This window comes from Macrotis lagotis, chromosome 5, assembly GCF_037893015.1.
Source record: "Macrotis lagotis isolate mMagLag1 chromosome 5, bilby.v1.9.chrom.fasta, whole genome shotgun sequence".
In the NCBI taxonomy this organism is placed as follows: domain Eukaryota; kingdom Metazoa; phylum Chordata; class Mammalia; order Peramelemorphia; family Peramelidae; genus Macrotis; species Macrotis lagotis.
In genome coordinates, this window is record NC_133662.1 from 255257525 (window position 1) to 255379420 (window position 121896).

Genomic DNA, 121896 nt, shown 5'->3' on the forward strand with positions numbered 1-121896 from the left:
CTCTTCTGCTCTGGAGGCCTTCAGGTAGAGGCTATTGGGCCAACCCTTGTCTGGGGATGAGAGAGAGAAAGAGAGGATTCTGAGAATGCCTATGGGGCTTGAGCATATGCTCTCAGGGAGCCCACACCAAGGAAGCACTATGACCACAGGGCAGTGGAGGACACAGGGCAGGGACTGGGCAGCTCAGTATCTCCCAGCTTCCTCTGTGGACCAAACAAGGGACGTGACCAAGTGTTCCCTGATGTACAGTAAAGGCTAGGAATCTGATTGACCCTACATCATCAGGATACAGGGGAGCGGGGTCCAAGAACCTGAGTTCAAATCCTGAATGGGTTTGGTGGGGCAAGAGGGCCTCCTGGAGGAGGGGAAGCTCGGCCAGAGGATGAGTCTTTCCTGACCATGAGCCACCGTGTCTAGCTTAATGCCATATGGGATGGAGCAGGAGACACAGATCTTGCCCTCCTCGAGAGGGTTAGGACTTGTTGGAAAATCAGGACATGTTTATAGGAGAAGAGAGCCTGCAGAGTGGTAGGAGGAATAATACCTCTTGTTGCAAAGGACCTGGGTTCAAATCCCACTCTGATATTATCTTCCTGTGGGACCTCAGACAGTCACTCAGTGTAGGTCATACGACCTCTTTGGCTGTCTGTTACCTCATTTATAAAGCACAGAATTTGAACTTTATGGCTAATGTTTCTTCCATCTCTAAACTCACTATCCTATGATCTCTGACACCCCAAAGGAAGTGGGGCCCAGGAAAGAGGGGAAGCTAGCCTGCCTAAGGCTAGGGGAAGTGGGCCAACCAAGCCCTGCGGTAGGGGGGCATCAGGCTAGCCCTCCCTCCTTCAGGAACTAAGGGACCCCTTTGTCTGTTCCCCAGAGGGCCCACTTGGCTTTTGTGCTCCCTTTGTTCATTTCCCCAAGAAAATAGGGTAAGCTAGATCTATTCACGCAGAGGCAAGGCAACAAGGGCTGAGCCGAGCCAGAGGGACAAAGGGTGGGAACAAAGGGTGACCACTGAGGCTCCTGGCTAGCCTTGTGTGATGCTTCTTCTCCCTCCTTGCACGCCAATTCCAAAGGCTCACAAAATGGAAACATGACTCAGTCTAGTTTACAGGTCTTTATCGGGCAGTGTTCCCAGGCAGGCTGGAACAGAGGGCAAAAGCCTTCAGAAGGGGGAGGAGAGAGGACAGTGGAAGAGAGACAGAATGGACTTCTGGAACTCAGCAGGGTTCCAGTGTATGGGACTTGGAGCCAGGAGGCAGAGCTGGAACCAGGGGAGGCCACTGGGGCTTGGCCACCAGGGCTTTGCCCCAGGGATGCCGAAGCTTAGAGGAGACTTTGAGAAACCCTGGACTCCAACAGATAGAGACAACTAAATTCTGTATCTGTTCTCATGTCAGCCATGGTCTCTTATGTTTTGAATCACCATACCAGCATCACTAGAGGGCTGTGGGCCGAGGTCTACCAACTCCCCTCCCCTTGTTTCCATCCCACACTCTACTGAATTTGTCTTAAAAGCTTGATTTAAGGTCTTCTTTTCCTATTGGTTGCTCTAATTAGTATAGGTATTGGTTGTATATTGGCCAAGAGAGGAGAAATGGACCATTGCCTACAAGTGTGGCTGGCTCTCCCCTTTTCTGGGGACCTCCATAGAAATTTTTTTCCCAATTGAGGGATTCTTGAACCTTGGTCAGAAGCAAAAGTTGAAGGCTATAAAGGAAAGAAGTAAGGGTTTAAGGATCTACAGGTTGCACAACAAATCCAGGGGAACGGTCCCTAAGGTCAGGGGGAGCATGACAAGAGGAACCTTTGTCTTCTCGGTGCTTCAAAGCTCAATTCAAGAATGTTGACCTTGGACAAAAAAGAATATTGGACTTGGAGAAAGTGGATCTGAGTTGAAATCCCACCTTGTACACTTCCCAGTTGGGTGATCAGGGACTGAGCATTTCCCTTCTCCGGGCTTCAGTTTCCTAATCTCTAAAATGGAGATAACAATTTTTGAATTTCACAGTTTTGAGGAAAAGACTTTATAATCCTTTACAGTTCTGTAGAAGTTGTTCCAGAATCCTTGCATTTATCTTTGCAGCACTGGGAGATACCTCCCAACTCCAGAAGTGAGGACCCCAAACATGGCTCCCCTAAATTCAAGCTACTCTAGGAATCCTTATCCATGGCTCATAAGCCCCCACAGATGTGAAATGTGTCCTCTTTGGGTCTTTCTCATTTTCTCCTTCTCACCAAAACATCTGATTTGGAATTTTCTCGGTGAGATTTCATGTAGGAGGCCTGTGGAGTCTCAGTTTCCCTTTCTGGAAAAGTGAGGTTTGGATGAGATGGTCTCTAACATCTCTTCTAGCTCTAAATCCATGAGTCTATAATCTCCTTGTTTTTTGGCAATCCTGGGGGAGGGGAGGCAGAGTCCCAAACTGCTGGGCCCAACAGAACAGATATGGGAAAAGGCTCAAGGCTAAGGGGTCCAAGTGTGTGAAGGGTCATGAGTCTCTGCCCAGATCATCCCCAAGTTTCCCTTCCAGTCTTAATCTTCAATTATCTCCAGGACAGCTAATTTAGGAAGAGTAGCCCAGCTGGCTGCTACTTTTGCCAGGGAGACACCAGGGAGTCACCACAGACCCAGACCTTTCTGCTGCCTCCTCTGGTCTGGCCTGCTTCACTGGATCCTTCTCCTTCCCCTGCCCTATCCACCCATTCTCCCCGGTCACCTTTGTCCATTCTCTGCCCCCTCCTGAATGTGCTACCTTTCTCAGATCCAGTCACATCTGAGCTGGAAAAGTGACTTAAGTCTTCAATTCCCTCCAGGAAGCCAGTTTGTTCAAGTCATTACTCAGAGACACCCCCCACCTGATAATTCAGGTATAGTTAATCCCTAATTCTTCCTCTCTTTTCATCAGATCAGGGTCTTAGGAAATGGGGTAAGGAGGGAGGACTGTGTTTTCCCCATCAGACCAAAGACTGATTCTCTGGGGGGAGGGGCAGGAGCAGTAGCTCCCCACTAATCAATCAATCAAAAATCATTTATTAAGCTCCTAATTTACATTGGGCAGTTAGATGGCATAGTGGGTAGAGTGCTGATCCTTGAGTTAGGAAGACCTATCTCCCTGAGTTCAAATTTGGCCTCAGACTCTGACTAGTGATGTGACCGTGGGCAAATCACTTAACCCTGTTTGCCTCAGTTTCCTCATCTGCAGAATGAGGCAGATGTAGTGGTATCTTGGCTAAGAAACCCCAAGTAGGGTTACCAAACTGAAGAACAAATGATGTATGGCCTAACTCAAGACTTGGCAATAAGGGTACAAAGCCAAAAATAAAGGAATCCCTGCCCTCAAAGAGATTACTTTCTATTTACAAAGTATGAAAGAGAGTGGGGCGGGACTAACACCAGGGGGACCGGGGCTAGGAAAGACTTCATGAAGGAGACAAGATTCGAGGTGTGCTGGTGGCCTGTTGGGTCACTCGGTGCCCCAGGAGTCATCAATCAATCAATCAATCAACAAGAGTATTGATGACTATCCAAGCACTATGCTGGCATAGGACACAAGGGCAAAGAAGGAAACCACCGCTGCTACTTCATTTTAATGGGGCAGACAATGAGGATATGTACAAATGGATCAGAGAAAATAGTGGATCAAAGTAAATCTATACAAAATGGTTCCATTTTAGGTAGCGTGGAGGGGGGGCACCAGTTGTAGAAGGGGACAGGAAGGATGTCATGCCAAAGAAGGCGTTTGAGTTTGGTCTTGATGGAAGAGGAGGATTCTGGGATGCACAACCCAGGTAAGAAGGGAAGGTAGCGCAATCATGTGGGATGGCCAGTGGAAAGTCCTGGTGGCAGATGGGAGAGAGAGTATCTAGTGGAAGAAATTGGGAGAAGGTCAGTCTGTAGCCCAGATCTACCCTTCCTTCTAATCCAGCTTGACTCAAACCAGCAAGCATATACTAAATACTCACAAAGTACCAGACTCTGGTCCGGTATAAAAAAAATTAAAATTATCCTTTTCCCCAAGAAGTTTACATTCAAAAGGGGACTCCAATGTATACATAATTAGGGTGGTTTATAAGATACCTGAGAGAGAGAGAGTGTGGAGCAGTGGGTAGAGAGCAGGCCTCAGAGCCAGAAAGTCCTGGGTTCAAGTGGCCCTTCTGTGTGACCTTGTCAGTCACTTAAACCCCATCCCTGCTCTGTAGATGTGGAGAATATACCAACCCAAGAGTTTCTTATACCAGTGAATTATAGGCCAGGGCACCACGGAAAGGTAGATTTTTGTATCCTCCCCTAATTAATCACAGAAGCTGTATTGAATCCAGGAGAGTTACAATTCTCAGGGCAGCTAGGTGGCACAGTGGATAAAGCCTTGACCCTTGGAGTCAGGAGGACTTGAGTTCAAATCTGCCCTTAGACACTTAATTGCCTAGCTGTGTGGTCTTGGGCAAGTCACTTAACCCCATAGCTTTAAATTAAAAAAAAATTAAAATTAAAATAAAAAATAAGAGTTACAATCCCCTCTCATCCCGAGTTTCCACTATTGACCATTGACTTTCATTGAAACTGAACTAGAACCCACCCATTTAGCCCAGGTTGAGAGCAGGGCCTGGTGAAGGTAAACAGAAGATCTGGAAAAGGGCTACAGCTCTGTCTTACCATCCCCTGGGCACCCCAGATGTCTGACTTTTTCCTTATTTCTGTGGGAACTGATAATCCTTTGACTAACAGAGAGATGTTAAAGATGTTTTCCTACTCATTGGAGCATTTATGAGGACTCTATAAAACCCAAAGGAATGAATATCTCTAATGGTGCATTGTTGCTGTTCAGTCATGTCTGACTCCATGACCATATTGGGGGTTTTCTTGGCAGAGTGGTTGGCATTTCCTTCTCCAGCTCATTTTACAGATGAGGAAACTGGGACAAAGAGGGGGAAGTGAATTGCCCAGGGTCACATAGCTAAGTAAGTGTCTGAGGCAGATTTAAGCTCATCTTGCTGACTCCAAGCCCCCATGCTCTATCATAGTGCGCTACTGGCAGGGGGGAGAGATAATTTTAGGCAGTTCTGCCCCAAGGTCGTAGGGCAAAAGTTCTCTTCCCCTCCCTACACGGATTTTGAATGTGGGTGGTGTATCAACAAACAGGAGCCTGGAAAAAACCTAACAGTAACAACCATGCTAACAATAGCCTCTGGCATGAGTGTGAATAAATACTTTCAAACATTCAGAGCCGTCTGGAGAGGAAGAAACAGATGATTTCTTGTACAGTCCCTAAGGAATATCAGTCTTCTCCAGGGTCCGAGCTGCTTCCTTAATGAACTGTGGGACTGGCTAATAAAATGGGGTGGTGGAGGCTTGTGACTGCCTGCCAGGACCCAAGTCCAGGCCTCATCCTCAGTATTTTTAGGTCCCAATTGTCCTTGGGGATCGCATGTTATTTCCTAAGGAAAGAAGCGTGATTACTGCAAAGTTGGAAAAATCTGTTTTTATTGGGAGTCATGAGAAAAAAGACAAAGTTAGTCTCAGGGCCAGAGGCAAACAAAAAGCAGCTTCAGGCTTTGTCTTTTCTCATTAGAGCATGGATAGTTATAATGTTTTCCACATCAAAACAAACCAAAACAGTCTGGCGAAGTCTGGGGAGCCCTTTACTGAAGGTTTTTAAATACATGCACAGGATTGCCGAAGAAAACAATTTTATGGAAAGACAATTATCAAGATATTTTATAAAAATTGAATAGATCTGCTGCCTTAGAGAAGTTTTAAAAAATTGGGGGCTTTTGAAATTAAGAACAAGGGACATCAAGTCCCTTGACTTTCCACTAATTGAATGAATGAATGAATGAGTGAGTGAAAAACCATCAATAAGCCCTACTGTGGGCCAGACTTTGTTCTAGATATGGGCACCTGCCCTCAAGAAGCTTCCATCCTAATAGATGGAAATACAAGATGGGCAGTGGTGTTACAGTCACGGATGTCATGGGATGGCACATGGAGATGTTGGGCAATTTAATGGAGTGGCAAAAAGATGAAGTGACCCGGGCCCTCTACCTCCAAAGCCAGTGACGTCTGCTATACCAGGATTGGTGATTGCTCCAGTTATAAACTCACCCCACTCCTATTCCACTAGAGTTGTCCAGTCGTTTCCAGTCAGATCTGAGTCTTTGGGACCCCTTTGTGGGGATTTTCTTGGCAAGGATCTTGGAATGGTTTGCCATTTCCTTCTGCAGCTCATTTGACAAATGAGGAAAGTGAGGCACACAGGGTGAAGTGACATGCCCAGAGTCACACAACTAGTAAGGGTCTGAGACTAGACTTGAACTCAGACCTTCTTGATTCTAGGCCTGGCCCTCTATCCATTGTACCACCCAGCTGTCCCTTTTTTGATCAAAAACTCATCAAATGAAGACTATTTGCTTCTTGTATCCTCATCTTTTTGTATCTTCTGTTAAAATCTTCCAGAGACAGAGCTGGTGGTATCTGAACACAGAATGAAATACAATTTTTTTTCTTTTTCTTTCACTTTATTTTTCAGGAAGTTTTTCTATTTTTGTTGAGGGGAGGGGATTATGTTTACTCTTACAAGACCATTATAGTAATGTGCAAATAAATAAATAAATATAATTTAAAAATAATGATAAAAAAAGCAGTGGCAATGGACTAAGCCAACAGGGATTCATCTTTTTTGGTAAGTCGAGGCAAGGCCAAATATAATGACTTATAATGGGGAGCAGCTGGCAAAGTGAAAAGATCTGGTTCTGGTCTTTGTGCTGGAACTAACAAGTTGTATGACCTTGGGCAAGTTACTCCGAGCCTTAGTTTCCTAGTCTTGTAAAAGGAGGAGCACAAAAGGGCCCTCCCACTTCCACCAGTTCTATGTCTCCCAAGGATAGGATAGTCCCAAAAGTGATGACTGGCATTCATGGAGGACAACCTTGCATGGTCAGTTGATTCTCACAACAATCCAGTTCTCTCATTAGCCCCATTTTACAGGTGGAAAGATTCAGATCCAGAGAAGCTAAGGAATTGTTTGGGATTCCTTAGGATCTAGGGTAGGATTTGAACTCTGGTCTTTTTGACTTCAAGTCCAACACTACCCGCCTTGCTATTCTACTTTAAGCAGTGGTGACCAGGCCACTTATGGAAAGCCAGAGGAAGAATTTCCATTCAGGCTCTTTGCAAAGATTTAGGCCAGGAAACCATCAGGAAAGGGTTCAGCTGCAGATCTTAGCTTGGCCTTTGATGATGAGCAGCTGCTGATGTTTTCGCCTTAAAAATAAAAATGTGGTGTAATGGATAGAGCACCAGGCCTGGAGCCAGGAGGACCTGAGTTCAAATGTGACTTCAGTTAACTGTCTAGTTGTGTGACTCTGGGCAAGTCACTTCACCCTGTTTGCCTTAGTTTTCCCAGCTGTAAAGTGGGAACCAGTCCAGTATCTCTGCCAGGAAAACCCCAAATGGGATTATAAAGAGTCAGACACAAAACAACAACAAAATAGACTTGGAGCTGGAAAGAACCTTAGAAGTCATGTAAGTCTGACTTCCTAGATATGTGCCCTCCCCAGTGATGGGATTCGAGTAAATTACTGGTTCTCTGCCCTAATGACTGTCTTACGTATACAAAAAGATAGACCGAGAGTAGTTTTATTTAATGCATTTAATCCTCGAGTAAGAACAATAAAAAAAAAAAGATCTTATTCTATTGTTCATAGCAAGCAAAGGTATCCTTACAGAGTGAAGGAGCCTTGTGACCATAGTGGTCAATGTTGAAACATTGGCAGAACCAAAACTCATTCTATTGATTCTAATTCTTTTTTTTCCTTCTACTTCTATGGCCTCTGAAATGGTGATAAGATAACCCTTGGAATCTATTTTTCTATTGGTTCGTGGTGCCCCAGCTTCCTATTGGTTTCACCATTCCGGGAACACCAGGGTACTCCTCATATCTTGGGGGAATTGGGGGCATAAGACAAAGCAGAAACAAATGACAAGCATTCCCTGGTTGTTTGGCACTTTTTCTCTTTACCTTATATTTTTGTTTATTGAAGTCCCCAAAACAAGGGAATTAAAATGTGGTCTTTCATCAAAGTTTTAATGACTTTTAAGAAATGAATCAATAAATATTACAACCATTAAAAAAAAGGTCATGTAGTTTGATGACCCTACCCCTATTTTACAGATGAAGAAATTAAGACAAAGAGAAGTTGATTGAGCTGCTCAAGGTCATGGGGAAATGTCCAGGAGCTAGATAAATGCCAGACTCTGTATCATTCCAAACCTGTCCAGAAAGGAGTTGGGGTGGGGAAAGCCTTGGATTCCTCTCTATCTTCACTCACACTTTCTCCTGTGGCCTAGCTGTCTTAGGGGTACAAGTTGTCCCATTACTGGGGTCCCAGGGATAATTATAGAGGAGGCTCCTTCTCGGGCACATTTCCTCTCCTCACTCCCGAGGGACCTCTAATGTGTAGTAGTAATGGGAACCAGAGGGCAGGAAGGAGGGGGCAGAGAGGAAAGAACCCCTGAAGCAGGTTCCTGGAATTTGGGTGGAGCAGCCCTGACCAGAAAACACTTCTCCCCACTCCCCCAGGAATCCACCAGGTCAAGTGCCAGGTCTTGGGAGGGCTGGCCAGTGGCCCAGTCCGGATTCATCCACTTTCCTATCCTTGTGCCTCTCTGCCTCCTGAAGGCCGTGAGGGTTGAACCATCAAACATGGTAACCTCGCTGACCCAGCCATCCAGTTTCTACTAGTACTTCCTGAGATACCAAACTCCTGGCTGGTACCTCTGGCAAAAATAGAAACCTTGGAGCCTTGGACAATAAACTGTCTCACCTACTTAACCTCCGTGAGACTTAGTTTCCTCATTTGTAAATGGAGATCATCATGTAGAGCTGAAAGGAAACTTCAAGACTATCTAGTGAAACCCTTCCATTTTGTGGATGGGGAAAGTAAGCCTTCAGAAAGAAGACCCTTGCCCAGGATTGCTTAGCAGTTGCTGTTCAGTCATTTTAGTTGTGTCTGACTCTTTGTGATTCCATCTGATTCTTTCTTGGCAAAGATACTAGAGTGGTTTGCTATTTCCTTCTCCGGCTCATTTGACAGATGAGGAACCGGGGAAACAATAGACTTGTCCAGTTAGTGTCGAAGGCCAGATTTGAACTTAGGAAGATAAAGCTTCCTGATTCCAGGTCCAACACTCGATCCTAGCTGCCACAAGCTAGTAAGTGCCCAAGGGAAGATCGGAACTCAGGACTTTCTGATGCCAAGCCCTTGTAAGTGAGAAAGCTGGGATTCCAATTCAGGCCCCATATCTTCAACTTCACTGCCTAGCCTGGCCTCCCACAGTGGTGAGTTCCACATGAGAAAGCACCTGTGAGTATTTATCATCATCATCATCACCATCATCATCATCTCCCCAGGGAGACCAGATTCAGATAAAGGAAGCAAATCTAGGCCTCGAGCAGATGGTGCACACTGCGTAGAAGGAAGGAGCACAGATGATGGCGCCTTAGCCCAACCCTAACCCTTTAAGGATGGATAGCTTTTAACAAAACAGAGAGGAGGGAGGCATTACAGGTCCCAGGGGAAGAGCACAGGTCAAGAAAAGCCCAAATGGGGTCAGGAAGAATTGGACACAACTGGAAAAAAATGACTGAATGACAATAAACAGCATAGGCAAAGCTTTGAAAGCAGGAAAATCATTAGCTTAATGGGAAGACTGGAGCAGAGGGGGATGAGTCAGAGATTTGTCTGGGAAGTGGATTAGAGTGAGATTAAGGAGAGCCTTGAATCACAGGCTGAGATTTGTAGGTTTTTCAATAGTAGGGAGCAAAAGATGGTTCTTGAGTAATGAAGGAATATGTTGGAAGGCTTTCCCAGGCATATAGAATTGGACTGATGAGGAGCAGATTTCCCAGAGGGACTTTCCCAGAACCCCGTCTCATTCTCTCCACTGGTGGTCCCACTTCCCCTTTTCCAAGACCCTGCTGGTAGCCCTTAGAACTAAATTTTCTTTAAGAATAACTTGGTCGGGGCGGCTAGGTGGCATAGTGGATAAAGCACCAGCCTTGGAGTCAGGAGTCCCTGGGTTTAAATCCGGTCTCAGATACTTAATAATGACCTAGTTGTGTGGCCTTGGGCAAGCCACTTAACCCCATTTGCCTTGCAAAAACCTAAAAAAAATAAAAATAGAAAAATAACTGGGTCAATTGTTTTTTAGAAAGAAGGGAGGGAAGGGGAGGAGAAAAATTTGGAACTCAAAATCTAAAACTGAATGCTAAAAATTGTCTATATGTAATTGAGAAAAATATAAAATACTATTTTAAAAAAGTAATTTAGTCAATAGTGGCTGAATTTCTGAACTGGAAATAACCCAAGTGATCACCCAGTGAAATTCAGACCTAGAAAAGGATCCTTTAAATAATCCACCCAATTTGTGATCCACCAGTCCCTGCCTCTTGGGGTATCTCTCTACTTGGGGGACAGCTTTCATTGTTAGGACAGGAAAAAATGTGGAAGCATATTGAAAACCTCATTTATAGTGAAAATTGAAAATATTTTTTTCTTTAAAGCTTTTTCTAGACTCTTGGGATAAACATCTTGGAATGGGGGCAATACCAAATTTAACTTTCATTCACATTGCCTTTCCATCCACCTTGAAGCTACTGGTCGGACCCTTCTCCTCTAAAAAGAACCAAGGGGTGGCTTGGTGGCAGGGGTGGCTAGGTGGTGCAGTGGATAGAGCACTGGCCCTGGAGTCAGGAGTACCTGAGTTCAAATCCAGCCTCAGACACTTAATAATGACCTAGCTGTGTGGCCTTGGGCAAGTCATTTAACCCCATTCGCCTTGCAAAAACCTAAAAAAAAATTAAAAGAACTAAGATAGCCAAGGAAAGGAGGGAGGCCCCTCACAAGAGTGCCTCAAAGGAATGGGATTGTGATTTGGTCACACAAGTCTGGAATGTGAACCCAGATTGTATTTTAAGATATCTTGTCCTTGTTTAAAATCCCTGCAAATGTTACCTGAAATCATCTTGGGGAGAGAGTAATGTCAGAAGCTAGGGTTTATGTCAAATTGAGTATCTCCCTCTGTCTCTCTGTCTCTTCCCTTCTCTGTCTCTCTCTCTCTGTCTCTCTCTTTCTCTCTCCCTGTCTGTCTCTGTCTTTCTCTGTCTGTCTGTCTGTCTGTCTGTCTGTCTGTCTCTCTCTCTCTCTCTCTCTGTCTCTGTCTTTGTCTCTGTCTCTCTCTCTTTAGCTTTGGTGGATTTGGATTTTTATTATACTTCTCCTTTTCCATCTAGACGGCCTAAAAAGCAGCTTCTGATGCTCTGATCCACAGGAGAAAGTTATTCTTGGATATCTATGTTGGAAAAGAGCCCATAGGTAATATCAAGTCCAGCCTCATTTTACAGATGAAGAAACTGAGTCCACAGAGGTAGTCTGTATCAGAGTTGGCACTAAACTAGACTGAGGTTCAGTTCTACCCATTTCACCAACCTCCTAAAATGCTCCACTGAGCCAGAGTTTTTAAGTTCAGAATGGAGAACATAAAACTTTATTCAGTAAAGGTAAACAAAGTAAATAAAATAAGCAAAAAAACCTTTCACAATTATTTTAGTTCTCCCTCACCACTAGTGACATGGAGGATGGAGAGAAATGGCGTCTTGGCTCAACAAATATTTCTTGAATTGAATTCAGGATCGTTCACAGCCCTCCATCAGCTCTAATCTTCTCCCCTTTGGAAGCTTTCCTTTCAAGATACCCAAAGCATGAAAAGGGCCATAATTCCCTGGTGATTAGAACCACAGAAGTCAAATTCCAGAAGAAATCAGACTCAAGGCCAAAATGTTCTCCACCCCTATTTTAATGGCTCTCATCATGCTGTGGGAAGCAGGATGGCGTGTGGATGAAAGAGGATGAGGAAGATGTAGGGTACCTCCTAGGGGGCTCCCAAAGGGAAGGGAGGGGCAGAGTCCTCTCTACAACTTTCTGGAAAGTTGGAAGGAAGACTAAGGACCAAACACTTCACTCTATTCATAGGATGATGGATTTCACGGAAATGGAAGAATTGGGTTTGGGGCAGAGAGTCAAGTCTGTGGTCCGCCATCACGTCTGAATTCTAGGGGTCTGGCTGTGTCCTTCACCCTAAAGATTCCCAGAGGAAGGAGGCAATTCCAGTGAGCTTGGCCTCCTCTGTGGATGCAGGAGGAGGGAGGCGTGGAGACCAGGCTTTCCCTCAGAACCCTTTAGTAAGTAGGCTGAGAGAAACAAACTCTTAGAGTCCAGGGTCTTTAAAAAGTTATATACTGAGAGAGGGAAAGGACTCTTTGGCCATCTAGACCACTTCTCTAATGTTACCATTGAGGAAACTGAGGCCCAGGAGGAAAGAGAAGTAATCATCATGACTGATTAGGAAGCAAGGAGAATCCTGCCCATAGCCTCATCTCAACACTTTTCTCCCATTCTCTACTCTTCTTCCAACATCCTGGAATGAGACCAAGGTCACATAAGTAACAAGTACTAGATGGAGGGATTTGAACCCAGGCCTCCTGATTTCAAATGCAAGATTCTTTCTACTAAACTTATCTAAATTCCTACCCAATTCAACAAACAGTTATTAAATATCTACTGTTTGTAGTAGCTTGATCTAGGAATTAAACTGACGTGTGGGGCAGCTAGGTGATGCAGTGGATAGAGCACTGGCTCTGGAGTCAGGAGCACCTGAGTTCAAATATGGCCTCAGACACTTAATAATTACCTAGCTGTGTGGCCTTGGGCAAGCCACTTAACCCCATTGCCTTAAATAAATAAAAAAAATTGTAAAAGAAAAGAAGCAAAACATCTGCTGGCCTTCAAGATATCAGGGGTTGACTGTGTGAATCCTACAAGGTAAGGTGGGGGGGATGTGGCATTTTGAAAAAGAAGCCAGGAGAGAAGAGAGGTGTTCCTAAGGAAATGATATTCTAATTGAGGCTCCATAGCACATTATGAAGAGCAGGGGACTTGGCAATGGAGGATCTGGGTTCAAAGGCCACCTTTGATACAGTATCTATGGAACTTCAGGAAAGTCACTGAGATCGCCCTCTGCCTCCGTTTCCTCATTTGTAAAATTAAATGCTGGAACAGATGACCCCTGAGGTCCCTTCCAGTTCTAGGTCTATGAGATGAAAATATTTCTCTCTCCAAGACTACTTTTCCACCTGCTGGAGGAGACTGACCCATATGTAGACCTCCATTCATACATAGATACAAACATTTTTCTGCTCTGCTGGGGAATGGGAAAGAGAAAGGAACAAGCCTTAAATATCTACTAGTTTCAGACACTGTACTAAGTGCTTTTTAAATATCTCACCGGATCCTCACCATGACCCTGGAGGAGGATGCTATCCTCATTTTACAATTGAGGAAAGGGAGGCAGAAAGTGATTAAGTGACTTGCCTAGGGTCATACAGTTAATACATATCTGAGGCTGGGTTTGATCACAGGTCTTCCTGGCTCCAGGCCCAGTTCTCCTTTCACTGGCTCTGGTTTCTTCCAGTTCTAGATGTCTGATCCTGTAATCCTAAATTATTTCATCTTTCCAGGCCTCAGTATCCTCATCTGCTAAGTGAGAATATTAGACAATGCCTTAGTTCTGCCTTAGGAGGTCAGGAAGGACGAATGTACCTGCTCCTCCACATACATGGCAGCCTTGATGTGAAAAGGCTGCTCTCGTGTCCTGCCCCCTCCCCCAACTCTTCTCTTCTCCTGATTAAACTCCCCCAGTTCCTTCAATTCACTATCCTATGGCATAGACTCCAGGCCTTCGCTAACCGACTTACTTTCCTCTAATTATCCACGTGAATCCTAAAACAATGGCACCAGAGTAGGAAAGTGCCCTTTCTACACCTTCACTAACAGGACCCATCCTCTATTGATGATGTTTGGCCTTTGTTCTTGAAGAAGACCATGACATCAGGGATCTGATGCCATGACAAGCAAGTGAGTTGGATTGGGGTCGGGGGCTGTGCTATGTCCCCAGACTCCCTTTCTAGCAGCTAGGTGGTGCAGTGGATAGAGCACTGGCCTTGCAGTCAGGAGGAAAGGATTTCAAATCCAGCCTCTGATACTTGACTCTTCCTAGCTGTGTGACTTTGAACAAGTCGCTTAACCCTGATTCCCTAGCATCCAGGGCCATCTCCAGTCATCCTGAACCATATCTGGCCACTGGACCCAGATGATTCTGGAGGAGGAAAGATCATCCTCTAAGCCTTGGCTCCAACACCACTAGAGATGGAGTTCACAATCATTTGAGATAATCCATTCCTTTATCAAAAGCCCTCTAAGGCACCTCAGTGGTGAGGTGAGTAGAGTTCAGCTGCAGGCATTGACTATGTGACTCTGGGCAAGTCCCTTCTATCTGCCTCAGTTTCCTCATCTGCAAAATGGAGTTAATAATGGGATCTACCTCCCAGAGTTATTGAGAATCAAATGAGATAACATTTGTAAAGTGCTAATAAATACTAATTGTCACTATCATTATGATTATGATTATGATTATTATAATGTATCATTCTTTAGGAGGAGACAGACATTTTGGGTGAAATGTAGACAATGTAATGACAAAAACCATCAATAATTTTTTTAAGAGAAACATGTTTAGGGGCCGCTAGGTGGCACAGTGAATAGAGCACCAGCCCTGGAGTCAGGAGGACCTGGGTTCAAATCCGACCTCAGACACTTAATAATGACCTAGTTCTGTGGCCTTGGGCAAGCCACTTAACCTCATTGCCTTGCAAAAACCTTTTTTAAAAAAAGCATGTTTCTAAAATTGAACCAAAATCAGCTTTTTTTTTGGTCACTTCTTCCTAAGTCTCTGGAGCAAACTAGAATATTTTCTCTATCCCGTCTTTAAATATTGGAAGATAGTCTTCACCAGTCTTCACCAAATCTTCTCTAAGTTACTCCCCCCCCTCCCAGTTGCTTTATTTAATCCTTTATTTTGGACAAAGTCTTTGGGGATGTTGTCTCATATTAAGAGCTTTTCTCCCATAAACCTCTATCAAGGTACGTCTTTCCCATTCTTAATGATGTTTTCATTGTTTTTCTTTTAACCAAAGGCAGGACTTTCCATGTATTCCTATTAGATCTCATCTTGTTGCTTTAACCCATCATTTGAGTTTAGCAGGATATTAATAAAGAGGTAGTGAGATATGGTGGAAAAGACTTTAGGCTGAGTTAGGAATTTGCATCTCAGCTTCGACTCCCAAACTAACTGGTTCTGAGATCTTGGATGAGACATTTCCCCTTTATCAGACTCAGTTTCCTCATTTGTACAAGAAGCATCTTAATACTTGACTTACCTACCTTATAGAGTTATTATAGACTAAATGCATTGGAGTTAGCTATGGACATGGAAACTTGTGATTTTTAAATCTTGTTTTTGTCATCTGAAGGCTAAACTAGCACTCCTAATTTCCTCTCATGCACAATTTGATAAGCATGTTATCATTCCCAAGAAAGCCCCTTCTAGACTCTGCCCTCCTCAAACTGCTGAACCCTTCCCAGCAGGCAGGTCATCTGCTTGTGCAGTGGCCAGGTCTCCATTTCCTATTGCTCTCAGGGAAAGGATATGATGAAGATGTCCAGTAAATATTCCATTGTCCTGTTAGCCTCTAGCTAGAAATAACCCTAAAGATTAGGATATTGAGCCCCAGCACAGTAAAAGAAGTATGGGAAACAGAGTGCCCCCAAGATAGAGAGTAAGGTGATGAGGGACTCAGAGGAAAATACAAAGGATATGGAGAGGAAAGGGTTTGTGTGTGTGTGGGGGCTGTGTGAATGAGCGTGTGTGATGTATGTGTGTGTATGTGTGTGTATGTATGTGTATGTGTGTATGTATGTGTGTGATGTGATATGTGTGTGTGTGTGTGTATGTGTGTGTGTGACATGGTGGAGGAAGCATGCTGATTTTTCAGTAAATATTTGCCAAAGAAGGAAGCATCTGGTTGTATAGGTGGAGATAAGAAACTGGTTAATCATTTCTAGGAACTACTGTCAAAGCTCCCAAAGGGTCACTGGGAACAGATGCTAATGCAAATGGTTCAACCTATGCTAGATTGAGCACAAACCCTCAATAGCCTCTTCCCTTCATGCTAAAAGGGAAAAGAAGCAACCTGGAGGGATATTGGGGCCCTTTGGGGAAATATTGGACTTAGTTTTCTTGGAACAGGTCATAGGGTTGAGGAGGGTGGGAGCTCCTGTCTCCAAGGTATAATAATATGAGTTAGAGATGCTAAATGAGGAAGGCAAACTTGACTTTCAAAAGTTTGTTGCTTGTTGAGTTGAATTGAATTGATTTGGTTTGAATTGATTTATCTAAACTAGACAGGAAAAGAATCTGGTCTGAAATGCATAGATAAAAGGGTTAATCTTGTTTAAAAAGGGCAGCTTAGAACATTAAACCTACAATGGGAATCTAAAAATCTGAGGATGAGTACGGTGGAGAGTATTTGGATGAAGATCAAATGTTATTTTCCTGAGAGCATATACAGATCACCAGGACAGTGGGAGGAAATGGATGATGACTTTGTGGAGTTTGTGACACATCACAGAGCTGGCACAGAAGTGGGGAAGGGTTATAGTGAACTTCATGTCTCTGAGATACAGAGGGGTCTTTCTCTGCTAAAAGAAGAGTAGCTGATAAATTCTTGGGCATGTAGATAATTTCTTCTTTCACATTTGAAAGAGTGAAGTGCAAATTGGCTATTCTGGCACTGATTTTGACCAATTAAAAAGGTCCTTCTGACTCCAGGACTGGTGCTCTATCCACTGTGCCACCTAACTGCCCCCTGACCAATAAAAAGGAACTGTTGGGGAAGTAGATATGGTTGGAACCTTGAGAAACTGACTTTGCCATCTTAATAAGAGTGCATTGATATTAGGGAGAGATATGGTGGTCAAAACTTGTCACATGCCCCAGCTTTACAGAAAACTAATTACAAAGAGTTTAAAGGTAAGACAGGGTCAGATGCCATGGTTTAAAGCTTTAAAAGGAAACTGGCCTCAAAAAGATCATAAATTTAGAGCTGACCTGGACTCATTTGACAAACGAGAAACCCGAGCTTCAGAAACATTAAACTATTTGTCCAAGGTCATACAGATAATCATAGCACCACTCTGACTCCAGACTAGCCCTCCTTCCACTGTACTGAGGAGGCACCCAGGGCTGACATTTTGATGAAGGAGCTGCATTGATGATGAAAAGAAAATCAGAGAGATATCAGAAAAAGACTGATATGATTAAGCAGAACCAGTGAACTTGGGTGTTTCCAAAAATTCATATGTGATGAGAACAAATATTCACATCCACAAATTAGCAGATGAAAAGAATTAAATGAAATTAAACAAAAAGACATTTTCAATGTTTATATGTGTTCACAAACTTGGTTTGTTTGTTCAGTTTTTACAAAGGAAGATTTATTTTAAAATATATAATCACAAACAGACAAATTTACTCTCCCACAAGCAGGCATAATCTTCTCCCCTCCCTATACCACCAAATTTTTTACTCCCCCCCAAAATGGTATTTGTTGGTATTTTAAAATCTATTTCTATATATTTTAATTTGTAGCTATTGTCACCTTTCATGCTTTCTCTGCTCTCCTCCCCTCCACAGTTTATATAATGGATGTTTTAGGTGGCACAGTGCATGGAGCACCAGCCCTGAAGTTAGGAGGACCTGAGTTCAAATCCAGCCTCAGACAATAATTGCCTAGTTTTGTGACCTTGGTCAGGTCACTAAACCCCATTGCCTTAAATAAATGAATTAAAAAAAAACACTCTATTGGTAGCCTGTCAGAGTTTTCCACTAGTTGATTTACTTTTTTTAGTCAAAGAAAACAATTTCTTCACAGTCGTAGCGTTGAATAAAATAGCCCAGTGAAAAAAGGAGCACAAAGCATCTCCCTCATTAACCCCAGAGTTACCCCCACACATGTGTACTTGATCAGTGAGAACAGTCATTCGTGTTTTTTTGGTTTTTGCAAGGCAGTGGGGTTAAGTGACTTGCCCAAGGTCACACAGCCAAGTAAGTATTAAATGTCTGAGGCTGGATTTGAATTCAGGTCCTCTTGACTCCAGGACCAGTGCTGTATCCACTGCACCACCTAACTACTCCCGAGAACAGGCATGTTCTAAGGAACAGTTATGGAACAGTATAACCATTGTACATGTAATAGAAGAGCACATACACAAGGAACACGTGGAAGGAAAGAAGGGAGGGAGGGAGGAAGAAAGGAGAGAAGAAAGGAAGGGGAAAAAAAGGAAAGAGAGAGGGAGTGAAGAAAGATAAGGAAGGAAAGAAAGAGGAAGGGAAGGCAAGAAGGAAAAAGGGAAGGAGGAAAGAAAGGAAGAGGGTAGGAAGGAAGTTGAAGCAAATTGATTTAGGGATTACTAACATTTTTATAATATTGGTTCAACCTACCTAGGAACAATTAATATTTGTCCTGTTATTTCAATTTGTCTTTTTTGTGTAAGGAATATTTTGCGTTTGTGCTCTTGGTTAGAGGATGATCTTGTAAAAAACTTCCGGGATCTCTGACAGTGGACCCTGCCTCTCTCCTTCCCCAACTCTAAATTTTTCCACCATAGTGTGGCAGACAGAACAAAGCCCTTGAAGCCAGGAAGACCTGGGTTTAAGTGCCACCTCTGACCCATGTGGTCCATGTGACCCTGAACAAATCATTTAAATTCTCAGGGCCCCAGATAACTCTAAAACTAGAACTGGTTCTACAGTCTGGGGTTTGAGGAAGTTCTTTCACAAAGGGGTTTTTGAATCAAGGAAGTCCCAGGACTGGTCTCCCTCCCTTTTGCTCCTTTGCATTTACAAATGGCAGTGGAAGAAGCCTAGAATGAATGCAGAACCTGGGGGGACAAGGTTCATCTCCTTATATGTGCATGGTGGGATCAAGTACCCATGAACCAGATCTTGAAAGGGTAGTGCAATGGTTGAAAAAGAAGGGGAGGTGTAAAGAAGGGGCCAGTTGTGAATTTTGATCTGAATGGTTTGGGAGAGGTGGGTCACTTCTGCTGAATTAGTTTGACTTGGAAATGAGAAATAAAATTATTTGGTTAACCAAGGGATGAGGGTTGTACTGAGGTGCTACGGAAAGTAGTCTATGGCTGTCAGCCATACACCATCAGGCTGGTCAAGTTTGAGACTGGAAGAATGGACCAATAAGAGTGGATCACCTTGGGTCTATTCTGAAGGGAAGAAACCCTTCTTGTCTCACAGAGATGAAGGGGAATCAGGCTGATGAGGCCCTTAGCCTTGGAGAACTATGGGAAATTTGGGCTCCGAAGCGAAGTTTCTATTGTAGCAAGTTCTTTGTAGACTTTCTCTGCTAACTTGCATCTAGTATTAGACCATAAACTGAAATTATTTTCATGGTGATCTCGTAAATACTGATTACTTTTAATATATTTTATTATCATATTGTGTTTTTATAAGATATTATTTATTGTTCACATTTCAGTTATGTTCAACTCTCTGTGATCCCTTTTGGGATTTTCTTGACAAGGACGCTGGAGTGGTTTGCCATTTCCTGCTCCAATTCATTTGACAGATGAGGAAACTGAGGCAAACAACATTAAATGACTTGCCCAGGATCATACACTTACTAAGTGACAGAGGATGCATTGGAATTCTGATCTTTCTGATTCTAAGCCATGCATTCTATTTACTGGTTACCTAGCTATATCTCATAAGATATATCATCATCATCATCATCATCATCATCATCATCATCATCATCATTATTATCTTGAGCACTAAAATGTATACTGACCAAATATCCTAAGAAACCATATTTTTATTGTCTTTAGATGCATGATAAAGCTAGCCCTGGTGCTTCCTTTCTTTGTCTTTCCCAGGAGAACGAGTGAACCATCCTTCCACTGAGCTGCAGCTTTTTTCTGTTTTTCATTCAGAGTCAGAATAACAAGACTGATGCAATTCAGTTTCCTCCAATATTGTTGTTCATTAGACAGAGATGTTCTCGTGTAGAATGCCAGTGGCCGTGAATGTTTGTTGATGGCTTACACTTTGTATAATTCTTTCCACCCTCTGACCCATCTTTCCATTACTCTAACACCATCACTGCATAAGAAGAAAAGAGTTGTATAGAAATAAAGAATTAAAAAATAAATAAAAAGGGGGCAGCTAGGTGTCACAGTGGATAGAGCACCAGCTCTGGAGGCAGGAGGACCTGAGCTCAAATCCAACCTCAGACATTTAATAATTGCCTAGCTATGTGACCTTGGGCAAGTCACTTAACCCCATTGCCTTAAATAAATAAAATTAAAAAAAAGAAATGAAGAAGTTTTGGTATTTGTATTTGTTTGGAGTCTCTATGGCTAAAGGATTCATCCCCAAGTGACCAGTCTAATGGTTGTGGTGAGTTGGTCCTCTGAAAAAAAGACACAACTTGCTTAATAAATAGAACGTGGATGGTCTGATGGAGATTTTCTTTAGCTTCCTAAATTCTTTTATCAATGAGGATTGGCACTTTTGCTACAATTTACAGCCGTGGAGAGCAGAAGTGATAAGCAAAGTCACCATAGCTGTGATGTGATCATCTGAGTGTGATCCTAGCCATATTAAAATATAGCTATAAAATATTTAATAAAATTAAAATACAATATTAATTGTTAATATTAATGTTAATTAACAGTTAATGTTAATATGTGGTTTTCTGAGTCAAAGTTCAGGAACAGAGATCCTTATGAGTGATTTTGTGACCCTCTTTCTTTTTGTTGGTTTTTGGTTGTTGTTTTGCAAGACATGGGGTTAAATGACTTACCCAAGGTCACAACCAGGTAATTATTAAGTATCTGAGGCCATATTTGAACTCAGGTCCTCCTGACTCCATGGCCAGGGCTCTAGAGATCCACTGTCCTACCTCACTGCCCCTCTGATCCTCTTTCTATTTGAGTTTCATACCTTATAGAACATTGGGTTCAGGGTCACCCAACCATTATGTTTATCCAGAGGCAGATTTCCAAGATGATGAGACATTGGAAAGAACGTTATAGCCCTTGAGGCACCAGAATCAGAAATACTTTATAGCATTTCTAGATTGATGTATTCTCTTTTTTCCTTGTTGATAAACTTTAGAAGTCTGGTGGCCTTGTGTTTGTAGAGTTGCCTGTCAAGGCAGAGTTGCCACTCTAGAGTGTGGTGGAGTTTTGCATCTGTGCAAGTCACTTCACCTCTGCCCTTCAGCTTCTTCATCTCTAAAAATGAAAGGGTTGGACAAGATGACCTTGATGGTCCCTTCCATTAGATAATTCTATAATTAATCCTAAAGGAAAGAGGGAAATTGTGCAAGAAGAGAGAATAGGGAGAGAGTGGGGGGAAAGGAGCGGAAGAGGAGGGACAAGTGATTATGGTTCAGTTGTAACCGATTCCTGATCCCAAGGAATCAAGTGAACTCAGGACCAGGGTGCTCCAAGTGACTTAAGATGATATACAAAGACAGAAAAATCTAGAAAAAGGTTGAGGGGGCATGGAGGGTAATGAAAGAAGACCCTCAGGATGGATCCCAGAGGAGCTGGGTTTCAGAAATTGATAGTCAATGAAGTCTAAGACCCAGGGCTGGCTCATTCTGCCTTTACAGAAAGGGACTAAGTGTGTTCTAAAAGTGATGAGATGGTCCCTTCTGCCATCATCCACCAGACATCTCTTTGATGTTGGAGATCATCTCCAGTCTTCCTGATCCATTATCTGGCCATTGGATCTAAACGGCTTGGAGGAGAAATTGAGGCTGCTAACTTTGTATTGCCTTTCCTCACTTAAATATAATTAATTTTCAAGTCATGGAATCACCCCCTGGGTGTCATGGTCTCTTTGGGAATGAAAGACAAACAATAATCTATTTATTATGAACAATATAATCCCTAAGCTCAGGGAGTTTACAGTTGGGAAGGCCAGGGAGAGACTGGCTATGATGTGTTGAGGAGGGGACTAATATGACTGTGTCTCTTGGAATTCTCTCAGAAAATAGCAGTCGGTCGTTGTTTTGCATAAACCAGGGGATGAGGTTAAAATAGTCTCTTTACCAGCATCTTTCAAATCCCTTTTCTGTTTGAGGAAGTAAATCCCTGGGTTAACAAATACCTAAGACCCAGAATGGGTTTCTGACCATAAGTTAGCTGACAGTTGAACTGAGATCCCCAGGGGAGACAGGATTTTCTCATATTCTGCTATGTGTAGAGTAATAGGCAAAACAATTCAGTGAGATTCAAAAGGGGAAAAAGATTAACTGAGAGGACCCTGGGAAGGCTGTGTGTGGATTAGATGAGAATCCTGACAGAGCTGAAGAAATGAATCATGAAAAGAATTTAAATACTTGGAAGGAAGGAATGAGAAAACACTTGTTCCAAATACTTGGCTAAGATACAATCACAAATGTTGACTAGTCCCTTCCCTCAAGTATCTTATATTTTAATGGGGAATTCAACATACATGGGGTGGGGGTGGGGTACCTGGCCAGGGAAGGAAATTTATGGACCAATGAGTTATAAAGATTCTGAGTTGAAAAATAGGGCAGTCCATGGAAAGCCTCCTTACAGCTAAGTTAATAATATTCTTGGTAACAATAATATTATATAGAATGTTGTTAACTAGTTAATAATTAACACTATGTTTAAAATAGTTCATGGTAATGTTAATAATGGGAGCGATTTCATCGGAGTTACAGATACAGGTGAAAAGGGGAAGGGGTACAGCAAGGAAGAAAATGGCCTGAGGACAGATTAAGAAGAAGAAGATGTAATGGCTGATGACTGAGCCGACCTAGGGTCTCTCAATGGGAGGAAGCTTACTAATAATCACAGAACCATCAGCTACTGGAGGAGGGCAGAACTGAAGGCTGTTCTGAAAAAAGCACTTTATCTGAAGGCTATCTAACTAAGGCACAGGAGGAGGCTAAAAGAGAAAGTTTGAAGGAAGAGAGAGAAAAGGAAGGAGGAAGGGATGGGAGAGAGAGAGAGAGAAAGAGAGAGAGAGAGAGGGAGGAGGGTAGAGTGGAAGAAAGAGATGGAGAGATGAAGAAAGAGATTGAGGGAAAAATATAGAGAGATAAGAGAGAGATGAGAGAGAAATGAGAGAGAGAGAGAGAGAGAATGACAGAATGTTCAGAGGCCTTAGTCTAATCTACGCCTAAAGAAGACTCTCTTGTATAATGTAACCCATAGCTGGTGACCCAACTTTTGCTGGAAGCTCTACCTGCAGAGAGAGGAAGCTTCCCACAACCACCTGCACTTTTGGACACTGTGGTTATTAGAACGTTTTTCCTCACATTGATTCCAAATTGGTGTCTTTGCAACTGGCATCCCCTTTTCTCCATTCTCTTCTCTGGGGTCAGACCAACCAAATTAAAAATGCCTCTGCTAGCTGGCTTTGGAGCCCCTGGATGAGCAGATAGCTCTGCCCCTCACCCCGACCCCAGACTGCTCTTGGGACCTCTAAGGCTCCTTCACCAGCTCCACAAGTGGCCTCTCACTATCTCAGCATCCCTTCTCTAGCTACCAGTGTCCAGTATGCTCAGTGACAGTCCCCACTGGGTCCTTCAGGGAGGAAGCAGAAAATATTCGGAATGGCCTTGCCACCTGTTGGGGAGATCCAGTAGCCCTTTGGAAGCCCTGGCGCCAGGCCCCTGTGGTCTCATCCCTGGAAGACTTTTCTTCCTCCCGTCTGCCTCTTGCAACCCCTGGCTGTCTTCAACACTCAGCTGAAGAACTCCCTCCTGTTGGAGGCCTTTCCTGGTCCCACAGCAGCTGGGGCCCCGTGGCAAGGGTCCCCTTTTGTGCTGAGTACGTCTCTATAGGTGAGTTCTGTCTCCCCCAGTTGGAATAGCCGCTCTTTGAAGGTCAGTCTGTGTGACTTTTGTCCTTTGTAGCCACGGTTTTGGAGGAGTGAGAGTGGGGTGGCAGACTAGCTGGGGATCCTGGAACCTGGGTGAGGTTCCTCCCCTCAAGCCCAAGCCTCATTCTTCCAGAGAGCCAGAGGGAAGACCACAAATGCCAAGCTCTCTAGCCAGGTCTAGGAAGGGATGCATCAGAGGCTGGCTTGGGTGATGCCCACTGTTCCGCTGACAACCCTACGAGGATCTCCCAAATGACCAGCCTCGAAGGGCTCTGGTTAGTGTCAGCCAGGATTAAGTCCTGCCAAGAGAGCTAGGCGCCGGCAGGAGTCCTCCATTTACAGGTTTGTAAACATACAAGCAGGGGCAGGGGGGGCTGGACTTGGTCCCAGACAATGATCCATTCATCTTAGACCTTCCTGGCTCTCTCACTGCCCTACTTCCAGAAGGTTAGGGCCCCTCCTCTCTCTCTAGTCCTGACTCTTCCTCATCACTTTCTTCCTATGTAGAGCTCATTTCAAAGGAAGCCCGCCTTTGCCTCAGCAACTTGTAAATGGGGACCTCAACTTAGCCGACACCACTCTCCCTGGCTAGTCCAGAAGATATGACCACATAGCTTCTTGCACTGATTTCCAAGTATCTCTACACAATGGATCTCCAAGCATTTTTAGGATTCATCTCAAAATGTTTCTCCAGGAGGACACCTCATCCCACACTTATCTCCCTCCTTCTCCGACTCACCATCTGCAGGGTTTCTCTTACAAAGTTTGGAACTGATTTATTTCTCCAATTATTTCGTATATTCCCCTGCCCCGACAGGAGCTCCCAAGATTCTGACTCTGCTTCGGTTTTTCCATCTAGATTTCATCTGCATTTGTAGCTTTCTAGATTTCCAACTTTAATGTCCCCCTCCTGGGCTGCATCCTGGCTCCCATTCTCTACTAGAGAAACCCCATAGGGCCTCATTTGTGGAGAGAAGAGGAGCTGAGGTCTTAAAGTGGAAACTCTTCCCCTTTGGGGGATTTGGGTAACCCTTTGGCTAGGGGCTCCCTAGACTTCCCCTTCTCAGAAGAAGGCTTGGATATTTGAGGCAATGCTAAATTTCACTTAGAGGTTAGTGCAAATAAAGAGGCGATTTTCTTTCCCATGCAAGGTCAGGGACACCCTAAAAGCTTTCCCCAGGTTAAGGAACTCTGCCTTAGGAAGGAATCAGAGAAGAAGGAAAGAAAGGCAGCATGGTGGTAGATGCTTCCCTCCTTCCCCACTGACTCCTAGAGCGGCCACTTAGCTTCCTAGCAGGAGAATGAACTAATCTTTTGAACCTGCAGAGAAGCCCACAAAGCTCCCTTTTTGCCTTTCCCTTTGTTCCCCATTCTGCTTGCTCTGGCCCAGGTTTGGTTTCTGCAAAGTTGTTCATATACTAGGCCTGGGTTATTCCTGCTGGTCAGTCGTGTTTGACTTTCTGGGGTGGTGTGTCACTTCCTTCTCCAGTACAGGAAATGTAGGCAAACAGGGTTAAGTGATTTGCCCAAGGTCACACAACTAACTTGGAAGTGGATTTGAACTCAGGTCTTCCTGATTCCAGGCCCAGAGCTCTATCCATTAGGCTATCTAGTAGTCCTCACTAAGTGTTGAGACAAGATATTCTGCTGCCTCCCAGTATACAGTCACCAGGCTCTCCCAGGAGGTGATGATGATGATGATGATGATGACGATGATGATGATGTTTGTCCTTTGAGAACAATCTCAAAGAAGACCATGACAATCACATGGATTGGATTTCAGTGAGAGGGGGCTGTGCTAAGTCACCAGCCTCGGGGTCCAGTGGCCAGATGTGGATCAGGATGACTGGAGATGCAATCAGGGCAAAGTGACTTGCACAAGGTCATACAGCTAATAAGTGTCTGAGGTCAGATTTGAACTCCTGTCCTCCAGACTGCAAGGCCAGTGCTCTATCCACTGCCCCGCTTGCTTACCACATACTAATAATTCAAGGGCAGCTAGACCCAAGACCCTACCCTGAGGAGAACAGGCACATCCCTTTCCTCCCCTAACCTTACCACCTGTTCTGCTCTTTACTTGCTTGTGTGACTTGGAGCAGGTCTCTGCATGGCATGCACAATAATGCTATAATTTTCTCAACTATAAAAGAAAAAATTCAAATAAGATAAAGGTATTAAGTAGGGGGACTTCAGAGGTCATGTAGTCCATCCCTTTCCATTTTACAGAGAAGGAAACTGAGACCCAGAGAGGAAAAGCAACTTTGGACTCCTAAATTCATAAATCTGGAGCAGAAAGCTAGTCCGGTGCGCTCTTCTTGCCAATGAATTCCAGTGAACTGCCCAGTGTCCCAAAGGAATTCTAGAAATAGGTTACATTTATATAGGAGGCAGCCAGGTGATTTAGTGGGGAGAACACTCACCATGGAGATGAAAAGATCTGAGTTCAAATCTAGCTTCAGACACAAGCTGTGTGACCCTGAGCAAGTCACTTAACCTCTGTTGTCTCAACCCACTCGAGAAGGATTTTTGCTGTATTTTTGCCAAGAAAAACCAATGGATGGGAACATGGAAAGAACTACCAGAACTGATGCTGAGCGAAGGGAGCAGAACCAAGAGGACACTGTACACATTAGCAACATAGTGAGTCGATCATCCTTGATGGCTGCAGCGTCAGGGAGCTAGAGCAACCCTGGGAGTCCTGCTATGGCAATGCCATCCACATCCAGATAAGAAAACAAAACAAAACAAACGACAATAGTAATAATAACAATAACAGATAAGAATGGACACTGTGTTCACTTTTCAAAAATTTTTCTCATGTTTTTCCTTCCTATTCCATGGTTTTCTTTCCTTTCCCTCAGTCCTAATTCCTCCTACCGAAAATGACTGACAAGGAAACATGTTAAACGCAAATGTACAAGTTCCCTAAGGGGAGGGGAGTGGGAAAGGAGGGGGGAAGCACATTGTGAAACTTCTAAAGGTGCAAGTGGATGAATGTTGAAAACTTTCATAACATGGAATTGAACAAATAAAATATCAATAAGAAAAGAAAAGAAAAACTCATGATTAGTATAGTGCACGGGGTCATGAAGAATCAGAGATGACTGAAAAACTGAGCAACATTTATGTAGTACCTACTGTATGCAGGCACTGACTGTGGGTTTGTTTTACTGACTGTGTTTTAAAGGAAACTGAGAGCTCCTATGAGGCAGAACGGAGGAAGAAATGCAGTGTGAACAGGGGACTCACCAGTAAAATCAGAAAGTTTGGAGATGAAAGGTTTTGCCCAGGAAATAACTATTTGGACTAGAACAGGGAATGTGCAATGGAGATTGCTATGAAAAGATAAATGGCACTCAGATTACAGAAGGTTTTTACTGCCAAACTGAGGGATTTGTATTTTATTCTAGAGGCATATTTCAGAGGGAGGGAGGGAGAGAGCAATACCTCTAGCAAATGTGAGTTTGAAGAATATTACCTCCATGGCTGATTTTCATCTCCTTCTTCTCACCTACAAAAGTGTTCTAAGGAATAGACTAACTAGATCAGTGGAGTTCTCTGTTTCTGGATATTTATTCAAGTGTGGACATGTTTCCGAACTCAGATAAAGTTACACTGGCTTGGAGTATGGGATCTCTTATCACCCCAGTTCCAATGTTTCCTGACTCTTTTTTGCCTTTTCCTTCATTGAGTTGAATGATGGCTGCAACAATGATGCTGGGCCAAGGTGGGAGAGGAGGGAGAAGATTCTAGACCATTCATTCATCAGTATTATTTTGTTCACCCAGCAATCATAACGGATGGATAGGTCACGTATTACCTGATGTCCTTGAGATAGAAAGAGAAGCATGGCCCCTAGTCCATCTCCTGTGGCAAAGGAAGGCTATGGGTAGTAGTTCCTTGGGAAAGAGGCAAGAATGGACTGGCATTAGCATTACTGGAAGGAACATCTCCACCCATGAGTTCACAGCTCCAATCTGAATATTTGAGTAACAATAATCGATCGAGAAGCAGCTTGGCAGAATGGATAGAGGGGCCAGCATTGGAAATATTGAGCCCTGACTACCTTTTGCCCATGACTAATAATAATAAATTCATTTTTGATAAATTAAATAATAATGCTAGCCTTTATATTTTATTTTACAGTTTAAAACATACTTTTTTTTTTCAGTTTAGCAGAATAAGAAGAGATCACCAGACCTGTGATTTCATTTAGACATTTGGGAAACTCTCTCTAGTAACATAGGCTTGCCTACAGGAAAGCCTTAGAGAGTTGTCTACACTCTCTAAGAGAGTTCAAGGAACTTGGGTAGGATTACACAGAGCCAGTACAGGTCTCCGATGGGACTTGAACCCAGGACTTCCTGTGTTCCTCTGAGGCCAGCTTTCTATCCACTAGAGTAGGTTACCTCTTCAGAAACACTTGATCACCATCTTCTCCTTGTCACTCAGGATTTGGGGACAGTGTGTTCCTGCCTCTCTAATTGCTTCTTCTCAGTCTCCTTAGGCCTACTACCCATGAGTGCCCCCCACTCTCCTCCCTCTGTACCATCTCAAGTAGGGAATCTCCTCAGCTCCCCAGAAGTCAATGATCTCCATGGAGCCGATTCCCACTTTTCGCTTCCGAATTCTAGTCTCAAATCCCCATCTGCCTTTTGGCATCCCAAACTGGATGGTCCATGGGCCTGTCAGTCCTCATCATCCAATGCAGAACTCATCTTTTCCCTTAAATCTCCAGTTCTCAACTTTCCTCTTATTCTCCAGAACTCCATCAGTCACCCTCATTCACAAGCTTGATGTGTAGTTTCACTAACTCTTTACCTGCATTCACCCCTCCTATCAAATCTGGTATCAAATCTTGTCATTTCTTCCTTTACAGCATCTCTAAACTTCCTTCTCCCCATTCACACAGCCACCCCCTGGAATTGGATTCCCATTTGGTCTCTCCCTGCCTCCAGTCCAACCTCTACTTGGCTCCCAAAGCCAGTCTGAACACGTCATCTTCCTCCCTGCTCCCCAACTCAATCATTTTCAGTGACTTCCTATCAAAACAGAAAATCCTCTGTTTGACATTCAAAGTCCCTTACCATCTGGCTCCTTCCTAACTTTCCAATCCTCTTACACTCGACTCTTCTCTATGAACTCTGAGGTCTAGCCATGCCATTTCCTCCTCCAACATACTCTATTTTCAGACTCTGAGCACTTTCTCTGTCTCCCATGTCTGGAATATTTCTCTCTCCTCCTTTCTGCCTCAACTTTCCTTTAAGATTCAACTCAAATTCCACCTTCTGCAAGAGGCAGTCCCCCTTTTCTCCTCCCCGAGTGTATTCCTTTGAACATTTCTATTAGTTCAATTATTCAGTCACATTCAACTCCTTGTAATCCCATTTGAGGTCCGCTTGGCAAAGATATTGATTCGTCATATCATCTCCAATTCATTTTACAGATGGGGAAACTGAGGCAAATTCAGTGAAGTGATTTGGCCAGGATCACAAAGGTAGTAGGTGTCTGAGGCTAGATTTGAACTCAGGAAGATGAGTCTCCCTGTCTCTAGTGTGGACACTCTATCCACCTTAGCATTGCCTAGCTGTCCCTCCTTCCATTTACATCTTTTTTCTTTTTCTTCCCCGTAAGACAATGGAGTTAAGTGACTTGCCCAAGATCACACAGCTAAGTAAGTACTAAGTGTCTGAGGTCAAATTTGAACTCAGGTCCTCTTGACTCCAGGTCAGACACTCTATCCGCTCTGTAGTGCCACCTAGCTGCCCCTTCTTCCATTTCCATTTTATATTTCTATTTACATACTCCCATCTTCCTGACTCCAAGGCCATTGTTCTGTCCACTGTGCCACCTAGCTGCCCTTGGTGAAGTGGAGCACTGGCCTTGGAGTCAGGAAGATGGGAGTTCAAATTCAGCCTCAGACACTTGAAACTTACCAGCTATGTGACCTTGGGTAAGTCACTTCACCCTGATGGCCGTCCAACCAGGACCACCTCTGGTCATCCTGATTCATATCTGGCCGCTGGAACCAGATGATTGTGGAGGAGAAAGTGAGGGGACTTAGCACAGGCCCCTCACTCACATCCAACTCACTTGCTTGTCATGGTCTTCTTTGAGAACAAGACAAATAGTAGCAGCTGCAATTCTCAAAGACTGGATTAGAACTCAATCAAGTGGTTTATCCTCTTTGGCTCTTTGATGCTTTAGGCCAATCTCTAAGAATATAAGGTACAAAGAAGGTGGGTATTGGCACTGGTGGAAAAGGTTTTCTTATCCAGAAAATATTATTTAGAAATAACAATAATTGATGACAATAGCATTACTACCCTTATTAATAGGAACATAAGGTCACTGCCCTGCATGAGACCCCTTCTACAAGAATTGTAACAGTTAGGGTCAGTTAGATGTAGTGGATAGAGCGCTGCCCCTGGAGTCAGAAGGACCTGAGTTCAAATAAGGCCTCAGACACTTAATTACCTAGCTATGTGACCTTGGGAAAGTCACTTAACCCCATTGCCTTGCAAAAAAAGAAGAGAGAGAAAGAATAGCAGCTGTGGTTCAGCTTCCTCCCACTTCAATTCTTTCCGGTCTTTGATGAGTTATTATTCATCATACAGGAGAACCCCAGACTTGGATCATTCTAAGACTCTTGGTGTCATAGAATCTCAGAGATGCAAGGGTCTTTGGAGATCATGGATTCCAATGTCGCTATCCAGGGGCCAGCAGCCCAGCAGTTGTCTGGATATTACAGTGTTATGGAGGGTTCGGGTGTCCTTGATAATTTCATTACGGGTACACATGAATTCAGGAGGGGGCACTGGCTGATACACCTTCAGTCCTAGGGATCGCGCCAAATGAATGTTTGTCCTTCCTTTTCAAAGAAGACCAAGACATCAGGGAGATGAGGCCATGACAAGCACATGAATTGGACTTGAGTGAGGGGGGTTCTGTGCTAAGTCAGAGGCCCACTTTCTCCTCCAGAGCCATCTGGGTGCAGTGGCCAGATAGGAATCAGGAAGACCAGAGATGGCCCTGGATGGGAGGCAAGCAGGGTTAAGGGACTTGTGCAAGGTCACACAGTCAAGTGCCTGAAGTCAAACTCTCATCCTCCTGACTCCAAGGTCAGTGGTCTCGCCACTGCCACCCCTAGCCACCCCTTACTGCTGCAGTTCTTGTGGAGTGTTAGTGTCCTGAGGAGGAAATGTCTCATGTTTGTGTTCCTATTACTAACACTGGGACACCCCCATAGGGATCACGATGCACATTCTGTCTCATAACACACATACGGAGGTGGGCAGCCCCTCCCCCAAGAAATCCTCACACGTTGCCATGTTTGAACACACCAGAGACACAGATCTGCATGTATGTGCATGCATGTGAGACCACAGCCTGTATATTTGGAAGGAATCAGGGTCATCCATCCTTAAGTCCATCTAACCATAATTCAGGTGCCTACTGGAGGACCCCCCCCATGTCTGGACATACGTACACACACACACACACACACACACACACACACGTCTCTGTAGAGGTGGCAGTGAGTGGCGGCGGGGGGCAGGGTGCCCGGCCTCCACCAGGCCCCAGCCACCCAAGGGTGCCCCTGGGCCTCCGGCCGCCCCGTGGGCCCCGCTGCCCCGGCTCCAGCCCGCTGGTCGGGGCAGGGGGGACCAGGGGTGGGCCGATGGGGGCCAGGCCCGGGCTCCGGCCACGCCCCTCCGCCTCTCCGCTGTCCGGTTGGCTGGACGCCGGCGGGGGTGCAGCACGTGGGGGGCGGGGATGGGGTGGGGCTCCCGGGCCCCGCCCGGCCCGCCCCGCTCTCCCGGCCTCTGCCCGGCGCCGGCCCCTGCGCAGGACCCAGGTGTCCGGCCGCCCGCCGCCCGCTGCCCACCGCCCGCTGCCCGCCCGCCGCCCGCTGCCCACCGCCCTCCCGGGCCCCGCCCGGCCCGCCCCGCTCTCCCCGCCTCTGCCCGGCGCCGGCCCCTGCGCAGGACCCAGGTGTCCGGCCGCCCGCCGCCCGCCGCCCGCTGCCCACCGCCCGCTGCCCGCCCGCCGCCCGCCGCCCGCCGCCCACCGCCCTCCCGGACCCGGCCGGTCCCAGCGCCCAGGCGGCCCGGCCAGGCTGAGATCGGGGGCCCCCGCCCCGCTGCCCGGGGCCAGGCGAGGCGGAGCCGGCATGGCCAAGCGGAGCTCGCTCTCCATCCGCATCGTAGAAGGCAAAAACCTGCCGGCCAAGGACATGTGAGTGGGGGCGCCCGGGGCGGGGGGCAGGGGGACCAGAGCACCCCGAGTTCCCTCCCGAGAGGAGGGGGCAGGAGGGGCCAGCCGGATTCATCCCCCGGCCACCTGCCCTCTGCTCCCCGCTTTCAGGGCTCCGGAAGCCCAGACCCAGCCATCAAGAAGGCCGAGCCTTGGGTGGGTGCGAAGGGAGCCCTCCCTTCCTGAGCGCCCCCTCCCCCAAGCAGATGGTGCCCGAGCACCTGTGGGTGGGGAGGGAAGGAGATCCCAGGCCAGGGTGGCCCGGACTGGCCGCTCTCCGAGGTGCCCCCCATCCCCGTTCCTCAGAGCTGGCCTGGGAAGCCCCAGGAGGGCTGGGCAGCCGGGCTAGAGGGACCTGGACCGGGGCTTGGGCCACTGACAACCTGCAGGGCCTTCTGAGTTGGGAAGACAGGCAGATGTAGGAAGCTGCCCGGTTGTAGGCTGGAGCCATGCAAGGCTAACCCCACGAAAGGTCCTGGGACTGGCGGCCTGGCTGGTGGCTCAGGAATCCTGGACAGCCCTGAGAACAGGGGAAATTCTAGAAATCTCCCAGGTCATGGCCCTTGCTGGCAAAAAGGGCTCTATGTTTGCCAGGTGCCAGGAGCCTGGCACCACCTGCCAGTGGCGGTGGAGCAGAAGTTGGGGACTTGGTCTGAGCTCCCACGAATCTGCTTTCTGAGGTGAGAGGAAGTGCCCTAGGAAAGGAGAGAGCTGCCTATGGGGGGGGGTATCACTGATCTGTGGGGCTGAGGTGAAGCCAGCTGCCTCAGGACCCAGGAGGAGGCAATCAGGGCTGGCAGCCCCTTCTGGAGGGAACCCCTTCTGCTGAGAGGAACCATGGAGTGCTTTCCCCCAGAAAGAAAGAAAAGCTAGGATCTCGGGATGAGAAGCTGTGAGGAAGGGGGTTAACGCACCTGGAGTCCACTCTGCAGCAGCCTCCACTGGTCAAAGCAGGAGATGGCATCAGCTGGCATCCCAGGCAGGGAAATCAGCTGAGGGTGGGGGTGGGGTGAGTGAAGGAGGGGAGAAGGGATCATATCACCAGGGTGAGCTGGCTCTGTGGGGCTCGCCTACATGGCTCCATCGATTGGGCCTCAGTGGCAGAGGTTGGGCCTGGGTCCTGGAAGAGGCCCAACTCTTTCCCTCCTCAACCTCCCTTTGAATTCGTTTAGACAAAACAAGATCTGAAATCCAGGTCTTCCTTGGGAATCCTTTGCCCGTGATTACAACAGCTAGAGGATAGAAGTTTGGAGGTGAAAACAAAGACAAGAGAGACACAGAAGCCAGGTAGAGAGGGAGGGAGGGAGGGAGGCACCGAGCAAGAGGGACAGAGAGAGAAGAGGGAGAGCCGGGCACAGGACACAGGTAGAGAAGAGAGGAAAGGGAGAGGCGGGAGGGTGAGAAGGAAAGAGACAGAGACAGAGGAAAGAGGAAAAGGAGAAGGAAAGGGAGAAAGGAGAGAAGAGAGGGAGAAGGAAAGAGAGATGGAACCAAGAGACAGAGAGGAGAGAGAGAAGAAAAGAAAGAGACAGAGAATGAAACAGTAGAGAGGAGAGAGGAGAGAGAGAGAGAGAGACAGAACCAAGAGAGTCAGGGAGAGGAGAGGGAGAAGGAGAGAGAGAGAGAGAGAGAGAGAGAGAGAGAGGAGAGAGAGAGAGAGAGAGAGAGAGAGAGAGAGAGAACCAAGAGAGTCAGGGACAGAGGGACAGGAGAGGGAGAAGGAGAGAGAGAGAGAGAGAGAGAGAGAGAGAGAGAGAGAGAGAGAGAGAGAGAGAGAGAGAGAGAGAGAGAAACCCAAGAGAGTCAGGGACAGAGGGACAGGAACGGGAGAAGGAGAGAGAGAGAGAGAGAGAGAGAGAGAGAGAGAGAGAGAGAGAGAGAGAGAAAGGGAGAAAGGGAAAGAGAGGAAACAGAGGAAAGAGAAAACAAGAAACATGGTCTCCCAAAGTTTGTTTCTTTATGAGCTTCTTCTTGTTCTCTTACCTAAAAGACACATGGACTAGGATAAAATAGAAACACTTCCCCTAACCTTGCTTGCCTTATTGCATTATTTTTAACTGCGCATCTAGGTTCCACTGAGATTCAGAGTCCATTGTCCTTGATTTCAGGAGGACAGTAGTTCGAATCCAGCCTCAGACACTTGACTTACTGTGTGACCTTGGGCAAGTCACTTAACCCTGATTGCCTCACATTCAGGACCATCTCCAATCGTCCCGATTCCTATGTGGCCACCGAGAGAAAGGAGGACTTAGCACAACCTCCCCCTCACTCAAATCCAATTCATGTCCTTATCGTGGCATCACCTCCCTGGTATCGTAGTCCTCTTCAGAAATGAAGGACAAATGTTACATTACTTGTACCCTTCATGCACTCCATGGCAGGCTGGCCTTTTTAATGTATTCCTTCTCCACAACACTCCATTTCCATCTCCATGCCTTTGCCCTGGCTGTGCCTCACTTCTGGAGTGCATTTCCTCATGACCTCCACGAGTTAAAATTCTGAGCCTCCTTCAAGGTTCAGCTAAAATGATGCCTTCTTCCAGGACTTAGGCTCTCCACCAACTTCTCTTGCTCTTCTCCTCCCACCTGAAATCACGTGGTATCTTTTTTGGCAGAGATCTGTAAATTTCTGTTGTCTCCCCCTCATTGAATGTAAGGTGCTTTAAGGGAGGGACTATTGCATTTCTGCCTTTGTTTCCCCAGGATCTTACATGGTGCCAGGCGGACAGTAGTCAGTTATTGACTTTATTGATAGGAATACTCTGTCACTAACCCAGAGTATAATAGGCTTCCCCTCTTCCAAGCCTCGAGTTCCTCATCTAAAGTGGCCCTGCCCCACCTACCCCACAGAGCTGTTTTGAGGATCCAAAAAGACAATGAAAATGATTGAAAAAACCATAAAACCCAAGACAAATAGGATATTTGGAAGATCTGTGTGTGGAAGCTTTGTATTTAAACCTCCACTAGAGCACACGATGCTAGTGGTGGGGGATGTAAGAGGGAAATAAGACTCAAGACTTGCCCCCAAGGTGCTTGTAATCTGGTAAGGAAGCAGGTGCAGGAGTGACCAGTGATCTGTCCAAGGTCCTAGCCTGGTTAACCTCCTGGGGGATCCTAGGATGTCCGGCTGCCCTCTGACCTCTCCATACTTCCCTCTGCTCCTCATTTTTAGATTTCCCCTCCCTAGAGCCCAGCAAAGGAGGAGGGAGTAAAAGCAGCGATAGCATCCCATGCCCACAGACCCCTCTTCTCCTGCCCTGCCCCCACTGCCAACTAGCATGTCTCTCCATCTCTTTCTTCCCCAGTACATTTCAGTGGATAGTTCAAGGCCCCCTGGGCCCCTGCAGAGGACCGACCTCATAGTCAGTGGTTACCATGGTGATGGAGGGGAGGGAGGAAGGGAGGGGTCACATCTTGGATTTTCTAGGCTGGACAGCAGAAAAAGCAAGCCAGGGTAGAATGGGGCTCCTTAGATGATCTGTGGAGATGGGGAGGTAGGCAACAAGGGGGGAACAGGAAGGAAGGGGAAAGGGGAAGGGATACCTCCCCAGGTCTCTGCTACTGTTGGGCCGGCTGCAGAGGGAGGCCATTTCATGTGGATTAGTCATCCACAGGCCGAGTGAATGTGCATAGGTAGGAAGCATGTGAAGGGGGAGAGGCCCAAAGCCACTTTAAAGCTAGTCAGGGGATCTCTCTCTCTCTCTCTCTCTCTCTCTCTCTCTCTCTCTCTCTCTCTCTCTCTCTCTCTCTCTCTCTCTCTCTCTCTCTCTCTCTCTCTCTCTCTCCCCCTCTCTCCCCCTCCCTCCTCTTCTCTCTCCCTCCCTTATTCCCTCTCTTCTCTCCTCTGTTTCTCTCTTTCTCTGTCTGTCTTTCTCTTACCTTCTCCTCTTCCTCTTCCTCCTCCCTCCCTTATTCCCTCTTCTTTTCTCTCCTATGTCTTATGTTTCTCTCTTTCTCTCTCTCCTTACCCCTTCTCTCTCTTCTCCTCCTCCCTCCATCTCTCTCTCTCTCTCTCTCTCTCTCTCTCTCTCTCTCTCTCTCTCTCCCACACCTCCAAGGGAGCTGGGCTTTGCTGCCTTCCACAGCTTCAAACTCTGCCTACATCGCAGAGTAAACCATCATGTAGGTCACAGGTTGTATTAGGGTGGGTGTAGGGGACCTAGGGTGAGAACACCCTGTTAGGACGTCTGCCACCTTCCTCTCAAGTGCTCATCTGTCATCTGCCTCTCCATCCATGCCTAACTCCCTCCCCCACCTCCCTCCCTGTCCACTTCCAGCTGTGTCTTTGGGAGCTGGATTTTATTTTAGGAAGAATTTAAGGCCCTGAGTTTCCAAAGACTTGACCCCTCGCAGCCAGAGTTTAAAGGCTTTAGCACTACATGCTTGAGGGTACCTGGAACACCCCCCCACCATTTTTCTTACAAGTGCAGAGAGGATATATGGCTTTTCTATCAAAGACATACCGACAAGTCAGCAAGCATTCATGACATCCCAGTGTGTGCTAGACACTTTCCCTGGCTTTCTTAGACTGCCCTTCAGAGCAGTTTAAAATATTTGAGATGAAATAAATGTCATCCTTCGCCCCACAGATCAGTGATTACTGGGTTTCATGTCTCTTCTCTCCTTTGTCTCTGTCTCTCTCTCACACACACACACACACACACTGTCTCCAGTTCTGATGTCCAGTTTCATAAAGATAGGTGACAAATTCCCTATCCCCCCCTTGTGACTGAGTATGGAACAGAGATGCAGGGGTTGGGGGAGAGGTGGACTTTGTAATTCCTTATGCCCTAGCCCAAGAGCAGCCTACAATCCCCTTCACTATTCAATCAACACACATTTATTAACCCACTATTTGCCAGACACTCTGCTAAGCAAAGACAAAAATGATTAAGATGTGACTGGTTGTTTTAAAATTAGACCCTTAGCCTGGGGTTGCACTTCGGACCTCCAAGCAGTCTTCTCCAGCCATGTCTAGGTGTTGGCCGAGGAACACCAGTCCACCAAGAGACATGGGCAGCTCCTCTGTGAGGGAGTGCACAAGGCAGGTAGAAGATAACAGGGTTCAGCCTTCTAGGAGCTTGAGAAGGCAGACTTGCAGGACTCACACATGAACAGAACAAGATGGGTTTTGCCAAATAAAGCAAAGTTAAATCCAATGGACCTGGTTGAGGCTTTGCAGAGCCAAGGGAGCAGAACTACAAATCAGTGGGGACTGTCTGACCTCAAGATCTTGGAGACAGAGAATCTCATTTGACAAATGACTCCAGAAATGGGCCATGGCAGTGATCTGATAGATGCAATTCTCACTCAGATCCTCAAACTTCCTCTGACTTCAGATCTCTCTCTCCTCTCCTCTCCTATCAGAGGTGGATGGTATGGACTTCCCTGGGAGCATGGTTTTTGTTGGTATTAGTAGATATGTTTGTTTCTTCCAATACCTGCTATTTGAGTTGAAGGTGGGGTGAAGTAGGAGTGAAATGTTGGACATCCTCCTCCCATCTTCTGACCTGGATCCCCTGGATCTGATGTCCAGTTTCTTTCTTTCTTTTTTTTTTTAGGCTTTTGCAAGGCAATGGGGTTAAGTGGCTTGCCCAAGGCCACACAGCTAGGTCATTATGAAGTGTCTGAGGTCAGATTTGAACTTACGTCCTCCTGACTCCAGGGCCAGTGCTCTATCCACTGCACCACCTAGCCACCCCTGATGTCCAGTTTCTTAAAGCTATTTACATCATTATGATTCACAGTTGAAGAGCTGGAAGGGACCCTAGAAGCTGTCAAGTTCAACCCTCTTATTTCATTTTAGAATTTCATGCCCAGAATGGTGAAGTAATTCTACTAGGAAGTGCTTGAGGCACAATTTGAACCCAGATCCTCCCAACTTCCAGTCCAATACTCCATAGATAAAGTCATTCCAGCAAAGGCAGCTTTCTAAAATAATATCTGCCCACTCTATTCAGTGTTAAGGAAAGAAATGCTTGGCTTGGGGGATCAGTTCCTTTACTCTGTGTCCCATCTCTCTCATGGATAAATTAGTGAAACCATTCAGTTTATTCGGGGGGCCCCACTTGATGTCTATTTGTTGTGTGGGATTCCTGTACTAAGTACAGAAGAATATTCACACAGCCCTAGCCAGGATCACACCAGTGTGTGCAGGGATTCACTCCGAGGAGGGTTCAGGGCAGTTCTGTTAAGATAGACAGCAGGGGCACCTAGGTGGCACAGCGGACAGAGCACCGGCCCTGGAGTCAGGAGGACCTGAGTTCAAATCCAGCCTCAGACACTTCATAATGACCTAGCTGTATGACCTTGGGCAAGCCACTTAACCCCACTGCCTAGTCAAAAACCCCAAAACCCTATGCTTCCTGCACACAATCGACTCTCTTCTATTCATCCTTTCTTGCTGTCTTTTTTGCAAGGCAATGGGGTTAAGTGGCTTACCCAAGGTCATACAGCTAGGTCATTATGAAGTGTCTGAGGCTGGATTTGAATTCAGGTCCTCCTGACTCCAGGACCGGTGCTCTGTCCGCTGTGCCACCTAGCTGCCCCTGGGGGTAGAGTTCTGGGCGTTCTGATTTTCTCCCACTCTGCCCAAACTAAAACTAACCTTCCCATACCTCCTCTCATGAAGAGTTTGGGAATCAGAAGCCTCAGATTCAAGTCTCAGCTCAGACAGGCCCCTTTTCAAAAGTAGCTTTGTGGAAGGAAGGATGGAGGGAAAAATCAGAAGACCTTATTCTACCACCTATCCCTTAAGTGACCTTGAGCAAGTCCCTTAATCTCTCTGGTCCTCAAGTTTACCCATCTATCAAATAAAGGGGTCCATCTTAATGGCCTCTAGTTCCCTCCTGGCTAGAAATCTTTGAACCTTTGATCGCTTTCTGGTCTCAGTTTATCCATCTATCAAATGTGGAGGTTGGAAAATCAGGAATTCTTTCCCTGGGGTCCATAGATCCTGATGGCATTGGTGGATAGATTTCAGGAAGTTCATGGATTGGTGGGGGATGAGCTCCTTATTTCAGTATAATTAATTTCAATTTAATTTATTTCAATATAATTGTTTTCTGTTGTAATTAGGTATGTCTTGTTTTATGCATTTAAAGCTATGGATCTGAGAAAAACTCCATAAACTTCACCAGACCAGTCAAGACACCCCCCAAAAAAGGCAAAGATCCATGGATTAAATGATCCTAAGACCCCTAGCTCCTACCTAGCTTCTAAGGGGACCCAGACGATGCTTGCCATTATGGTTTGCTCAATAGGCAGCCTCAATAGGAGTGGGGCCATCCCACTCCTCCCTCCCCTGGCCAGGGAGGCAGGGTGGGGGAAAGCTTCCTCTCTGAAGTCAAAGGATCACTGTCTATATGACCTTGCGTAAGTCATTTAACTTCCTTGAGCCTCAGTTTCTTCATCCATAAAATGAGTTCGATAGCTGTCCAGTGAGGTCCCTCGCAGCTCTAAGCTTGGATGCTCTGATCTCACCCCCACTAAGCAGCCAGCATCTAAGGTGAGTCCCTCCAGTAAGGGAAGTTGGGGAGAGTTCACCACTCCCATTCCATTAACAGTGAAACAAAAAGTCTGAGAAAGGGAAGTCATTTGCCTAGTCACTGAGTCACCTGCGGGCAGAGCTGGGCCTGGAGGGAGTCCGATCTCCTGACTTCCTTCCAGTCCCTGGCTGCTTCCACTACACCAGGTGAGCACCTGGACCCAGGGTTCCCCCCCACCCCCAGGGCACCTCACCAAGCACTTCCCTCCCCCTCTGTTCGCATGAGAGAGCATGGGGGCACAGACCAACCCAAGTGCAGCTGGATGGGAGGGGGCAGGGATTGGCCTCTCCAGTAGTAATCTTCAAGGTTTCTACAGACCCAATGATAATAATGTCAACAACGATAGTTAGCATTTGAAAGCACTTCATAAAGATCTCATGTTATCCTCCCAACACCCTTGTGAGTAGGTGCTATTATTATGCCTACTTTACACAGAAGGAAACTGAGGCAATGTGTAGTTAAATGACTTACCCGAGGTCGCACAGAGAGGGGACAGTATCTCATCTGAGACTCACCACAACCCTTTGGGGAGGGGATTTGTCCTTCGTTTTCAAAGGCCATGACATCAGGGAGGTGATGCCATGAGAAGCAGGTGAATCGGATTTGAGTGAGGGGAATGTTGCGCTAAGTCCCCAGCCTCACTTTCTCCTCCAGAGCCATCTGGGTCCAGTGGTCAGATAGGAATCAGGATGACTGGAGATGACCCTGGATATAGGGCAATCAAGGTTAAGTGACTTGTCCAGGGTTGCACAGCTAAGTGGCAAGTATCTGAGGTTGGATTCAAACTCCCATCCTCCTGAACCCAAGGCCAATACTCTATCCATTGTACCACCTAGCTGCCCTGGGTGGGATATTAGAGTTCGTACTAACCCTATTCTGGTAGAATGTAAGCTCCTTGAAGCCAGGGACTATTTCATTTTTGCTTTAATATTTCTAGCACACAACAGTTGATGCAGGAAGGGACCCAAGAGGTCATAATTTTATAGAACAAGAAACTGGACTTTTCCTGCAGTGTTTTGGGGCATGATCTGTTCCATCCATACACTCTTCCCTCCCTTCTCTTTCCTTGCCTTCTCCCTGTTCGTGGATCACATCCTCCAGGTATCTGGCACCTTCAGTCAGATCCCATTTCTCTCCCTAGCTCTGTGTGCTTATCACTCCTTTTAATCCTCCTCAATCCCCACTTTGCAAGGCACCCTTCGCCCTGTCCACCAGCTGCACTGGGACCCGCTGGGGCACCAACTGCTAAGTGTGTTTCCTTTAGATGTCACTGCCAAAGATAGCTCCTCTGCAAACAAGACCCAGAGCAGCTGGGGACAGGGAAGACGGCAGATACCAACTGAGAGCTCCAGAAACCATCAAATCCCACATTCTAATTTTACAAATGAAGAAATGTGAGATGACATCCCTTGGGTCACATAGGGAAGAAGCATCAGAGGTGAGGACCCAAATGATACCCAAAGGATGCCTCCGATACCAAAACTAGGACTCCCTTCCATTGTACCTCATGCTTAGCCTGACATTCAAGGCCCTCCATGATCAGGCTCCCTGGACCAAGCTTTCAACCTCCCCTCCGGGCCTTCTGCTGCCTCCTGCCTGGCTATTCCTGCCTGGTGTCTCCTTTTTCACTCTTACAGCAGCCACCAGAGTGTGAATCTCAGTCAAGGATCACAGACATGGAGCTGGTCAGAGATCTTGGAGAACCCCTTATTTTTATAAAGGAGGAAACAGGCTTGGAAAGGAGGAGGGTCTTGCCAAAGGTCACCCCTTTGCCTCCTTATCCAGTTTAGAGCCCACCACACCATGTCACCCCTCCATGATCTCTCTGGCACATCTCCTATAGCTTCTCCTGTTCCACTCCCTGCTTTGTCTCTTGCCTCTTTTCTCTTCTCTAATGCTCCCCGAAATCTGCATAGTCCTACTGCTCCCCTGAACTGGCACCCTGATGATAAGAGGGATCACTGGAGAAACACCAGCCTCAAAAACCTTTCCAGTAGACTGTAGAGATACTGCTTCTGTAAATTGAAGTGGAGACAGTATGGGCTGTGAGAAAAGGGCAGACTCCAGAGTCAGAGGACCTAGAATTAGACTGAAGCACACTACTGATGTGATCTTGGGTCTCAGTTTCCTCATCTGTAAAATGAAGGGTTTGACCAAGATGAGACCCCTCTGACTTTAGATCTGGGATCCTATGAACTGAAGTTATTTAAATAAACTCTTTACTTAGTTTCCTCATCTGTAATATGGGCAGATTGGACTCAGTTCCCCAGAATGCCTATGAAAGTGCATAGCAGGAGATCTGAGCTTTGGTCCCAGCAGGACTGTGCTACTTTCCTCTCAATAAGCTTCACTTTCCTCCCCTGGAAAATAGAACAACACCTCCCAGGGTCCTTTGAGGCACAGATGAAATAATGCACCTGTAAAAAATCTACCTGGTGGGCCAGCCAGGTGGCACAGTGGCTAGAGCACTGGCCCTGGAGTCAGAAGGACCTGAGTTCAAATCCGAACTCAACACATAACACTTACCTAGCTGTGTGACCTTGGGCAAGCCACTTAACCCCATTGCCTTGCAAAGACCAAAATAAAATCCACCTGGCAGATGGAGAAAAGTGGTCATGAGATGCCTGGCACGAGGTCCCACTTGGGAGGGGATACAGAGCACTAGAACCAGCTCAGAAAGGTCATTCATTCAAAGGGCAAGAAATACTTGTCTATATAAACTCTTTACAAATATTCTTATCTGAGCCTCACATTTTACAGATGAGGAAACTGAGACGGAGAGATCCTAATTGCTTAGATTACATAGCCAGTAAGTGTCTGAAGCTAACTCCTGATCCAATGCCCTCCCCACTGAACCACCAGCTGCCTCATTTGGCATGGAGATTGAAAGCCCCCAGTTAGATTTTACAGAGTGTCCGTGTGGGTTAAGACCAGTCTCCTGCCCCTGGAGTAGGACCCCACAACCCCTGGTGACTGGCTGGCTCTTCCACTGCATTCTTTTGAACCATCACAAGAGATTATGGGCATCTTCTACACGTCTCGTGTCGGTGTGCCTTTTGCCATGCTAGTTGGAGGGGTGCCTTTCAGTCATCTCCCTAAAATTCACTTGCTTCAGTCTGAGTCCATGGGGGTCAGTGGTGCTTGCAGTGGAGACAGATCTCACGTTGGAGTTTTCTGACAGATCCTCTGACAAGATTTGCCAGGATCTGAGCACCAGACAAGCAGTTTCTCTGTTCTTTTCCTTTTTTTCTTCCCCCCCCCATTTCTCTTCTCTTCTTCTCTCTTTGTTTCTCTTTCATTTTCTTTCTCTCTCATTCTTTCCTTTCTTCTTCTTCTTCTTGGGATATTCATTTAAGCTGACAGAGAAATCCCAGTCACCAAAAGATCCGAGTAAAAACCATCTGCCATTTCCGGAGCTATTTTGGTCCTTGCCCTCACTTCTCCTTCTCCTTTACTCTCTGTTTCTCTTGGACAAAACTACCAAGGTCCTAAATATAGAGCCCTGGCCTGGTCTACAGCAGAAATGCTCTTACTCCTCCCACTTTTCTCAAGAAAGGGAAATCAGTGTTCTAAGGCAAAATCTTAAGTGCCCTGAAGCTAGTGTCCTACTGGTGACTGGAGGAGGCCGAGGGAGGGAGCCTCCAGCCAGGCCACTCTAATTACTCTCTGTGCTATGCCCAGGTCATATTCATTTCTACTTCCAAACCTTTGCACTTTCCAACCATGACTGATAATATTATTATTAATAATTGAAAAAGACTGGGGTGTCTAGGTGGTGGATAGAGCACCGGCCCTGGAGTCAGGAGTACTTGGGTTCAAATCCGACCTCAGACACTTAATAATTACCTAGCTGTGTGGCCTTGGGCAAGCCACTTAACCCCATTGCCTTGCAAAAAAATAATAATTGAAAAAGACTATTTCTATAGCACTTTAAAGTTTTTAAAAACCCTAAAGACATTTGAGGAGAGGCCTTTTAAGCTCTTGAGAGCCTCTGTAGTCTGGCCTTCATCTACCTCTCCAAACATTGGTCCCCAAAAAGCATCTTCTATTCCAGCCAGAACACTATCTCCATATATATATATATATATATATATATAATTATATAATTTATCTCAACATTGTTGTTATCAAAGACCTGGAAGCAAAGTGGGCATCCACTGACTGGAGAATGCTCAGGAAAAAATTGGTGTATGAAAGCAGGAGACTATTTATAATTAAGCAATATGGTGAACATGAAAGATTCAGAGAAACATGGGAAGATTTGTATGAACTGATACCAGTCAAAGAACGGATGCAAGGGTGACATTCATGATAACTAGAGGAATGTAGATAATAGCCACTGAAAAGCAGCCAATCTCTGAAGAGTTCAGGGAGGCTAGATGGCACAATGGATGGAGCACTGGTCTTGGGGGCAGGAGGATGGGAGTTCAAATCCAACCTCAGACACGTGACTGTTTCTAGCTGTCTGCCTTGGGCAAGTCACTTAGCCCTGATTGCCTGGCATCCAGGACCATCTCCAGTGGTCCTGATTCATATCCGGCCTCTGGACCCAGATGGCTCTGGAGGAGAAAGTGAGGCTGGGGACTGCTAGGTCCCACAACCCCCCTCTCATGTTCGTCATGGCATCAGCTCCCTGATGTGGTCTTCTTTGAAGATGAAGGATAAAAAAAAAAACACCAAGCATTATTAATCTCTGAAGCATTATAATGAACAATCTGAATCCTAGAGAACTGATAAGGAAACACATGTACCCCTGCCTTTCAGGAGAGATGGGCTGGGATAACCTATGCTTGGGAAAGGCAGTCTATATTATAAAATGGAATTACTGTGTTGGTTTTGCTTAAATGTTTTTCTTTGTTACAGAGATAAGCTCAGTAGTGGAGGGAGTGGTGAATCTAGTAAGAAATAACTATGGTATAGATACAAAAGGCAACATTAAACTTTTAAAAAGAAAGATTTTCTTTGATTTCTCTCATGATTTCCTCATGATTTCCTAAGCTCCATCTTTAATGTGGTTTCCAAGATTTCTCGTCTCCAGGTTAAACATGCCCATATTTCTGGGAAATCAAAGTTTACAACTCCTCCTTACACAATTCCCAAATATATACAACTAATTAGTGGGAAAGTGGTTAATTGCCTTCTAGGAAAGGTCATCGGCATAATTCAGAATATACAGCCAATCTCAGAAGTCACAAGAGGATGGAGATACCCTCATCAGTTGGTTTCCTGTCTGGGTAGAAGACTGGGCTGCGGTCCAGCTGTTTTCCTATCAGTCACTTCCTCTGTGGGGACACTGATATCTGACCAAGAGGGGAGTGGTTTATGAGCTGAAATTCCCTTGTACTTGACCTTGGACTCTCACTATAAACATAAGTCCTTCTTCATCACCCAAATTCTTATGTTTTGGGGTTCTGTTCTGTTTCATTGATGCCACAATCATTTCACAACATCCCTGTCCCACCTCAACAATTGACCTCTTCCTTGGAACAAAGCAAAACAAGTCAACCATCAAATAACTCCATCTGACTGTGTGGTCAACCTGTCATGCCTGTAAACTCTACCATGAAAACAGAAGTGTGTCCCCTTAACCTGAGTTCATTTGTCATTTTCATTTACATTATTGTGGTCGTTCCGAATTGTTGTATTGTTCTGGCTTCCACATTCATATGTCTTCCAAGTTTCAAATTCCTTGTGTTCCCCGTTTCTTGTGGCATCATAATATTCCATTACATTCACATATCCTAATCCATTTCCCATTTGATGGGCCTCATTTTGTTTTCAGTGGGCTGCTATCACAAAAAAGTATTGCTATAAATATATGGGGCCTTTCTTTCAGCCTTCATCCTCCCATTCTTTAAAAGAGAAGTTTAGATTCTCCTTTAGGAGGGAATTTCTGGGAGAGGTCACAGATTCAGAGAGGCTCGGTTTGGATGACTTCTCAGAGGCCATGTGGTCTAGGCCTGGATCTATCCTGGATCTCATTGTCTAACTCCTACAAAGGATGAGCTACACTTCCTTACCTCTCACTCTTCCATCTGGTTTCTAGCTCCATCCCCTTGATCAAACTGCCTTTCTCCAAGTTACTAAGGGTCCCAAGGACTAAAATCAATGGTCTTCCTGAGACCTCCTTCTGATGGCAGTTTTTGGCACGGTCTACCTCTTCCTCCAGGGTTTTCTTTCCTTGATCTTTCATGACATCACCTGATTGCTTCTTGCCTTGACTAATGTCTCCTTTGTTGCATTTTCCATCTCCTGACCATTAAATGTGGACATTTCCCAAGGCTTCATCCCAGACCCTCTTCTCTTCTCTCTCCATGTAAGATCTTTGGGAATAATTTTGTTTAATTCTTTGTTTCTTTAAAATAGTGCCTGCCAACTACACCCAAAGGGCAATAAAAATGTGCATGCCCTTTGACCCAGCAATACCACTACTGGGTCTATACCCTGAAGAGATGATGAAAAAGGATAAAAACATCACTTGTACAAAAATATTTATAGCCCCTGTTTGTGGTGGCAAAGAATTGAAAATCAAGTAAATGTCCTTCAATTGGGGAATGGCTTAGCAAACTGTGGTCTATGTATGTCATGGAACACTATTGTTTTATTAGAAACCAGGAGGGACGGGAATTCAGGGAAGCCTGGAAGGATTTGCATGAACTGATGCTGAGTGAGATGAGCAGAACCAGAAAAACACTGTACACCCTAACAGCAACATGGGGGTGAGGATCAACCTTGATGGACTTGCTCATTCCATCAGTGCAACAATTGGGAACAATTTGGGGCTGTCTGCAAGGGAGAGTACTATCTCTATCCAGAGAAAGAACCATGGAGTTTGAATAAAGTTCAAGGACTATTCTCTTTAATTTAGGAAAAAACCAGATATCTTATTGTCGGATCTTGTTACCTCTTAGACTTCTTGTCTCTTCTTTAAGGATATGATTTCTCTCTCATCACACCCAATTTGGATCAAGGTACAACATGGAAACAAAGTAAAGACTGACAGATTGCTTTCAGTGGGGGGTGGGGGAAGGGAAGTAAGAGTGGGGGAAAATTGTAAAACTCAATAATATCTTTAATAAAAAAATAAAAAGGGAGTCCAAAAAAAGAAAACAATGCATAATATTGATTACATAGGTTTTCTTGAAATGGAAATATTTTGTTTTATATTAAATCCTCTCATGTTCTGTTTACTTAGAAATATTTTTCTTCTTGTATTTGTTTAAAATGAATAAAAACATGGGGGTGATGACCAACAAAAAATATTTAAAAAATAAAAATAAAATAGTGCCTGCCACATAAGAGATATTCAATAAATACTTTGGGATTGAGCGGTAACCTCATCAGCTTTCAGGTATTTTATGATTATCTCTCTGCAGATGACTTCCAGGTTAATGTTAGACATGACTTAGAATAGAGTCAAGGGATGGATGAAATTTCAATTCAATTTTCCTGAAGTCCCAGGTTGGAAAGGTCTCAAGTGGTGAGCGGCCCTTCCAAGTCTTCCCCCTTTTCATTCAGTATCCTCCTCTCTCCAGCCTCTCTCATCCTGATTTCTTTCTCTAAGGAACAGAAACATTTTTCTCCATTCATAGCTCAAGGCAGAATCCATATCTGCTGTTTTCTTTCCTTTCCTTTCTCCCCACCAGGGCTAGCTCCTGCCCATTCCTGTGTCTCCTTACCTTTGTTTGACCCTCTTCATAAGCAGACACCACTGATGGGCACCTCTTGTCTTTTCTTTCAGCACTGGCAGCAGTGATCCCTACTGCATTGTGAAGATCGACAATGAGCCCATCATCAGGTAATTGAGGAGGAAGCTAACTCCTCTCAGGCCTTCACTTCCCTTAGAACCTGAGTGGATTTATGTAGCATAGATCATAAAATAGGGACATAGAAACAGAGAGAATATTCAATCTACAAATATTTATTAAGTTCTATCTACACAGGGCACTGTCCTAACCACTAGAAGTACAAAGAAAAAAATATTTAAAAAGAAACAAAACCTGTTCTCAAGGCTTTTACATTTTTTTAAAAAATTTAAGGTAATGGGGTTAAATGACTTGCCCAAGGCCACACAGCTAGGTAATTATTAAGTGTCTGAGATGGGATTTGAATTCAGGTACTCCTGACTCCAGGGCTGGTGCTCTATCTACTATACCACCTATCCGCCCCCAAATTACATTCTAACTGATAGAATTTTAGGATCTACAAAGTATAGTCTTTTCTTTTTAAATCTTAATAGTATTTTTTTGAATAACATGTAGAGATAGTTTCCAGTGTTCATTTTTATATTTTTCTCTCTCCCCCCTTCCCAAGATAGTAAGAAATCTGATACAGGTTATATATGTCCAATCATGTTAAATATATTTCCATATTACTCTTGCTGTGAAAGAAGAATCAGAACAAAAGAGTAAAAACATTAGAAAAAGAAACAAACAAAATTTCAAAAGTGAACATTGTCTGCTTTGGTCTGCGTTCAGACCCCATGGTTCTTTTTCTGGATGTGGATGGTATTTTCCGTCATGAGTCAAAGTGCAGTCTTCACAACAACTCTGTGAAGCAGCCAGCCTTTTTTGCACATGGTTGGTGCTTTGTCATTGTTGAGTCATTTCAGTTGTGTCCAGTTCTCTATGACCATATTTGGGGTTTTCTTGGCAGAGATACTGGAATAGTTTGCCATTTTCTTTTCCAGTTCATTTGACAGATGAGGAAACTGAGGCAAACAGAGTTAAGTGACTTACCTGGGTCACCCAGCTTGTCATAATCTGAGTCCATATTAGAAGTCAGGTCCTCCTGTTTCTAGAGCTGGCATTCTATCCGCTATGCTTCCTTGCTGCCCTGGTGGTACTTAATTAATAGTCATTGAATTCAATTGTTCCCATTTTATAGATGAGAAAACCATCCAAGGTCGCTCAGTCAAGGTGTAGCTATGAAATGCCTCCTTTGAGGCAGACACTATGTTAAGCATCCACAAAAATGAAGCAATTTCTACTCTCAAGGGGCTGTTCTATAGTTCCAGCTAGGGAGTTAAATATCACATAGAAAAAATGGTGCTGAGCCAGGACGGAAACTCTGGTCTCCCGAATCCAAAGAAAACATTCTGGCCCTGCATCAGGAAGGCTTTTTGTTGGGGTTTTTTTGCAAGTCAATGGGGTTAAGTGACTTGTCCAAGGTCACACAGTTAAGTAAGTATTAAGTGTTTGAGGTCACATTTAAACTCAGGTCTTCCTGACTCCAGGACCATTGCTCTATCCACTTCGCCACCTAGCTGCCCCCTTGTTTGTCTTTTAAAGAAGGCCCTCCATCTCCCCCTCTAAGTTCTTTCTGGACACTCTCCTTTGTTATCTGTCCATCCCATTGTCTCTAATGAGACCAATCAAAGCCCAGCAATACCCACTCTTGACATGGCCTCCCTGGAAGAAAGGTTAGGATCATCTGTCTCTTTAGGGGAGAGAAGCACGAGATTTGCCATGTAGTGTTGGGAAAAATCATTTACTCCTTCTCAAGTTCCTCACTGTGTCAAACGCCTATCCTGACTATCTCACTCCAAGAATGAAATGGATGTGAATAATGAATGTGAAAACACTGATATTGCTAAAATTACAAGATTATTATGGTCTGTAAGCTCCTTGAGGGCAGGGGCTATGTTTTGATTATCTTTGTATTTCCCTACATGGAGTAGATCTGTAATAAATGTTTATTCAATGCACAAATGATTGAATGAAGGTGGGGAAAATAGTATGTACAAAGAAAGGAAGCCATTTGCCTAATTAGGAGACAAAGGTAGGTCAAGGCCTCACAGGGTTAAAATAAAAAATTTTAAATGATCAAATGGGATAAAAAGAGCTCATAAGGGGCTCTAGGGAGGCTGGAGAGGTAGAAGATGACTGGGCTCTGGTGCTAAGGACTGCCCCTGCCCCTGTTGCTTTCTCTCCAACCATCTTTCTCCAACAGGACAGCCACGGTGTGGAAGACCTTGTCCCCATTCTGGGGTGAGGAGTACAAGGTCCACCTTCCTCCCACCTTCCACTCTGTGTCCTTCTATGTCATGGATGAAGATGCCCTCAGGTATGCTGCCCTCAAGGTTGGCAAGGGATGCCAGAGGCAAAAGGGCAGTCAGGAGAAGACCCAGAATGGATGGCTATAGTTGTGGGGGTGGGGTGGGGGTCCAGCATAGCACTCTATTGAATATAGAGAGTGACTTGCAAGCTCTCACATGAGTAGACTGGGTCCAAATCAGGTCCACACCCCCACCCAGTGCCTTTTATTATTAGGGATCTAGGATGTGGAATTCTTGGGGATCATTTAGTCCTATTCTCTATTGTGATAGAGGAGGAATTTGATAGTAAAAGGGACTCACTTGGGGCAGCATTAGGTTTGAGGCAGTGCCAGATGAAGTATGTTCATCCTTTGTGAATGTGATTTATCAGCTGGGAAGACCTCAGAGGGGAACGGGGGATGAGTTGGGGGCCCAGGTCCTGTAGGGAAGCTCTGGGGTCAATAGAATGTAAATGATGGCTAGAGAAATGAAGGGAAAAGTAAAGTGAGTGAGCAAGTGTGGCTGTGTGTATATCTGTGTGTGCCCTATGCTATAGGAGGATGTGTTCAGTCTGAGATTTCAAACTAACCTACTAGCTGATGCTCATATGTGACATCCTATTTCCCACCTCCATGTCTTTTCAGTCTCCACCTCATACCTTGAAAGCCCCTTCCCTCTGCCTTCCCTCTCTCTAAATCACCATCTTCCTTCAAAGCACAGCTCAGATGCCCCTTCCAACTTGAGGCTTTTGCTGATCTCCCCCCTCTATGTATTAGAATTCCCTCCCTATTACAATTCCTTTGCATTTTTCTGGGTTTTCCTCACTTGTCAAGCATATACTCTATTCTCCAATAACATTTAAGTCCTTTGATGGGCTTTCATTTTTGTCTTTACGACCCCAGTGCTATGTCTTAAGGCAGGTCATTTAAGCCTTCAGTGACTCTCTAAGGCCATGTTTGTAGAGGAAGTCCTTCCCTTGGAATCCAACCAACGAGATCACAGATTGACTTCCTATCGCTCTCTCCAGGACCTAGCACAGGTTCATAGAAGAAACGTAATAAATATTTGTTGAATTGAATCAAATAGAAAGAACAGCGATGAAGAGTAACATTTGACTGATGAATGAATAAATGAATGAATGAACGAACAAATGAACAAACCGAATGATTGAATGAATAAATGAATGAATATGGGAAAAACATCTCCTAAGGGCCTACTCTGTACTGAGCTCAGTCCTAAACTTTGAGGATACAAATTGAAAAGTAAGATAAGCCATCTCTCAAGGAGTTTGTATTCGAATGGGGAAGACATTACATATAGGAGGGTGCATCCATAGGGTAGATGGAAAGGCCCATTGATCCTCAGGGCATATCTCCAAAGCAGATGATGTGTCTTCCCTTATGTCATTTCCATCAAACTGTATTAGTTGATTTAACTACATGGTTTATTGCTAGTATATAAACCAATGTGGTGGCCAGCATCATTGCTAAAAGAAGGTTCTGAGATGTGTGCATCCTACCTTCCTGGCATCTTAGGCCCTTGCTTTGGTCTGGTTTAGGAAAATCAAACCATATATATGTATTGCAACTCAGACAGCCAGCTCTACCCAGGCAACAGATAGATTCTGAATAGCCTAGAAGTGTTAGGGTTGGGTTGAGGGCTGTTATTTATTTTTTTTTATAGTTTTTTTTTGCAAGGCAATGGGGTTCAGTGGCTTGCCCAAGGCCACACAACTAGGTAACTATTAAGTGTCTGAGAACGGATTTGAACTCAGTTCCTCCTGACTCCAGGGCCAGTGCTCCATCCACTGCAACACCTAGCCACCCCGGGGGTTGTTATTTTAAGGTAGAAAATAGATTGAACAAAACCAAGAAGAAAATAAAGGAATAAAGTGTATTATGAATGCATCCAGGCAGCCAGGTGGTGTAATGCATTGAATACTAAGCCTGGAGTCAGGAAGTCTCATTTCTGTGAGCTCAAATCTAGGTGTCTGACTCTGGGCAAATCTTTTAACCCAGTTTGCCTCTGTTTCCTCATTTGTAAAATGAACTGGAGAAGGGAATGGCAAACTGCTCCAGGATCTCTGCCAAGAAAACCTCACATGGGGTCAAGAAGAGTCAGACACAACTGAAAAAATGACTGAACAATAACAAAAAATGCAACCATGTAGGGCAAGTGGACTTCAGGTCCCTTTGAAGGTACCTGCCATGAGTAATGACTGGCCTTGAAGTGGCTTTAGATTTGAGTTGAGATGCCTTTGGAGCCAGGGGCTCTACTCATTGATATGCATCATCACGCTATCTCTGTCTCCTTGTTTCTTCTCCCATTGGGGAAAGTGAGGGTGTGAACATATCCCTGTGTGTTTGTATGTGTGTGTGTGTATGTGTGTGTGTGTGTGTGCGTGTGTGTGTGTGTGTTTGTGAATGTGTATCTGAGTATGGGAAGCATTTTGGTCAAGAAGGAAATTAAAGTTGTGTGTCCATTGGGTAGGAAGTTTCCCAAAGTCAGAGAGAAAGCATGTCCTTGGTGTGGGGTTCCATCCCATGACCCCAATCCCCAAAGATGACATCACTTGCAATGGTAGATATGGTGGTAGATGAGATTGATCCCCTGAGCTTTGACCTTACAGCTCAGCCTAAGCCTGGTCAAGGCAGTGGCCCTGAACTTCTTCCTATAAAGGCTCCAAGAACCAGGACAGACCATCCCCTCAGAGGGGAGCGGTGTAGGGAGCTCAGAGGACACCCAATCTAATGCCCTCATTTTATGAATGAAGAGAGTTGAGGAAGTAATGAAAGGTCCCAAGACTGCAAAGGAGTCAGGACAAAGGTCATCGGTGAATCATAATAATAGCCAAGTTTTCTAGATCACCTACCGAGCTAAGTATTATCTCATGTGATCCTTTCCACAACTCTGGGGGGTTGGTGCTAATATCCCCATTATATAGATGAGAAAACAGGCCAGCAGGTTTAAGTGACTTGCCCAGGTCACACAGCTATTAAGTATCTGAGGCTGAATTTGAACTCAGATCTGCAAGACTCAGAGTGGCATTCTAGGCTCAAGTTTCCATGACATAGTGCAATAGTCCAAGATTTCCCAAGTCAGTAGCAAAGCTGGCCAGATAAGAAGGCCCTCAAGTTCAACCTCCTCATTTTATGGATAACAAGGCCAGAGAAATGTAGTAGGAATCAGAGATGGGATTTGAACCCAGATCCTTGGCTCTAGTCCCACTGCTTCTTCCATTCCCATTAATCTTGACGTTCTCTCCCTTCTCTCACCTCTATAGCCGAGATGATGTCATTGGGAAGGTCTGCCTCACCAGAGATGTCTTATCTGAGCATCCCAAGGGTAAGAGCCTCTTTAGTCCTCTGTGCCCTGCCCCCACCACAGGGTTCACCCCTATATCCACTGTATCTGGGGCCCGATCCAAAGGCCCTTACTGAGAGACCAGCTCCTGGCCAAATGGGCAGTTAAAGGGAGGAAGGGAGGGGTCATGGTTATTTACCAGGTTGGAACTTTGGACTTACCCTTGAAGCCATGCTTCAACAAACCTGACAGGACCTCATACTCCTGTGTCCAACTCTCATGCCTACCCCTTAGTTAGTAAAGGAACAGGGTCTGCTAAGGACAATTGGAAGCTGTTAGATTCCTGTCTGGGAAGAACTTAGCCTCAGAGTAGGAAGGGATTCAGCAGCTATCAAATTCACCCTTTACCTCTTCCCTTGCCCCCCCAATCCATTTTAAAAATGTGAAACCCGAGATCAATGATTGTTAAATGACTTGCCCAAGGTCACCCAGCTAATAATTGGCAGAATTGAGACTCACACCCGAATCCTTTGATTCCAAATCCAGTCTCCTTTCCAAATCACCTCATTTAATCACCAGCATCTGAGTGGTCCATTTGGTCTTAAAACCATCCCAGGAGACTGAGCTCCTCAAGGTCGGAAACATTGCACTAGTTCCTTCTCCTCAGCACCTAGGACAGCTCCCAACACAGCGTCTAGTAGGGAATAGGCACCGCTCCAGCCATTTCACTGGTATGGAAAGGTGGAAGCTTCCCCCATTGAAGAAGCTCGACACTATCTACCCTTGAGTGGCAGGGAGCTAGGGCACTGAGTGGTAAAGACTTGGCAAGGGCATTGAATGAAGCACCTGCTGCATGGGGGCCCCCCTGGATACTGAGGGTACCACACAAAAGTGAACCTTGAAAACACAACATCCTACCTTGGGGAAAGAAATATCCAGACAAGTCAGGATAAAACAGAAAAAGTTAAGATAAAGTCATTTAAGTGGGAGGGGGCACTTCCAAATGGCCAGGTTGGGAAAAGTCTTTTTTTAGGATGTGGCATTTTAGCTGAGGGATTCTAAGCTTGTGATTCTGAAAGGTAATGTCCAGAGTGACTGAGTCAGACTGGGTCAGGCCAGGGAGGAGGAAGTTTGTTCCATCAAGTTGAATTGAAAGGATAATTGTCACTCCTAGGGAATGACCTAGGGTTGGGAGGTGGCCCCCACCCTCACCTCCCCGTACTGTCTTCCCCCTCCCATTATAGGAACAGCTCTCAGTGAGAGATTGATGCCCTGGTCCCTTCTAGATGAGGATGGAGTCCAATATCCTCACTCCCAATCAGCCATGAAAGACTTGAGTGTGTGTTCCAACCTGGTGCCAGTTGCAGTTGGAAAGGGGAGCTAGAAGGGGTTCCAAACTGGGAAGCTAGTGATGGAGAAGGAACAGGAGATAATAGGGGGGGCAGAAAGGACCTCAAAAAGCCAAATAGTTTCTGCCTTGGGGTACAGCCAGTGAGCCCTGCTCCTGTCCCAAATCTTATCAACTTATTGTTATAGAGTTTCTTTCTTCAAATCTTACCCTAGAAGCATTTCTCTCTACAATTCAGGTTCTTAAACTGGCATCCATGTATAGATGGATGAATTTATATCAGGGGAAAAATCATGTCTTTATTTTCACAGGCCTCTAACTGAAAGATTGCATTTTCTTTCTATTTATCGATTGATTTTTAAGTATGAATATTCTATTTGTTCTCCAACTATATACAATAGAAGTTTCTACCAATCATTTTTTTTGCAAGGTTTTGAATTTTACAATTTTCTCTCTCCACCCCAACAGAAGGCAATCTGATAGTGAAAGTTTGCATTTCATTCCATTATTTAAACCATGATGCTGGGAAGGAGGTCCATAGGTTTACCAGACTGACAGAGGGAGCTATGATATAAAAAGGTAAAAAGTCAGGCTTCAGGGAACAGCTCGGTGGTGCAGTGGATAGAGCACTGGTCCTGGAGTCAGGAGGAGCTGAGTTCAAATCTGATCCTCAGACACTTAATAATTGCCTAGTTGTGTGACCTTGGGCAAGTCCCTTAACACCATTGCTGTATATGAATAAATGAACAAACAAACAAGCAAAAAATAAATAAATAGATGAATGAATGGATAGATAGATAAATGGATGGATAGATAGATAGATAGATAGATAGATAGATAGATAGATAGATAAAGGAAGCCAGGCTTATCCAAGCAGAGGGGGTCCATGTTATTCTTCTTCAGGCTGACAATATCCTCCACAGCTTCCCACTTCAATCATCCGGTCAGCTGGACCAGGTAAGGGTTAAATCAGGGACTTAGACTCTACTCTGACTGAGGGCTCTTCTCTTCTCCATACCCCAAAGGGTTGCTGGGAGAGCCCTTCTCTGAGAGTCCAGCTTCTTTTCTCCCCACCTGCTGCTGTTTATAATGGGCTGCCAACCCCTTGGGGGGAATTTCATGGTTGCTCCAACCACTGACTCACCTCTCTGGGTCTAGACCCTGAATCCCTGACAGCTGAAATAAAAATAACCAAGTTTCCTCCTTGAGCCCTAAGGCTTATGCTCCTCAGAGGTCTGCCTTATCCTGCTTCCTAGACTCACAGAATCACTGATTTGGAGAACTGAAAAGATCCTTGGCAGCCATTAGTCTCTGTTTGAAACCCTCTATATCATTCTTTTTTTTTTAGATTTTTCAAGGCAGTGGAGTTAAGTGGCTTGCCCAAGGCCACACAGCTAGGTAAATATTAAGTGTCTGAGGTTGGATTCGAACCCAGGCGCTCCTGACTCCAAGGCCGGTGCTCTACTCACTGTGCCGCCTAGCCGCCCCACCTCTACATCATTCTTGAAAAATGGTTAATCACTGGGATATGGACATCATTGACAACTATGGGTTTTTGAATCAGATGACCTAGATTCAAGTCCTGCCTTTGATGCTTATCCCTCTGAGTCCTAGGGCAAAGCACTTCCCCTCCCGTGTGTCTCAGTCTCCTCATCTGTTAAATGAGGGAACTGAACTATATGGCCAAAGGGTCCATTCTAACTCCAGAACTATGTTCTAGTAATTCTGATCTCCTTTCGACTCAGGAGATGTGACTAGGCTAGACCATGCAGGAATCATCATCCTTCTTTGTCCAAGGTCTTCGGGACTAGGAGGGACTGGTTAGTCTAACCAAACCATTTTGCACATAAGGAAACTGGGGTCTAGAGAGGAAAAGTGACCTCCTCAGGGTTACCCATGCATTAAATAGCATTTTGGATTTGAACTCAGATCCCATAACTTAGATTTATTCCCCCTATTCACTTTACGATTTAGAAGAATCTATGTTTAGTCTGACCATCCCATTTTAAAGAGGAGGAAGACTGCACCCAAAGAGATGAATTTAAGCAAACCAAGGTCATAAACTTCATTTCTGCATTGGGATTCAAACCTGGATCTTCAAGCTCCCAGGCCTGGGCATTCCCTAAAACTCCACATCCTAGCTTGGTGCCCCTACCAAGAGTGAGGAAGCAGGACTTGGAGCAAGTGAAGGAGGGTAGGTGGGACATGTTAGGCTCTTATAAAGACTCAAAAGAGGTTTCTTTCAGGTCTTCTATGTTCCTTCCCCTCCTTCCAACTGCACAGATTTACCCACCTCAATCTGATCGCAGGGCCTGTTCCTCTTTCCTCTCAGGTTACAGTGGATGGCTTCACCTGAAGGAGATTGACCCGGATGAGGAGGTGCAGGGAGAAATCCATCTGCAGATGGAGATTGTGCAAGGCCAACAGCCCCAGAAGCTTCGCTGCACAGTGTTTGAGGCCAGGTAGGTGGGTGGGAGGCCCTCGCTCCCCCACACCGCCCCTAAGCAAGCTGTGGAGGTCCTGGAAAGATCTTCTCTTGGGTCCCTGCTGAGATGGGGGAATGGACTGACAAGAGGTAGTCATCATTATAATAGTTGACATTTTCATATATTTTGCTTCTTATTTGAAGCTGACAACAATCCAGTGAGGTGAATGATAGTGTTAGCTTTATTTTATAGATAAGGAAATTGAGGATCAGGGAGTTTAAATAAATTGCACAGGGTCAATCAATTCATCAATAAGCCTTTATTTACTTATTACATACCAGGCAATGGCAATGCAATGACAGATGTGACATTGAATGAATGAATGAATGAATGAAAATGCTTACCATTACCCAGGAATAATGCTAGGCACCAAACAAAACAAAGGAACAGTCCCTGTCTTTAGGGAGTTTACATTTTGTTGGGAGAGAGTGAATGAATGAATGAATGGATGGATGAATGAATGAATGAATGAATGAAAATAATTAAGTGCTTGTCAAGAGCTAGGCACTGAGCTAGTCATCACAAGGGATAGAAAGAAGCAGCAAACCAATTCCTTCCCTCAAAGAGCTTCCACTCTGATGAAAGAACATGAGATACTTTTAAGGTAGGGGCAAAGGAACCTTTGAGGGGAGAGCCCCAGCGGTTGTAGGCACCAGAGTTCTCCAACAGAGACTAGGAACTGAGCTGAGTCTTGAAGGAAACCTACACAGAGATGGGAAGCATCTGCATCAGGATTTGAACTCAGATCTTCCTCACTCCAAATCCGATGTTTTTTATCTACTACTGGTAGTTTTCCTTTATGGAACCTTCTGAAAAAACCTCTAGATAAATCAGCTTTGTGCAGGGAATCTGGCATTAACTGCAGCTGATTTGAAGATGAATCCTCTTGTGATCTGAGATGTTTCCCCATACAAAACCTCCGTCTCACCATCAAGTTTGTCAGGAATTAATATTCAAGCAATGTTCATCTCTCTCCTGTGGAAATCTTAGTTGAATTTAGGAGCAGATGGTCAGATCCCTAGAAAATATACCCAGAATAGTTACCTGCTGCCTCTTGGGTGGGGAGAGTCTGCCCCGGGTCACTCACACTCTCGTTTCCTTCAGAGATCTAGGAGTTCAAGCTATGACAGGTGAATCAATGATCAGGGCTAGTCTGTGTCCAGTGCTTGGGGTTGGACCAGCCTGTGGAAGAATCATAGGCTAAGGGGGGAGAGGAGGAGGAGGGAGCCATCTAGTCCAACCCCCTCATTTTGTGATTGTAGCTAGGGTAATCAGAGAAAGTGCTGATTTTAAGCATTGGAATGCTTCCCATGAAGCTGGTTGTTTTCTGAGGAGTATGGGTCCTATGCTGGGAGGATCCAGTGACCCCCCTCTGACCATCACCCCTGAACCCTGGCTCACAAATGATCTTCAACCCTCTTCCCCCCATCCTAGCTGCCCCAACCACCAGGAAGCAGTCAGTCCAGTTTGTCAATAACCAGTTATTCAATGCCAACTATGAACCAGGGCCTGGGGACACAAAAAGAGGCAAAAGGCAGTCCCTGCCCTCAAAGAATTTCCATTCCATTGGGAGAGACAACTAGCTTACAAATCAGTCAGAGGAGTTCAGTAGGTCTGGCTCCAAGGAAGGGACCCCAGTCCAGGAAATCTCACCTCCGGTGAGGAAGCTGAAGTTTGGGGAGATAAAGTGACTTCCCCAGGGTCACCCAACTAGTAGCAGAAGTAGCACTGACCCCCATCTCTGTAATCCCAAGTTTAACCTCTGTCCACTTGCATGTGACCTTTTCTCTGTAGAATTGACAAAGACTAAGCCAGGAAAACTCAGGTTTTTTTCCCAGATCACAGTCCTTATTTGGGGTGGGGGCAGGGGCAGGGGCAGGTCTCTTCCTTCTTTCCTCATCTCTCACATTATCTCATCTCTACCACATGTCTGCCAGATACTCTGCAAAGTTTCTTTGGGGGGTTGGTACATCTGTTTTTTCCCTTTATTGTTTGTTTTTTTTAATTGTGTTTATTTTTTGGTCCATTTTTAAGTTCTGAACTGTCTCCCTCCCTTTCCACCCCACACTAGAGAAGGCCACCATTTGACATACACATGCATACATACAGACATGAATGCATGTATTCACATATAAAACCATATTGTTCATACGTCTATTTATTGATCTTCTCTGGAAGAAGATAGTATCTTCCTTCATAGACCTTTGTAATTGTTTCAAATATTCCAATACTCAGAATAATTTATTCATAGATGGTCTTAGAACAATGTCGCTGTTCTTTGTTTGCAGTGTTCTCTTGGTTCACTTTTCATCATTTCTTGCAAGTCTTTCCATGTTTTTCTAAAATTAATGAGCTCATCATTTCTTACAGCATAGTAGTCTTCCATCACGTTCATATAGCATGACTTGTTTAGCCATTCCTTAGTTGATGGGCATCCCCTCCATTTCTAGGCATCATCTGGCTTTTTGTAACTTCTCCTTCCTCAGGATCTACTCTTCCCTTACTCTTTTGTTTTTCTGTTTTTGGTTTGGTTTTTTTTTTGCAAGGCAATGGGGTTAAATGCCCCCATTGCCCAAAGTCATACAGCCAACTGAGGCTGGCTTTGAACTCAGGTCCTCCTACCTCCAGGGCCAGTGCTCTATCCACTGTGCCACTTAGCTGCCCCTCTTTTTTTATTTTTATTTTTTTTGCTTTTGTTTTCCCTTCTTTTTCTAATCAAAACCTGTTCCAAGCTGCTGTTGGCAGCCTTGAGAGAAGAAGCTTTATGGATAATAGGATCATAGACATAGAATAGGAAAGGAATTCAATGTCCTCATTTTACAAACGAGGAAACTGAGACCCAGGAGATTGAAGGCATTTGCCTCTGGTGAACAGGTTACAAGGGATGGAAATAGGATTGAACCAAGATTCTCTGGTTCCCAATCTAGTTTTCTTTTGATTTGAAGCCTAATCTTCTAATTTTACAGAGGCTCAGAGAGGGGAAGGGACTTTACCCCAAGTCACACAGCTAAGAGGAACAGGAGAGATTCTTATTCAGGTCCTCTGACTACAAATCTGACCTTCTTCTGCAAGTTACAGCAGCTCTTCCTTAGAGTAAGCCCAGCTGTGTGTCTGATGCCATCCCTGCCCATTCCCTACCCCCAATACGTCTCCTCTGAGTCTTTCCCTCTCTCTGACCGTTGCCTGTGCTGACCCTGCCGGTTATGCCCACGTGTGCGCCCATCTGTGTGTGGGAGTGTTTGGGAATCTCCAAGAATGACTCACTTTCCCTTCTCATTGGTGGGAGCAATGATGGACAGCCCAGACATGTTGGGGATTTCTCCTGGTGTTTTGGGTCCCTCTCTTGCACTGAGTCACTCTGGGAGGGGAGGAGGCGGTATGGAGACAGTCTGCTGCCTCCCCTGACTGGACTGTCTGGGGCTCCCCAGGTATTTTTAGCTGCCACCCACAACCTATGCCAACCTCAGGGAGTGAGTCACAGAGAATTCCAGTCTTAGGAAGCACATCTCTGGGTCCAAAGCCATTTTGGATCTGCCCCTTCTCTGATGACGGAGCAGGTGAACTAGGGAGCCAGCTTTGGCTCTATGCCCATCAGACCACCAGCAGCGGTTGGAGACTGTACCTCCTAGTTTATCTGGAATGGAACTGGAAGCTAGAGCCCTGGGGCTCTGTGTCTATGCTCCAGTTCATCAAAGGATGAAAGGTCATAGTTCATAAGAACATAGACCGGAAATCATAAAGTCTAATCTCTCAGTTTATAGATGAGGAAATTGAGGCCTTTGGACAATGCCAGTTCCTGCACAATGCTTGGGTGACTTCCCCTCTCTTGATGTCCTTTCCTCCCTATCTTAGGGTCAGAGATTTAAATCTTGTAGGAACCTTAGATATCATCTATCTAGTCTATTGTATTCATTTGCAGTGGAGAAAGCAGATTTGGAACCCCAGAGGCAGACACTATGGGTACAAGACATAAAAATGAAACAGGCCCTGCCCTTAGGAAGCTTATACTCCATTGGAGGAGACAGCATGTAGAAGAGTAGGCAAGGGCAAGACAAATACAGAACAGATAGAAAGTACTCTTAGAGATAAAGGCACAAGTGTCTGGGAAGGTGGTGTCCAAACTGAGTCTGGAAGGACTCAAGGGATTCCAAGAGATGGATGTGAGGATGGAGAACATTCTAAGAATGGGGGACATCCAGTGGAAAATCCAAGAGATGGAAGATGGAGTATCACTTGTGCCGAACAGCAGAGAGGAAGCTACCGTTGGACCATAAAGAACTTGGAGGGAAGTAATGTAAAGAACATGAGAAAGAGAGGAAAAGTCAGGACTTCAACTGCAAAGCAAAGGAGTGAGGAAGACCTGAGTTCAAATCCAGTTGCAGATACAAACTTGTGTGACCTTGGACAAGTCACTTAACCTCTGTTTGCCTCCATTTTCTCAACCATAAAATGGGAATAACAATGATAATTTATCTCCCAAGGTTGTAAGGATCAAAAAAGATATTATTTGTAGAAAACATTTTAGTACATAAAAATACCTACTCCCTTCTTCCTCCCCTTCTCCATCCATGCCTCTTGATGGTTCACAGTCTTAGAAGCTAGAATTAGAAAGGACCATAGCAGCTATCTACCATCTCCCCAATATATAAGAATCGCAGTCCCCAGCCCACACTGTGACATGTTGGACAGGCAGTCATGTAGCCTCCTTTGAAGACTCCCAGTGAATGGGAGCCCACCAATGGGAGCCCTCTCTTCGTCAGTCGGTGCATTTACGGACAGATCCAATTATAGAAAATAGCCTGTTGTTTCTCTTGATGTTATGAATATTGTTATTTTCCCCCGGGTTCAAGCTTCATTTTGTCTTTTTGAGAGTTTCACCCATTGTTCCTGGTTCTGTCCCTTGGAACCCAGCAGAACAAAGCTCATCCCACCTCCTCAAGACAACCCTTCAAAATCTTGAGGATAGCTCTCCTTTCCTGTTCCCCCCCCTCCCTATTCTGTGGAACCTTCTTTGGGTTAAGCATCCCTAGTTCCTCCTCTGCTCCTCATATGACATGGCCATAAATCCTTTCACCCCACCCCCCACCTCATTGCCATCCTCTGGATGCTATAATCAATGTCCATCTTGAACTGTGGTGCCCAGAACTGAACATATCATTTCCAATCAATACACATTTATTAAGTGCCTAGAATATGCTAGGCACTGCTAAGCACTTGATGTTTACTCCCATCAGATGCTAGGTGGCGCCATAGTGGACAGAGCCCTGGGCCTAGAGTCAGGAAGACTCCTCTTCCTGAGTTCAAATCCAGCCCTAGACACTTACAGACAAGTCATTTATCCTGTTTGCCTCAGTTTCCTCATCTGTCAAATGAACTGGAGAAGAAAATGGCAGACCACTCCAGCATCTTTGTCAGGAAAATTCCAAATGGGGTCATGGAGAGTCAGACACAAGTGAAACAACATCAATGAAACATCATTTTCTTATTCCTGGAAGGTCTCCCTACTTCTCTTTACTCTTTCAAAAATGTTTTTCCTTCCAACCCAGTACTGAACGTTTTGTGCCAAATTTGGTCCAAAATATGAATTTCACAAGGGATCACTTGTAGTTGTAGTTGCTTCCTAAATGAACCCCAAACAACTAAATAACAAATAAAACTCAACAGAAACATACATTCTTCAATATAACATGCTCCTGCACTGGAAGAGTTAACGTACCCCTAGAGTGCATTCACTTTTTGGTTGCCACATCATATCAATCTTACAGCCTCTGAAAGCGTGACAGAATGAGAGGGAGCCAGCCTCCACGCCAGGAAGACCTGGGTTCAAGCCCAACCTTCTGACCCAGAGTCACTTAACTTTTCAAAGCTCTGGGCACTCTCTAGATGGGGGGACAAAGTTCCAGCCTACTATGGTAGGGGGAGCTTTCTTTTCTGGGAGTCCCTCCTGCTATTGCCATCCTAGGGTGTTTGACTCTGTAGCCCATGCTTTTCCTAATAACCACTCTCTCTCTCATGACAAAATTCCCTTCTCTGATTCCTGTTCCTAATGTTTACGTAGAATTACTGTTGTTATTTTGATGATTTTAAGTTTCCTGACATTCTGGTTGGATGTCTTGTAAGGTCTGGTTGTGACACAAGCTTTGGTGGGGTTTACATTGGGGAGGTTTTGGTGGGATACTCTGACCTTCTGGGCCAAAGAAGATTAGACTAAGACTTTGCTCTTGGGTGGGAGGGAGGGGCCCCTTGTCTCTCTGCATTGTCCACTTGGGTCCCAAAGGATAAAGGGGAAGCCAGAACTTACCCAGTCACCTGTCTTTCCCCAGGGACTTGGCCCGAAAGGACCGTAATGGAGCATCTGACCCCTTTGTCCGAGTGCGCTACAATGGCAAGACCCAAGAGAGTTCGGTGAGGAGCCAGAGAGGGGAGGGGGCATGGGATCATCGTTACCCCATTCCCAGTAGAAAGGAGGAAGGAGGCAATGAGATTATTCTCTCAACCAAGCATGGATCAAAGAACTAGCTAAAGCCCACCCAGACCCACCTCCACAGAGCCCTAGTTAGAAACTGATTCAAGATAGATGGAGTATAGTCCCGACTGTCACTCACCTTGAGCCATTCACTTCTCTACTCAGTGCCTCAGTTTTCCCATATGAGAAAGACAGAGGAGACAAGACCAAAGATCTTAGATCCCCTAGATCTAGACCTGAAAGGGACTTCAGAGTTTCACTGACTCCCATTTTTTGGATGAGGGGACTGAGGCTTAAGGAATATAAGTGACTTGACCACAGCCATAGAGGTATTAAGTTTCAGAGGTGGGATCTGAACCCAGAGCCAGGACTTTTTCCACACTGGTGCTGTGGGTGGTTCTCCTAACTCTGCCTCAGGGAGTGAGCCCCTCTCTGGTCTGAGGCTCCAGGAATGTGCCTGGTCTGAGAAGAACCTCTGAATAAAGGAGCTCCCCCGCTCCTGAGCATCAAATCTGGGGTACATCAGACATGTATGGAACTGGCTGCCCACTTTGATCAGATTGTGAAGAAATCCTGTTACCCAAGATGGAATGAGACCTTTGAATTTGAGTTGGATGAGTCTGCCCCGGGGACACTGTGTGTAGAAGCCTGGGACTGGGACCTGGTCAGCAGAAATGACTTTCTGGGCAAGGTAAGTTGAGCCCAACTCAGCTTAGTCCTGGATGGTTTCTCCCTTTTCAAGAAAATATCTGTTTGTTATGAATTCAACAACTACCAACAAACACTAACTAATACACAAAGGAGAACCAGAAGAGGCTTATTTAAGTCAACATGTCTTATATCATTTGGGGTTTTTGTTTTTGTTTTAATTTTGTTTGTTTTTGCAAGGTAATGGGGTTAAGTGACTTGGCCAAGGTCACATAGCTGGGCAATTATTAAGTGTCTGAGGTCAAATTTGAGTCTTCCTGGCTTCAGGTCTAGTGCTCTATCCACTATGTCACCTAGCCACCCTCCCCCACAGGGATTTTTGTTTTTTAAAGGTGTCTTTAGCCATAAATGTGGACACACCCAACTACATACATATCTTATTGATTTAGAGTTAGACAAGATCTTAGGGGAATTCTAATCTAGCATCCTCATTTTATAGATGAAGAAGCTTATGTTTCTTCCCCAAGGTCATACAGTGGTCAAATAGTACAAAGACAGGATTTGAACCTGGGGCCTCTGACTCTGTAGCCCATGCTTTTCCTAATGACCACTCTCTCTCTCTCATGACAAAATTCCCTTCTCTGATTCAGCCTACTTGGTTCAATGAAGAGAAGCTATTTCTTGTGGAGAACCCCAGATTGTACTTCCAGGGGTATCATGGGTGAGGTTGTTCTGTCTTGAGTCATGGTGGCAGCAGTACTTTGGACCCAGAACATTTCATGGGATGATCTAGGGAGGTGTAGGATTGGAGCTGGGGTCATCTTTGTTCTGGGGATAATTAATGAACAAATGACCCATAGTCCCTAAAGAGGGTAATGAAGGGGGAAATTCCCAGTCACCAGGGATGGGCTTCTCTGACTGGGGAGGGGCCGGATCAGAATATCCTGGTCACCTTCCATTTTGCATCCAATTCTACAAGTATTGTTTGGGGTTTTCCAAAAGAAGTTGCTTCTTTTCTGTTCATCCAAGCAAATACTGACCAAGCTGAAGGAAAATTTATCTAGGAGGCAGTGTAGTACAATGGAAAGAGCATGGGATCTGAACTGGAGTTTAGATCCTGCTTCTGTCATTTACTACTGTGTGACCTTGGGAAATCATTTAACTTCCCCAGGTTCAATTTTCTCATCTATACAACGAGGGAGGTTTGGTGGCCTCTGAGGTTCCTAGTCTGGTACCAAGGTATCTCCTTTCCACCAAGTTGGTGACACATTAGGGAACCATTTAGAAAGCTAATTGTCCTTACTCTCCAACTTATAAACAACTCACTTACTAAACTTTTTATTTGCAGGCAGGAACCAGAGGGAATACTTAGGGATCCTCAGATCAGTGATAGGGCTGAGTCCCAAGTGGGCAGAGCAGCTTCATTCTGACCTTCTCTGATTTCTTTCCTTCCTCAGGTGATGTTCAATATCCATGGACTGCAGGCTGCCCAGCGGGAAGAGGGCTGGTTCTGGCTGCGCCCAGACCAATCCAAGACCCGGGTGGATGAGTGAGTGACCCAAAGGTTTTCAGAGGGGAATTTTTAGCATGGAGACTGGAGGGCTTCAGGACTAAGATTTGGCCTAAAAAGCAGATCATTCCATGGAAGATTAGTTCCTCACTACCTGGACGCCCTAGAGAAGCATTTGAGTCACTGACCCTTTCCAATCCACAGCCTTCCTCCTGTGGGGCTCTCTTATAACCCTGTGGCTCCAGGAATATCAGTGGGACACAGTATCTGGCCTCTAAAGAGGGGGCTAGCTGGTCACTTGGCTTCAGATGTATCTCAACTCATCCTTTGTCATCCCATTGGGAGGGTCCCAGCGCCTACATAGGGCTGGAGAAGAATCAACCCATCAATCAGCAAGCACTTATTAATTTCTGACTTTGGGCCAGCCCTGTGCTTAGTGCTGGTGATATAAGGAAAAAAGCATCCCCTACCCTCAAGGAGTTTGCATTCTAAACATTCTAAACAGGAAGAACACTTCCCTATATTGACCTTGGGGAATGGGGAAATTCTATATTCTTGTCATTGAAGCAGATGTAAGATGTTTATCATAGATACAGATCTGAAGGAAATTTAGAGAGTCCACCCCTTTCACTTTATAGATAAGGAAACTGAGGCACAGAGGACTTAAGGTCAGAGTGTCTGAGGTAGGATTCAAAATCAGATCTTTTTGATTCCAAACCTGCCCTCTTGACATACCACCTTTGAGTGTGGGATTGGGGTATTGGGGTGGAAATGTGGCAATGTCTAAGCCCTCAAAGACCTCTCAGTTCACTTGGGCATCAAGAGATGGATGCATGAGAAATAAATCAACAATATAGAAGACTAACTGTCCTGGATTGTTGATTTAAAGTGGGGTCCAGGGAGGGGAAAAACTAAGGTAATGTTGGATGTGAGGGGAGCTTGAAGGGTGAGAAGGTTGGGGATAAGTGGGGCGAATGGGAAAGGCAGAAGGTGAGCAGGACACTTGAGCAGTGGATAACGTAGATTGAGAGGCCTTGAATTCAAGCCAAGGAATTTAACTTGGACTCAGTTTTCTCTTTTGTTAAAGGGTTTGCAATGAGATGAGATGTAACAACCTTGAAGTTTCTGCTGCCTTCTACACCTCTGAATCCTCTGGATTCAATCATTCTGGAGTTCTCGGACTCTGGAATTTTCTCTTGCAAGACTGGGGGGTGATTGTGTGATGTAAACAGTATTTGGGGAAGATAAATCTTTAACAATATGCTGCCTAGATGGGAGGGAGGAGAGAGTTTGGAAGGATGGCAGTCTGATTCAGGGTTTTGATTAAGTCTGTCTTGGTGACTGTGCCTTCTGCTTCCAGGGGCAGCCTGGGCTCCTTACAGCTGCAGGTGTTGCTTCGGGATGAAACTGTGCTGCCTTCCAATCACTACCTGCCCCTTGTGCAACTGCTTTGCCGTGAAGTCAAACTGAACCCCAAGGTTAGGGCTGGGAGCATGGGCATGCTGGCTTCCTCATCTGGAGCTGGAAAAATTCATCAGTGGGGGAATCTTTTTCCTTCTAGGGCCCTGGATTTAGTGCTGGAGACTCCCAGGCTACCCCTGATTTTGTCCCTGGGTCCCTTTTCTCCCTGGGGGTGGGGGGTAGCATCTTCCACTCTAGAGAGGTAGAATAAGAGAACTTTCATTGAAATGTGCCTTCCTGACCAAGGATAGGGAGACCCACCTTGCAGAAAAACAAATTGAGACCCTGGTTTGGGGGTATCGGGGGAGGAAGTTTGTGTCCTAGTTAGAGGTCATGTCCCAGTTCTTTGGGGAGGGGTAGTAGATTTCAGCCTCATTCTTCACTGGTCCTTCCTTCTCTCACCCAACACTTTGTCCCTCCTTTTTCTCACCTCTGAAGGACCATCCAGTGCAGCTAATCTCCCTAATTGAGGAGACCACAACGGCTGAGTGTCGCCAGGAGGTGGCCACCAATCTGGTCAAGCTCTTCCTGGGGCAGGGGCTAGCCAAGGAATTCCTGGACCTACTTTTCCAACTGGAGCTCAAACGGACTGGTAATTGGCCTTGCTTGGGGAGCAGGGCAGTCCTAAGGGCCCAGAAAGTGTGGCACATTGATGGGGGTAGGAAAAGTAGGGGGCAGTCTCAAGTGCAGATCTTTAGAAATATAGCTGCTAAACTTAGGAGGAAGAATGCAGTGCAGAGAGCATCCAAATAAAGGTTCCTGCAGGAAGTGAGACTTAAATCTTGGAGTTCCTGGAGGCTGGAAATAGGTTAAAGATGACAAGGGAGAGCATCTGGCTAAGGGGAGGGGGAACAGTGAGAACAAACATCAACAGACAATGGGGTGAGCAGAGCATTTTATGAGGCATAGGACACTGGTACAGCTAGTACAACTGAATCTCATGGTTGACTACCTCATAGTCCTCAGGCCTGGGGGGAGGGAGTAGGGGGAATGAAGCCACTCAGGAGAAGATCTGTGGCCAAGTACCCTAGGCCCTCAGCTGGTGGATTTTCCAGCTTCTGCTCTCATGGCAACCTGAACAGAGCCATATCTCAAACTCAGCGGTCTCCTTTACCATCCTCCCAGGTCCCTCATAATCATCTTTTATTTTGTTTTTATTAGCTATATATATATATATATATATATATATATATATATATATCTGGCTCATACTATACACTTATTAAATGTTTATTGATTTTTCAGTTGAAGCCAATACCCTCTTCCGGAGCAATTCCTTGGCCTCCAAGTCCATGGAGTCCTTTTTGAAGGTGAGATGGAAGTGGAGGAGAGGGCAGGAAGGCTTGGGGATATGGATAGAACCAGAGATAGGGAAAGACTCCTTCCCAACCACCCCCTGATCCACACATTCACACTCCCCTTTAATAAATGGGAACAAACCTTCCTGAAGACACACCGTGGAAAACTAAGAGAGGGAGGGAAGGTTGAAGGAATGGGGAAGTACTGGGGACTCTTCACAAGGTTCCCAGCAAATATGGAGGCATGTGTGGTTACAACAGAACCCAGATCCACCAAGCTGAAAAGGAGCCAGATGATGCAATGATCAATAAAACAAAAGTAAACATCAATAAAGCTACTTCATCTAGTCCAGGACTTCATAAGAAGCTTGCAAGCATTCTGGTAGAGAAGTACAACTATGGGACTCTAGTAAATAGTCCTAGCTTGTTTCTAGAATCAGGAAGGTCCTACCTAAGTTACCTGCTAAAATCCTACCAAAGCTACCAGTTGTGTGATCCTGGGCAAATTACTTAACTGTTTGTTTGCCTCAGTTTTCCTATCTGTAAAATGGAGATAATAATTGCATCTATCTCTCGGGATTGTTGTGAAGAGGAAGTATTATACAAAATATTAGCTATCATTGATCTTTCTCAGTCTTCTTTTCTAGGTCATCCATCTTTGGTCCCCCAGACAAGGATGAGTTCTGGGGCTTTGTCCTAGGCCTTCTTTTCTCATAGCACCTTCCTCTTTCAATAATCTCATTGAGTCTCATAGGTTCAATTATCATCTTTATTCAGATGATTTTTGAATCTGGGTGCTTGAATATATCACTTAGTCTCCCTGGGTCTCAGTTTCCTTTTCTGTAAAATGGGGGGAGGGGTGTAGACTAGATGGCCTCTGAGGTTCTTTACAGCTTTAGATCTTGTGTATGTGTGACCTATACATCCAAGTTCTCATCTCTCCCAAACTCTGGTAACCATTTGGCTGTTAGCTCCACCTAAACATATAAGAGGTGTCTCAAACTCAACCTGTACAAAAATGGAACTCATTATCTTCTTTCCTAAACTTGTCTCTCCTCTAAACTTCTCTCCTTCTTTTAAGGGCACTACCATCCTTCTAGTATAGAATCTTCCTCAACCTTTCCTTAAAGGTAATAAGGCTCACTTTTGTCTTTGCAACTCTAGAGCTTAGCAAAGGGTCTGACACAAATTAGGCATTTATTGTTGTTTGAATGATTGCAGATGTGGGGACCTGAGCCCCAAAGGATGGTGAGTATTTGGACAAGTAGAGAGGAAGCAGGATGGCAAGTCCATTTTACTTCCTCATTCAATCTCTGCTATGTCCCCCATAGTACCAACTCTCCTTTTCCCACTCGCCTCCCTCTGTGACTTATCCTGGCCCCTATCTCCTGTAGGTCTCAGGCATGCAGTACCTACACAGCGTTCTGGGTCCAATAATCAACCGAATCTTTGAAGAGAAGAAGTATGTAGAACTGGACCCCAGCAAAGTGGAGATCAAAGATGTGGGGTGAGGACAGTTCCTGGTGGGAGGGAGAATGCTAAGGACCCCAGGGTCTTTGATGGCCTAAATGAGATTTAGTTGTTGCAGGATTCAGAACTTGGAAGAAAGAGAAATCCTGGCTCTTTGTCTCTGTCTGTTTAGGGGTGTCTCTGCCTGTGCCCCTGTTTCTCTCTGAGGGAATTAATTCTTGATCCTGTATTTATATCCATTTTTATTTTGTAATCATATTCTGTGTTTTATGTTCCAAACCTGGAATTTTCCTCTGTATCTGGGTGAAGTAGCTTATGGGTATCAACAGTTCAGCCTGCCCCAATCTCAAGAGAGAAACCTAGGATGCAATTATTACTAGATGAGGAAAAAACTGTTCTGAATGCTCTCCCAAAACATTGTTGCAGCATTTCCCACCAGATTTGTGGGGGTATCACCGGGATCTGACCTTGGCCCATCGCTAACAATTAAGGGAGTCTTTATCTAATTCTTCAGTCACCAGTAAGTCTGCCCTTATCAGTACCCTCAGGATGCAACTAGGATCCATAAAATTCAAGCAAACATTTCTTAGAGAGAAGTAATCATTATCTCACATGGTGCTTTGTTGGAACCATTAATCTCTCATCTTTGTAAGGCTGGCCAATTACATGAGTTTCTGTTCTATTCTTCGTTCCATGCTTATAAAAATGAATTGCCCCTTCAATCCAAGGTCTCTTAGATAGAGTCAGGGCCATTAGACCTAGCCTTTATTATCAGGGTGCATGCCCCGATTAAGAAATGATATCTTGCAGAGGATTGCCTCAATTTACCTTTTTTTCTTAAATTTTATTCATTGACCTCTCTATGCTTGTGATCCTACGTTTCTATGTATCTGTGTTTCTTTGTCTAGGTATCTTTGTTTTTCCTGTCTCTCTTTGTGTATGTCTCTTTGAATCACTAAAGGTGTTTGTATCTGGGCCTTTATCTGAATCTCTGTATGTCAGCGCCTCTGTGTGTTTGGAAAAGTCTTCATTTGTTTAAGTCTCTCTATAAACATGTCTATGTCTGCATCTTCCTCTGTGTCTCTGTCTCTCTCTATACTTGTGTCTGTCTATGTCTGTGTCTGTGTCTATATCTATACCTATACCTCTTCTTACATCTACATGTATGCCTGTGTCTTTGCCCATGTCTTTGTCTATGCTCATCTCTATAAATATATACATACTCACACACACACATACACACACACATATCTTTCTCTGTCTCTGTGTGTCTGTGTCTGTTCAAGTTGTGGGAGATTAGGGCCACCAGACCAGCATGGCATGTGTACCTCCCTCACTCCAGGTGTTCGGGACTGCACCGGATCCAGACAGAGAGTGAGGTGATGGAGCACAGTGCCCAGACACTGCAGTCATATCTAGGTGGGCTCCTATCAGCTATCAGTCGCTCAGTGAGGATGTGTCCAGCAGTCATCCGTGCCACCTTCCGCCAGCTTTTCAAACGGGTGCAGGAGCATTTTCCTGAGAACAAGCACCAGGTTGGAGTCCATTATCTTCCAAATTGGGATGCTGCCCCTGGGATGGCAGCAGAGGCTCCTTTCAGAGATCTGGGAATCAAGGGATAGTTGTGAAAAGCCAGTGGAGTCAGAGGATTGCAAGCACTTTGGGGCCTAGTAGGAGTGAAGGGGAGTCAGACATATGACCTCTGAGGGCCTGGCAAATTTCTGCCCTTGGAACTAATAACAACACCCACCTCTACCCTCAAAGGTGGGACATTTTGTGCTTTCAAAGAGTCTCCAAGCCCATTAGTGCCCTCATTCCTCACAGGTGGGCAAAAAACAAGTCTATTGATCCCATTTTACAGATGAAAACAATTGAGGTCTAGACTTTTGAATGTGGCATGAGTGGTTAGTGGTAGTCTTAACTGGACACCAAGTCTCTTGACTCTCCAGGACTTCCCACTCTACTAGGGGTCAAGTTGGCCTCCTTACACCCAGCTTGGGTTGAACCAAGATATTCCTTCCGACATAGCTCCTTGGCTGTTCCTGGACAGATGGATGTGGGTAGGGGTAGGAGGGTTCCTGGGGTGCTGCTAACCCAGAATAAGAAGGGACCCAAACCCAACCCACAGAACCTGAAGTTCATTGCTGTCACCAGCTTCCTGTGCTTACGCTTCTTCTCACCGGCCATCATGGCACCCAAACTCTTCCACCTGCGTGAGAAGCATGCTGATGCCCGCACCAGCCGCACCTTGCTGCTCTTAGCCAAGGTACCTGGGTGGACGGGGCCAGATCAGGCATGGCCTTGCAGTGCAGTGACTATAATGGTTTATGGGCACTCTCAGGATGGGAGACGGGTGGGAGACGAGCTGGAGACTGGGGGATCATGTTCTGAGGGATGGAAGGGTTTTAGATTTTAGGGTCTGAGTGGTGTGCCAAGGAGCATAGTAGAGGAGGTTGGCAGTGGAAAAGTGAGTGTGGGGAGAAAGGGGAGGTGAAGAGCATTTAAAGAGTCAAGACATTTGATTCCAGTACCATCTCTGAACCTGGGAAGCTTAACTTCTCACTTGCCCAAAATATGCTCAGAGACTTGCCAGGTTCAAGCCCTCATTACCAGGAAGGAGATTCCAAAATCTAGTAATGGGCAGAATCCATGAAAGGCCGTTAGCTAGAGTCCATGGTTGGGCCAGGGGTGCTTTGGATGGGCTCCCATATTCCCTGAATGAAGCTGTGGCATGGACAGGGAAAGGTAGGAAGTCTGTTTTCAGGGGGTCTGAGCCTGGCTAGACAGATGAGACCCCCAGAAGGGAAACAGAGCCCAATGGGAAGGGGGATACTACCATTGATTGAGGGAGTCAGCAAAGGTTCCCACTAGAGGCAGGGTCATAGGCTGGGGGAGGATGTCTTTGCAGGATCCAGGGAGACTATCAGCCTGGATTCTGAGAGCCTGAGTTCAAATCCCATCTGTGATATTAACCGCCAGAGTGACCTGGGACAACTCCTCACTGCTTCGGGCCTCAGTTTCCCTATTTGTGAAATGAGAGGGTTGGATTAGAAGGGTTACAAAGTCCCTGAGATCATCCAATCCATCCCTCCTCATTCTAAAGACAGACTGAGGTCCAGAGAAGGAGAGGGGCTTGTTCAGTGACCCACAGAAAGTGAATGGGATGGCCCAGGTGACCTTATCCTAGGGGGAGTCCTTTCTGCCACACCACATTGCTTTCAACTATTGGGTTTAGGGCATCTGGGGGCATGTGTAGGGATGGAACAAAGGTATTTAGGTTGGGTAGAGGAGGTGCAGACAGGGGATCGAGGAGGGACCACTGTAGGCTTGATCCTGCCTTGTGCCAGGCTATCCAGAATGTGGGCAACATGGACGCACTGGCCTTCCGAGCCAAGGAGGCCTGGATGGAGCCCCTTCAGCCCATGGTCCAGCAAGGTGTGACTCAACTGAAGGAATTCATTACCAAGCTCATTGACATTGAGGAGAAGGAGGGTAAGCCCCCTCCCCACTGGGACATCTCCAGCCTGGGAGAGCAGGAACCATCCCTCATAGATTACATGGGAATGGGCCTGTGCCTGACCCCTTCTAGTGGACTGCTTGGACTCTGACCCATGACTTAAAGGGTTTGCATGACCAGTAGCTCCTGGTTAGTCCCTTGGTTAGGAAGGGCCAGTGTTAGTGAAGAGTTGTCTTAAAGATGATGGACCATTGAGCCAGAAAAACCACCTCCCACCAAGGAGAAAACTCTTTCAAGGCAGAATTTATGGTGGGACCTAGTTCCCCCAATAGAGGAGAGGAGGGATTTCCCCATCATATATCATACAGTCATCATATATCCTTGCTAGTCCCCTGCCAATATGGGGATCAGAAACTGCTGATCACTCATACCCTTTAGCAAGGAGCCAGCTCTCATGTAGCTCTCTCCCCCCAGAAGGGGCTGAGATGCAGGCTCATCCACAGGCATTCTCCATGGGATGGGCCCTGGGAATAGAACCTGTGGGATCCCAAAATAGTGTTAGGGGAAAGGGGGCAGGGAGACCCTGGGGGGAGCCTAGAGACTCAGGGGTAGGCCTTTGGTCTAGAGAAGGGCCCTTCTCACCAGCTGCTCTGGGACAGGAGCAGAAGGTTCAGAGCAGGGGCCCAGATTTTGATGGGGAGGGGACCCTCACCTGGCCCTTTGCCCCTCTGCTTCCTCCCAGAACTGGACCTCCAGCGAGCACTCAACCTGCAAGCCCCACCTGTGAAGGAGGGGCCCCTCTTTATCCACAAGGCCAAGGGCAAGGGGCCTCTCTTGCCCTCCTTTAAGAAGCTCCATTTCTCTCTCACCAGTGAGGCCCTCAGCTTTGCCAAGTCACCCAGTTCCAAGGTAGGTGGGGGCCCAGTTTGGATGTGGGGGCTTTTGATTTAGACTCCCAGAGCCTTCCCAAGGTGGGCAGGCATGTCAGATTGCTAGGGTCCCGCCTTGTGGGTCCTGCTCATGTTTGAGGAGAAGACACCAAATGGCCACTTTGCAAAACAATGCTTTTTTTAAAATGTGTCTTATCTTTTCATTTTTTGAATGTTATTTTATTTTTTCCATTTACATGCAAAGATAGTTTTCAATATTCATGTTTTTGTAAGTTTTGGGGCTCCACATTTTTCTGCCTCCCCCTCTTCTGTTCCCCCCCTCCCCATGACAGCAATATAGGTTATCATGTACAGTCAAACAACCAATTCTTCATACTGATTAGTGACTGGGAGGGGAGGACCAGGGGCGTGAGAGACAGAGAACCAGATGACCATGCCCACCTTGCTTTGTGTCCTGACTTCAACTTTCAAGATCTAAGCCAACCCACCAAGTATTTCCTAGGCCCAAGGGTGGAAGGGGCCTCAGAGGCCTCTAGTCTTACCCTTTGGGTTTCTCTGGGCCTCTAGGATGGGTGGGGGCTGGAAGGGTCATAAAAAGGCCCTAGGGCCCTCCAGGCTCCAGAAATGACCTCTCCTCTGAGCTGAGACCCTCTCCCTCACCCCCACCCCGGCCTTTCTGCTCCAGAAAATGTCCTTCATCACACTGGCCAACATCCGGGCAGCAGAAAAGGTGGAAGAGAAGAGTTTTGGCAGCTCTCATGTCATGCAGATCATCTACTCAGGGGAAGCGGGCCAGTCTGAGACGGCCTACCTGCAATGCAAGGTGAGCCCGGCTGACTGGGCCCCCTGAGCCCACTCCCCTTGTTCCCCCCATCATCCCCCCATCCAGGGTTCAGAACAATGAAAGAAATGAAAAGCAAGACTCCCTCCCTCCCCCACCCCCTCCTGTCTCTCTCTTTCTCTGCCTTTTTCTCCTTCCCTTTCCTTCTTTTCCCCCCTTTACCCTTCTCTTGGCCCCTTCTCTTTCCTCCCTCTTCCCTCCCTTTCTCTTTCCCCTCCCTCTTTCTTTCCCTCTCTTTCTCTCCTTTCTTCCCTCACCTTCTTCTTTCTCTCTCCTCTCCTCCCCTCTTTCTTTCTCTCCTTTTCCTTCCCTCTCTTTCTTCTTCTCTCCTTTCCTCACCTTCTTCTTCCTCTCCCCCTCTTTTCCCTCTCCCTTTTCTTTCTCTCCCCTCCTTCTTCCCTTCCCTCTTCTCCCTCTCTCTCTCTCTCTCTCCTTCCCCATTCTTTCTCCCTCTTCTCCTTCCCTCTCTCCCTCTCCTTTTCTCTTTCCCTCTCCCTCGTTCCCTCTTTCTTCCCTCATCCTCTTCTTCCTCCCTCCCTCTCCCCCTTCTCCTTCCCTCTCTCTTGAATTCAGAGCCTGGTCTGATTTGCAGCTCCTTTCACAGGAGTCCGTGCTCCCATCCTCTACGTGTCCCCACCCTACTCATCCGCAGGGTGGCTGCACGTGTGTGTCTCCATGTGTGTGTGTGTACCTCAGATGACCACCTGATTGCCTGTGTGTTTCTCTGTGCTTGGCCTTGTGCCACATAGTGAACATGTGTGTATCAGTCACTAGCACATGCTGGAGGAGCCGATCGCTGCCCTCAGAAGGCTCACTCTCAGTCAACACACACTTATTGAAAGCCTAGGATGTGCAGGCATGGCACTAGGCCCTGGGGGTGCCAAGCTACTCCTCCCCAAGGAGTGTGCCTTCCCTCTGTGGTCTAGATGGGGTGGCAGACTGGGTCTTGGAGAGAAGCAGGGAGTGGAGTGGGTAGCATTAGGCTTGGCACCAGGAAGACACAAGTTCGAATCTGCCTGTGGCAGTGACCCTGTGTGTGCCCCAATTTCCTCTTCTGTAAAATGGGGGGGGTGAACTCAATGGCCTCAAGTCCCTCCTCTGGGAAGGGCCAGGCCTGTGTTACCATCATGAAGGTCGCCATCAAGGTGAGTCACTATCAAGGCAGGTCACCATCATGGTGGGTCACCATCATAGCAGGCCATATCATGATGAGTCACCATCATGGCAGATCACCATTATAGCAGGTCATTATCATGGCAGATCACCATCATGGTAGGTCACTATCATGGTAGGTCACTATCATGGTGGATCACCATTATAACAGGTCATTATCATGGCAGATCACCATCATGGTGGGTCATGATCATGGCAGGTCACCATCATGGTGGGTCACGATCATGGCAGGTCACCATCATGGTGGGTCACCATCATGGCAGATCACCATCATAGCAGGTCATTATCATGGCAGGTCACCATCAAGGTGAGTCACTATCAAGGCAGGTCACCATCATGGTGGGTCATGATCATGGCAGGTCACCATCATGGTGGGTCACCATCATGGCAGATCACCATCATAGCAGGTCATTATCATGGCAGGTCACCATCATGGTGGGTCACCATCATAGCAGGCCATATCGTGATGAGTCACCATCATGGCGGATCACCAGTATGGCAGATCACCATCATAGCAGGTCATTATACTGAGCCCCTGATGCTGGCCTGTGTTACAGTGTGTGAATGAGCTGAACCAATGGCTGTCGGCCCTGCGCAAAGTCTGCCTCAACAACCAGGGCATGCTGGGCTCCTACCACCCAGGCATCTTCCGAGGAGACAAATGGAGTTGCTGTCATCAGAAGGAAAAGACAAGTAGGAAGGCCTGTTCTTGGGGAGTCTGGGGGACTGAGGAGAGAGATCCTGGAGTGCCCTGCTCAATGCAAATGAATGCGTGTGCATGTTGGCAACATCAAGCTTAGGCAGAGACTTGAAAGGGCACCTAGGCCCAGAGATGGGACAAATACAAAAATGTTGTGTGGGGAGGGACCCTCAGCCAGGGGCTAGGTAGATTCTGAGGAGGGAACGATAGCTCATGGTTGCCTGGCTGTAGGGGAGATCAGGGAAGGCTCCGTGGAGGAGGTAGTGCCTTAGGTAGACATGGATGGAAGCAAAAGGAACATTAACAGCCCGAGTTGGGGGTAGATCTCCATGCTGGGCCTGGGGCAATCTCCTGCACTCTGCCAAGAGACCTGTAGGCCCTCCTTGTAGAAACGCAAGAGGGATGGGTACCTGGACAAGACCCCAGACCCTAGGATGGGTAGGGGGCTGAGGCACCTGAAAGGGTCTTCTTTGTTTCTCATTGGCCTGGAGCCTGGTCCCCACTCCCCTATGAGGATGACACCTCCAACCAACACCTAGAACAAATTGTGGGCTCGTGGGGAGAGAGAACCATGTTAGGGGGATGAGTTCAAGGCTTGCTGTGGGTGATCCTCTGACCTATGGTCCCACCATCCATCAAATGGAGCCCAATGTCATGGCTGCCAGTCACTGCCACCCCCCATCCTATCTCTAAGGGCAGGTAGAATTTCAGAAGCTTCTGGACCTGGGTTCCTCACCACCTCACCTGGTGTGTTTCTAGTTAATTCTATTCAGGAGGGATGCAGGGCCAATGTCCCTGCCCTTGTGATGCTTATAGGGAGATGAGTTTCATTGTGAGGATACTCCTGGGGTTTAGGCACTTGCAGAACAAGAGAAGGGGAGCCACTCTCCCCTGGCAGAGAAGCAGCCCCAAGCCCAGTCTACACAGCATGCTTGGCACTCACCCAGGTGGGGAAGACAGGATAGGACTGGAGGCACTGCAAGGGAAGAATGGGGTGCTCTTCAAGAAAGTCCGGACTCTTTGGCCCTGGAAGAGCCCTTCACAATCACCGGGTCCAAACTGCCCCTTTTACAGAGCAGGGGCATGGCTTGTTCAACCTCACCCACACAGCTAGGGGCAGAGACCTGGCAAGGGCAATGCCAATGTGCCCACCTGTTGCTGGCTGGCAGCTCATCGCTCTGGGTTCCAGAAAACCCCATGCTTGAAGGGATGAGGGGGATGAGACTCAACGACTAACTGGGAGAGTTCTGCTGCCAGCTATTTTTAATCTCAGCTTCATAACCATTGCTGTTGGCTATTTATAAGTCACCTCTGATCCTCCCTGGGAGTCAGCTGGGCTCCTGGCAGGCCTGCTTGTAGGCTGGGGCAGGCACCCTACACAGGAAGGGAAAGTGGGGTACCGCTGTGTGAAACACTCTACAGGTACCATCTCATCTGATCCTCACAACTGTGAGTTAGGCGATATTATTATTCCCACTTTACGGGGGGGGAAACTGAGGCAGGCAGGGCTAAGTGATTTGCTCAGGGTCAGACAAGATCTCAGATTTGACTGAACAACAGCAAAAGTTTTCCAATTTTCTATTTTAAGTTCATGGGTCCCAGGTTAGGAGCCCCTGTTCTATGAGGCAGCCCCCCTAAGAAGCCCTGACTTGGTTTTCTGGAAGAAGCAAGGCTTTTGCCTTTGGGTTCCTCCTGAGCCACCGCTGACACCTGAGGGGCATCATAAATCCTTGGATGGTGACGTCTATTGCTCTGGACTCCCTTGACCTCTGTCTTCACCCCCCACTCACCCCTGAAGGACAAAAGGCCCCCATTGGTACTTGGTACTTTAACTTTGCTCTCTCAGCTTCCTCCTGTTCCCTCCCACGGGGGACACCCCGTCTCTCCTTTCTCTTAGGTCTGGGCTGTGACAAAACCCGAAACCGGGTGACCCTGCAAGAATGGAACGACCCCCTGGACCCAGACCTGGAAGCACAGCTCATCTATAGACATCTGCTGGGTGTCCAAGTCGCCATGCGGTGAGAATGACATCCGTGACACCCCCTCTCCCAGAATGAGGCCTCAGACCAGGGATCCCCCTTTTCCTAGGTCCAGTCAGCAGAGGGAAGCCAGACTCTTGGCTTCTTTTCCTTCTTGGGCTTTCTTGCTTCTTTTCTGGCCTAATTTAACTGACATTCAGGAAGTGTTTCCTATGATTGAAATCCTCTACTGGGTGCTGGGTCTCAGGAGTACCTTTGGGTGGAGCAGTGGGGGATGGGGAGATGGAGGAGGAAGAGAAGGAGCCACTCAGGGCAAGTTCTCCAGAAGCTTTGATGAGAGGGCTCCGAAGGTCCCCCGGTATCCGTACTTCACCATGGCTGGGCCCACCAAGACAAGACCGCCATGCTAGGCTTGGAAGCAGGAAGACTTGAGTCTTCCTTGGTCTCTATCCCCCCTGTAAAGTGAGGATGCTCATCTTAGTAGTCTGAGGTCCCTTTAAGTTCTGATCTGATGCCCTTGGTTCTTGGCATGGTGCCTTGTCTTATCATGAAGAGAAATGGCACAAGAAATGGATTTATTCACCTGTTTCCTCACTATTAAGAGGGAATTGGATCCTTCCAGATCTGAAAGTTCAGATTTGAATTCTCTCATTCACAGCTTTTTCCTTCCCTCCGGAAGGTGTCTGTGTTGATATTTCAGAGGGTCTGGGTCCTCCTTCCTCCTTCAAAGTTTAAAAGGAATGAAGGCAGCTATGTGGTGCAGTGGATAGAGCACCGGCCCTGGAGTCAGGAGGACCTGAGTTCAAATCTGGCCTCAGACACTTAATAATTACCTGTGTGGCCTTGGGCAAGTCACTTAACCCCATTGCCTTGCAAAAAAAACCCAATAAAATTAAAAGGAATGAAGGGTCTGAAGAGGCTCCTTCATGAGAGGAGGGCAGAGGTCTGGCATCCTCTTCTCTCTCCCAGGTCAAAGGTGAATCGGCACCCACTGTGGGGAAGGATCGGACGCTTGGGTGGGGTGAGCCCAAACAGATAGAAATGGTGTAAGACTAAGGAGAGCGTGTAACTTAGCATAAGGTGCAGAGTGCTGGACCTGGATCCAAGGGAACCTGGGTTCAAATTCTACCCCAACCCTTACAAGCTGGGAGACCCAAGGTGAAGCATGTAACCTCAAAGAGCCTCAGTTATTTTATGTAAAAAGGGATAATATCACCTATTTTTTGTTTTTGAGGATTTTTATGGACTTAAGATGGGTTTTTTTTTCCTTAGTTTTTGCAAGGCAATGGGGCTGAGTGGCTCGCCCAAGGCCACACGGCTGGGTAATCATGAGGTCGGATTTGAACTCAAGTCCTCCTGACTCCAGGGCCGATGCTCTTATCCACTGTGCCACCTAGCTGCCCCCAACTTAAGGTGTTAAATAAATGTTGGATGCTGTTATTACTAATCTAAAATGATTACGATTAATGACTAGGAGTGCTACTATCGATGATGATAATAAAGACAAAGCACGGGCAGGCACCCAAAGGGCTTCACAGGAATGAGAAGGGACAACCTTGGTCTAAAACTTGTCCCTTTTCCTTTCCCTCATCAGTGAAAAGTACCTGGAGCTGACTGCCCTGGGGTCTGCTGGGAATATCCCCAGCATCCACAGTGAAGGTAGGGCCCTCCCAAACCCCTCTCCTCTCCTCCCGTGACGACAAGCTAGCACGGTCCTCCCAGGCCGAGGGGCTCCGTTAGGTGAAGCGTTCTGGCTCTGGTCAGAGAGCCCGGGTCCAAATGCAACCCGAGACACTTCCCTCAGTTTCCCACTGTAAACTGGCCGGACTGAACGATGCATTCTGAGACCTGGCCTGGTGCTAAATAAGGTTCTGTGGGACTTGGGGGGAGTCACTTCCTCTGCAGTTCCCTCCTAAGATGAGGGGCTTGGCCCAGTCGCCTCTCAGACCCCTTCCAGCTTTGGTTCCGTCCGGCCCCATGGAAGGTCCCGAGACCCTAGGGCCGGCTGGCCTGACCGCGGCTCTGGGGCCGGTCTTTCACCAGCACCTGAAGACGGCCCCACGCGGCTCTTCCAAGTGCTCCAAGAGCTGGAGGACGCTCACCGCGCCGGCCATCTGGCCACGGCAGACCAGGAGAAGAACTATCTGTTGGAGCTGCAGACATGAGAGAGAGCCCTGCCCCCCTGGGGGACCTAGGCCCAGGCCCGGGCCCACCCCTAGCCATCCATCCCACCCTCGGCCTCCCCCTGGGACTAGGTCTTCCCCGGAACTCCCTGTCCTGCTGGCTGCCCATGAACTGCACTTTGGGGATCTGCTGGGGCTGGCTGCCCCCCCAGGCCCCGGGGTCTCCATCCCTGCCCCCACTTCCAAAGTTCAGCCCCCATTGCCATGAGCACTGGGGGGCCTGAGCCTCCTCCCTGGGGCGGAGGCTCTGGAGGGGCCACGTCCTGGCTCCCCGGGCCGCCGGGCACATGGGCAGCCCCGTGCCCCGGCCTCGGCCCACTCCCGCGCCCTCCTCGGCTCTAACATTCCACGCGGTTCGCGGTGGGGGCGCTTGGGAGCCGCTGGGGGTGGGCAGGGGTCCGGGCCGGCCGGGCCGCGAGGCCCAGAGAGCCAGTCCGGACAGGGCGCGGGGTGCCCAGCCCCGCCCCATCGTGCCAGCCTGCCCCGCGGGCCCGGGCACCCCCGCCCCCGGCCGGCCCCTCAGCCGGGCATCGCCGCGGATCACAATAAACTCGTTCAGCACTGTCGGCCCGGGCCCGGGTCCTCTCTGTGGGGAAGGGGCCCGTGACGGCTGGGCTGGGGGGCACCGGGGCCCCTGTGGGAGGTGGCGCAGCGGGCAGAGCGCCGGCCCTGGAGCCGGGGGGCCTGGGTTCCAGTCCGGCCTCAGACGCTTGGTAATGACCGGTGCGGCCTTGGGCGAGTCGCTTAGCCCCACGGCCTGGGGAAACAGAAGGAACGCGTGGAGGGGGGGCCGGGGCCCGCTGGGGGGCCCGGGGGGGCCCGGGGGGGAGGGGACAGACGGACGGACAGACGGAGCACTTCGGTCCCTTTTCTTTCTTTCCTCGTTTATTTATTTATAAATTCAAGGGGGGGTCAGGTGACTCGCCCCAAGCCGCAGGGCGAGGTCACGATCAAGTGTCGGATTGGAACCCAGGTCCCCCGGCTCCAGGGCCGGGGCTCCGGCCACTGCGCCCCCTAGCGGCCGCCGGGGACCCCTCCCAGTCTCCCCCAGATCTTCGCCCCGCCCCGGGCCCGGTGTGCAGCGGGCGCCGCCGCGCGGCGAACGGGGGAAGCGGAGGGACGGGCGCAGGGTGGGGGCGGGGCTCCGCGGTCTGACGTCACCGTCCGGGCTTCTCTGCTCGCCCCGCCCGGCCGGGCCCCCGGGCTGTGACGTCACGACGAGCGCGCCGCAGTGCCTGCGGGGACCGGAAGGGGGCGCTGAGCCCCGAGGAGGTGACGCGGTGACGAGCGGCGCGGGCCCCGCCCCCAGCGAGGCGAGCCCCCCGCCCCCAGGGCCGGACGTGGGTGGGGTCAGGATCACGTGATGGTGGGAAGGGGCGGGGCCTTCGGCGACCAATCAGGGGCCGGGACATGGAGACGCGCCCGAGACCGGCGCTGACAAAGAGGAGGAGGAGGAGGAGGAGGAGGAGGCGGCCCCCGGGGAGGGATGGGGCGGACGTCAGCTCACTTAACGGAGGGGGAAACTGAGGCTGATCTGCCCAAACTGGCCCGATAGGTCGGGGAAGAGTCGCGATTAGAACCCGGGTCCTCGGCTCCCGCCCGCGGCGCCAAGGCTTTGCAGACCGCGCCGGAGCCGGCTGCAGCGGTGGAGCCGCGGCGCCCCCTCGCGGCCGGAGAGGCCGCAACGCTAGGCTCGCGTGCGCATCCACATCTACCGGGCCCCGCCTCTTCCCGGGGCCGGCCCAGCCGCGCGTGCGCGGTCCTCTCTCGCGGAGCGCGCCGTGCTTCCGGCGGGGACGCGCGTGCGCAACCTCTTCCGGCGTGCCCCGGAAGCTAAAGTCGGAACGGCTGCGGGAGCCCTCGCGCTGGCGGCGGAGGATGAACGCGCCCCCGGCCTTCGAGTCCTTCCTCCTCTTCGAGGGAGAGAAGAAGTGAGCGCGGCGGCGGGGCGGCGGGGCGGCGGGGCGGCGGGGCGGCGGGGCGGCGGGGCGGCGGGGCGGCGGGGCGGCGGGGCGGCGGGGCGGCGGGGCGGCGGGGCGGCGGGGCGGCGGGTGGGAGCCCCGAAGCCTCGCTGCCGCCCCTCGGCCGGGGCCCGGGGGAGGGGGCGGGGGCGCCCAGCCGCTCTGACCGCGGCCCCTCTGCCCGCAGGATCACCATCAACAAGGACACGAAGGTGCCCAACGCCTGCCTCTTCACCATCAACAAGGAGGACCACACGCTGGGGAACATCATCAAGTCGTGAGTGGGGGCGGGGCGGGGCTCTGCCCCGGTGCTGCTGCCCCCCCCGGGGCCATCTGCCCACTGCAGGAGGCCCCGCTGCCCTCCAGCTCCGGTGACAGAGGAGGAAACCGAGGCAGCGGGGGCAGCGGGGGCAGCGGGGGCGGGGCAGACCTGCTTCACTTCACCGAGGGGGGCAGAGCTCAGTGGCATCCCGATTACCACCCGGGTCTAGCTAGTCTTAGGCCAAATTGGAGACGAACCTTCCTGCCTCCGGGTCCTGCTCTCTGTCCGTGGTGCCACCCAGTCACCGGGTCTCATCCATAACTAGTCTTGTATTGATAACTTTTGCTTTCGTGTCATCAGTTTCCCTTCTGGGAAAAAAACTGGAGATGAACCCAACACAGAAAAAGGCCTGACCTTTTAGACAGCGTTCTGCATCCGTGATCTCCTTCCTCTGCAAAGAGGTGGATCTTTGCTTTGGGGCCAAGCTTGGTTATTAGAACATTATAGCATTCGACTCCTGTGATTCTTGTCCTTTACCTCCAGTGTTATAGTCATGGTCTAGAGTCGTTTTCCTGGTTCTGCTAACTCTGCTTTGCATCAGTTCATTTGAATCTTCCCATATTTCCATTTGCATCACGGTTCCTGTTTTTCAAGCATAGCAAATAATTCAGTTGTTTAGGGATCCAGTTTATTTAGCCATTTCCAGTCAGTGGACCCCTCTTTTGTTTTTAGTTCATTGTTGCTCCTTGGCTTCCTTTTGGGGCAGGGGTCAAGCAGATCCCTCCCCATGCTATATGTGCTCGCCCATTTCAGTATCCTCCCACCCTTCTCTCCACATCCTTTCTGGCTGCTTAGAGCAATTTCCTCTAGATCTCTCCTTGGTCACATCGGGACCTGATCTGAACAGCACCCTGTCCCTTGCACATTGCTGATAAAATGTAAATTTTCATTAATATAACTCACTTAAATTTTAGGTGAACTCATGTGACTTACTGGCCAACTATGTTACTTACCATCCTCCCACTTTGGCTGATACAGAGATTTAAAATCTCTGCCTTTTTGTTGAGGTCTTCTATTTAACAGAGTGCAGGTGGCAGATGCCAGGGGAGTTAAAGGCTAGTTGAGAAATGTTCCCTGCCCTCAGGGAGACCAGAGCGTCCAGAGAGGCCCAGAGATGTCGGGTCACTGTGTTTCAGTATACTCAGTCCAAAGCTGAGAATGCATCCTCACAGAATGAGGAGGTCAGAGAGAGTCTACAGAAGGTCATGTTTGGGTTGGGGCTTAAGAGGAAGACTAAGCATTCATCTGGCAAAGAAGGGGGAGCGGGAGGGCACTCCAGGCCAGGAGGTCCTCACACAGGAAGGTAGAAGAGGGGTGTTCCTTGGGAGCTGTGTCATAATCCACGTTCCCTTCCTCCACTTGGTCAGTGAACATGTACCTAGAGGCAGCAGTGTAGTGTGGTGGACAGAGAGCTGGCCTCAGCACTAGGAAGGTCTGGGTTCAAATTCCATCCTTGAGCCATCCTGACTGTGACTTGAGGCTGGTACCCTGGGTTTCCTTTGCAATGTTCTAGGTGCCAAGGAGCAATGATGGTGCTGATTTGGGTTGGTCAAGGGAACTGCTCACCCAGGAGTTCTCTACACCGGTAAAAACCCAGCAGTGAGATCACTGCTGTGGGAGATAAAGCAGTTTGTTGTGGGTAAGAGATGGGAGTCTTGAAGATTAGGAAAAGGTCATTTTTATTGACAAGTCACTGACATTCAGAGCTTTGCTAGAAACACTGTCACAAGTTCAGATGAGCCCATGAGATTTGGGCATCATCATCATCACCCTCTAAAACATTTGCCCCCCTCCCCAAACATTCTGGGGGTTTTTTGACTTACAGCAGACCTGAAAGTCTTGTCTCCATTGAGGGGATGGTGGACTCTGACAAATAAATCAATATGTAAAAAATAGGATTGTTCCAGGATTAGAGACACTTCCAGATGGGAGACCATACAGAGTACTGCCATGCAGACCTGGAAGCATGATGCCTTTTGTCAAAAATGACCAAGAAACTTTTAGCCAGGAAGCCTCAGGAGTGTTTTCAAAGTCCAGTGTAGTAAGAGGGCTTTCCCAGTGATTTAAAGGTCTCAAAAAATCTTATGTTCAGGGCCTCATGACATAAAACAAGTTAATAGCAACAGACATTGCAGAGAAAACATTTTTAAAAGATAGAAAAAGTTGAAACTTTATTGTATAAAATGATTATTTACTTTGTTTCAAGATAACGTGTAGTTGAAGGGGTCCGTGTGGAGCAGAGGCAGCCAAGAGCACACAGTGGGGATGGAGGTCGCTGTTGTATTTCTCCCTTCATCTGGCTTACCTTCAGTCTTGGCCTCCTTTTTTGCATTTCAGACAGTTACTGAAAGACCCTCAGGTGCTGTTTGCAGGCTATAAAGTCCCCCATCCACTGGAACACAAAATCATCATCCGTGTACAGACCACTCCAGATTACAGCCCCCAGGAAGCCTTTACCAACGCCATCACGGATCTGATTAGTGAGCTCTCCTTGTTGGAGGAGCGATTCAGGGTAAGGAGCCGCCAGCCTCTGGTGTGAAGCATGGGGAGGGGTTTGGTCACGGAGCCGGGCTCATCTTGCCGACACAGTCTGGTAGAGTCTTTCCCCACTGCAGCGTCTTCCCTAGAAGAACCACCCTCGTTTCTGGCTGCCAGTCTGCCTTGTCATTTCCTTTGAGTGCTTTCAGGCTTGGTTGTTTTTGTGCTTTGTCATAAATGATGGCCTTCTCATCCCTACTGGGATATGGGGACATCCAGATTCACTCCTTGGGAAGGCCATTGCTGGTAGAGACATGAGATTAGATTGTGTTCTAGGCTCCCATCCCCTCCATGGCTTTATTGGTGATGAGTTTGAAAGGCCAAAGACACTTGTCCAAGTGGACACTGTACTTAGAGAATTTCTTAGCTGTGATAAGCTGACTTGTGATGTGGCCTAAATGTGTATGCGACAGAAGAGAAGGTTTGTCACTGTAGTATGCCCCCTCCTGAACCTGGGATCCTACAACTTGTTCAGCCCTGACTCAGTGGCTCAATTTGCTTTTTCCCCCCATTCTAGGTTGCTATCAAAGACAAACAAGAAGGAATTGAATAGCACTCGACATCTCATCCATGTAGTTGCCGTTGGATTATGAACACCCTTTCCTTTTGACATCCAGCTGGTATGAAAAGTTGAGAAACTCCCATTTCCTATTAAAAATGTATACTCTTTCAGTATCTCAATTAGTAATTTTTAGCCATTTCCAAAATCTTCCTTGCCATGAAGTCAGTGATAGTCTGGCCAATGTGGGCCGGAGATTATTAGAGGGAGATGGAGACTGATCCCCAAGGGATGTGTCCCCTTAAGAGGAGGGTTCCTGAAGGGCTCTGACTCTTGTTGCCACAGACGGTGTGCTGGGTGCAAAGGTTGGCTGGCTGCTGGTCAGGCTTCAAACTCCACCATTATTATGCCCAACCTACCAATCAGGCCATTAAGGTGGGAAAGGAGTGACCTGGGCTCTCGGGTCAGACCTAGGGAGAACATAAAGACACAGCTCACATGGTTTTAATTTGAGTTTAGTTGAAAACTAGCCACTTAAAAAAAAAACACTTGGTGAGGCTTACAACCCCACCCCAAAAGCCAGCTCAGCCCTCAGCTGCTAGGGTTTCTTCCAGATGGCAATGACGTTGGTATCTGTCAGGGCCACCAGGTAGGTGAAGGTAGGGTCCACCACTGCAGTGTTGATCAAGGTTTTGTTAATCTTTTGGCCTCGGGCCAAGAGGTCTGGCCATTTGAGAATCTGTCAGAAGGAAAAAAAGACTTTAGCTGAATTGTTCCCTTCAGGGCTAGTCCAGGCCTAGAGAAAAGCAAAGGGCTTTCCTGGTACTTCAGGTTCTTGTGGGAGGGCAACAGGAAGGGACCCTCACCCATGTCTTCCCAAGAGAAGGACTTAGGGAGGAATAGTTCTGATCCTTGGCCAGAGAACACCCCTTCAGGAATAGGTATGGAGCCCAGGGGTTCCGCAGACTCCCAACAGGCCTACCTTTGTCGGGGGCACCTTAGCCTGTCCGGGTGGCGGCGGCTGCTTGAGATAGTGCCTGACGTTGTACATCCACACACTCCCTTCTTCATCTCCACAGAACACAAATGCTTTTTCTGCAATCGAATGCCATTTGGGGGTAAGGTCACTGTTTCCCCCCTGCAGGCTGGCTTCAGGGCTGGGGGACAAGCTGCTCAGCAGCACAGCCATCTGGCTGCATCTTTGCTTCCCATGGGGGTTCTCCCTCCATTAAACCCCAGGTCCAGCCCTTAATCATCAACAAGGCCCTTATATCCTGTTTGTCATTAGTGGGCTCCTCATCCCCCTTGGGGGGTGGGTCTTCTCAACAGCACCCCCCTTCCCCACAGTTCCCTGCTTCACCTGGGCAGGTGCTGAGGGTCAGGTAGGAGAGTTCTGTGCTTGACCACTGGAGTTCTGCCAGGATGACGGCGGTCACTTGCTGCTTGTCTCCCCTTCCTGCCAGGGACTGTTTCCAGCTCCACAAGCAGATGGAGCCCAGGGTACAGCCCTTGGAAGCTGCACAAAAGCGAGACAGCCAGTCATGAGGGGTGGGGAGATCCTGCCAGCTCAGAGGACCCTCTGTCTCCCTGGGGAGGCAGCTGCTTCAGGGCCTAGGGCCGCTCAAGGATGGATGACTCCCAGGCCAGCTCTCTTTCCCCCATCCTTGTACAACCCCCCAAATTGTTACATACCCCAGAAGACCATCCTCCCTGCAGCCCTAGCTTTGGCCCCCTTGGGACCAGAGCCTCGGGACATGCTCCTCTGGCCCCCAAGGGTGTCTGCAGGCTGCCCAGCAGGCCACAGCCACTCACCCACAACATCTTCACTCACAAAGCCCAGCCCATCCACTCTCTTATGTGCTCGCCCTGGGCCTTGGGGGAACAGGAACACCATCTCAAATTCTCTGCAGAAAGCCAAAGCGGTGGGATGTCATTGATCCCAGAGGGTGACCCAGGACCGCCCCCCCCCCCCTTGATGGCTCAGAGGCCAGATCACAGGGACATGGGAGGTGCAGGACCATGGCATAACTGTGTGACCCTTGGGGGGGGGGCATCAGCCTCTCTGTAAAACAAGGACCAGGCAGGAGGCCTGGACAGACAACCACCAGCCTGTATCCCAGAACCCCACGCCTCCTTATTCTAAGCTTTGTAGACCCCAGCACCACAGTGGGAGAAAGGGTCTGGAAGCTGCTAACACCTGGGGTGGCTGGACACCACTGCTAGCCTACGACCAGGTCAGTGGCCCCCTCAGAGAGACTTGGGGCTCAGGCTGTGGACCCTATGGTAAGGGAAGTCCCTCAGGTCCCATAGTCCCCCTCACCTCCTCTTCCGGGACTCATCCAGCCGAATGTCCCAGGCGAAGCAGCCGTCCTCACAACCAGCCAGCAGGTAGTGGTCAGGACATGAGGTGACCGGGCAGAGACGCAGGGGGGTGGCGCTGGCGTCCAGCATGAGGAGCTGGCTGGGAGGGGGGGAGGAGGGAGAGTGTGAGCTGCCCCTGGGGACTCCCTCCTCGCGTCTCGCAGGTGGGTTCTGGGGAGCAGGCTCACCTGGGCCTGAAGTGGTAGTTGTAGTCGGGGAGGCCGATATCCCAGAGAATGATACGCTTGTTGTATGAGGCTGCTGCAGGTAGAGGAGGGAGAGCCTGAGCCCGGGCCCAGCCTCAAGCCCAGCCGGAGCCTTCCCCGGGGCCTGACCTGACCAGAGGCAGAACCCTGGGCGACAGGCCTCCCACTGCTGTCTCGGTGTCCCTAGTAGCCAGTATACAATAGGGCTTAACAAACACTTGCCCCCATGGGCCCCACAGGAGGGTCCGGCCACGCCTCCCACTCTGGGGATAGGACACTGGTCTTACTGAAGAGGTGGGTCTCCTGGGAGGGGCTGAAGCAAGCCATGGCAATGGGTTTTCGGTGAGCTCGGATGTCTCCGTAGCAGAAACCAGCCCGAACGTGTATGAGGCTCACGATGCCACGCCTGCCCGCGGCTGCCAGCACGCTGCTGCGCTTCTTCTGCCCGTCCTGGGTCACCAGGGTCAGTGAGGTCCAGGCCACGGTAAAGAACTCCTGGGAGGACCCAGAGGGGCTCAGTAGGGGGCCAGGGGAGGACCCCCCCCCCCATGTCCAGTTCTGTCTCGGAGGCTCCCCCACCCCTCAGGACAGAGGCAGGCTGGTTGGCCTGGGACCCCGGAAGGCAGGATGCTCCTCACTAGTGAAGTCACACGGGAGTCAAAGAAAAGCACCAGAGCTCACCCCCCTGCCCACCTGGCACAGGCCCCAACCCCTCAGAACATGGTGGACCCAGGGTGCAAGGGGTGGATAGGAGGCGAGGCTCCTTCAGGAGAGACCCCCACTCACCTCTCCAGGCACCTTGTACCTATGGAGCACCAAGCCAGTCTGGCAGTCAATGACGCACACGGCCTCCCCACCACAGGTGGCCACCGTCTGGGAAGCGCCCCTGGGCAGTCCTGGAAGAGGGCCAGGAGGTCAGGAATGAGGTGGGGGGACAGGCTGCAGAGGATGGGGAGAAGCGCGTGGGGGGCAGCACCCCCGGGGCTGCAGGCTCACCAGTGCCCTCCTCCCAGCTGGGCTCAAAGGCGCAGGCCCACAGCTGGGTGCTGAAGTCCTCGGGGCTGTTGCCTTTGCTGTGACACTGCAGGAAGTGCATCGGCTGCAGCTGCAGGGACTCGGGACCCTCTGGTTCCGCCTCGCTCCGGGTGCCCATGGCCAGCCCAGATTGCCCATGGCCTGGGCCACCCACCTGGGAGCTGAGGCTGGCCTCCCCGAGCATAGGCTGGGTGTCCTGGGGGGGCAGGGACTCGCGGGCCCTCTTGCAGGGTGGGGAGTCCGTGGGGATCCTCTTCTTCCATTTAAAAGCTGAGAGTTTGAGCTGTGCCAAGAAACCGGAGCCCCAGGCTCAAGTGAGAAGTCTTTAGGGATCACCAGATCCAATACCTTAATTTTTACAAATGTGGGGGAGGAAGGGACAGTGCTGGGACTCCCCCAGAACACTCCTCTCTCCGGTCCCTGACTGCCAGCGCCTCCCCTCTGCTCCTTGTCTCTGATCCAATCTCTCCAGAACAGGTTTGTACTGACTGTAGGTGCATCTCCCTCACAAGGGGGGTGGAGGGGCCAGGGCCTCCCTTGGTGTCTCCAGAGCTCAGCAGGATGGCTAGCATACAGGAGGTGCTTAATAACTGTTAACTGACTGACAAGTGGAATATGAACTCCAGGTCCCTGGATCGAGTCCAGTCCACCATGGCAGTGCTTTGGCAGAAGTTGAATTGGGCTCCATGGGCCTCCCTGAGGGGTCAGCTGAGGCCCCCACCTGAACTCGAGGCCTGGGGCCGGGCCTTCATATAAGAAGAACCATCCAGCCTGTGAAGGGTCCAATTGAGGGGGGCCAGGGGCCAGAAATTGAGGCCCAAGGCAGCCCAGCCTGGGGGGCTCAGCCAGTAACAGATCCGAGCTCCACCATCTCCCTGGTGACCACCAGCTCCCAGGAGGCGAGGCCTATATGCATGTGAGGCCCACTGGAGATCGAGGAGGGTCTTACCACATACTCTTGGTTGGATGCTCCTGCCGGGCTCGCTGGGGTCGCCGGGATCACCTCTGGGGTCCCTGGGGCCTCTGGACTCAAATCACTTTCCTTGGGGGCCTCCTCGGAGGGGGCTTCCTTTCCGCTCAGCTTGGAGACCACCAGCTGCTGGGCGATCATCTTCACCTGAGGTGAGGCAAAGTCCAAGTCAACCAGGGACATGCAAGAAGCACCCGGAAAATGCTCTGTGCTGGGGTCCCAGAGGGGAGGCCCAGCACCCCTGTGAACACCAGCCCCTATGGATATCAACAGGCAACGTAAGGTACCCCACTGTAAGAAAAACCACTGGGCCTGGAGCCTTGAATTCAAATCCAGGCTCAGACACTTGCTAGTAGCCATGAGACCTTGGGCAAGTCACTTCACCGCAGCCTTCATTTTCTCAACTGCAAAATGGGGATATGATCAGCATCTCCCTGGGTGGGGGTAGGGACCCGGGCTGGGAACTCAGGGAGTAATAAGGAATGCACTGGTTCTGGAGAACAGAGATCAGAGCTTTTCTTCTCTCTGTGGGGGACATGGGGGGCATTTGGGATGTTGTGGATGGATGTGCTGTCTTGTACTAAAAGAAAGAGGAAGAGGAGGATGGCGTCCTTTATGGGGAGAAATGATGCTACGAACAAAAGTGAATTAGAAAAAAAGAGAAACATGAAACTGCAGACTCAAGGCTTTCCCGAGCAGCCCTCCGGAAGCCACCCGGGGCAGAGGGGACCGGGCCAAGGTGACATCCCAGCAGCCCCGCTGCCACCTGGGGACTCACCTTCCACTGCGTGAAGTCGCTCAGGGACTCGGGCCCATAGCGCACTTCTTTGACAGCAGACTTCACAAACTCCTTGTGGATGTCTCTGGCGGGGGTCTGGGAGCCCAGTTGATCCTGGAAGTTCTTCTCCCAATAAGCAGTGACCTAGGTCAGGGCAGGGAGACAAGCAGAAAGAGTCAAGGCTCGACCAGCCCCTGCATCCAGCCACAGCCGCAGCCGCAGTCCTGCCTGAACTCCCCCACCCCATTCTCTTCTTTTGTCTTTTCTCAATCTCTACATTCCTGATTTTCACAGATACAAGGATAAAGGCTCAGAGTTGGGGGGACCCTCAAGGTCACCTCTCAGCTTGCGGTTCCTCACTTGGAGTCCAAGAAGCTTCTAGTTTCTGAAGGGGAACAGGAAAAACCAGGTGGAACTCAGAGCTGCAATGGACCAGCTTAGTTATTTGGAGGCTGTAGATGCAAGCACCCCCAAGCAAGAAGAGATGCCAGGGCCAGCTGCCAGGGCTGTTCTGGGCAGGGAAGGTTCTTTGGTGCCTCTTGGATTCCCACTGCCATCTATAAAGCTTCATCTTATAAAGCAAACCCCAAAACCCACGGCTCATGGCCTAGCCCTCTTGGCCTCTACCCAATCAAATGTTAGAGTCTGCTAGTCTGCCTCTTGACATCGTTCCTTTTAGATGTTAAACTGGGTTTCTAATGTCCAATGACCTTCCAAGAGAGGGTTCCCTCCACTGCCTCATGGTCCAAGCCCAAACACTGCAGGCGACCCTCTGAGCACCAGCCTGGCCCTCACCAATGTTTGCTGCCTGGCTAACTCTGAGTAAGCCACTTCCCACCAGGCCTCCGTTTCCTTATCTCTAACATGAGGACGTTGCCTGTGGTGGGGAGCCTTGCACCCCTTCTAGATCTGTAAGCCTCTGATCCTCTGAGGTCCCTTGAGCTCTAGAGGTGGAGAGATGTTCCTCACCAGTATTCTGACTACTTAGTGAAAAATGATTTGAATCAGACCAACCACCAAACAAGAAACTTCATGCTGGAAGGTGGGAAAGGGGCCAAGGGTACAAAGAATAACTTCGTTTTTTGGTGGTCTATAAATAATCAATATAATTGTTTGTGCTCCAAGAGTAGGACAACCTCATCCAAAAGAGTAGGTCAGACTTAAGAAGGGAAACTGAGCCCAGATGTCAAACATTCTCTTGCCTAAAGGTCCTCAGAATTAAATAGAAGGACTGTTCTCCATAAATGATCTGGTAGAGGCCATTTTATCATCGGCCTAAAGGCAACCTCTCATGAGACACTTAGTCATTTCATCATGCTGAATAACCACACAAAACAGCAGCAGTTTATGGCTCAACATCCCCGACAGAGGACCAGGCCCTATCTGAATTCAGAAACTGATCAAATGCTACTCCGAATAAAATCAACAAATACTCTAATATTTAGCAACTTCATCACAAACACAGGTATGGGGGAGGGTGGCAAATGAATGTGCTGGTGAATCTGGATCAGGAAGAAAAAAGGAGAAACCGAAGGTTCTAAAGGCAAAGAGGTCACACCTGGAGAGGGCAGCGAGTCCAAATCGGAAGGCTAAGGACAATTAACTTCTTAGTGCAAAGATAAAAATCAGCCCCCCCAAAGAAAATCGAGAAGATAAAGGTCTGCCGATGAAATAACTCCAACTCAACCTATTATAACAATTTATTGACAAATGAAAGTTGGGAAATGGGTAAAGAAAAAGTGGCAATGAGCATCACCATTTACCATCACTATTAAGCTTAAACCTTACAAATCATTACAAGAAAGTCAAAAAAGCCTAGAAACCACCAGAAGCAAGAAACACTTGGTCTCCTTTGCCAAGAAAACACATCAGCTAAGGGCAACACACCCTCCAGGCAGAACCAGATTAAAATGTAATTGGGAAACATTTCACCAAGTAAGTAAAAATAGGGTTCTTGTCCTCAGTTATCCAAGGAGACCAAAATGGCATCGCTACGTCAAAGTGTCGGTGTATCCGACTGTGGCTGATGAAGCCAATCCGAGCTCAAAATGCCCTGCTACAGGTGGGCCAAATAGTCCATGGGAACACCTGGGGTGGGCTCTCCAAACTTGTGCATCTCACGTTTTCTTTGAGCTTTTCTTTCAATTCTGCCTTGCTCATAGAATAAGTAAAAAATCTAATTCAACATAAATGCTACTGCCAGTCTTTACATCAGTATGCCTAAAAATCCACTTCATACAACATCATCTCAGCAAACAGTGGCAAGTACTGGAGGGGGGGAAGCCTAGCTTCACTGCACCTAAACCACAGCAAGTGGGGAAGGGCAGTCAATGTAGAGGAGATGGAAAAGATACGTCCAAGACCTCTAGCAAATGTTTTTCTGTTAGTGGTAGACTCACCCTCACAGAGTAGAAAGAGGGTAGATAAGAGAAGGGAAAGTGCAAACTATATTCCAGAGCTACAGAGACAGGCAGGAAGCAGAAATGGAGATAATGGAGATAATGATGGCAGACACCAAGAACTTACTTTGGCTTCACTGAAAATGAGCATACTGGCCTGCCCTTTTTTTTTTAAATGTTTTTTCAAGGCAATGGGGTTAAGTGGCTTGCCCAAGGCCACACAGCTAGGTAATTACTAAGTGTGAGACCGGATTTGAACCCAGGTACTCCTGACTCCAGGGCTGGTGCTTTATCCACTGCGCCACCTAGCTGCACCCCCCTTATTAACAGGATAACTAAACTGGTAGACCAGAGGGATATTGTGAATGTGGTTTATCAAATGCTAGCAGTCTTATTAAAGTGTTTCATGTTATTCTTTTTTTTATGTTTTTGTTTTTTTGTCTTTTTAGGTTTTTGCAAGGCAAATGGAAGGATGCCTGCATGTTCTTATCAGGGCCCTGACCAGAATGGAACAATACAACACAGGCTTTTCTGAATTATATTTTTTTACCTGATCTATGTGGCCCAAGGCCACAAATCCGGTCTCAGACACTTAATAGTGACCTAGTTGTGTGGCCTTGGGCAAGTCACTTAAACCCCATTTGCCTTGCAAAAACCTTAAAAAAAAAAGAATAGCACGAAACACCTTAGGGCAACTAGGGGGCACAGTGGACATACCACTGGCCCTGGAGTCAGGAGGACCTGAGTTCAAATTCAGCCTCAGACACTTAATAATTACCTAGCTGTGTGACCTTGAGCAAGTCACTTAACCCCACTGCCTTGCAAAAATCTAAAAAACAAAACAAAACAAAAAAGAGATGGAAATTAAGTCACAAGCAGCAGTGGGGAGCAGCTGGGTGGTGCATAGATGGAGCACCAGCCCTGGAGTCAGGAGGACTGGAGTTCAAATCTGGCCTTGGACACATAAAAATTATCTGTTTGATCTTGGACAAGTCACTTAACTCCACTTCAAAGGGATGTGACACAGGAAACAGACTTATTCTGGCTTCCTCAGGGCAGAGTTAGAAGCCCTAGGTAGAAGGCACAAACAGGCAAGTTTAGGCTCAAAAGAAAGGATCCCTCCTCATCCCCAACAATTTTAATTAGTAAAAACCAGATTGGGGTGTTGTTGCAGGAGTTAGAATGGGGTCTTCCTCTTTGAGTTAGGACTGGATGATCAAGTGAAGCTGAGCTGAAATGTGAATTTTTCAGGTCTGGATTGATTCCAGTAGGCAAATGTGAGAAGGGAGAACCACAGCCTATGGGAGATGGGATGGTGTCTGCAGAGAGGGAGAGTTGAGGGTTCCAAGGTTTCAAACTTATTAGAAATATGGTCATGCCCTCAGCAGAAAGAAGGAAGGAAGCAGAAATGCAGTGAAGAAGAAAAACTGGGAACTCCACTTAAGCAGCCTGCTTAGTGTGGGGGCCCTCGGGTGGCCTCAGGCAGGGAGATGGTGAAGAGTCCTGCGAAGAGCAGTTACAACAGACTGAATTCCCCCCAGTGCCGCTCATCTTCCTGTCCCTGTAACCACTGGGCAGACTCCTTGGCCGGCCGTCTAGGGAAGCCTCTGCTGAATCTCCTTCTCAGAACAGAGTTTTCAAAATGAAATGAGAAGCTACATTTCAGCTAAAGATGAGTGAAACTAAGGTGGCAATTTATCCCTCCTTCCATCCAGATCAAAAGAACCCTGGAAATCCTGACCACAGGCAAGAACTACTGTTTAGACAAACTCCTGATTAATAAGTCAGAGTCAAACATCGCAAAGTCAAGTTAGGTCTCTAGGGCCAGGTATCTGACCTCTGAGGTCAGCATTAGCAAGACTTTCAGTGTTCTGTCAGAAATCATATGTGGGGAGAGGCAGAGAATCACTTGTTGACCTTGGGGAACTTCTGGAGCTCAGATCCCAGTGGGGCCCTAGGGAGTCCCCCCCCACCTCCCCTTTGCCATGCTTACTCGACTGGTCAGTTCTCGGTTCAGGATCTTCACGTGATTCATCAATGAGGCAGTTTCCTTCCCGTTGATTTTTCGGATGTTGGGGAGGAGGGAAGAGATCTTATAATTGTCATTGACCTGGGGTAAATACAGACAAGTTCAGGAACAAGCTGTCTTGGCCACCAACCTAGGCCTTAAGGGGCCCAAGTCCCAGGGTCAGAGGTAAATGATCCCCGAGGGATCACCTGATTCAATTTTCCTCATCTTCCTCACCCCCATCCATTTTACACTGGAGCAGCCAGGGGCCCAGATATTCTCTAATGCCCCATGGTGGCAGAGCTGGGTCTCCTGAGGCCCAGAATGGTTTAGTCCCCTTTCCACAGGACCACATGCTTTGTGGTAAGTTCCCTGAGGGCCAAGACCTCAGCTCATCTCTTTGGAACAGTCCTCCACAGTATGGCTTGAAGGACCATGGTCCACCTCAGAGTTCTGAAGGCTTAGACTTCCCCATTCCATGGAATGTTCTCCCTTCTCACCAAATCCTTTTCCTCCATGAACACTCACATCTCCTAGCCCCCCCCCCATTCTATCTTACTTTTGTTTACTTTTTACTTATTCTGAATATTCCTTCACTATTCTGTGTTTCCTCCCCTATGAGCTGTAAACTCCTTTAGGACAGGGCCTGGCTCTTCTGTGTGGCTCACAGTCCCAGCACTTAGCTGGTAACCTGGAGCTCAAGGGACCTCAGAGGTCAGGCAGCTCTGGGCCAGGCACTGGGCTAAGATTGGGCAGAGAGAGCAAGGCAGAAGACCGTCTTTGTTTTCAAGTGTAATGGAGGAGATGATACTCAGACATCTATGAGACACGAACATACACACACACACACAGACTGTGTTACAGATGGCTTCCAAGGTAAGATGTGTACATACAACAGAAACAGAACACACCTGGGTGACACGTAACACAAATGTGATAGACAGACAGACAGGAGCCATCTAAATGCTTCTATATTATGTCATGTCTAGATAGTATGTGTGCTTATAGGTGTAGATGTGCTTGTAGGCCCAGAAGCTGAACTGGAAATCATCGACAAAGGCACTGGCTTAAGAAAGATTTGACTAGGGGTGGCTAGGTGATGTGGTGGATAGAGCACCGGCCCTGGAGTCAAGAGGACCTGAGTTCAAATCCGGCCTCAGACACTTAATAATGACCTAGCCGTGTGGCCCTGGGCAAGCCACTTAACCCCATTGCCTTGCAAAAACTTTAAAAAAAAAAGATTGAAAAAAGAAAACTCCGACCAGTCAGATGAGAAGATGGGAGGAGTGGAGGGTGCACCCTACAACTCCCGGTCTGCAACCCGAAGCCAATCTGGCCACGAAGGGATGGGGTGGGCTGTGACCCCAGATCTTACTACTGGACTCAGTGCTTCTGCTGCCCGTCCTTCATTTTTCCCCTAATCGCCAGCACCTCAGACTCCCTAAATAAATACTTGGGGTGACTGAGTGACGGCCACAGGCTTCTTTCTCTTTAACGTGAAGGACAAGACTCAATCTCGAAGGGGCACGGCTGCCCTGCCCCAGCTCACCGTCAGGTATAAATTGTCTTCGAAATCCACCTCCTCCAGAGCAGGGAACTGCTGCAGGGGGGTCACGTCCTCCAGCTGGTTGTTGGAGCACTTGAGGATCTGCAGGCTGGGCAGGTCCAGGCCCTCCGGCACCTTCTCCAGCAGGTTATCCGACAGATCCAGCTCCTTCAGCTGTTTCATGCGGTTGAGAAGCTTCAGGTCTAAGTCTTTTGCCCGAAGCTGGAGGTTTGACAAGCTGTGGCAGGGAAAGGGAGGGTGGGGGAAGGCTCGTGAGACTGGACTCCCGGGGTCTTTCTTCTTGTGACGCCTGTCTCCCCAACCACACAGCAACCTTGCCTCCCCAGGATCCTCGCCCTGTCCTTGGGGTCCTAACTGCTATGGGGCGGATGAGAGAGAACAGCGGTTGGGGTGCACCTGAGCTCCCAACTCCAAGAGGAGGGCTCTATGCCAGCCCTGCTGCCCGCTCCTCAGAAGGGGAGACTGGAAGCCCAAGTCATCCGGGTCACTCCTCCGGCTTCCCACAAGGGCGGGACAGCGAGCAGGACGGGGTGCCAGGCATAACCCTGGGCAGGGGGGGATGCTGGCACGGATGCTCCAAGAGGCAGTGGCAGAGCCCCGAGGGGGAGTGGGGTCATGGGGGGAGGAACCAAGGGGCAGGAGGGATCCCACACCAGTGGGTAGGAGGGCCTGGCACCCTAAACACCGGCAGTTGGGGGGCCCTGGCACCCTACACCAGCAGTTGGGGGGTCCCGGCACCCTACAACACTGGCAGGTGGAGGGCCCTGGCACTCTACAACACTAGCAGGTGAGGGGCCCCGGCACCCTACAACACCGGCAGGTGGGGGGCCCTGGCACTCTACAACACTAGCAGGTGGGGGCCCCGGCACCCTACAACACTAGCAGGTGGGGGGGCCCCGGCACCCTACAACACTAGCAGGTGGGGGGCCCCGGCACCCTACAACACCAGCAGGTGGGGGGCCCCGGCACCCTACAACACCGGCAGGTGGGGGGCCCTGGCACTCTACAACACTAGCAGGTGGGGAGCCCCAGCACCCTAAAACACTAGCAGGTGGGGGGCCCCGGCACCCCTACAATATTGACAGGTGGGGGGCTCCAGCGCCCTACAACACCGGCAGCTGGGGGGTCATCTTGGAGAAGGCCAGGCCGAGGCCCGGGCACCAGAAGCAAGAGGTGCGGGGGGGCACGGAGGGGGCACGGAGGGGGCAGAGGGGCGGGCTCCGGCCGCCGGCCGCGCGCACGCGCACAACGCACCTGGAAGCCGGCTTTCGGGCGCGCGCACGCAGCGGCTCCCGGGACGCAGGCGGGCGTGCGCCCCCCCGCCGCACGCACGGGCCCGCCCCCGCATGGCCCCCTCCCCCCGCCCGGCACAGACGCGCGCGCGCGCCCCCGCCCGGCTTACTCGAGCTTCTTGATCCTGCCCAGGCGGTCGGACTTGGGGTACCCCCTCTGCAGCAGCAGCGGGGTTTTGAGGCGGCCCATGGCCCCCCGGGCCCCGCGCGGCCCCCGCCGCCCGGCTTCGAGACGCTGCCCGCCGAGCCCACGCGGGGCCGCGGCCGGGGCCGGACGGAGCGGCCGCCGGGTCCGGAGCCGCGCTCGGCGGGGCTGTTAGTGCCGGAGAGGCTCGCGCGGCGCCGGCCGGAAGAGGCCCGGCCGAGCAGGATCCCACGTGTCTCGGCCTCGCGGGACTACTTCTCCCGGCGGCCTCCGCGCCCCGCGCCTGCGCACGCGCCGCATCCGGGCCCGCGCCGCATCCGGGCCCCGCGCCGCATCCGGGCCCCGCTACTGCCGCTATGGCGGCGGCGGCGGCGGCGGCGGGGAGCGGAGGGAGCCGAGGCCGCCCCGGGCCGCGGCCCCGAGCCTGCGGCTGCCAAGGGGTGCGGACCTGCCTGCTGTGCGAGCGGGAGCCGGGGGGCGTTGCGGCCGGGGCCCCGCCTCCGCAGGTGGGAGCGCCAGCGGGGGTTGGGGCGGGAGGGCCCAGCGGAGTGAGGGCCGGGCCTCGGGGGGCGGCACCCCCGGCCCGATGTGGCCCCGGGGGGGAGCGAGGCCGGGCCCGGCACAGCCCCCCGAGTCCGTGCGGGGGCCGGGGGCCGCCTGCCGCCTCCCTCCCCGGGGCTGAGCCGGGCCGGGTCTCGCCCTGCAGAAGGCGGCCCGCTTCTCCTACTGCGCACGGACCGGCCTGGCCCTGGGCGCCCGGGGCTCGGCCCACGCGGGCTGGGCCTTCCCCTTCCCGGGCGTCGCGCTGATCCCCGACTTCGTGAGCGCCGAGGAGGAGGCCGAGCTGGTGCGGGCGATGGGCCGGGACGCCTGGAAGCCTTCGCAGTCCGGCAGGAGGAAGCAGGTAGGGCCCCCGCCCAGGGGCACCCCTCGCCGCGCCCTTCTCTGAGCGCTGGCACCGGCCCGGGCTGGCCGAGCGGGCACGTGTCGGGGTGCCGCGCGTCCTCCCCGGAAACCCGAGCCGGGTGGACCCCGGGGAATCGGGGCAGCGGAGGGCGCACCCCAACAAGGGCCGGGGGGCCCCCGGAGATGACCTCCCGAGCTGTGAGGGAGCCCTGGGGGAGCCCGGTGGCCCCGAGCCACGGAGCCTGGTGCCCGTGAGGCGCCGTGGCCAGTTTGGTTCCACCCGCGTCCGAGGGAGAAACCCAGATTGCTCCACTCCTCACCCTTATTCCTCATTTGTTTAATCAGCACCCGTGCTAGCTAAGGTTTTCTCCACCGAAGCATCACCTTCCTTTGCTCCTGCTCTCTCGTTTCCTCCCTTCTCCAGGATTATGGACCTAGAGTCAATTTTAGGAAACAGAAGCTGAAACTTGGCAGCTTCGATGGCCTGCCCAGCTTCAGCCGAAAGATTGTGCAGAGGATGGGGGCGTACCCCGTCCTGGAGAGGTTCCTGCCGGTTGAACAGTGTAACTTGGACTACCACCCTGAACGGGGCTCTGCGATCGACCCCCATTTGGATGACTCCTGGCTCTGGGGAGAACGACTGGTCAGCCTCAATCTCCTCTCCCCGACGGTGCTGTCCATGTCTCGGGATTCAGAGGAGACACTTCAGCTATTTGCTGTGGCCCAGGAGAGAACGGGGAGCTCTGGGCCGGAGGACCCCAAGCCAGCAGACCCTGGTGATGCCTCGAGCTCCGGAAGATCCGTTCCATGTGACCATGTGGAAGTGGCTATTCACTTACCGGCCAGGTCCCTGCTCGTGTTGTTTGGAGCTGCCCGCTATCAGTGGAAACACGCCATCCACCGCCATCATGTGGAGGGCCACCGGATCTGCGCTACCTTTCGGGAGCTGTCAGCTGAGTTTTGCCCTGGAGGAAAGCAGGGAGAACTAGGGCAGGAACTCCTTGAAATAGCTCTGTCATTTCAAGGAAAGCCCGTGTGACAAGCCCAGAGAACAGAAGCCATTGCCCCGATTTGTAAGAAACAAGTTCAGAACTCGAGAGTGCTGCTGACAAGGTTGGATTCCTAGTACGAATCAAACTGCTTCTAATTCAACTGCATAATTTTAAGAAAAGCACGATGTGGGACGGCTAGGTGCCATAGTGGATAGAGCCCTGGTCCTGGAGTCAGAAAGACCTGAGTTCAAATTCAGCCTCAGACACTCAGTAATGACCTAGCTGTGTGGCCTTGGGCCAGTCACTTAACCCCATTGCCTTGCAAAAAGAACAAAGAAAAGCACAATGTGGTATTATCCAAGCTTGCCCTGTTGTCGTGGCTGTATGAGAATTCACATTCCCATAGGATATGGGAATTCTGCCTTATTGTTTTAGATGGAAGCAAGGCCGATGACCTCTGAGGATCCTTAAAGGTGGAGTTAGAGAGGTTGGAAGAACTGGGATGAGGCAGCTGTGGTCTTGCTGGGGAGGTCGGCCCCAGTGAGGCCATTGCTGCCCTGGAGGGGCCAGGCTGCCACCTTTGTCCCGGCCCCACGGGGACGACTTGACCCTTTTCTTAGTGGACATTCACCTATGAACATTGCCAGTAGGGAAAAGACTCCTAATGAATTGCATTTAACTCACTCAAATCAATGTAAGACTAGTGGGGCCTTCAGAATATACACAACACTCTCTGGAAAGATGATTAAACACATTTTTAAGTTCTTAGAAGGTGATGACTGTAATTCATTGGAATGAGTCTTGCTGCTGATGGGGTAACCACTGGCTGAAACCATGCAAATCTAAGTGGGCTGGCAGCTTTCCCTGGGGGAGGCCGGCCTGGGTTTCCAGAATCCTTGTACAAGATCAAACAGAAAGGACAATCTGGTTGTGAGAGGGTAGAACCAGATTCCGGCCATTGAGGCCCATGCTCCTAGACAGTTTCTTGTTAGATGGGATATTCTCACATTTCCAGAGGTTGGCATTAGTGATGCTCCCACCTGCTGACTGGTACCACACATACCACCCTCCAACCTTAGCAAGACAAACAGAACCAGTTGGATTTTTACCCCTTAACAAAGAGGATCCCACATAGTAGAGAAATTGGAAGTGGATTTTAGAGATCTAATGGGGCTCGGGCTCAGCTGCTCCAAGGCCTGCCAGTCCAGCCCCGTGGCTGCAGACCATTGAGGAGGCAGCGTTCCAGAATTCTTCAGGCTCTGGAATCCCCTGATGCCCAGAAGGGGCTCAGACCCCACAACACTGCACTGGGTCACTTCAATTTTACCTTAACATAGTCTTGGGGGAACACACCAGCCTTCATGTCTGTTTTCATACTTCATGACATACCCCATTTCCATAGACATACTGCAGAAGACCTATTTTCCAAGTAAGTAGTTACTTTGTCCAAGTTAGTAGTTATTATATAGTAGTTTTATGAACTCAAACTGCTGCAATAAACTCGACAGAGTTTTTCAGTTTTAGAATTGAATGTCACATTCCAAACCCCTTATCAGACAGGGAAATTTCATCCCCCAGAAAAATCTGAGGTCCCCAACTCATCCACACCAGAACTGGAATTAGAACCAAAGATTTGGAAAGTGTCCTTTCCATTAGTTTCACTTCTTTCTCAAGAATGTTCCATTTTAACATTGTATTTGGACAGAGGGACATGATAATTCTTCATTGACTTCAGAAAATAGATTGTTTACTTGCTTTGAATTCTAAATTTGGGCCCAGGCTAACCATCAGAATTTATAAAAGTGCATTGTGGTTCTTTAAATTGCCTCCCCAACCTAGCAAGGGCACTTCTGTTCCCTTGCTCAAGGCTGTATGGGTATTTCAGTTCCCATACAAGAAGCCCCTAGGGTTTCTTCCAGACTGAAATAGTCACAGGAAATCTAACCCAGTCCCAGCCTGTAAGACCCCAGGGAAAGCAAACTAGCTCTTGAGCCAAGCCTGGAGGTCAGGTTGACACAGGTTTTAAGTGACTTGGGGAAATCACAGTGAACTGGGGGCACGATCTAGATGAAAAAAAATTTTTTTGACCTCACAGTCAACAAAATTGATTTCCTTGGTAATCTCTATTATCTAATGGCACAAAGACAAGAACCCTTGTCCTCAAGCATCCTGGGATGAGCAGTTTGGCCCTAAGCTAATTCCATTTTCCTGGGCCTGTCATTCTGATCCAGGCTAGATGGGCAGCATCCCAAAATGTAGCAAGCTTAGACCTAGACCAAAAGGGACCTCAGGACTTGCAGCACCAAATATAATAATAAGCCCACCTGTTTCTTACCCCAGGACCCCTTCAGGTAGGGATATTTTAAGGGAAGGATAACAAAATATTGTTGCTGGCCTCAAAGCCTCTTTCTTTCATGGGAAAAAAAGACTGATTGAGCTCTGGAGCAGAGGGCTCAGCCCAGCAAGGATTGGTGGGAGGGAGAAATGGGTCAGAAACCAAACCTCTGGTCAGTTTGGTTTATCTTGGTTGAGGTCATACTTCCTTGGGGCTGGGGTGTTGATGTGTTTTCTTTGAGAAGATGACATTCAATATTCGTATTGAACCCATGAGCCGAGTCAGTGTTATTTTAATAGTACTAAAAGTCATTGACATGAAGATGATCATCCCAATTCCTTTAGCTCTATGAGTAGCTATTAAAACTGGAGAACAAAACCACTTAGAAATAAGGAGGATGACAAACTGGTAACATCCTAGCACAATGACAACTTTGGATTTTCAACAAATGTGAAGTAGAAAAAAAAACCCAAAACCCAACATCCCTTTCTAAACTGAGTTTATAAATTATATCAGCTGCCTCAGACACTAAGTGTCCCCAATATAGGTTAGAATATTAGAGCTAAGGGAGCTACTGGAGTCTACTTGGCCCAATTAACCCAAACAACCCCATTTTAATAATTTTTATCCTTTTTTTTTGAAGAAAATTAACAGGGAGGTGGTGCCAAGACAAGCCCATGAATTGCTTTGGGTGGGAGGGGGGCTGTACTAAGTCCCCAACCTCACTTTCTCCTCCAGAGCATCTGGATCCAGTGACTAGATATGACTGGATGACTGGAGATGGCCTTGGACCTGAGGCAGTCAGGGTGAAGTGACTTGCCCAAGATCACACAACTGATAAGTGTCAGAGGCTAAATTCGAACTCAGATTCTCCTGACTTCAGGACCAGTGCTCCATCCACTGCCATCACTGGAGTAGTTGGTGGCACAGTGGGTAGAGCACTGGCCTTGGAGCCGAGAAGACCCGAGTTCACATCTAGCCTCAGACACTTGATGCTTATTAGGTGTATGACTTTGGATCCCCTTTGGAAACAAGGACCAGAGGGGAAGGGGAAAGACAATGAATGATTTACCAAGTGTCTTGCAAGTTGGAACTTGAATCTTGGTTTCCTGGAGTCTTTTCTACTTTAGCTGCCAGCATCCTGAAAAGTATAGCTTCTTAAATAACCTTTCCAATTATTAAAATTATATGTAGTCTGACATGCCAATGGGGCTCATCCATAAGTCACCATAGAACTGAGTAGTTGCTCTCACTCATTCCCACAGCACCCACCCAAACAGCAGCTCATCTGTTCTTCCCTCCACACCCAAGGACTCTTCATGATTCCTTTAACTGAATGTCAGTCCCTTCCCCTGCAGTCTCAGCCAAGGTTTATGGCAAGCATATTCATCATCATTAGGTTGGGAAAAGTCATCTCACCCTGAGAGGTGGTGAAATGCCCCTTTGTCCAATAGAAATGGAACCATCTCTAAGGCATCTAATAAAGACTAAGGTTTTTTACAGCAGATGGCAAACTTTTAGTTTGGGGTCTTTAAGAGAAGAGTGAATAAGCATGTTCTGGGAACAGCCACTCCTAGACCCAAGGGGATGGGCTCCATGGCCCCCTAAGGTCACTTCTATCCATTCCAGACTTCCACTTGATCTTTGAAATTACACAACATTGGACGAGCTTTTTATAGCTTCAGTTATTTATTCAGCCCCCATGGGACGGAGTTATGTACAATATTGACATGTTTTCCATGCACTGATAAAGACTAAAGCCATCCAAAGTAGGTACAAGTGTTTGTCCAAGTGAGGTTGGATTGTTCTGTTGTAAAAGAGATCTCACTAGAAAATGTGATTTTTTTTTCCCCTCCCTCTGCATGTTTAAAAATATCCAACCTTCTTGATGGTAGGAGTGAGAATTTTGAAACTTCGTGAGAAATATTGAATGGAGGTGCTCTACATTTGGAACCATCTCAAAATATGTGAGTGCTGAGGGTTAGTGAAAACCAGGACTGAGAAAGTGCTCCAGTGGCTAGGATTTAATTAGAAAATAATAGGCCAACCTGTTCCCCATGCTTCAGGGGACTGAAGACTGGATTCAAGTTTAGGAGGAACTGGTGGAGGGAGAGCCTCCTGCTCCCCAGGGTGGGACCCAGCAATAGCCCTAAGGAGTCCAAGGACTAGAGGGGAAGTGCAAAGGGTCAATCAATTGACAAGTATTTATTAAGTCCCAACTCCTTCCATTTGAATTCTTGTGAGACCTTCCCTAAACAATGTCCAGCTTTTGAGAATTTATACCAAGGACCCACCAGCCCTCCCCCAGTTTGTTTTTCCAGATTTTTTTCTGGCTGGCAACTTAATCTGCTGGAATGTATTTATATTCAGGTGGTTCTCTAGATACTGCTGCAGTCAATCCTCTCACCTCTGAACTGCACCCTGGGAACTATCGTGGACAAAACAGTTCTTCTGAGACTGGAAGGAGACCACCAGGGTGCCCTCCATGGGGGAAGCGGTGATGCCTCTGACAGAACTGCTGCTTCTCTTCCGTGTTTATTACTGGATGGGTCCAAGTCAGAAGTCTAGACAGCTAGAAGTTTCATGTAGTTGGGTGGCAAAATGGATGTTTTGGGTTTTTTTTTAAAGCCTGGAAGCCCCTCTGGAGTAGCTCCAAGCCAGCTAGCTGTACCAGCAGGAAAGGTTAGAGCTCCGCTTGGAGTTCACCTGCCTCTTAGGACATCTAGGGCCCAAGGTCAGGAATTCTGGACACCGCAGGAGGCTGTGGGGACAATCTCCCAAGACTCCGTTCCCTGAGATGCTTTGTGGATGGTGCCGGAGAAGAGCATGTATCACCTCATAAAATGCAAAGCTGTCCTCATACATGGGTCTCAACTTACATATTTTTCCAGGGCTTACAAATCAAACATGTACAATAAGATTAAAGGGCACAGATTCAACAAAAACACATTAAAATGTCTAAACAGCATGCAAAGAATGTGTCATAGGAGCATTTCAAGATTTAAATTCAGCTTAATGGGATGGAATTTCTCAGTCCCTCCGTGATTGCTAGCCAGGCTGGTTGGGCCTGTACCGTGGCGTTCAAAACTCCAGACCTCCCATAGACATCCCAGCAATGACTTCTAGTAGGACCTTCCTACAGACCTCACAGGAAAGTTCTTCACAATTCAAGGTTTGTTTTTAATATTGTTGCTCAGAATGTGTCACTTATTGGCCTTCAAGGACCTCAGCAGAGGGAGTGTGGGCTCTTCAAAGTGATTCTATTAAGTCTCCATCAGAGATGAGAACCCAGCTTAAGGAGGGATTCTAGGACATCTGCTATCATCTGTACAAACAAACAACAAGCTTCCCTGGGAGGTTAGAGTTTCTTTCCTGTAAATAATAGTAAAGTCGATTGTCCAAAGCTTTTGCGTCAGAGACAGGCACAGTGTCACCTAAGGAGGAGACCACAATCACCAGGGAAACGAGGATCAAGGACACTCAAAGTCTTCTCACTGGGTGAGATGGGGGGGGGTCTCTTTCATGACATGGACCCTTTAGGCAGGCTGATTAGACTTATGAACTCAATTTATTTTTTAAACATTTACAATGGAAAGAAATGCTAAATTTCACTTAATGGTTATAGTGAAAACAGGTGTATTTTCTTTCCGTTCAAGTTCATAAGCCCACTAAAGTCCACCCATGGCCTCCTATGGTGCCTCTGTATCTGGACTAAGAACATTATGGGCAACCATCATTCTTGGGCCGATGATCACAGAAGGGTTGCTGGTCAGCACTCGGGTCACCCTTTCACTTTACAGAAGTGAAACTAAGACTTGGGTCTTGACAAGAAGTTTCAGTGGTTCCCACTGAACCACAAAGTCAATCTGGGCCTGAGCACAGGCTGGCAAGTTCTGGGTCCAAGGGCCAGATTACAGCAATTTAAAATGCCAGTCCACCCAAAGAAGGTGGAGGTGAGGGCAAGATCACCTAGACCGTTAGTGGAAGTCTCAGTGAGGGAGGTTCCTTCCACCTCTGAAGGGCCTATGATCCTGGGGGGAGGTACCCTTGGGGATGCCATCCTTACAGATCAGAAATACCTAGCCTTGGGCCTGTCACAAAGACAGGCATGATCTTGTCTCTCCTACTCCAGGGACGGGATATGATTTTCTTGTCAAACGAGATGCCTTCTAGTAGCTGGGGTAAGAAGGTTTTGGGGTGCCCGCCCAAGACATGCTCTCCAAATGCTGTAGGGCAGCAATGAACTGCAAGTCTGGGCAAGAGTAAGTCATGCCAAGGAACACAGGGAAGGAATAAAGAATCTTTGGCAGCTTTGGTGAATTCCCGGGGAGTGAGCCTCCCATCTCTCACCACCCAGATGGTGTCCCTGGCACATGGGCAGAGGAGCAGATGGCGGATGCTGCTTCTTAGGCAGCTTCCGCCATCCACTTGGAGGGCACATCTGCACACCTCCTGGAAAAGACATTTCTCTAGGCAATTGGGAATTTGGGGCTTGGAACAAAGGAACACACCAAAGCTCCAGGTGCATCCTCCCTGTGGTGTGGAGGCTCCAGGAAGGGAGGCTCAGCTCCAGGCCCTGCCCGGCATTGTTCCTTGTTAGAGATTTGTGGGAAAGGGGGTAACACTTCACCACTGAGGCTCTTTTAAAAAGCCAGGCTATCTCTACTGGGGTTCAGGAAGCCCTCTCCCCAAGCTCCTCATTTTCCTTGGATGGGAAGGAAGAAGAAATCTTACTCTTGGTAACAGTTTCTTATTTTAAGATATTTCCATAATCTCAGGGATAATTTCCCACAGGTTATGATCGTATTGAAACTGAATACAATCGTGAACTCTCTGACAGTGTTATCTAAGCAGCCTCACAGAAAAGGATTGAACAATATGGTTTTTTAATATTCCAAAAAAATTCAAGCAACTATTATACTCCTGTGAACAAAATGCCTCTTTTATTTCCAGCTTCTTTGCCCTTGACAAAGTCTTCCCCCTCCCCTCACAATGTGTCCAGCTACTCACACGACCTGCAAGCTCCTCTCATGGCCGTCCAACTGGACTTTCAGTTTGTGGAGCTCCTCGATCTCCCGGTTGTGACGCTCTGTTTTGTGTCGGACCAAGGACCGATAGAAGTGAATGGTGAACACGACAAAGATGAGGCCCACGGGCACCATGATGATGGTGGACACCAGGGCGGCCTGCCAGCCCGTATGGCTACTTGGCCCTGGCTTGGAGTTGGGCCCATCTTTCACACTTGAGTCCACAGGGAGGAACTTGATCCAGCATAGGAGGACCACCTCCGCAAGGAAAAGGAGGATCCCCAGAACGGTGGAGAAGCCCCAGGCCAACTCGATGTAGGGGTGCATGCGCTCATGGGGGGACTCACTGATCGAGTTCAAGTTGTGAATGTTGCTCACGGCTTCCACATTGGGTAGGATGCAGGTGCTGATGAGGAGGGCAAAGAGGTGGACTGCCACCAGCACTGTGGTGCAAGCGCTGAAGGCGATGAGGAGCATCTGGGGATATTGATACTGCATCTCCAGCTGCACCTCCACCATGGCCACCTGCAAAAAAGGGGGGAAGCACCTTGGAATTGGCCGATGCAACCAAGAGGCCAAAAGAAGACTAAAGGAGGGCATCCACCATGCTCTCTTTCCCAGGTGGTTTAGATAATCTGAAGCAAGGACTGAGTACTACTGCATTCACCTCTTGGGCTACCTAGGTGAGGATTTTAATAATTAATGGTCTTAGTTACCACTGCAAACTTACACAGACCAATGGCAGTTTTTTTCTCAGGAACACACTAGCACCCACAAAAAGAGGCCCAGCAAGAACAGGGTCAAAGTATCATCTGGGCTCTGGGTTCTCGGCAGAAATTTAAGGACACTTAGTTTTCAACATTAGGCAAGTTTGGAATCGCTCCCCTAATTTCAACCCCCCCCAAAATGGCTCACCTAAACCAGAGCTTACTACACCCTAAATTTATGAAGATTCTGACTTATTGAGAAGCTCAGGGAGTCAGGTACCCTGGATGGTCTATATGGGAAATCCTTCAACTAGGAAAGGTGAGTGGGCATCCCCAAAATGCTGCCCCCCCTTTCCCAGACATATTTAAGGGGTCTTGAGGACTGAGTCATCAGGAATTAAGAATTCTGTCCCCAGTGGTCCATTGCTCTTGTATGTAGATGTGTGCACTTAAGTCTAAATGCATCCCATAACATGACATGAGCTGACAGCATCCCAAGTCCACTTTGCTTCCCCATAACACGCTCCATCCCCTCTGTGACATGAGAGAAATGGGCAGCCTCAGCAACACAGTACTGAAATCAGCTCTGGCCTGGGGCTCACAATGTCCAAAAGCCTCATTCCCTTCAAGACATGGGATCTACTTATTTCTATAGTACAATAATCAAAGCCAATACCAAAAGATTTGTGATGGAGAATATCATCCATTTTCAGAGAAGGAACTATGGAGTTTAAATGCAGACCAAAGTTTACTATCTTCAATTTTTTAAAAAAGTTGTCTTATGAATTCTGCATGCTATTTTTATCTCTCTAAATTTTCTCTTCCATTTGGATGTGATTCTTTCACAACATGAATAATACAGATCTATGTTTAGCATGGTTATAGATATGGAGCCTATATTACATTGCTTTCTGTCAGGGGAGGGGGAAGGGGAGAGAGAGAGGGGGGAAAATATAAAAAAAAAGAAAAAGATTGTTGAGAACTACTGTTATGGGGCGGCTAGGTGGCGCAGTAGATAGAGCACCGGCCCTGGAGTCAGGAGTACCTGAGTTCAAACTCGGCCTCAGACACTTAATAATTACCTAGCTGTGTGGCCTTGGGTAAGCCACTTAATCCCTTGCCTTGCAAAAACAAAACAAAACAAAAAAAACTACTGTTACATGTAGTTGGAAAAACAAATAAAAATTTTTTAAAAAGAGAATGATCTAAATAGTTTCTGGGGGAGGGGGCAGGGGGCAGGGGAAGGATCTGAACCTATGGGAACCCTGCCTCCCCAACCACAAGGTGAAGGACTCCACCAAACCTTGAAAAATACTGGAGCCACCCAAGGCTGCCCCCAGTGATTTCAAAGAGAGGCATACAAAAGACTTCCCCACCTCCCTGGATGTCCGACTACTCATCCCGCAAGTGAAGCTGCTTTCCTTTAGCCATCCTAGTTGGCGGTCACAGAGATCACAAGCTGCAGAGGAATCAGCAGCGTACTAGATCTGGGTAAGGAGAGGGGCCACCAAGCAGCAAAGCCTGAGCCATTGTCTTCATGACTCAATCACTCCTATTACAAGGTGTGCTCAGGCCAAAAGAACGTGGAGATGTGGAAAAGCAGCAGAGACTATAAACAAAGAAAATTATGGGGACAGAGAATGGGTCCTGTGAGGAAAAGTAAGAGGCATTAGTGTTGCTCAGCCTTGCAAAGGGAATCCCAGAGAGGACTGTTGTCTTCAGGGCAATGTAGGAGTTATGATGGCGCTCCAAGCATTTGTCCTATAGAGCAGCCAAAGCCCCAGCAAGAAGAAAAGGGCTTCAGATAGTTTAGTGAGACAACAGAGAGCTCGGCCACTGGAGAGAATCACAGCGGAGCAGACAACAAAGCCAGGCTGGTGAGCCTCTATCCCTGGAAATCTTCATGAGCAAAAATCTGCTGGTTTAGCCCTAAGATGGGAATGGGCCCAAAGATCTCAAGGCTCCTCTCCACGCCATTATCTATAATCATTCTCATGGCAGTGTTCCTGGTTCCCTTCAAGATTATCAACAATCAATTAAATTTAAGTAATGATTTTCTCAGTCCTCGTCATCTCAAGAAAGACTGGCCAATAACTATTTATAAAGCACCTACTGGGTGCCAATCACTAGGCGAAGGATGCAAGGACAAAGAATGAAACAATCTCTTCACAAGGAGCCTATATTCTAGCTGGGGAGGCAAGTCCGTACAAAATAGAGACACAGAGTATCAAGTATACCTGGACACGCATACTTCTCTCCGTAGAGTATAAATGTGGAGGTAGTTCACGTATCTCTGTATATAATCACCTAACTCAGTATCCAAGGAAATCTATACCGACAGAAGACAGATAGCAAAATGGCTAACTAGAAGGGAGATTGGGAAATCTGGGCCCTAGCAGCTGGGAAGAAGGGGGGATGGGTGGTAGAGAAGCCCCAGGAAAGTCTTTGGGCAGAAGATGGTGCTTGAGTTCCCTTTATTCAAGAATGAGAACACCAGGGCATGGACTTCCAGTCTTCCAGGCAGGATGGACGACCAGTGCAGGGGCCCAGAGATGGGAGGGAGGGTGTCATGTTGGTTTGGAGGATCCAATGGGGCAGGAGGGACAATGATTTCCCATGAACCTGCAGAGATGGGTTTGGGTAAGGTTGGAGCAGAGGCTTGTTTGATCCTTGAGGAGAAAGGGACCCGTACAGCCGGGTCTGCTCTTAGAAATTACTCTGGTAGAGGATGATCTCGAGTTGGGGACAGGGACTGAGGAGGCAGCTGCAATCATCCAGGTGAGAGGTGATGAGTCTGAGCTCAGGTGGTTGCCAACTGTGTGAGGGGGAGGATTCCATTCCAGAGAAAGTGTGAAGGCAGAAATGTCTGTCTTTGGAAAAGACTGGATATGTGGGGTACAGGCGAGAGGGAGAGGAGGGTCATGTTAAGGTGACTAACCTTCAATACTAGGATGATGATGATACTGGGGAGGGCTTGAGGGGGAAATGATGTGCTTGGTCTCAGTCACGTGGAGTTGAAGCCTCCACCAGGCAGGCAGTGATTGAGGAGATTGGGGTTGGCAGGATGGAGCTGGGCAGGGATGACGAACATCCCCACCAGGGAGCACAAAGGGCCCAGGGCAGGATGATGGGAAGCACGCAGCCTACCGCCTCACCTGATCTCCCATCTTGCCTCTGCACTGCGACCCTCCTAGAGGCCTCCCAGGCTGGAGCAAGGTAAGCCCAGCCACTGCCAGCCCTCAGTGCTCCCAGGACCATTTCTAAGGCTCTGTCCCTGGAGCAGGAACTCACTGAGCTACAGGTGTGAGCAATCAGGCCTTGGAGGGACCCCAACATCCAGCATCAACAGGAAAGTATGGCTGGCAGTCTTGTTTCTGCTGGGTCCCACTAGCGTGCCCCTCGGCGAGTCACTACCCTGCTTCAGGTCTCAATTTCCTCATCTGTAAAATACCTTGATGGTCTCTACAGTCCCTTCCACTCTATTGCCTTCTCTCCATCGACTGGCCCTGCTTCCGTTGGGGACAGCCCTCCCTCTGGCTGTCACTGCCTTCGATTCCACCTCACGCCTCACTCTCCAAGCTGGCTACACTATTCCTTGAGCACAACATTCCATCTCCCACCTCCAAGTTTTTGCCCGGGTTGTGCTTTAAGTCTGGATCTAGTTCTTCCTCTAAGAATCCTTGTTTTCCTTTGAAACTCAGCTCAGCCTTCTCTATGAAGCTTGGACACTCCGCCATGCTGCCTTTCCCCAAAGAGTGTTATGCTAACTTGATGGGAGGGGTCCCAGTGTCACTGGAGGACAGCTCTGGGAGTGGAAGGGCCTTGAGGCTACCAAAGATGGAAGAGGACAAGAGGTTGAGGGGAGGGTTTGTCCCAGGTCAGAGTCCAAGCTGTGGAGGTGAGACTCCATCACAAGCCTCTACCCACACAGCTCCATTAGAACGAAAGAGAACCTTGCGTCCCTGCGTCCTCGTCTCCTAGGACAGTGGTTTGCCCAGAGCAGATGCTTCCTAAATGAGAGATGAACCAAACCTAATACATCTGAAGGCTATTCTTATGACTCAACTTCTCCAGGAGATGGGCTCCTAAACCTGTCCCCGCTTAGACCACTCGGTGCTTATAGCTTATCTTCTAGGCCTCAACTTGGGGGTCCATTCTGTAAGTTGGGAAAACACGCTTCAGCCTGAACTTTTTTGCTGATCCAGAACGTAAGGGATTTCCAGGCCCTGGATTCAATGTTAACTATTTGACTGGATTTCTCCCAAAACTACCATACAGAACCGTGCACTTGGCCCCTTTGGGCTCCCTTCATGATGGCTGTCCTCCCCAGGCACCAGAAACCACAGCAGCAGAACTGCTGACTGCCTCCCCGGAGCACCTCTGGGTGAAGCCTGTATTTCCTGAGTGGGGTGTTCACTCTCAGAGAGCAGGGCTGGCTTTGTTTTTGTTTGGCTGCTCTTGGCACACAGTGTGCTGCCTGTAGGCGCTTAATCCAGGCCCGCTGAACTGAACAGAAATCTCTCAGGGCTCTCAAGGTGGGTGGCCATCCCTGCCCACAAGACAACATGGGCCTCCAGCATCACTTGGGTCACTTTGGGGGCATCTGGGTTCTTCTAACTTGGCAGTCCAACTGACCTCCAGTTCCTCCAACCTTTCACATTCCAAAGCTGACTAAAGGAGGTCATTCACATGGGCCAAGATCAATGCTGGCCTGGCAAGGAGCAAGTTTATCTGGGAGAGTTGTATATGAGGACCCTGGGAATGAAGACCCCAGGGTTCCAACTTCCTGCCCATGGGACCTTTACCCGATCCTCAGTTTCTCCCTCTAGAAAGTGTGGATCTCTCCTGAGCCACTGCCTTGGTGACTGCTCTGAGAACCAAACAGAAGCAAGTACATGAAGATACTTAGGAAGTTGTGAGATCACTGGTCGTGAGTCTGGGCAACTCAGAGTTCCTGGGTCCTTGTCAGCTAAGCCACATGGGTGGTCCAGAAAGATGATTTCCTTTAAACAGATTCTGCAAACTGCTGGCCAGCCTCAGCAGTGACTCCAACAGACACAACCCCCTCAGCCCAACTTGGGATGTTGACCAAAATCTCCTGCCCATCATTTCTTGGTCAAGGGGCAGTCCTTTACTCTGGGAAGCCCCAGAGGACCCCAGCAGACCCAGGGTCTCCCCATCCCAAGAGATCAGTTGAAAACTCACCATGGCGAATCCAGACAACAAGGCAGAGGTCCGGCTGGAAGCTTTGAGCTTTGCCCTGCTCAGGTAGAGCTTCCTCCAAGAAAGGGCTTGAACTGAATGATGATTAGAAGTGACCAATTCCAGGTAGCTCCGTCGCACCCAGTCCCGATAATCCATCCCTTTATTACCTGGTTCAGAACAAGCAGGCGGGGAAGGGTCCACGGGGACATTGAGCTCTGCACTCATGATGGAAGGGAGGCTTGGGGGGAAAAAGAAGAGAAAACCTATGTTCTGAGTGGAGCCAAGGACAAAGGACAAAACAATAAAAACAAATAAGTTTCTGAAATTATTCTGTAAAGCGTAGCAACTTTAGCTCTGCAATTTTATGGTTCCCATCCCTGTAGTATCCAAGAGATCTCAGAAACAATCAGCCACCCCCAAAAAAGGAGCAAAGAACCAGCTCTTTCCCAATAGCAAGTCATATTTATGGAGTTCTTTAAGAGACAAACAGTAGGGGGCAGCTAGGTGGGCAGTGGATAGAGCACCGGTTCTGGAGGCAGGAGGACCTGTTCAAATCTGGCCTCAGACACTTAATTACCTAGCTGTGTGGCCTTGGCAAGTCACTCAACCCCACTGCCTTAAAATAAAGGGAAAAAAAAGAGGCAATAAAACACTATGGTTATCTCCCTTTTAGAAATAAAGAAACTGAGATGTGAGGTTAAGTGACCTCTCTCAAGTCACTTAGCCCCATTGTCTTAAAATTTAAAAAAAGAGAGACAGGCAGTGAAACACTATGGTTATTGCTTTTAGAAAAAAAAAGAAACTGGGGCAGTCAGGTAGTGCAGTGGATAGAGCACTGGCCCTGGAGTAAGGAGTACCTGGGTTCAAATCCGGTCTCAGACACTTAATAATGACCTGGCTTGTGTGGCCTTGGGCAAGCCACCTAACCCCATTGCCTTGCAAAAAAAAGAAAAAGAAAGAAAGAAACTGATGTGAAGTGAAGTGGCTTCTCTCACAGTTGCCCAGTTAGTAAGACACGGCAGTCTGGATTTGAACCCAAGACGTAGGACTCCCACTCCTGACCTTTCTGTCACATCAAACTGCTCCATTGCTACCAGGCTTCGTATGAATCTGTGGGAGGCAGGTCTAAACTTAGAGCGGGCAGGAGATGAAGTCTGAGCCTACGCACCAGGGATTGTCCCGGTGAACTGAACTGTTAGCTCTCTTGGCAGAACCCTGACTTCAGCTCTTGGGCCTGTCTGATTGGCATGCCTGTAGAGCTTCCAAACTGAGGTGTGAGAACATAGATGGACCAGAAAGATTAGCCAAAGGCTCTGAACTCTCCTCAAGGTTCCGGCCCTAGAACCCAGCCTCACACTCTGCACCTGCCTCCAATGGAGAAGTCTGAGTAACACAACCATCACAGGCTTCCTGGTTGGCCTTTAAGATAGTTCTCCAAATGCTTAAGAATCAGAACTAGTCATCTTTAGTCCTTTTAAAATGAGTGAACGAGCCACCTCAGTGAAGGTAGTTGAGTCAGAAAATAGTATTTCCAAGGGGTGGTCTTGACTTCTCATGTTACAATGGCCTTTTTTTTTCTTTTTTAGTTTTTGCATAGCAGTGGGGTAAGTGGCTTGGCCAAGGCCACACAAACTCATGAAGAGTTCTGACTCCTGGCTCGGCAGTCTCTTCACTGTGCCAAGCACCAGGCGGGTGCCAAATGGGAATCTGGTTCGGAAGGCTGGAACTAAATCTAGGAGGGCCCGGTCTGTGGGAGTCTGCTCAAATGAACCCTTCGTCTCTAGCGGGTCCACAGACAGATTTGGGGGGCTGGAACTCCAAGGGTCAGGGCAGATGTCACGGTCCGGACTTCGTGGCCCCCCTGGGTTTTTGTGGCCAGTCTGGCAGGAATGGTCTGCCGTCTCCTTTGCCATTTCGTTTTACCCACGGGGACATGGAGGCACACGCGTCCGAGGCCGGCCCCACACCCTGGCACCCCGGGCCCGGGCACCCCGGGTGGAGAAGAGGCGGCTGAGGCCGCGCCGAGCGGGCCGGGCTGGCCCCGGGGCCCTCGCTGCTCGCGGGCGGCGGGTGGGCACCTGCCTGTGCCACAGGCCCCCGCCGGGGCGACCCCCGCCCCGCCCCGCCCCCGCGGGGCCCCTTCCACGCGGTCCGGCCCGAGCCTGCCCCGGGGGGCCCCGCGGAGGCGCCCACGGGCCAGGCACGCACGCGCGGGCAGACACGAGCCCCGCGCCCCCGGCCCCGGCACTCCCCCGCCCCCCGCACTCACTCACCCGCGCCCCCGGACCCCCGCACTCACCCGGCGCCCCGGCCTGGGCCCCCGGCCCCCCGCACTCCCCGCGCCCCCGGCCTCCGCACGCACTCACCCGCGCCCCGCCCCGCGCCCGCGCCCCCCGCACTCACTCACCCGCGCCCCGCCCCGGGCCCCCCCGCGCCCCCCGCACTCACTCACCCGCGCCCCGCCCCGCGCCCCCGGCCCCCGCGCCCCCCGCACTCACTCACCCGCGCCCCGCCCCGGGCCCCCCCGCGCCCCCTGCTCCCCGCACTCACTCACCCGCGCCCCGCCCCGCGCCCCCCGCACTCCCCGCGCCCCCGGCCCCCGCCCCCCCGCACTCACCCGGCGCCCCGGCCCCCCGCACTCACCCGCGCACCCCCCGCACGCACTCACCCGCGCCCCGCCCCGGCCCCCCGCGCCCCCAGCCCCCGCACTCACCCGCGCCCCGCCCCGGCCCCCCGCGCCCCCAGCCCCCGCACTCACCCGCGCCCCGCCCCGGCCCGGGCCGGCTGCGGGCGGCTGCGGGCGGCGGGGCCCGGCTCGGCGCTCCCTGCGCCTCCTCCGGCTCCGCGGCCCCCCCGCCCCGACGCAGCCGCTGCCAGGACAACGCCGCCGCCGTCACGTGGGCGGTGCGTGCGCGCGTGCGCGCTGGGGACGCCCCCCCCCCCGGGCCCCCCGCGGCGGGAGATACAATGTAGCCCCGGCCCGGCCCGGCCGCCCGCGGGGGCCCCGCCCGGCCTCCAAACGGCCCTCGGACCCCGGCGGCTCCGCGGGGCCCCCGCGGGCCCCTCCACGGTCCAAGCGGGGCGCTGGGGGAGTCGGGCCTCCGCCAGCGCATAAAGGGCGCCTCTCCGCCGTGTGACCTTGGGCAAGTCACTAGCACACCGGGCACTCTGAAGGATGTTGCCGCAGGAGGCTCCTCCAAATGTTACCCCCACCCCATTGTATATCTTCGGTAAAATGACCAGGAAAAAGCACAGTGACTCCCTGTGGCTGAAGTACCTTCTCCAGACTGCCCGTCCACTAGAGCCCACGGCCGATAGCCTTCCTCTTCCCTCCTCCTCCTCTCTCAACGAGGAGCGGGGGCAACCAAGAATGCATTAATGTGGCCAAAGCAACAAGAGTCACCTCCAAATAGAATTTCCCTGTAACAGTGAAGAGGCCTGGTATGGGTCAAAGCTTTGTGCCAGATGGTGGGGATACTGAGGTAATCCGACTTTTCAGGAAATCCTATTTTGTAGGCGAGTCATCGGCTAAAAAGGGCAGCCGGGTGGTCCTGCGGCGGAGAAAGCACCTGGTCTGCACCCGAGAAGACCCGGGCTCAAATCCCTGTGTGACCCTGGACAAGTCACTTCACCCTGTCTGCCTCAGTTTCCACATCTGTCAAATGAGCTGGAGAAGGAAATGGCAAAAACCACTCCAGTATCTGCCAAGAAAACCCCAAATGGGGCCCCCCAAGAGTCTCACAGCTGAAACAACTCAATGATAAAAAAAAACAGCAAGAAACGATCAGCTGGGTTTGGTTTTTCAAACATGCAGCCCCGCCTTTCTCGATGCAGGGTCCCTCAGGTGCCCGTCTTCTCCTATGAGTGCTCTGCAGCGGGCACTGGTGTTCCCTTCAGGAAGGGCACATGAATAGTTCCCTAAGGGCAGTGATGGAAGGACAAGACCAGTCAACTAAAGAGGAAAAAAGTATCCCCAACGCTGCCCCGAGCGGCATGTCCTGCCTAAGTTGTTGGCCCTGTACTGCTAAGAGCGGGGCACCGGGACACATTTGTGTGAATTAAAGGAAATTTCCATTCGGGTGGATCCCGGCTGCACCACAGCTGGTCGGGGAGAACCGGTGGGCCTTCCGTTTCCAAGGCCATCAGCACTCCTGGGGGAGATTGACGGGGCCATGGAAGCAGCACAGGCTCCTGCCTCAAAAAGGCTCCTGGCCCAAGGAGCGGCTTGGCTGTCTTCTTGCACAGAGGGTCTGGGCATAGGGAAAGCATACTGGATGGGATTGGGGGGGGGGTGGCACAGAGAAGGGAAAGAAAACCAAAAGGCACATTGGTGATTTAGCTTCATGTCCTTTTTGTACATTAAAAGGCAAAAGTACTGTTGCTGGGGTGGGTGGTCCTAGAGTCACTGGCCAACAGGAAGAAGACATCTGAATCACTGGCCTAGTTTCCAGTGCTTAAGATCACTTTAGCAAACATACACAGCCTAATTGAAATGAAAACAGTCAAGGGAAGCCAAAGCCATCTGATTAAGATGACTAATCTTGGCCCCAGAGGAACCGATGGGAGAACTGACCTCCTTTATTTCTTTCGGGAGATGGAGGACTCTGCATGTGGGATATTATCTCCACTGTCAGACTTGGGGCTTATTCAGGATGAGGGAGGATGGACGTGTAGACCACTAATGTAAAAACAAACAGCATCAATAATAAAAACAATCAGAGATTCGGGTCCTACTCCCGAAAGCCCAAACCCAATCTTTCCATCTCCTTCATTTCAATCTTTTTTTCCCTATAGGATTAAAAACATAAAGCTTTATACTGAGCTCTCTCTTTGATTTGCCCGAGGCAAACGAATCCACAAATTACCAGGGTTCCAGTCGAGAGGGGCAACCTCTGTTGGCTTTTAAAACCTTAAGAACCTTTCTGGACAATTAAACTTTATTCCTTCCCTTGAATATCCTTCCTGCCACCCTGGCCTTCTGTTTGTCCTCTGGTCTGACTTTGCACAAAACTGGGGGGGGGGTACCTCCCTGGGATCTCCTAGCACCCCCCTGCAGATGCCCCCAGCTGTTGGTGGCAGCCCCCCAGCCCCCACCCCCCACCCAGTTTCCTGCTATTTCCATGGTGTGGGGTTCCACTTTTGCCATGAAAGTCCCAGTATCTAAGGAGCTTAATAAGTATTTATAAATTTAGACACAGTTAAGAATACTTCTTGGTAAATGTCCTTCAATTGGGGAATGGCTTAACAAACCGTAGTCTATGTATGCCATGGAACACTACTGTTCTGTTAGAAACCAGGAGGGATGGGAATTCAGGGAAGCCTGGAGGGATTTGCATGAACTGATGCTGAATGAGATGAGCAGAACCAGACAAACACTGTACACCCTAACAGCAACATGGGGAGGATGAGCAACCTTGATGGACTCGCTCATTCCATCCGGGCAACAATCAGGGTCAATTTGGGCGTATTTGTGATGGAGAATACCATCTGTTTGCAGAGAAAGAATTGTGGAGTTTGAACGAAGAACAAGGACTATTCCCTTTAATTTGGGGGGGGGGAACCCTGATATCTTACTGTCTGATCTTGCTTTTTTACTTTATGTTTCTTCCTTAAGGATGTGATTTCTCTCTCATCGCACTCAATTTGGATCAATGTATACCATGGAAACAATGTAAAGACTAACAGACTGCCTTCTGTGGGGGAGGGAAATAAGATTAGGGGAAAAATTGTAAAACTCAAAATAGATAAAATCCTTAAAATAAAAAAAAATAAATTTAAAAAAGAATACTACTTCCTGAGAAGTCTATGGGGGGAAGACTGGTCAAGAAAAGTCCATCCCAATATCTGAGGTTCTATAAATTAATATACTTCAAGGACCTGTGATTTTTGGTGGGTCCCTCAAGTACAAGTTGCTATGGCTGAAAAATGAATCATTCTGTAAATGACCGTATTATGGGGCTCTTGGAATGAAGGTTGGCAGACCTCAGCTCTCTCTCTCTCTCTCCTTCTCTTTCTTCATTAATGGGCCCAAACCCAATCTTTCCAGCTTCATCAGTCCTGAAGGTATAGCCTCTGAGAACCTAGCAAGAAGGGCATAAAAATATCTGCCCTGCTTGGGACACAGGGTTGTTGCTACTTTTCCAGTTTATGTGACTGGGGAGGTTTCCAGTTACTGGGAACCACATTATCGAGGGGGATGGGGCCAGGGTGGCATCTGAACTTTTGACTTAAAATGGTTTGAGGAGGGTTCTGAAACTGGATCAGGGAAGCAGTCCCCTGATCTTGGCCTTGTACCTTTCCATTCCCCCCACAGAAGGCCCCCAGGGAACAGGGATGACTCAGAATCCTGAAACCTCCTTGGCAGAGAGACAGAGAAGAAATTGTGACTGAGCTGGCGGCAACACCCCAAATGTCCCAATCCCTGTTCAAGGCCATTCCCTGTTGGGCACCTTTCTACCTCACTTTTGAGATGGCTGCCCCTGGGGGCAGTTGGGGTGAGCGTGTGTGGTGTGTCGGGGAAGAGTTTCCTCCCTTCCTCCTAAGTCATGTGGGAACAGGACTAGAGAGATAGTGTTTCCTCAAGTTAAGAGTTAAGTAACAACCGAACAGATGGATCCAATCTAAATGATGCTTGGCCACATGGACACACTTTTCTAAACATCCACATTGAGCAAAGGATGGAAAAACAAACAGGGACTTCCTGTTCTGATGTAAAAAGGAACAATTACTGGGTAAGTAAATGAGAGAACTGAGGATCTCAGTATCACAGAAGGCAGGCCTGTGAGCATATGCTCCAAACACAGAAGCAAGAAGTCATCATGACTTCCTCCTCTGCGTGTGGGTCTCAGGACCCCGACACTCTCCCCAACTGAGGCCCCCAAAGAGTTTTAGTTTCTGCCAGTCAGAGCTATCAATATTTACCATAACTAAAAACATCTTATGAGAAAAATAGCTTTGACTTCATGGAGCCCCTGAAAGGGTCTCCAGTACCTTGGACTCTCCATTGAGAACCAGTGGGAAAGGAAATGACCCAGTGAGATTGAGCCTTGATCTGAGGAGAGCAGAAAAGAAATTGCTGTTGCCTCCTGGGGGAGGTATCAAATCCATCCTCCAGGCCTGTAGCAGAGGCAGTGTGTAGATGGACTGGAGAATCCTTTTTCTATCCCCAAGAGACAGTACAGCTGACACCCCCTCTCCCCAACCCCTGTCCCCCTATCCCCCCCCAACTCCCACCACAGAATAGGAATAAGACATTTTAATTTTTCAAAAAGAAACATCAGAACAAGGAAAACAAATGAGCAAAAACAAAGTACACATACCCATGTAAGGGTTTTGTTTCTTATTTTTAGTGTCTCTTGAACTTTTTTAAAATATCTCCAAACTCGCCAGCTGGCTGATGTCTGGACCCTGGGATGTCACCTTGGAACAAAAGAAGCCTAATGCCAGGGAAAAGCAGCAAGGGGGGGGGGGGTTTGAAAGAGTCATTCTTTGCTGTAATCCAGTCTGGATCACACCCAGACACAACCCTAGCCTTCGGCTGACAAGGTTCTAACACCTCCTGAGTCAGAACTTCAAGGATCTGCACCCCTCACCAGAAGCTATGGTGGCAACTCCCTTCAGGCGGCTGCTGACCCCGACTTGAAAAAACCCTCCTTGAAAGTCCTTGCATAGAAAAGCATCCTTTTGGAAC

General features: G+C 48.5%; 6 protein-coding genes across 12 annotated transcripts in view; 4 read left to right on the top strand and 2 right to left on the bottom strand.

The window, feature by feature from the left end:
• Positions 1-3382, top strand: part of LOC141488958 (uroplakin-3b-like protein 1) — a 15356-nt gene extending 11974 nt beyond the window's left edge. Inside the window, exon 6 of the mRNA XM_074189460.1 lies at positions 1-3382. This exon is cut by the window's left edge and continues 1533 nt beyond it. The gene's annotated coding sequence lies outside the window, so the exon portion shown is untranslated.
• A 28679-nt stretch (positions 3383-32061) lies between these two features.
• LOC141488959 (ras GTPase-activating protein 4-like) lies at positions 32062-81309 on the top strand. 2 transcript variants are annotated; one of them, XM_074189461.1, is made up of 21 exons: positions 32062-32140; positions 47446-47502; positions 49656-49769; positions 53024-53085; positions 56724-56853; positions 63201-63282; positions 63903-64034; positions 65449-65540; positions 66862-66979; positions 67401-67554; positions 68208-68272; positions 69655-69767; positions 71073-71265; positions 71859-71996; positions 73078-73222; positions 73930-74096; positions 74763-74900; positions 76649-76784; positions 78689-78809; positions 80365-80429; positions 80814-81309. In XM_074189461.1, the coding sequence occupies exons 1-21, from the start codon at positions 32076-32078 to the stop codon at positions 80933-80935; spliced, it is 2409 nt and encodes an 802-aa protein (XP_074045562.1). In that variant the 5' UTR covers positions 32062-32075; the 3' UTR covers positions 80936-81309. The 2 variants fall into 2 exon arrangements, with proteins under 2 accessions (XP_074045562.1, XP_074045563.1); XM_074189462.1 differs by lacking the exons at positions 80365-80429; positions 80814-81309 and adding an exon at positions 80043-80354.
• Positions 81310-82565: 1256 nt separating this feature from the next.
• Positions 82566-86449, top strand: POLR2J (RNA polymerase II subunit J). Its single transcript, XM_074189471.1, has 4 exons — positions 82566-82884; positions 83102-83191; positions 85574-85748; positions 86292-86449. The coding sequence occupies exons 1-4, from the start codon at positions 82832-82834 to the stop codon at positions 86325-86327; spliced, it is 354 nt and encodes a 117-aa protein (XP_074045572.1). The 5' UTR covers positions 82566-82831; the 3' UTR covers positions 86328-86449.
• Positions 84876-99191, bottom strand: LRWD1 (leucine rich repeats and WD repeat domain containing 1). Of its 3 annotated transcripts, XM_074189463.1 has the most exons (15): positions 99000-99191; positions 97580-97814; positions 96016-96132; positions 91624-91767; positions 90825-90992; positions 89837-90158; positions 89627-89736; positions 89128-89335; positions 88823-88895; positions 88594-88734; positions 88086-88177; positions 87634-87789; positions 87256-87368; positions 86845-87012; positions 84876-86743 (listed from the first exon to the last, which is right to left on the bottom strand). In XM_074189463.1, exons 1-14 carry the CDS (start codon positions 99077-99079, stop codon positions 86872-86874), a joined length of 2100 nt encoding a protein of 699 aa, XP_074045564.1. In that variant the 5' UTR covers positions 99080-99191; the 3' UTR covers positions 84876-86743; positions 86845-86871. The 3 variants fall into 3 exon arrangements, with proteins under 3 accessions (XP_074045564.1, XP_074045566.1, XP_074045565.1); XM_074189465.1 differs by lacking the exon at positions 99000-99191 and adding an exon at positions 98852-98903 and having other exon boundaries at positions 84876-87012; XM_074189464.1 differs by lacking the exon at positions 99000-99191 and adding an exon at positions 98672-98782 and having other exon boundaries at positions 84877-87012.
• A 175-nt stretch (positions 99192-99366) lies between these two features.
• ALKBH4 (alkB homolog 4, lysine demethylase) lies at positions 99367-101703 on the top strand. Of its 2 annotated transcripts, none has more exons than XM_074189466.1 (3): positions 99367-99540; positions 99741-99938; positions 100365-101703. In XM_074189466.1, exons 1-3 carry the CDS (start codon positions 99391-99393, stop codon positions 100977-100979), a joined length of 963 nt encoding a protein of 320 aa, XP_074045567.1. In that variant the 5' UTR covers positions 99367-99390; the 3' UTR covers positions 100980-101703. The 2 variants fall into 2 exon arrangements, with proteins under 2 accessions (XP_074045567.1, XP_074045568.1); XM_074189467.1 differs by having other exon boundaries at positions 99376-99474.
• A 6488-nt stretch (positions 101704-108191) lies between these two features.
• On the bottom strand, positions 108192-117057 carry ORAI2 (ORAI calcium release-activated calcium modulator 2). 3 transcript variants are annotated; one of them, XM_074189470.1, is made up of 3 exons: positions 116965-117057; positions 114207-114444; positions 108192-108819 (listed from the first exon to the last, which is right to left on the bottom strand). In XM_074189470.1, exons 2-3 carry the CDS (start codon positions 114429-114431, stop codon positions 108274-108276), a joined length of 771 nt encoding a protein of 256 aa, XP_074045571.1. In that variant the 5' UTR covers positions 114432-114444; positions 116965-117057; the 3' UTR covers positions 108192-108273. The 3 variants fall into 3 exon arrangements, with proteins under 3 accessions (XP_074045571.1, XP_074045570.1, XP_074045569.1); XM_074189469.1 differs by lacking the exon at positions 116965-117057 and adding an exon at positions 116875-116894; XM_074189468.1 differs by lacking the exon at positions 116965-117057 and adding an exon at positions 116573-116581.
• Between the last annotated feature and the right edge of the window lie 4839 nt (positions 117058-121896).

Excerpts from the sequence above, each read along its gene's own strand:
- ORAI2 (XM_074189470.1), bottom strand. The coding sequence starts at position 114,431 with ATGAGTGCAGAGCTCAATGTCCCCGTGGACCCTTCCCCGCCTGCTTGT. Across the intron at positions 108,820-114,206 it reads TGTTGTCTGGATTCGCCATG|GTGGCCATGGTGGAGGTGCA; the intron begins GTGAGTTTTCAA and ends CCTTTTTTGCAG.
- POLR2J (XM_074189471.1), top strand. The coding sequence starts at position 82,832 with ATGAACGCGCCCCCGGCCTTCGAGTCCTTCCTCCTCTTCGAGGGAGAG. Across the intron at positions 82,885-83,101 it reads CTCTTCGAGGGAGAGAAGAA|GATCACCATCAACAAGGACA; the intron begins GTGAGCGCGGCG and ends CTCTGCCCGCAG. Across the intron at positions 83,192-85,573 it reads CTGGGGAACATCATCAAGTC|ACAGTTACTGAAAGACCCTC; the intron begins GTGAGTGGGGGC and ends TTTGCATTTCAG.
- LOC141488959 (XM_074189461.1), top strand. The coding sequence starts at position 32,076 with ATGGCCAAGCGGAGCTCGCTCTCCATCCGCATCGTAGAAGGCAAAAAC. Across the intron at positions 67,555-68,207 it reads ACTGGAGCTCAAACGGACTG|TTGAAGCCAATACCCTCTTC; the intron begins GTAATTGGCCTT and ends TTGATTTTTCAG. Across the intron at positions 71,266-71,858 it reads TTCCTGAGAACAAGCACCAG|AACCTGAAGTTCATTGCTGT; the intron begins GTTGGAGTCCAT and ends CCCAACCCACAG.
- LRWD1 (XM_074189463.1), bottom strand. The coding sequence starts at position 99,079 with ATGGGCCGCCTCAAAACCCCGCTGCTGCTGCAGAGGGGGTACCCCAAG. Across the intron at positions 91,768-96,015 it reads ACCGAGAACTGACCAGTCGA|GTCACTGCTTATTGGGAGAA; the intron begins GTAAGCATGGCA and ends GCCCTGACCTAG. Across the intron at positions 88,178-88,593 it reads GATGAGTCCCGGAAGAGGAG|AGAATTTGAGATGGTGTTCC; the intron begins GTGAGGGGGACT and ends GGCTTTCTGCAG.
- ALKBH4 (XM_074189466.1), top strand. The coding sequence starts at position 99,391 with ATGGCGGCGGCGGCGGCGGCGGCGGGGAGCGGAGGGAGCCGAGGCCGC. Across the intron at positions 99,541-99,740 it reads CCGGGGCCCCGCCTCCGCAG|AAGGCGGCCCGCTTCTCCTA; the intron begins GTGGGAGCGCCA and ends CTCGCCCTGCAG. Across the intron at positions 99,939-100,364 it reads AGTCCGGCAGGAGGAAGCAG|GATTATGGACCTAGAGTCAA; the intron begins GTAGGGCCCCCG and ends TCCCTTCTCCAG.